The 142,424-nt window shown below is 33.5% G+C and overlaps 10 protein-coding genes across 11 annotated transcripts; 4 read left to right on the forward strand and 6 right to left on the reverse strand.

The window, feature by feature from the left end:
- Positions 1 to 9,402: 9,402 nt before the first annotated feature.
- Positions 9,403 to 10,322, reverse strand: LOC126884653 (39S ribosomal protein L42, mitochondrial). Its single transcript, XM_050650720.1, has one exon. It carries the CDS (start codon positions 10,095 to 10,097, stop codon positions 9,741 to 9,743), a length of 357 nt encoding a protein of 118 aa, XP_050506677.1. The 5' UTR covers positions 10,098 to 10,322; the 3' UTR covers positions 9,403 to 9,740.
- A 344-nt stretch (positions 10,323 to 10,666) lies between these two features.
- LOC126884649 (cytochrome c oxidase assembly protein COX11, mitochondrial) lies at positions 10,667 to 14,307 on the forward strand. Its single transcript, XM_050650716.1, has 3 exons — positions 10,667 to 11,138; positions 11,206 to 11,373; positions 14,121 to 14,307. The coding sequence occupies exons 1-3, from the start codon at positions 10,758 to 10,760 to the stop codon at positions 14,271 to 14,273; spliced, it is 702 nt and encodes a 233-aa protein (XP_050506673.1). The 5' UTR covers positions 10,667 to 10,757; the 3' UTR covers positions 14,274 to 14,307.
- On the reverse strand, positions 14,295 to 40,646 carry LOC126884640 (tektin-3-like). Of its 2 annotated transcripts, none has more exons than XM_050650704.1 (8): positions 40,503 to 40,646; positions 38,082 to 38,236; positions 33,614 to 33,865; positions 27,834 to 28,066; positions 26,668 to 26,926; positions 23,122 to 23,344; positions 16,933 to 17,087; positions 14,295 to 15,761 (listed from the first exon to the last, which is right to left on the reverse strand). In XM_050650704.1, the coding sequence occupies exons 1-8, from the start codon at positions 40,548 to 40,550 to the stop codon at positions 15,551 to 15,553; spliced, it is 1,536 nt and encodes a 511-aa protein (XP_050506661.1). In that variant the 5' UTR covers positions 40,551 to 40,646; the 3' UTR covers positions 14,295 to 15,550. The 2 variants fall into 2 exon arrangements, with proteins under 2 accessions (XP_050506661.1, XP_050506663.1); XM_050650706.1 differs by lacking the exon at positions 40,503 to 40,646 and adding an exon at positions 38,290 to 38,486.
- Positions 39,747 to 51,378, forward strand: LOC126884647 (cytosolic Fe-S cluster assembly factor NUBP1 homolog). The gene is made up of 7 exons (XM_050650713.1): positions 39,747 to 39,919; positions 39,977 to 40,218; positions 45,678 to 45,779; positions 45,831 to 45,993; positions 49,157 to 49,350; positions 49,486 to 49,672; positions 51,282 to 51,378. The coding sequence occupies exons 1-7, from the start codon at positions 39,898 to 39,900 to the stop codon at positions 51,317 to 51,319; spliced, it is 948 nt and encodes a 315-aa protein (XP_050506670.1). The 5' UTR covers positions 39,747 to 39,897; the 3' UTR covers positions 51,320 to 51,378.
- On the reverse strand, positions 51,327 to 53,280 carry LOC126884644 (ubiquitin-like protein 7). The gene is made up of 3 exons (XM_050650711.1): positions 53,079 to 53,280; positions 52,829 to 53,025; positions 51,327 to 52,116 (listed from the first exon to the last, which is right to left on the reverse strand). The coding sequence occupies exons 1-3, from the start codon at positions 53,218 to 53,220 to the stop codon at positions 51,388 to 51,390; spliced, it is 1,068 nt and encodes a 355-aa protein (XP_050506668.1). The 5' UTR covers positions 53,221 to 53,280; the 3' UTR covers positions 51,327 to 51,387.
- Positions 53,281 to 53,312: 32 nt separating this feature from the next.
- On the forward strand, positions 53,313 to 80,305 carry LOC114342974 (NAD-dependent protein deacetylase sirtuin-7). Its single transcript, XM_050650701.1, has 3 exons — positions 53,313 to 53,925; positions 56,724 to 57,037; positions 78,761 to 80,305. The coding sequence occupies exons 1-3, from the start codon at positions 53,776 to 53,778 to the stop codon at positions 80,127 to 80,129; spliced, it is 1,833 nt and encodes a 610-aa protein (XP_050506658.1). The 5' UTR covers positions 53,313 to 53,775; the 3' UTR covers positions 80,130 to 80,305.
- A 12,651-nt stretch (positions 80,306 to 92,956) lies between these two features.
- Positions 92,957 to 93,700, reverse strand: LOC114342976 (acyl-CoA-binding domain-containing protein 6). Its single transcript, XM_028293782.1, has one exon. The coding sequence runs from the start codon at positions 93,698 to 93,700 to the stop codon at positions 92,957 to 92,959; it is 744 nt and encodes a 247-aa protein (XP_028149583.1).
- Positions 93,266 to 93,973, reverse strand: LOC114342973 (SRA stem-loop-interacting RNA-binding protein, mitochondrial-like). Its single transcript, XM_028293778.2, has one exon. The coding sequence runs from the start codon at positions 93,971 to 93,973 to the stop codon at positions 93,704 to 93,706; it is 270 nt and encodes an 89-aa protein (XP_028149579.1). The 3' UTR covers positions 93,266 to 93,703.
- Positions 93,359 to 102,335, reverse strand: LOC114342972 (histone-arginine methyltransferase METTL23). Its single transcript, XM_028293777.2, has 2 exons — positions 102,088 to 102,335; positions 93,359 to 94,567 (listed from the first exon to the last, which is right to left on the reverse strand). Exons 1-2 carry the CDS (start codon positions 102,211 to 102,213, stop codon positions 93,977 to 93,979), a joined length of 717 nt encoding a protein of 238 aa, XP_028149578.1. The 5' UTR covers positions 102,214 to 102,335; the 3' UTR covers positions 93,359 to 93,976.
- A 136-nt stretch (positions 102,336 to 102,471) lies between these two features.
- LOC114342971 (zinc finger protein OZF-like) lies at positions 102,472 to 132,010 on the forward strand. The gene is made up of 2 exons (XM_050650707.1): positions 102,472 to 102,816; positions 126,899 to 132,010. Exon 2 carries the CDS (start codon positions 127,091 to 127,093, stop codon positions 128,411 to 128,413), a length of 1,323 nt encoding a protein of 440 aa, XP_050506664.1. The 5' UTR covers positions 102,472 to 102,816; positions 126,899 to 127,090; the 3' UTR covers positions 128,414 to 132,010.
- The last annotated feature ends 10,414 nt before the right edge of the window (positions 132,011 to 142,424 follow it).

The raw sequence follows: 142,424 nt of genomic DNA on the forward strand, positions 1-142,424 counted from the left end.
TTATTAAATGTCAAAGTACTTGTTAAAACTTTCGTGCGTATTGAAAAATAAAATATTAATTGTGTTTATCATCATCATCATGAAACCTTTGCTGGACATAGGCCTCTCCCATTTTTCGCCACTCTCCACGGGTATGTGCGTCTTGTTGCCATTTCTTGGATATTCGTCTAATGTATTTCATCCAGCGTGTTGGTGGTCGTCCTCTGCTGCGTTTGGCGTCTCTTGGGCGCCAGTCAATTATTTTTCTGGTACATCTTGAGTCTTTTAGTCTCGCTATGTGACCTTCCCAATTCTATTTCAGCTTGGCTATACGTTCGATGACATCAGTGATACCTGTTCTTTTCCCTTAAGTCTTGGTTTCTTATTTTTTCTTTTTTTGTCACGCCGAGAATCGATCTTTCCATGCGCCTTTATGCCACCCGCATTTTTAGTGCTGTTTGTTTTTGTGAGCGTGAGAGTTTCTGCTCCGTATGTCATAATAGGAAGAACGCATTGGTCAAATGTCTTCCGTTTCATAGCTATCGGGATGTTGCTCTTAAAGATGTCTCTTAGTGAACCATACACCGCCTAAGCAAGTGTCATTCGTCGTTGAAATTCACAGATCTGATTATCCTTTCTTATTCTGATTTCATGATTGAGATATATGTACTTTTCTGTCAATTCTACCACTTGATTTTGGATGGTTGGTCCATCCAGCCATCCAAAATTAATTGTGTTACTGTTTATCATTATTTAATATAAAATAGATTTAAAATGAAATGGATAAAGTAAGTTATCAATCGAAGTAGCACAGAAAACGACAATAAATATCGTTCCCATACCACCAGGTTGACAACAGGTGGAATACTTTCTTTGGTTACAACCTCCTGAGATTTCCAAAGATTATAAATCATACAGGATGCCGAGGAAATTAAGATAAGATAATTTTAAATAATTCACAACCCATCTGCTCAGCATGGTGAAAATGTTTATACATTGAAGATACAAAGACTTGGGTTACCTACTTATTTTCGTTATTAAGAACAATCCATTTTATTCAAAAAACTTCTTTCGATAATTTCCATTTAGCTAGTTACATTTTGTAAAACCTAAAATAATCTGGGTCTATCACTGGTAACCTTACTTTGACGTAAAATGTGCGTTTACAGGTTTACACGAGGTAAAAACTCAAAGAATCGGCTACTAGATATGTAAGGATTAGTGATGTAACGAATATTCGCATATTTTTGCATATTCGCATCCGCATTCGCGAAGTTTGTGCGAATATGAATAACAGAAAAGAAAATAATTTGAAGTTAATATTTGGTTAATAAAATCAAAATCTAATCACTTCTCGTCTTTTTTTATCAAGAAAAGGTAACTTAACACATTCACGGACACGCTTCATATCTAGACACGTCTTCTTATGGTGTAGGTAAATGACTTCATATGCAGTCGTGTCCGTGAATGTGTCAACCTCAATAATCACATTATACAGCCTTCACTTTTTTCTTATTTGGTATTATGTAATAAAGCTTTTAATTTTAAATATATGTACCTATTTGGAAAGTATAATAACAGATGATGGAAAAACGGACATGCCAATATTATAAGAGTTATAAAATGAAGAAGGCTACTAACGTGTATTACATATTACTCATTAGATAATACAAATGTTGGGAAATCAGAAATAGATAACAAAACTAAACTCAGAGTAAGTATATACAACATAGTTAATCCGATAATGAGATATGGAATATCGAATACTAACAATTGAAATGGTTTGGAACAAAACTTTTGCAAATGGAGCAAAATAGGCTAAAAAAGAAAGCACATTAAGCCAAAATTGGTAACAAAGGCCGAGGAAGACATGGATGGACCAAATCCATAATATATGTGAAAAGAGAGACATATGACTATAAGAGATATGAACAAACTGGCTACCAATAGAAGTGCGTGGAAGAAATGGATAAGAAGCGGAGCGGAACCCTATATCCGACGCACTGAAGGGCACAAAGGATTATGAGAAAAAAGAAGTAATAAAATTAAGCGTAAGATTCGAATTGATTTACACTAAATATCTACTAACTTCTTATTATAAAATGTAGAAAACATTGCAAAATAGAAACAAATTGAAAAACACTGAATATTCGCATCCGCATTCGCGAATGTCGGTAGCAGATATTCGTATTCGCGAATGTTCAAAAAATGACATTCGTTACATCACTAGTAAGGATGTAAACTATTCAACGGCCGCAGCTGTACATACTACCAGTGAGGACGTACTGGTAAGAAAAATGGAAAGATCTGTACTTGAAATAAAATTGGGAGAAAGAGTATCGAAGGAAGCCGAACATATAAAATGTCATAGGAAAGGCCCCAAAACAGGCGGGGCCGGTCACTTGGCAAGGAAAAAAAATCACAAATGGACAAAAAAGATTGTAGGGCGGCGATTAAAGAGCGCAAGAGCCAAGGACTAGCATCCCAAAAAATTAGAAATGTTACTGGGAAATCTTTGATTGCTAAAATTTTTTTTCTCATTCTCATGCTCCAATAATTATTGAGAAAAATGGAAAGAGCCGTTAGCGTTTGATAAGTAAATTGTGTAAAGTTCTTCTTTCTCTTTATAAGCAATTCTGAATGTTCGCATTGGCGGATTGATACCTTCATGGAAAGTTGACACTCCATCTTTGGCGCGGTCGGCCAATACTTCTACCGATTGGTGATTTATGTCTTTGTCCTTTTGACCATTCGTTTTTACACTGTATGTTACATGTTCTTGCTAAGAACATGAACAAGAACACGAGAACTGAAATTGTGGATTAATTACCTCGTTCTAAGCGGATCTCGTTATATCAGACAACAATCATATTAAAAGGTTTTGCTGCCTCTTACGTAGTTTATTAGGTGTCGATGGTCGACCTGAACAGTGAACAATGGGACTTCGCCATCGTAAATTGTAACTACAATATTCAATATCGGTCGATAAACAGGAAGGAGTTTATTACAGCACTTTCCTCGATCCTCGATAATAACACAGATGTTGGGAATTTCTATATACAGGCAGTTGGAGTATTTATTTATAACCATTACGGCGCTAAAACAGGTAAAGAAACATATTCTTCGATTTCATTTTTCCTCGTTATATATGGTTATAGTTGAATAGGAATTTCACGGGACACCTAATGTACCTCGTTATAAGCGAAACCTCGTAATATCCGTGTTCGCTTTAGAGAGAGTCCACTGTATCTTCACTTCTCTTTCGATATCCCAGCATATTTCCTGTAATAATTATTCTCAGTGCCTAAGCTGCCGTTTACAGTAGTCTTTGTGTTGTGTCTGTAGCATATATGTCATTATTGGTCTTATCAGTGGCTTTATAAATTCTTGACCTCATCTCAAGTGTTCTGGTTCTCAATCATGTCTGTTTCGCCATATTAGTCTTTCAAGGCATTCTGGCAATCTATTTGCTTTTTGTACTTGATCTGTCACAGGGGCGTCCAGGGGGGGCATTTGCCCCCCCCCTGGCCCTAAAAAATGACTGAAATTTACAAAAAATACATCAATATTCATCATAACATCATATATAATGTATTGTATATATAGTGCTTGCCCCCCCCCAAACAAAATTTCAAATGACGCTCCTGATCTGTCACTTCTTTGTCCAGGTCTCCATAGCCGGAGAGTGTAAAAAGTACTTTATTTAAATTTTTCACGAAAAAAGTACCTAAAGTACTTTATTTCCATTACTTGTTCAATCTGGATGCCATTAACCCTTTCCCGACGGCAATTTTTGAACGTGCAGTGCCTCATACGGGGGTTTTTGGGCCTTGCGCGTCTGTTTAATACTTTCGCGCATCTATGCATTTCCCGACTTTTGTGGTAAACAAGTTCGTTAGTGTAAAATTAAATAAACACGCACACAAGATAAACGTTTTATTAATTATTTATAAAAATAAATCTGAAGTACATTTTGATTCAAGTGAATATATGCGTCTCTCGTATATGTGGCAAGCAAACTTTTGCGCATATATGCGGTTCCCGACGCTAAAGGGTTAATTCCTATTTTACATCTGATTGGTTCATTGCAGATTACTATTGTTTTAGTTTTCTGAGTTGAGATTATCATATTAAATTCCTTTGCTCTTATGTTAAATCTGTGGACTAGTCTTTGCAGAATATCTTTATCTTGGGCTATCAATATTACGTCATCTACGCAACATTAAGTATTTTTACTTCTTTGTTTCCCATTTTGTATGCTTTCCCTTGTCGCCATTTTTGATGGTTTTATCCATGATTAAATTGAAGAGCATAGGGCTCAATGAATTTTATTCCACTGCCTGTGTCTATAGGTTCTGTAATTTGTCCATCTATTCCGATTTCCGTGTTGTTAGATGTTTTCAATGGATATGAACTTCTCTATTATACAGAAGATGGCTTACAACTTTGAGTCTTACTTTGTATCAGACACAGAAATGCTGGTCTATTATATTCTAGCGATTTCTCAGTAATTTGCTTTATGACGAAACTTCTTTACACATCTGTACACACTTTTTAGAATAGCTCGAGACAGAGACAGTTTCGCCATGTTAATCGCCAACGTCAAGGGGACTTGATAGGGCACGTTAAGAAGAAGAACACACTTTTCCAGTATGAAAACCATGTTCATGCTAACTTATCCTCTGATTCAATAGGTCTTGTAAACTTTGTTATAAATTTTAGGGTAGTATTTAACAAGTTAACAGTTAGTATTTAACTCTGTAGTCTTCTGGCTGTTTTTTAATAGTAATAGTATTATTTCGCTAGTTCTTTATATAGTATTTATATTAACATCATTATTTGTTCTTCTTCTGCATAGATGTGTAGTGTGTAGGTATCTACTTTACTTTTCTATGTGTTTTGGTTCTATTACTTTCTGTACCTCCGTTTTTTGACTTCTTATACAGCGCTACATTTCCTTTTACAGACTATAAAAATCATGTTCTACACTCACCCGCACAAAAAAGGGGCACCCTAAAAAATGGGCCATTTTTAATGACTTGTATTTCCTAAACCTGATATCCGATTTAAGTATTTTTTTTAAATATGTTATAGCCTTATTCTTTAACAATATCGCTGTAATAATATTGTTGCTAGACAGGTACATTGTCATTGTATACAGGGTGTACGAATCAAACTGTGTTTTTTTCTCAAACTTTGGAACACCCTGTGGAATGTTCTAGCTTTTATAAAATACTGAAATTAAAACCCAACTATAGCCTTAGGTTTTCTTAACATTCCGTTTTTTTGATTCATTCGCTTATGTTGGATAATAAAAAAGTTAGGCACTTTAACCCTTAACTTGGCGCGCCTATAACCGCTGTAAGAAAAATGTTTTTGCTTACTGGATGTCATTTTTAGAGGGCTCCATTATCAGAGTAAATTGCAGTTTTTTTTCTATTTTAAATGTTTTGATATTTTATTGACATTGTATCCCATAAGATACACTACTAGGCGTACCGTACATTACAATGTACCTCGCAAGACACATTGCCACGAACACTATAAAACAAGTACTGATGCCCAATAGATACATTGCCAGGTTATTAAAAAAATACCTCCGTATCTAGAAAGATACATTGCCAAGATGTATATTTGTAGTTTGGACCAATATATTAAATATTATTGGGTCATTGAATTAAAGCAAAATTATCAAAATTCCACAAAATATAATGAAAACAATAAACAAATCTACAATAAATTGTTCCGCTAAAAGTCTTCAGAATTTTCAAGACTTTTAGCGAAACATTTGTAGATTTGTTTAATGTTGTCATTTTATTTTGTGGAGTTTTGTGTTACTTCAATTATGAATAGATGGCTTTTTGTGTAGGGGTTTCAACCATACACATAGTATTGTATCAATTAATATACAGGGTGTAACGAAAATACAGGTCATAAATTAAATCACATATTTTGAGACCAAAAATAGTTCAAATGAACCTAATTTACCTTAGTACAAATATGCACATAAAAAAAGTTATAGCCCTTTGAAGTTACAAAATGAAAATCGATTTTTTCGAATATATCAAAAACTATTAGAGATTTTTTATTGAAAATGGACATGTGGCATTCTTATGGCAGGAACATCTTAAAAAAGAATTATAGTGAAATTTGTGCGCCCCATAAAAATTTTATGGGGGTTTTGTTCCCTTAAACCCCCCCAAACTTTTGTGTACGTTCCAATTAAATTATTATTGTAGTACCATTAGTTAAATTCAATATTTTTAAAACTTTTTTGCCTCTTATTATTTTTTCGATGAGGCAGTTTTTATCGAGTTGCGGCTTCTTTTTTAATATGTTTACATAAAAATTTTATGGGGGTTTTGTTCCTTTAAACCCCCCCAATGGTTGTGTATGTTCGAATTAAGCTTTTACTGCGGTACCATTAGTTAAACACAGTGTTTTTAAAACTTTTTTGCCTTTTTGTATTTTTTCGAGAAGGCACTCTTTATCGAGATATTACTTCTTTTTTAATATGGTTCAAAGTATACCTAAAAATGTAAATCATAAATAAATTTTCATATTATTACCAAGTCTCCATAATCGTACTTAGCCATATACAAAAATATGTGGTGGATTTGAAAAATATTTAAAATATCTCGATAAAAACTGACTTTTCGAAAAAGTACTAAGAGGCAAAAAAGTTTTTAAAATATTGTGTTTAACTAATGGTGCTACAATAATAATTAAATTGGAACGTACACAAAAGTTTGGGGGGGTTTAAAGGAAAAAAAACCCCATAAAATTTTTATGGGGTGTCCAAATTTCACTATAATTTTTTCTTAAGATACTACTACCATAAGAATGCCACGTGTCTGTTTTAAATAAAAGATCTCTAATAGTTTTCGATATATTGGAAAAAATCGATTTTCATTTTGTAACTTCAAACGGCTGTAACTTTTTTTATGTGCACATTTGTACTAAGGTAAGTTAGGTTCAATCGAACTATTTTTGGTCCCAGAATATGTGATTACATTTATGACCTGTATTTTTGTTACACCCTGTATAATCATGTACATTTATAAATTATAAATAAACTACAATGGTGATCAAACACTTATTTTTAAAACTTAAATTCAAAACTTCAAATAAAACTTGGAACACTCAAAAAATAAAAGTAGAAAGTAATTATAAGTATAAAATATTACAAAATTTAGATATTATGAAAATCATAAAAACAATTACGGGATTCCGTCAAACATAATCTCGCCCTACATTTTGTACAACTCATTGCTGTTTGTCCTTTGCAACAGTTTCGTCATCGTCCTTTGGTTGTAAAAGTTGGAAAGTGTCCGAAAAGATCTTTTCTGACATCTTCTCCAGGTATATTCTACGAATATATGACGTGACTACGAATCTTCTTTTTCGGTGTCATCGATAATGTCATCACGGCCAGATGGATGACGTCACTAGTATTATGCCAAAAAATCGTAATTTAAAAATAAAAATCGATCTGTTTCGGGAATTTCTATGTTTATTTAGATAATATCTAATGAATTTATGCGTTACTTTATAGACGCACTGTATATACCTAATATGTAAAAAATAGAATTCGATAATATGAAAACATACTGTAACATTTTTTTATACTAATACTTTCAAGAAATATTGGCGGGATATACATATGATTCATACATACAATCTGGGACATACATACAAGCTTTTGGAGTAGATAAGAACATACGATCAATCATTACTAACATAATATACCAAATGTTTTTATCACTTTTCTGTCAATTCTCTAATGGGCAAAGTAGCTAATAAGAAACAGTTAGTATTTGTCCGTATACCGGGTGATGTATCCAAAAAGATACTCATTCAATTTTCATCAGTACCTGCCAATGTATATTCAAGGATACTATCTAAATTGCCGCTAACCTGGCAATGTATTTTCAGAGATACTACTTTTCAAAGTGATCCTATCTGTTTGTTTATAAACAAATCCTGAAAATTATTTTATACGATTGTTTCTTGCAGGCCTAATTATCTAGAATTATAGTTTACCAATTCATATAATAACTTAAAACATTTAAAAAATGAATTTACTTTCCGAATGACACAAACTAACACCTTTTTTGGAAGCCATTTTTAGCACGCTTACATAAAACGCTCTCTCATTGGTGGAAATCTCTGTGTATGACATTCAAATTAATTTATTGGTTAGGCGAATACTTTATGGAGAGGGTACGTTTAAAATCTCGCGGCAACTTTACGTATATATAGAGAAATTAATTATAATAAACAACGTATCCTGGAGTACACACCGCCAAGTTAAGGGTTAACAACTACCCCTGTTTTTCGTCAATACAGGGTGTTTTTAAATAAGTACGGCAAACTTTAAGGAGTAATTCTGCATGATAAAATAATGACAGTTTGCTTTATAAACGTATGCCCGCAAATGCTTCGTTTCTGATATAGGGGGTGTTGAAATTGTTCTTATAAACTGACGATTTATTTATTGCTCTAAAACGGTTTGTGATATGCCAATGAAATTTGGTAGATTTTAAGAGGTTATTGCGCATTTTTTGGCATACAATTAAGAATTTTATATTCACCATTGGCGTGCATACGGGTATAAACATTTTAGATATATCTCTTATGGTTGAGAGCTTGTCAACTTTGGGGATTATAGCCTTGTTACAAATGCTTAACAGCTAAGCAGAGAAATTTTCATCAATTCTATACCTGGATGTATTGGGGCTAAGTAAAAGGTTATCTTTACAAATATTAGGTTTGGTGGAAAGCTTATTATATAGCAGATCTGCCCAAGTCCTGATGTCCCGAAGACTTCTATGTTGATGAAAGATATACAATAAGCTAATTGGCTGCAGCATGACCTATGTAGAAAAGACTATGCTGAAGACTATTCAACCAGCAAAACATTGATGTTTGTGTGATAGACTGAAAACAAATAAAAAATATGCAGTTATATTTTGTATACAGTAGAACCCCGCAAATCCGAACTAATTGGGGGGACAGCCTGTTCGGATTCCGAAAAGTTCGGATTATCCGAAAGTTAGCCTTAACTAGTAGTTCAAAGCTTTCATTGTGATTTTGAGTAGCCAAACGTTCTCGCAAGAGTGTGGACAATATTTTTGGACTCAAGTTGACTACGAGGGAACCAAAGTAAGTTTGTGTTTAACCTTTATAAACCTATATATTAAAGTATATTTATTTTTAAGAAATTTTAAATGTCAAAGTCCTAGTAATCCTACATTGTCCAATTTTCTGGCTTTACTCTGTATAATAAACATGTTTTTAAGTTTTTGTCTTGAATTTTTAAATTTTTTTCACTTTCTGTTGGTTCGGATTCACGGGGTTCAGATTTACGGGGTTCTACTGTACTTATAAAACTATTACTTACTATGTTAAATGAAACATCTATTTTAGTTTAATAAAAGGCGTTGGGGATCCAACCCTTTATTTTCACTTTCTTTGGGTCTCATTTAACCTGTTCACTACCAAGGGGCTTATTTAAGTTTCATCCTCAAAGATGAAAGCTATTTACATTGCCATTACGTGCAATGCAACCACAGGCTTACGGGTGAAATGCTTGTCTATAGAAAAATCGATGAGGATATACCGAGTCACTTGGTTGTGAACATGTTAAACTTTCGTCTATAAAGTTGACTTACAATCTTTGCAAGATAGTTTCAGAACATCTAAAAGCTACAAAATTGCATTTTACATTTTTATTAAAATTTGATAATAACTATATTCAATTACAAATATTCTCTGTCCATTGGAGTTTTCTTTGCTCTTTTATCTCTTGCCCTGGGGAACCATCTGTGTTTGGTGGTATGAGTGATGTTCATTAATTCTTGTCTTGCTTGTTCTGGTGTCTTCTTGTTGAATATACCTAATAACTCAGGTGTCACTGTTGTTTTTAAAACGGTGGCAGTTTCATTTTCTGGTTCTACTGGTAATGGACGAGTGCATTCATAGGGGAAGTCATCTTTTGGGTGCCAAGCTATTATTGTGCTACCTTGATCAGTAACTACGATTTTTTGGTGACCTGTGGACAGGGGTCTTGTAGTAATTAGTCGTGTAAAGCAAACACGATAAGCAGCGCAAAACATTTTTGTTTTTGTTAAATTAAACTTTAAACTTATATGCTAACCTCAAAATCAAAATTCATCTTCTCTTTACTTTGGAAAACAGCATATCCCATGAGAGAAATGTGTTAATAGCTGTAGTTTCTATGGCCTCGACCATGACAATTATTTTTAAACTTTTTATTTTGTCATATATCACTTCTTATTTTCATATTTAGAAATTTTTTATTATTTTTTAAATAGTCTTGATCGACAATATCACAGTATTAATTAATAACAAATTTTGCTATAGTATTTTTACTACAAAAACGTTATTACGTAGGTCAAAATTTTTGACGTAAGAGAACTGTCAAAACATTAGAATGTGACTTTTCATTATTGCCATATTTTTATAAACATGACAGTGATGTAAAGTCACATTCTAATGTTTTGACAGTTCTCTTACGTCAAAAATTTTGACCTACGTAATAACGTTTTTGTAGTAAAAATACTATAGGACAGCATGTATCGTGTGTAGGCTAAAAAAATACTCGGATAACTTCACATCCATAAAAAAGTTAAATTTACGTGGCGATAACTTCACTCTAATAGTTTGAAATTCAGGTTAAAAATAAAAATAATATAAAAATAAAAGTGAAAGTGAAATAAACATGATTAATAAAAACATTTAAATGAAAATTAAATATGACTTACTTATTCAACATTGTAAAAACTATAGCTAATAGAAGTATTCACATCAATATTAGGAATAATGCAAGAAATAATTATTTTAAAAGACTTTATTCTAACAATACAAATGAAACTAAAAAACGGGGTATAAGATCGACTCTATATTATGTCACAGCTGCAGGAGTTGCAACAGTAGGTTTAAGTTATGCCGCAGTGCCGTTATATAGGCTATTTTGTCAAGCATACAGCTATGGAGGAACAGTGTCCACGGGTCATGATGCAGAAAAAGTAGAAACCATGTCAGCAGTAAAACAAAAACCATTAAAGATTAAATTTAATGCTGATACTGCAGCCAGTATGAGATGGAATTTTAAACCCCAACAATCAGAGATAACTGTATGAGTATGATTTATTTGATTATTATAATACACACATTTATTATTGATTTCTTTGTACTTCACAGGTGTATCCAGGAGAGACAGCTTTGGCTTTCTACACTGCGATGAATCCCACAGATATGCCTGTAGTAGGTATTAGTACATATAATGTGGTTCCATTTGAGGCAGGGCAGTATTTTAATAAGATCCAATGTTTTTGTTTTGAAGAACAAATGTTAAATCCTCATGAACAGGTACTTATTATCTCATTTTGCTTGCTAACTATCATGTATTTAGTATTGCGATTTGATTTGAAGGCTAGTCAAAAAACTATCTAACGACCCTATTTTCTCCATTGTATGTTTTCTGTTAAGATCTAATTTTATCTTAATGTTGATATATCAAGTGTTACTTACATATATATACTAGATTCTAGATGTTTTGAAGTCTTGGATAGTTTCTTTATTCCATAACCCCAACAGAGTCAGTGGCGTAGCTAGGGTGGGGCGGAGGGGGCGGTCCGCCCCGGGTGTCACCCTTTCGGGGGTGACACCCAAGAGACCAACTATCCCTCCATCTTTTAGATGGTCTTTCCGGGGTCTTGAACCGGGTTGGTATTATAAGAGCAAAAAACAAAAAGGCCATTTTCGTTGGATGTATTGATCATTTAATTAGTTTATGTTGCCAGCACTCTTTTGCACAAAATTCATCTTGTGTAACATTTTTCGGAACCGTAGAGGCAATTTTTTTTCTGCTTCCACTAGCTCCTTGCAAGTGCTTATTAAACAAAGCAAAGAATCTATTAAACAACTTTCCACAACGCGCTGGAGTGCTCACTATGCTGCAGTTAAAGTATTGACAGAACATTCTGATTGTTGTTGCTTCAAATGAGGATTTATGTCATCATTTCTTTTGGAATGATGTACTAAGAGAAATAATTTTTTGTCAGATTGAATTGTAAAGTAAAGCATAACCTTTGATCAATCAGCGACCAGAATAGGGGCGCTTTGTATTTATACTGAAGAAAAACGTGGTCATAATCTAGATGAGGCAATAGAATTTGCCGCGAAAAAATATGAGGACGACGACATTCCCATCGAAAAACGAATTCGACGTAAATAAGGAATGGATGGTGAGTTAGCTACCGATACAGGACTCACATTTCGAGCCGAACTTCAAAAATAATTGTTAGAATGTTTTGACCTATTCAATGTTGAACTCGAAACCAGATCAATGTCCATTCATGGACTTTGATCTTGTGTCTTGCTTTGCTTTTGACGAACAGTGAACAGTTGAAATTAGCTGTTTCAACGTTTTGTGACTTTTACCATGAAGAAGTATCAGAAGCAGACCTCCTTCTAGAAATACCAAGGCTCAGAAGACAAGCGGCCAGCATTACAGCCTGTAAATGGTTGGCTGTAGACTTTATAAAATTAATTGTGGAATGGGATTTCATGGAATCCCTCTCAAACTTAATGGTCGCTTTAAAATTGTTTATGGCCATTTGCAAGAGAGGTACCTCTAGGAATAATTAAAACGATCAAAAATATCTAGCAGAACAACAAAATAAGAGTAAAAGTAGATGAAGAACTAACTGACCCAATTGAAGCTGGCAATGGGATAAGACAGGGAGACTCCCTCAGTCCTCTATTCTTCAACCTGATCATGGATGAAATAATAAAAAAAGTAAGAACAAAAAAAAGATGCCAAATGGAAGAAAATCAACTTACAATACTCTGCTATGCAGACAACGCAATACTAATCTCTCAAAGTGAAGATGATTTACAACGTATGCTGAACCAATTTAATATACCCGCTGGAAAATTTAACATGTCAATTTCCCCAAAAAAGACTAAGTGCATGGTTATAACAACAAATCTAATAAAGTGTAAATTAGAGCTGGATGATCTCAGATAATAAAACAAGTCATGGAGTTTAAATATCTAGGCATCACACTATCTAGCTACGGAAAGCTCGAAACCCAAGTGGAAGATCAGGTGAATAAAGCAAACAGAGCTGCAGGCTGCCTGAATGACACAATATGGAGAAATAAAAATATCGGAAAAGAAATGAAAGGCAGAATTTACAAAACAGTCATCAGACCAATAATGACATACGCGGCAGAAACACGACCTGATACAGAGGACAAAAAGAATGCTAGAAACAGCGGAGATGAAAACACTTCGAAAAATCGATGGTAAGACACTATGGGATAGAGCTAGAAGTGCAGATATACGACAGAGATGCAAGATGGACAACATTAATAACTGGGTGAAAAACAGAAGAGTAAAATGGAACGACCACATAAGCTGAATGACAACAAACAGAGTAGTAAGGACGGCGAGAGACGGTTCCCCAATAGGAAGACGATCAGTGGGAAGGCCACGAAAACGATGGAACGACAACTTACTAGAGGCACATTGAAAAAACGGACAGAGTCATGTCTATACAAAAAGATGAAGAAGAAGACTATTTGTGTATCGGTTGCTTCAAGTGAGAGAAGTTTTAGTAAGCTAAAATTAATCAAGAATTATTTTCGAACAACAATGGCGCAAACAAGGCTAAATAACCTCGGTTTATTAACTATCGAACATGAAGCAACATAAAACATAAATTATAGAATATGTGATTTCAAATTTTACCGCTAGTAAAACTAGAAAAAAAAATATTTTAATCATTTTCAGTAATTTGAATAATCATATTCAGTATATAATTATATACTATTTACTACAATTTCATTAACTATAATTCTTAATTTTTTCATTATTCAAAACATACGTTTATCGGATTTTCGTCAATTTTAACAATCTTTATTTTTAGTATTTGGGGTGACACCATCCATTACCGCCCCGGGTGTCATCCATGCTAGCTACGCCACTGCACAGAGTCTTTCTAATTACATTATAAAAGGCTTTTCTATACAATAATATACCAGTAAGAGACATTATTAATCTCTTACTGTTTTGAAATAAAGCTTACAGAGGTTTTATTTAAATTTTAGGTGGATATGCCCGTATTTTTTTATATAGATCCGGAAATTACTGAAGATCCATATATGGAATTTGTAAACGAGATAACATTATCGTATACATTTTTTGAAGCTAAGGAGGGTTTGAACCTACCTCTACCTACATTTGTTAATACTGTTAAATAATAGTTAGGAAATAAAAGTCCGTTGTTTTTATTAAGTTATTATTTTATTAAACAATTATTTTTAGTGTGTGCAGTTGCATGTGGAGTTTGATATTTTTTTGTCACTGGTACTTTAGCTAGGATTTTTTAAACATTAAACATTTTGTAATATCCTATTGTGGGCCGAGTTATGCATCACTAGACAAATAGCCATTTTCCTAAATTTAAGACTCTTGCACAATCTTCATGATATATAAAACTGGTTTCCAACATTTCTACCTTGATAACAGTTTTTTGAAAATTATTGTCTATACCAAAAACCATTTGTCTTATAACAGATTTTTTTATTACCTACTAGAGCAATTTCTTATATACAAATTTTGTAATAATAAGCCTTCTGTTGGTATAGTAATTTTTATAAATGCAAAAATTAATTACTGTATGCAAATACATGATCCTGTTGGCATCACTTAGCCTCTCCTACTCAATTCATATCTTCATCTCCAAGTTAGTATACACCAGTAACCTGAGCAAATCCACTGGGATATTGGGTAACCAACCCCCCAGTAGAAGGTGGTGTCAGGGCTGACGAAGAATGGAGCCTTGGTCCTCTTATGAATAGGGGATTGAGTGAAGGGCTAACAACCCTTCCTCGTAAAACTCGATTGCTGCTACAATGGCTAATGGAACAAACAGATGGATCTCACAACAATGAACTCAGCAAAGACAAATGGTTATGGATTTAAAATTTGGAACCTGGAATGTGCGAACCCTCTTAAAGGCAGGATCTGTGATAAGTAGGTATGGCAGAAGAACTTGGCCAATAGTAGTTGAAATATTGGCAATGCAGGAAATTAGATGGAAAAGCCAGGGAGCAATTTGTAAAAATAAATTCTTACTAACTACTCTGGAAACGAACTGAAGTTGAAAGTGGAGTAAGGTTTTTAGTAACCAAAAGACTGCGAAAAGCCATTATCGCATTTACACCAATATCAGACAGAATTTGTACCATGCGACTCAAAGGTAAACTACATAACTTGACAATGTATATGCACTGACGGAAAAGGCTGGCGAAAAAGAGATTGAAAGATTCTGTGGAGAACTATCGAAAGACACGATAAGGCGTTAGAACATTAGTCGATTTTAATGCTAAGCTGTGCATTAATATTTGCACTAATGCACAGTTTGCATACTGCAACCAGTCAAAATGGCGTATGGTCTAGTGATACATGACGCCGTAGATTATTCAAAGTGCCAGAACCAAACATCTTATTTTTTCTACTGATCCAACTTCCAGAATTAATATTTAATCGTAGCTGTAATAGGGAATGACCTTCGTAGGCCCATACACTTTTCCCTGTCTATAAATAATGAATTGACTTTGTTGTGTAAATCGGTCTCTAGGGTAGAACGAGTTTTTAGTAGCTGCTGATGTTGGGCTTCAGCTTCCTGCAATTTTCTGTGTAATATTTCTATGCTGTCTTGAAGATCTTTTACTTCGTACACCAGTCTAAAATGGTTTTTTAAGACATTAATTATTTTCATATTAACAAAATGTTGCGTCTCCAAAGGAAAAAATGAAAGGAATAAATTCGTTATTTCGTAAGCCGGCGATTTGAAGGAAAAATTCTGAAACAGATCGATTTTTATTTTTAATTTATGATTTTTTGGCATATATATCATTCTAGTGACGTCATCCATCTGCGCGTGATGACGTAATCGATGGCTTTTTTTTAATGAGAATAGGGGTCGTGTGCTAGCTCATTTTAAAGGTTATTCAATTATCTATTCTGTAAAATAAACATTATCATAATTAGGTAGACAGGGCGTTCTAATTTTTTTTTAATTAAATTGACTCAAAAATAAGAATGAATGTAATTTATTTAATTCAAAATATATTTTACTGCTGTCATAAAATAGAAAAAAATGTTTATTTAATAAATTAACATTGCTTTTCGCTTAAATTAAATGTTCAAACTGCCAACAGGCAGGTGGGTGGCACGTTGAACATTGAATTTAACCGTTGATTGAGGTATTAACCCCCAATACCTCAATCAACGATTTAACACATTCGCTGCCTATCGAAGAGGATAGAACTCGGCTAGGAACCATTCTGTTGAACGGCACCTGACTGAAGTAACCATATCACGCGCTGATCGCGTTATACTACTGAATAGAGAATTGAAGAACCTTTCAAATGAGCTAGCCCTATGCTCATTTAAAAAAATCATCGATTACATCATTACGCCCAGATAGATGACGTCAGTCGACCTGATTCGGGATTCTTAAATTCACCGGCTTACGAAATAACGAATGTATTCCGTTCATTTGCACCATACTGTATATTGTTCGTCCGCTATAACTTTTCCCATGCGTCACGATTCATTTTCAAACAAATTAAGTCAAAACATAAAGTGAAACGTACGCCGATGTGTGTAGTATACCTATAGTATACAGTATACAAAATGTATATACACATCGACGTTCGTTTCACTTTATGTTTTGACTTAATTTGTTTGAAAATGAATCGTGACGCATGGGAAAAGTTATATCGGACGAACAATACATTATACAACAAAATAGTCGCGTCATAAAGAAACTTGACTTGTAATATGCAATATTTTTGTCTGTTAATGTATGTCTATCTGCCAACTAGGAACTTACTGTGTAGTGCAGCTTACCTATCCTGTGCAGTGTCTCTACACAATTCTATCTCTTTTCTATGGCTTCTGGCCTCCAATCTCGTCTGGGCAACTCTCATCGGGTTACTTTTATCAACGATAGCTTTTTTTAAAAGTTCAATGTTTTTCTCCAAGTCAAATATTTCTTGCTGTACCTAAAAAATTATTTTTTTTGCTGAATTATGTCGAAATCTGATAACACAGACCAAACTCACATTAAATCCAAAAAATATTCTAACGAATTTGCAAGATTACATTAGATTGCGAAATGAGCGATAAAGAAATTATATGAAAAAAATTATATAAGTTCTTAAGTTCACATCTGCAACCTCGGATCCAAGTTAAGTTTAGTAGAAGTAGAAGAGACTATTAAGAGTTATAAAAGACTTTAAGTATTTAGGCTCAATGATAAGCCGAGATTGTATCTACTTGTATGAAATGTAGGTATAGAAATAAAAATAGCACGGGGAAAACAAGCCACGAAAGCACTCCATGGAGTTAAACGGAACAACACTAACCAAAGAAAACAAAAAAAGGATCTTTCTATAGTGTCTATACGGAGCGAAAGTGTCGCAATGATAACATCAATACGAAATAAAATAAGAACAGTCGAAATGGACTTTCTGATAAGTACAAATCACCAGAGAGGATAAAATAAGAAGAGAGGAAATATGCAATTAATAGAATGCTCAATTACAAAAAAAAGTTGGAAAACAGAGCCCAGCACTGGTACGTTGGCCAAAAAAGAATATTGGACTGAAGAAGACGGAGAGGAAGACCTGCTACCAGGCCCGGCCCCAGGGGTGGGCGAACTGGGCGGCTGCCCAGGGCGGCAAATTTTTGAAAAGCCAATTTTTGAAATTGAAGAAATAATAAATTATGTTTTTAATATAAAAAATCAACATTATAAACAAGAGCGGCAAAAATGCCTTTGTAAAAACGAGAATTAAAAAGTGAAACAATAACAATTGTTCATTCGACAACACCGCCTTCTTCATCATCGTATAAGAATAGTGGGATCAAAAGTACTTGCTAAGCCAGATCACGCTAAGTCTCCAGCTCATCTACAGTCACAGCGACAGTGGGTAGAACTATCAATTTTATTAGACTAGAATCGGGCAAATCCATAGACGAAGAAACACAAAAAGTTATAAAATGTAATAGAACGACTTGTATCGATAATAAAGTTCTTAGCACAACAGTGTCTTCCATTGAGGGGCGATTCTGATAAACTTTTTAATCGCAACCATGGTAATTTTTAAAGCTTGTTGAGCTCTTTGGATAATTTGATTCTGTTTTACAAGAGCATATTATGAGTTAGGAAAACAACGAATGGTAGTAACAAGCAGCATCACTACTCGGGAAAACGTATCCAAAACGTAATTATTCAACTTCGCCATGAACAAATCAAAAATAAAATTTTAAACTTTTTTAACTCAGCAATGTATTACACGATGGACAGATGATATCAGGCGGATTAGTAAAAACTGGCAACAATCAGCACAAAACCGTGAAGTGTGGAAACAATTGGGGGAAACCTATGTTCAGCAGTAGACGTTAATTGGTTGGATGATGATGATGATGAAAGTATTATAGCATAATTTTAGATTATACACCTAATATTGCTGGAGTGAAAAAGATAACTACTGTTATACGTTTTGTAGATTTAGATTTGTTCACAAAGTGTTGAAATTAAAGCACATTTTCTTGGATTTGTGCCTGTTCTGAAAACCACTGGCCTGGGACTTATAGAAGTTATTTTGAAAAAACTGAATGAACTGTGAATACTTTTGGAAGATATGAGAGGACAAGGGTATGATGTATGATAATGGGGCATACATGAAAGGGAAGAACTTGGGAGTTCAAAACAGAATTTTGAAAATGAATCCTAGAGCATTTTTTGTCCCATGTGCTAGCCATTCACTCAACTTAGTCATAAATGATGCTGCTAAAGCCTCGCAGTTTCTCTCTTTTCTTTACTGACAAAAATTTACAACTTTTCATCAGCATCTATTCATCGTGGGGCTATACTGAAACATCATATTTCTAACCTTTGTTCGAAATTAGATGGGAAAGTAGAATTTATGCAATTACTCCCATTTCCCATTAGATACAAAATTGAAGAAATCTACAATGCTCTTGTAGAAATCAATGTCAATAAAAACAACGATAAAATTGTTGCTTATGAGGCAAGCTGTTTGGCAAATCAAATCCGTGATTTTACTCTTCTTTGCTCTGTGGTAATATGGCATGAAATTTTACTCCACATCAACGTAGTCAGCACTGCACAATCACTGCAGAGTATTGATATGCGAGTGTATCAAGCTGTAAGTTTATTTAAAAAACGGAAATCCATTTTAAGTCTCTCAGAAGTGATTTAAAATTCCAGGGCTATTTGACAGCCGCAAAAGAGCCAGTATCAAAGTTATAAATTGAGAATATGAAAATCGGAGGCACAGCAATTGCAAGAGAGACGAAAGTGAAAAGACAATTTGGCTATAAGGCTGAAGATGAAAGTATACACGTACATAGGTATAGAGACACGCTATAAAGTTTACTTCTATTTAAAAATTATAGACACAACCTTTAACGCATTAAGTGATAGCTTTCCGAAAACTAAGAGCGATGTTGAAATTTTTGTTTTTGGGTCTACCAAGGGAAGGGGGGCGGCGGTTGCTGATCTTGCCCAGGGCGGCGGTTGCTGATCTTGCCCAGGGCGGCAAAATCCCTAGGGCCGGGCCTGCCTGCTACAAGATGGAAAACGTACATATGAAATCCTCTGATAGATAGAAACCTCTGAGAAGGTGACTGGGAGAATAGAGTGATGTGGAGGACAAAGACATATACAGGGTGAGTCACCACTAACGGGACGGAAGATTACAGCGAAATGGTAAAAGATTTGAAAAAAATTTTAAATTAGTAGTTTGTAAGTAGATAAAATCTACATTTTAAAATTATTTTGAAATATACAGGGTGTCCCAATAAATGGCGGCGTATCAAAGTTACATTTTTCTTATGGAACACCCTGTATTTTATTACATTTTTTAATTGTCCGCAAAAAAGAAGGTATAGTTTCATAAGACTTCCCTATACCTATCTACAGAGTGTTCTGAGTTATGGTGACTTTTCTTAAAATGTAAAGTTTTAAAAGAAGGCTTATTTTCAAGTTATTTATAAGAAATTATGAAAAAAATACTTTTACATCTAAATAGTTGGATATTGGTTGAATGTATTCCATGATTAACTATTAAACAATTATTTACAGGGTGTTCAACATTTACAGTTTCATTATTGGATTATTCAATGTGTCAAATGATGCTTATTTTAAATAGAACACCATGTATATTAATAAATAATTATACTAAACAATTTTACCTCTTTCGAATGGTATATGGATGTCCTATACCTAGATCTCATAGTTTTTGCGTAATTTACAATTATTTAAATTCTTAATCTGTAAATCGATTTTAAAACAAAAGATGTAGTTAATTACATAATGGCATTGTATGACATTGTCACGTTATGACAGTACGGTCTGGTAATTATTTTATAATTAATGTATTCCATGATTGATTATTACACATTTATTTACAGGGTGTTTAAACTTTACAGTTTCATTATTGGATTATTTAATGTGTCATATGATACTTATTTTAAATAGAACACCATGTATAATAATAAATTATTATACTAAACACAGGTTCCTCTTTCGAATGGTACAGAGGGATGTTCTATAACTAGGAGTCATAGTTTTTGCGCAATTTACAATTTTCTTAAACGGTAAAGTGATTTTAAAAATAATATTTATAGTCACTCTCGATTTTTAAACAGTACGAAATAAATGTTTGTTTAGTGTATCATAATGAAATGAAAATGATGTCTATTTACTAGACCATTATTATGAAAAGTAGGTATATTGGACTGCATACAATACATTCAAAAAAAATCAGGATCTTCTATAAAGTCTAAAGTCCATAAACGATAAGTTAAATATTTATCATAATCCTGTTTGGTCTAATACTGGTGTAGTTGAGTTTTATACGGATAATAGTGGTTTCTCTTAAGGATTCTAACAGTCGTTCGACTGATTTACAATTTACCCGAAATGTTTTCTTTACTAGTATTTGGGTTTTCCGTAACAGAAAGCAGGACATCAAGCTCCTTGACGTCACACAGTGGTTCCAAATGCTGAAAACGTGGTCATGACGCGAAAAAAGTCCCTATTTAGGGATTTTCATGTTTACAGTTGTGTTCTCATACTATTGTAGAGTAATAATACGTAGGTATGAGGATCAGACTGGATGTATTCTGGTTCACAGCTTAGTAACAAGTGAGCCATATCCGAGGTTATTTTGGCCGACAGAGAAAGTGAAAAAGAACGCGTATATTTATCAATTTTATCGCTGTAAAGCAGATTCTTCTTTTTTAAGTATGTAGTAATGTAAGATGTAAGTTAAATCAACATTTATTAACAATAAATGCCTTAAATTTGTTAATGCATAAATAGTGAAAACATACTTTAAATAATTAAAATTTTGTAAAGATGCATTCAAAAAGTACAAAATTCTTCATAATTCTGCCACTAATGTTTACTAATCTTAAAATATATAGTAAGGAGATACAGAATCACTTTGGTTTAGCTGCCTATGCATTGCTGGCAGTTGTTTGAATACAAAAGTGGGAAATGACGCATATTACATGATTTTGGCGATTGTTGAGTATGTATGGGCAGTTCTACGTAAGTAATAGGTTCTGAATATTGTACTTCATAAAGAAAGTCTATTGGTAATCAGCAGTTTCAAAAGTCCCTTATAATAAAAAACTTTAAACAAAAATGCGGTTAAAATAAAATTTTCGAATTTCTTTCGTCCATATTGGATCCGCCATTTTGTTTAAAAAAAGGTAATGTTAGATTTGTAATAAGCGACCTTAACCTACCAAATTTTATAAAAAGTTCTCCCTTTTAATTGTTGTTTTCAATTTCTTTCCGCCATGTTGGATCCGCCATTTTGTTTTTCAGAAAAAATAATGTCAGATTCGCAATCAGCGATGCAAAAACCCCTAAGAACGAAAGTAATTTCCGAAATGTATAAACAGTATACGCTTTTAAAGGTTCATGACCAGGTTTTCGGTATTTGGAACCACTGTGCGTCATCACAAATAACTGGTTTATTTTTATTTAACTTTTCGTATGCAACATTACCAGTAGCACGGAATCTATTGAAATCTCTCAAAAACGTCCTTTTTTGGATGTAAATGTCTATTAGGATACTTTTGAGCGTAAACTTAAGAAAGTACACTCCCCAATGCAAAGTACCATGTCTACTCTTTCGTAGATAACGTGATTATTCATTTTTAGGAACAATTAAATTTGAATATCATACACCGAAGTTTACATTTTTGATAATTACCAGACCGTACTGTCATAAAATGACGATGTCATACAATGAGATACATCTTTTTTTTTAAAACTCGATTTACAGATTAAGAATTTAAATAATTGTAAAGTACGCAAAAACTATTAGACCTAGGTATAAGAATCCATATACCATTCGAAAGAGGTGACTCCGTTTAGTGTAATGGTGTATTAATATACATGGTGTTCCATTTTAAATAAGCATCATATGACACATTGAATAATCCAATAATGAAACTATAAATTTGAACACCCTGTAAATAATTGTGTAATAATTAATCATGGAATACATTCAACCAATATCCAACTATTTAGATGTAAAAGTATTTTTTTCATAATTTCTTAAATACCTTGAGAATAAGCCTTCTTTTAAAACTTTACATTTTAAGAAAAGTCACCATAACTCAGAACACTCTGTACATAGGTATAGGGAAGTCTTATGAAACTATACCTTATTTTTTGCTGACAATTAAAAATGCAATAAAATACAGGGTGTTCCATAAGAAAAAATATAACTTTGATACGCCGCCATTTATTGGGACACCCTGTATATTTCAAAATAATTTTGAAATGTAGATTTTATCAACTTACAAACTACTAATTTAAAATTTTTTTCAAATCTTTTACCATTTTGCTGTAATCTTCCGTCCCGTTAGAGGTGACTCACTCTGTATAACATAGAAAAAGCTGCAAATAAAAAATGGAAACAAAGGATACGAGATACAAATAGATGGCAGATGATCTCTGGAAGGACTGACTTACAGAATACTTACTTTGTGTAATTGCATTTGTAATTTGCTTTTGATTTCTAACGTTTCTGCTGCTCTTCTCGCTAGTGCATTGTTGGTATTACTCCAAGCATCCCACACTTCCTGAGCACAGGCATTGATCAAGTTGTCGATATCGGATCTCATTTGGGCTGACTTTCCTCGCTCTGATTGGGATCTTTGCACGATTCTGTTGCTGTTTTCTGCCCAAGTCACTGTGTTACTTGTCCTATAACAAATATAACCATAGATAAAAATAATTTGTATATGTTTAATTTAATAATGATCGTATTGAATTTACATTAGGTTTGTTCGTAGTACGATCCAAACGATCAGCAACCGTTGCCAAGCCAACCATCAGACACATGCGCAGTTAACAGTTAGCGTTGCGCAGTTAACAGTTAGCGTTCGTAGACTATGAACGCGCATGCGTCTGATGGTTGGCAACGGTTGCTGATCGTTCTACGAACAAACCTATTAATATTAGCAAATCGACAATCGACTATCAGCCAAATTCGAAGCTCGCCCGATCAACTGATATGGCCATCATTATCAACTTTAATAAACCTCGGTCTTCTTTGGTCTTCCTTTAATACTTGTTCCAGGAACTTGCCTCTTAGCCATTCTTTATATATTGGGTATATATAAATAAATAAACATATAAGCACAATAAACCGACGATGCTTTGCATATGTAGGGACACTATTTAACCCTATTGCATATTGCATAGTATTGCTTTCAAGCAACACCGAAATTAAATTGAGTTAGAAAACTAATCTCTTGCCTTTTCGTGATTTTAAAGTGCGTATTGTGTAGTCAACGACACATTATATGAATGTGATCGCACAACTCCCGATGTCAGTACATTAAACCGAGTTTTCGTACCAAAAGTTTTCAGATATGTTGCCGTCAGTCATTTGTTACATGTGCGGTAAAAGTTATATTGTAAGTTCTAGTCATTCTATACCATTTCTAAACGCACAGTTCTCTTAATTTTTAATAGAACTGTGAGATAAATAATTCATTTACAATAATTAGTACGTATAAAATTAGAATAACAAATCAAGTTTTAAACGGACACGTTGCTTTCAGGCAACTTTATAATATAAAATCACGCCCAGGAACTAAATCAGGTTAGCGTAAATAGATTTTATGGAAATGGAGCTAGTAAAAGTGAAAATACATATTAGTATAAGATCAGTGCCAGATGATTCTGACGACAGTTAGAAGAGGATGATGCTATTCATGATCCCTCTTATATACACATACAGTCTGACAATAGAGATGCGTTTTAATGTTGATGGCAAGTCTCGTTTATTGTTGAACGCAGAAACAAAAATTGCCATAAAAATTTAAACTTATTAGTGTTAATAGGTATCCTACGTCTATGTAGTCCATTCTTTCACGGTTTTTGCTCTAAATTTTAAAGAACCGCTTGGATTGACATGAAATTTGGCATACGTATAGCTTACATGTCAAAGAAAAAAAGTGATATTGTGCCGATGTGTGCTTTTGCCCTCCCTGGGGGTGACTTTTACCCTCTCTTGGGGGTGAAAAAATAAATGTCCAAAGTAAGTCCGGAAATGGATAAACTGACTAATTTTAAGTAACTTTTGTTCTATAGAGCTTTTTTGCCAAGTCAACACTTTTCGAGTTATTTGCGAGTGAATATGGTCATTTTTCAACAAAATAACCACATTTTTAGACGGTTTTTCGCAAATAACTCAAAAAGTAAGTATTTTTTTGAAAAAAACGTTCTTAGCAAAAATATAGCTTATAAAAATGTAAAAAAATGGTGTACGCGTTAGGTCTCTATATCTCGCAGAACCAGAGTTATAGCCAATGAAAAATAGATTCATATTCACCAAATTTCAAATAGAATATTTCGACGTGAAATATCCAAAAAATTAAGACTTTTTGGGGAAAACTCATTATAACTTTTTTAAAGTGTTTAAAAAAAGCTTTATTTCTGTTTTTACAAAAAGTTTCTAGCATTAAATTTAAGCAAGTTACGCTCAAAATAAAGTTAGTCCCTGTTGTTTTTGCAAAAAAAAATCGGGAAGACCACCCCCTAATTAGCAACTTAAATGAAATTAATCGTTACCGCTCCACAAATTATTTTACTTTTGTTGTGTTTATATGATCTGTAAGTTTCATCGATTCAAACTGCTTATTTTTGAAAAAATTTGGTTTCAAAATAAAATTTTTAAAAATTTAAATTTTGAAAAATATGCTTTTTTTCAAAATAACTTAAAAATTGTTAGAGATACCAAAAATCTCGAAAAACAAAAAAAGTCAAGACTTGCTTTTCTGAATATCATGTATTTTTTTGTTTTTCTGTTAGACAAAAATTGATTAAGATTTGGTGTTTCTAAATTTGCATACATTTGTGATCAGTGACTCGTTCAAGCCGTTTTAACTACAGCCCTTTCAATAATAAGGACTTTGAACCGATGAAACTTACAGATGATATAAACAATATGTACACGAGTCAAGAAACTTGTAAAGTCGTAACGATTAAGTTCATTTAAGATACTATTTAGGGGGTGATTTTCTCGATTTTTTTACCAAAACCAAAAGGGACTAATTTTATTTTGAGCGTAACTTGTTTAATTTTGATGCTAGACATTTTTTTTATAAAACAAAAATGAAGCTTTTTTAAACACTTTAAATAAGTTGTAATGAGTTTTCCCCGAAATGTGCTTCATTTTTGGTTATTTCACGTCAAAGTATTCCATTTGGAATTTGACGAATATGAACCTATTTTTCATTAGCTATAACTCTGCTTCTGCTAGGTGTAGAGACGTGATATATACACCATTTTTTTTTTAATTTTTACAGGCTATATTTTTGCTAGGAATGTTTTTTCGACAAAATACTTACTATTTGAGTTATTTGCGAAAAACCGTCTAAAAGCGTGGTTATTTTGTTGAAAAAATGAACATATTCACTGCCAAATAACTCGAAAAGTATTGACTTAGTGAAAAACTCTATAGAACAAAAGTTACTTAAAATTAGCCAGTTTATCCATTTCCCGACTTTCTTTGGACGAATATTTTTTCACCCCCAAGAGGGGGTGAAAACCACCCCCATGGCAAAAGCACATATCGGCACAATATCACTTTTTTTCTTTGACTTGTTAGCTATGTGTATGCCAAATTTCATGTCAATCCAAGCGGTTCTTTAAAATTTAGAGATTTTGCAATATTTTACCGTTAAAGAACGGACTAATGACTTATTTGGAAATTATTAAACTTTAAATAGGTACTAATATTAGGTGAGCGGCACGCACCCTCAAAATGACATGGTACTGACCACGGTTTGGTGAATGGCTAATTTTGGTCTTACTTTGTGTTTTTAATGGTGCTGAAAACGAAAATGAAGTTTACTTTGAATTTTAAGTGAGGGAACATTGTCAAAAACGCACCATCAAAAACATAAAGTAAGACCAAAATTAGCCATTCACCACCCTTAGTCAGTATCTCGAGAGATAGCGTTATTTTGGGGGTGTGAGGTTGCCTATATAAATGCACAAAATTGAATTAGACTTACGTGGGATCATATTTTTCTATTCCTCCGTAATAGTTGATTCCCTTGGAAAAATTATTTAGCTGATGGCACATATTATCGATTCCAAGCGCAGAATCTTTGCTCTGTACATCCTTTTCTAGCTCAGCTTGAGCTGCTCTATTATTTCTCATCTGATCCGATGCTTTAGACAACAAGATTCTTAGTTGTTCTTGTTTGTTTCTATAGGTTTCAATTTCTTTCAGTAAAGCATGTTCAGCTATGTCGTGAACCATATCGATTCCTATAAAATTCGTAATATATGAGTCAAAACGTGAAACATACGTAAAATTGGGCAGTTTGTCAATAAAGTTTTAATTTTTCATTTATCAAGTTTAATATATATGGCTGAAAACTGAACTTCAAAACGGATTTCGCTTGAAAAACCTCAATATCTCGGGTTCTAAGTTAAAAAAATCCTTCATCTTTTATTTGGATTAGCTTGTCCATATAATATGTTCCAACATATTTTCACCCTTATAAAACCATCACCAAAATACGATAGAACTTATTATTTTGACAAACTATCCCAAATAAGCAAAAGGCTTTACGTTATGTAGAACCCGAGATATTATTGCAGCTTTTCAAGCGCGCCCCGTTTCAGTTTTCGTGAGCTTGAAAGAAATTTCCACCACCATGCGGTCTCAGCAACCTTTTTGGTTAACTTTTGGTATAACGAGAGACAGTATCAATAACCAGGGGTGTAATGTAAAAAAATGAGGTATGCAATAAAATGCTGTAAGAAGTAATATCTGCCCCAGGGAGAAATATATTAATAAATATAGCACTGTGTTTGTAAACTACACAAATTTTAAAATATATTGGGAACATAAAAATAAAATGGTACTATACTAAAATCACAATAAAGATGCACTACAAATAAACAAACCATAAGACATATTGAATGTTACGAGGAGCACTCCGAATCATGATTTAGAATTTATATACTTTGTAAATCATGATTCGGGAGTGCGCCTGGTAACATTTTAATGTGTCTTGGTTTGTTTATTTCTAGTGCATCTTGATTGTGAATTTAGTATAGAAACACATTTATCAAACTTGATATACACAGAACACAGGCATTAGCATATAAAATCATCACAAATAAAATTGGAAATACAATATTGAAAACTAACTGATTACTTATTTACCATCTCTTTTTTCTCTATGATATAAACATTCTTGTGCAATATGCAAAGGACCTTCGATATCATCTAAGGCTTTTTGCACTGCCCTCTTTACTCCTTGCATCAAATCAGCTTCCGCAATCAGACGTTCCAGTTCTGTTCGCACTTCATTCCTCCAGAATGTAGTATCAGTTATTCTCTCACCCAATCTCCTGCCGGATTCCCGTTGGCCTTGTGCAGTTTTTTCGTCGGTTTCTCTAAAAATAGACAGGAAAACATATTGGAAATTATATGATATATAGAGGCTTAATCATTTGACATCTATCGGATGGGTTAAATCTATAACTGCATAATGATTTGAAAATTATAAACTAGGACCATATGACATTATGCTACAAATTCTGAATATACTTTATAATCTATCCACGAGCGGCATAGGTATTTTAAGATTTCCTCAAATATATTTGTACAGCTTTTTTACTTGGATTTTTTCATCTAGATTTTATGATACAACCACGTGATCAGTAAGATGAGGTGCGGATGACAAAAGTGCGAGGTGGCTAAAGGAGGTGATTCCAACCTAAGGCCTTGGGAAAGTGCATCTCTCAGGACGTTGGAGGGGAAAGATATAGGCAAGCCGCACCCATGCACTGTCTTCGTACAGGATGAAGATGGGAAATGTCTTGAGTCCAAAGGATCTTTAATAATCTTTAATATACTAAGGATAAGTAATCATGGGCTCAAGATACATCTATGGGCAGTCTGGGGTATCAAACCTTAAGATAAAGTGGCTTTATGGTTAAGCTCTAGAAACACGAAACGTCATCTTTGTTAAGCGTGGGAAAGTTAACTTTTCAATCCAAGGAAGGGAAGACAAAAACACTGGAGGAAAAACCAGTAGCAACTCACTCAACTCCCATACCTCGCTATACGGCCGCTCTGTATACGGTATTTCGCTATAACGGCCCTGTTCAATTACGGCACGGTTTCGATTTACGGCCTAAAATGTTTCGCTATAACGGCCCCATGTTGTCATTCTCGAGCAAACGCAATCTCGATGTACACTCTTTTCTATTTCCACTTGTTTATGCATAATTTGAAAATAAAATGAGATGAGGCCGCATCTAAGGAATATCTTAACATTTCAAAGGGAATTATAGAAAAAGGTGGTTATAAACCTGAACAATTTAACGTAGACAAAACAGGACTTTGTTGGAAGCAAATGCCTGATCTGCCTGAAAAATCTGCGCTTGGTTATAAATGGTCTAAAGAACGATTAACTTTGCTACTTGGTGCAAATGCCACTGGTGATTTTAAGCTAAAACCACTTCTAATTTGTCCAAAAATCCAAGGCCTATTACAGGACTAAATAAAAATCATTTACCCGTTATATGGAGATACAACAAGAAAGCTTTGAGTTTGTAGATTATTTTTGGTTTTTGGAATCTATTATTATTTTATATACCAGTGTATGTATGTGCTTTTTTTGTATGTATTTTTGATTTAAATAAAATAAACAGATAAAATGCATTTTTAACGACAAACCATGTAACATATTTAATAAATTTGGAACCGATCCCATTAAATTTTTATGAATTTGTATTAGAATAATTGATTCGTTATACGGCATTTCGCTTTGCGGCCATGTTTCGTGGAACGTATCTAGGCCGTAAAGCGAGGCATGGCTGTATTAAAAAAGAGGAAACTTATTAAAACCAAAACCACTCGTAAGGACTACTGTTCTAGAGTGTGTTGGACTCACAAAAGAAGAAGGAACGTTCACGCGAAACCAGAACTGGACAACTCTTCCCAGTGAAGAGAGAAGTAAAACTCCTGCAGGCCAACCTTCAACACGCCAAAGCCGCATCAGTAACGCTGGTTAGAAGAGTGGAACAAGAAAGCATTCATGTGGTGTTCCTGTAGGAGCCCTGTAAGATAGGTGAGAAGATTGCTGGCTTATCAACTAAACAAGGTAAGGTTTTATACACACCCAGTGGAGGATCTAGACATTTGTCTTGTGAGGAGAACTTTGCCTTAGGGAGGGGGAACTTCCAATGAAACACCAACCAAAAGACATAAAAAAGATAAACCCAAACCACATAAAAGGCATAAATAATAACTTATACAGGGTGTTTCATTGAGAAACGGAAATACTTTAATAGTAAATAGCGGTCACCGAGCCGGTTCTAGATATACTACGTTTTTGCCCTACCGACTTTTATAACCGAGTTACAGGGTGTTTTATCGATTTTGCCCATTTCTTTCCTAAGCCATAACTTTAGAACCGCCCTGTATATTTTTTTTATATTTGGTACACGTATGTCTCATTCAAAACTCAAACGACCGACATACTAACCATAAGTAAAATCCAGGTCCGGATTAACAATAAATTATAAAGTAATTGTGACCTTAAAACAACACCCTGTATATTCAAATTTTGAAAATCTGTTTGCATATTTGAAAAGAGCACAAAAAAGTAAGTTTAATGGTTCGCTTCAATTTTTCGGCCAGACAATTTTATGACTTTAATTTTGAAATTATATTGAATCTTTTAAGAACTCTGACATTAAAATGCAGATATTATTAACTTTTAGTTATAAATTATTAAAGTTAAACAAATGAAATAGAGAATGTGGAAAAATCCCCTTACGAATAACTCACACATCCACTATTTCTGGCTGGGAAAATTTTTTTCGAATAGAATCAAAGATCCAAACACCAGTTCTTAGAAATGTGTTTCGCCCTCTTCAACCTCCGTGGGCTCATCGGTAAAGATGAGAGGTTGAATATTTTTAGACACATTCCATCAAAAAACAACATCCGAGACATAGACATAACAGGAGCGTAAATCTACGCCCAACCTGAAAATGACAGTCTCAAGTTTTAATTCCCCTAATTACTTTAGAGTAAGTAAGATAATGTTTATGAAAAAACAAAAGATGTAGATCTTTGAAACACACTCAGTGATCAAAAGATCCACAGGTACTGGTTTAACGACCACTCGTACGAAATCAAACAAATGAAATAGAGAATGTGGAAAAATCCCCTTACGAATAACTCACACATCCACTATTTCTGGCTGGGAAAAATTTTTTCGAATAGAATCAAAGATCCAAACACCATTATTAAAGTTAATGAATAAATACTCATTTTAAAAATAATCAATACTTATTTACCACATTGGAACGACCCAATTACTAATCACAAGAAAAATCCAGGTCCGGATTAACAAAAAATATATAAAGTAATTGTGACCTTGAAACAACACCCCGTATATTGAAATTTTGAAAATTTGTTTGCGTATTTTAAAAGAGCATAAAAACTGCGTTAAAAGGTGCATGTCAAATATACAGGATGGTTCTAAAATTATGGCTTAGGAAAGAAATGGGCAAAATCGATAAAACACCCTAGTTAAAAAAGTCAGTAGGGCAAAAAATGTAGTGTATCTAGAAACGGCTCGGTGACCTCTATTCACCGCTAAAGTATTTCTGTTTCCCAATGAAACACCCTGTATACATTAAGTTCTCTAACTAGCGTGTTTATTGGGTTGAATTTGTCTGTCTGTGGTTTAAGTTTCATGTCAGCTAATATATTTTTATGCTTCAACAATTTTTTTCTTTAATTTTGGACCTTGCTAGGGGGGAAATTTCCGCTTTTCCCCTTCCCATAGATCCGCCACTGTACACACCTAAACCTATAAGGCCAAGTTCGGGTATAATTCAGAGTAGATTGTAGACTAATTCCGGTGCTCGGCACCGATGATGTTACAGGAATTCTAACTATAACCACGGAAGTAGGCAAGAAGAAACTGGTGGTGTGTTGAGCCTATTTTCCAGGTGATGGCCTCTATGTCCATCAAGCATTATAAGTGACATAGTTGCATATGTCTAGGAAAAGTATTAAAGTTCATTACAGCATGTGATTTTCATCTATCGCTACATATTAGTATCAGACAGATAGACAATTGGCCTAAAGCGGAGAATGTCAGAAAATACCCTCAGTACGCCAACTTGTAGGTATGTACTGTTGTATGTGTGGCGACACGCTTTAATTACTATTTTTGCTAATTTTATTTTTTAATAACTTTTCTCAAAACGGTCATATAAATTCACATCTAATATACAAACCAGATGCTAAGAAGTTTTACGAAACGAAATGTATCCCTAACCATAATATGTTTTTGGTGTGTTCAGTTTAAGAAACTGAATTCCCCATAAATGAATTTCCTTATCAGACCTTATGTCAACGCACTTTGGAAATGCATTCGAAGACGTTTCTTAAACTACAGAAAGGGTCCGAGCTTTTAAAACGCCAGATGTAGTAATTTATCGCCTTTCTGGCCAGATGGTAGAAACACAAACATATTAGCGTTTGTGGTTTTTTCAGCCACAGCGTCAGTCGATACACAACCACGGGTCGATTTACAACCTCCCGTAGGCAGTCACACCCCAGCGGGCGTCGGGATAGACGCGGTGCATTAACAACACACCCTTTCGAGATATAAGCAAAACACGTCTTTTTATCGACACAAATAAATATATTATTGTTCATTGTTTACACTTATTAATCGCTTTTATTAAATGCTTTTATTTAGTTCAATAGTTTGCGTCAAATCTTTAGACGTTAATTTGACTGCCCTTTCTTCAATGCAAATGAATGAAAATTTGCAGTCATATGCGTTCGCGGGAACAAATACATGAATAGTCAATAAAAATATTTTTTTATGTTTTTAATTGTGTAAATAAAAAAAAATCGATTTTAATGGAAAATGCTTAAATTCTCTTGTTTTTTACAATCTAGAAACTTGATGAAACTTTTACGGATTGTAGCTAACGATATGAACTATACATAATTTCACTTTTTACATTAATTGTTTACGTTAGGCTTCAAAAATGAACAATAAAGTTTCAAATTTTGAACGCTTATATTTGTTTATATAAAAGTCGGCGCTTATTCGTGTCAAATTTCAATACGATCCGAAACAAAAGTTCAACCAAAACTCGAATTCAAAAAATTCGTGTTTTTATCGTAGTCTTACTTAGAAAAACCACCGTAGAGACGTTTTGTGCTAAAATTAACATTAGAATTCGTTTTGGCGTATTAATTAAACGCTTTTCTTTAATTCAATCGTTTGGGTCAAATCTTTGGACGTTAATTTGACTGCCTTTTCTTCAATGCAAATGACTAAGAATTATTAATTGTTTAAATAAAAAAAGATTTTAACGGAAAATGCTTAAATCCTCTTGTTTTTTACCATGAAGAAACTTGAAACTTTTACAGATTGTAGCTAATTATATGAACTATACATAATTTCACTTTTTACGTTAATTGTTTATGTTATGCTTCATAAATAAACAATAAAGTTTCAAATTTTTTGCCGATTCCGACTACTTTTCATGTTTGTACATCATATGTTTTAAACATATTTTAATAAACATGACGATATATTTTAATGTTTGAAAAGTGTGACTAAAAAGTAAAAAATAAAAAAATATGAAAAAAATGTTTTTAAGAAACGCTTTTCTTTAGTTACGAGTGACTAAAATTAAAAATATTATAAAAAAATCAACTAAAAAGCAAAAATAAAAAAAAAAATTTAAAAATCTAACACATTCGATGAAGACGCGCCCACGTTTTTCTTTGACGAATGTGTTAGATTTTTCAATTTTTTTTATTTTTAATTGATTCCGTAACCTACCATCGGAACATATGTATTGTACTATATTAAATATAGCATAATTCGTTAAACTGTCTTTACTATTAAATTTAAAGATATATAAATACCATTGTAAAAATATATTCACCTCATAACTCTAATAAAATCTCCTCTTAATCTTTCAGAGTAATTTCTATTGGTGTCCGATTCGTTGAATAGTTTTAAAGCATTTTGAGTCCACTCCAGGGGAGTATATCTTGTGTAGAGTGCTGCCCTTGCTGCATGTGCGGGATTACGCTCAAAACCGGTGACCAGGTTAGGGAATTTCAAAGGTTCTGTGGCCATCCCATAAGGAGTATAACACGGATCCACCATGGCATTTGTTGCATGTTGGCTCGGCCTGGAATAGTTTGCGATTGAGTTTAATCTTGTCTAGGTTAAAGGTTTTACAAATGATTGATATACAGTCGGGAAAATGAAAGAATACTCATGAACGATCACATCAATCACTTATTTTGTATTTGCTGTCTTTTTCTATAAAAAACGTTTGTTATTTATAGAAAAAGACAGCAAATACAAAATAAGTGATTGATGTGATCGTTCATGGGTATTCTTTCATTTTTCCGACTGTACTTATTGTAAAATGTGCTTATTTGTAGTACAAATGTTTCATACCTGCGAGATCTTCATACCCATTCAATCCAAAGTGGGATTAAAAAATTATATAGATGGATGATATTAAAAAATATATTAGAATGTATGTACACTTAACCGAAAAAGTTTTGCACCACCAAAAATTATACTCATTTTGATAGTTGATTTTCTCGTGAACGAAGTAACGGATTCCGCTAAGTTTTGAAGTTTTACTTCTTTGGGCGCGATTGGGAGTTGAGAGAGCATTTTTTTTTAAAACGACAGTATGAACTACGCGCACATAGACAGTATGAAGTTAGTTGCTAAATCTTTCCAGTTAGGTACGTACGTATAAGTGCAAATAAAGTGTGAAAAAAGTATTACTGTTTTTAGTAAATATATTTATTATAATTTTTGTGTCTTTGGATTTGCCTTCGTCGGGAATAGGATAATAAATATTAAAATATGATGAAAAGAAGATTAATAGAAAGCAACCTTAAAATTATTTGTGCAATCTGTCAAAATAATTGATTTAGTATCAATTTTACGGCCATGGCGCACTGACTTACACGGTTGTCGCCCGATAACCGTAGTCAAGCAGTGTTTAATGCGGTTATGTTTTAAATGGGTGACCGCTTAGGAATATCTCATGTTGTTGCCTTGCCTTACTTTTTTTTTAATTTTTGGCATTCTTTTAATAAAATTTTTTGGAAAGTAGTAAGTATTAAAATTAGTTTAATATTTAAATAAAATACAAATAAACTATTTAAGTCTTAACTGTAATAACTGTCTTTTTTTTTTCGTTTAAATTTTTTCTTTGGTATTTACACTGTTGGGCAACGATTTACTCAAACTTCTCTTTTAGGTTTGTACCGGGAGGAAGAAAAGAAATGTTTTTCTTATGTTATGAGAGTAGGGAGGACAAAGTACAAATTAATATCGCATGTTTCCTCCTCCACTTCTAATAACAGATTCCCATCGCCTAGGTATGCTAGATATTAAGTGGCCTGTTTGATTTTGGTCTATGGTGTTTTAGATACCTATCAATAACCATAGTATCCCGCGGGGAAGCAGGAAGGGGGTGACGAAGTCTTAATTATCTACCGACAATGTCCCATAAGTGTTCAATAGGATTCATGTCGGGACTGTAAGAGGGCTGATTCAATTTCTGTATATTTACCTACCTCGCATAAATATTCAGTAACGACACGCGATGCGTGAAGCCCTGGGTTATCATGCATTAAGAGGAAATTATTTCCTATATAAGGCGCGAAAGGAACAACCTGTTAAAGAAACAAACTTTCTGGAAAGTATCGAAGCCACTTAAAGAGCCTACGCACGTAGAGACACCAAATCCGTTCTTGTTGTCAAGGAAATTCCTTCCCAAAAAATCACAGAGCCTCCATTAAACAATATCGTTTCTCTTATGTTGCACTGTGCATAGCGCTCACTTACAGTGGCGTAACAAAATCCGCAGAATTGGAAATAGGGCCCCTTTAAAAAATGACTAAATGCGCCATGTGTAACAAAAACTTATGTGTTATGAACGTGAAATACGGCGATACTGTGTAATTTTCAATGCCACCACCGAAGTGGTCCAGTCAATATTTTCGAGTTACAGTAGAACCCCGCAAATCCGAACTAATTGGGGGGACAGCCTGTTCGGATTCCGAAAAGTTCGGATTATCCGAAAGTTAGCCTTAACTAGTAGTTCAAAGCTTTCATTGTGATTTTGAGTAGCCAAATGTTCTCGCAAGAGTGTGGACAATATTTTTGGACTCAAGTTGACTACGAGAGAACCAAAGTAAGTTTGTGTTTAATCTTTATAAACACTTTATAAATCTATATATTAAAGTATAATATTTATTTTTAAGAAATTTTAAATGTCAAAGTCCTAGTAATCCTACATTGTCCAATTTTCTGGCTTTACTCTGTATAATAAACATGTTTTTAAGTTTTTGTCTTGAATTTTTAAATTTTTTTCACTTTCCGTTGGTTCGGATTTGCCGAAAGTTCGGATTCGCGGGGTTCGGATTTACGGGGTTCTACTGTATTTACGAGAGAAAATGTTCAACATTATTCAACAAAAAAACACGTTTTCAGGCGGTTGTTCGCAAATAACTTAAAAAGTAAGTATTCATATGTAAGTAGCAAAAATGTAGCTTATACAAAAATGAAGTCTATCGACCAAGTAAATGAACATTCCAAATCGAATATTTCAACGTGAAATAACCAAAAAATGAAGCACTTTTCGGGGAAAACTCATTGAAACTTTTTAAAAAAGTAGAAAAAAAACTTAAGTATTTTTACTTTTTATAAAAATCTCTATCATCAAAACTAAGTGAGTTACGCTTAACATACAGTTAAAGCCTTTTTTGAAAAAAAATTGTGAAAATCTCCCCCTATTTAGCACCCCAAATGAACCTAATCATTACCGTTTTACAAATTACTTAACTTTTTTTTATATGACATATGTTTCACTGGTTCAAAGTGCTTATCTTTGAATGGGTTTTATTTGAAAGTGCTCAAAAATGAACATTCAGTCACATTAATGATAATTAATGTTGTTCAACTTGTCACAAAGACCACCAAGAAACAGGTTTAGCAAATATTCAGGTGAAGATATCAATAAAATATTAGTTAAAATGATTTAAAAAGACAGTTTTATTCATGAAAATAATCTCAGCGAGTTACACTCGATCTCTATATCGACTTGTTGCCTCGTGACACTTTGACTTAATTTCACTTACTTACTTTCACTTCCCTTCGGGTGGTGAAATTAAAACTGTCAAAGTGTCACTCGGGAAACAAATCGATAATTTTAGAGCTCTCGTGTAATTACTACTGATAATTACACTCCAAAACGGTCATTTACTGGGCTATTGGTGTATTCATGTACTGTTTATGAGAACTTACATTTTTAATCTTTATTGGTATAGAATACAATAGAAAGAAAATTAATAAACGACTACATTAGTACATAGTATTATTCTATGAGATGAACAACTTTCTTCGTGCACTACTATCAGCAAATATATATCTACAATTTTATTAATACATACAATACATACATACGATACATTGTATCAATCTGATGGGCAACTTCATTTTCAATACTGCGTTGCTTAAATACGTTGCGTATGTATGCGCAAAATAATATAACAATAACACATTTTTACATATATGTATTAGACGACAAGATGGGGCCCCTGACAGGATGGGGCCTCTGTTACGCCCCTGCTCACTTAGTCGATGAATGACTCTTAGGGTGCGTTCATAACGGAGACCATCGCATCGTATCCTAGCCTAGAGCATATAGTATCGATTCTTCATTTTCGTGAACGCACGCATTTAAAATATATGGATTTATTTTACCTGGCGATCGATACTATGGTACGAGCTACTAGGGAGCGAGGGTCGGCGCCTCGTTGTGAGCGCCCACTTAAGCGTCGATTAGAACTGTTATTAGAAGTAGGGGGTAAACACGCGATATTATAGGTTACGTTATGTTTCTGTCTGCTTTAAGTTTTGTTAACGTTGTTATTTTTATTGTTAATTTAGTATTGCTTCAGTTAAAACATACGTTAAAGAATAAAACCGTCTATTTTCTTTGTTTTTAAAGATATTTGAGAAAATAAAAAAGCAAATGTTCACAAAGCATGAGACTACAACATGATTTCAATGTATAGGTCCCCACACTTATACCTGGTCCTCCCTACAGCATGTCTCAAACTTAACATAAGAAAATCATTTCCCTTATTCCACCCTGTATAAGCTAAAAAGAGAAGTTTGAGCAAACCTTTGCCCAACAGTGGAAATACTGTTGGACCAAGTGAACAATACACCAAAATGAAGATAATTTTTGGTGGTGCAAAACTTTTATTGCGATTAAGTTTATGTATAAGGTATGTATAGAAACTGGCATACATATTATCTATATATTGTAAGTATATAATATAAAAGTAAAAAGAAATAAATCTTACAGTGGCATAGCTTCAACTAATTCGTAACCTATTGTAGGTCTCCATGGGTGAGGTAGAGGCGTTTGATAATAATTTCCAATTCTTGTGGGCATAGGAGGTCCAGCGACTTGTTCCATACAAGGCGTAGCGCCTACTGTGCTCCATGGTTGAACTTGCTAAAAACATTACAAATATTACGTTTTGAAAGCTTTTGGATTTCAGTGATTACCGTATATAAAACAGTGTCGTGATCTGGCATTTTGGTATTAAAAACTGAAAATAAACTATTGCTGCAAATTAACTTCTAAAAATGACACTTTCAAATATTTCCCGGTCAACCATTCATGAGTGTTTATATATCTTACATAATTTAAATTATTTTCGTAAATATATTTATTAAGTGAGTAAAAATCCTAAACTAAATTTGTAGGTATGTTAGAGCTGACAGCTATATTCAAACGTTGTTTTTTATATTTATTTTTTATTTTATAAATATTTAAAATATGAAATGTGTAAGTTATATCAAAATTCACAAAAAGTGACATTTATTGCATTAGATTTATTTTGTGTATAGCCCTCGTAACACACTCGATCAAAATATTAAAATGTGGCAATAAGGCTAGAGGTCCTATAAGAATATCTACAGTAGGAAAAATGAAAGAATACCCATGAACGAACATATAAAACACGCTGTATTTTCCTGTCACCGTGTCACAAAGAAAATTTGCCAGCGCAAGTATGTACATGTAATAATTATTATTATTATGACACAGTGACAGGAAATTCAGCGTGTTTTATATGTTCGTTCATGGGTATTCTTTCATTTTTCCGACTGGGTGTGAGCTTGTTTACATAATATTCATTCTGTTGGTTTTTTAATACTTTTACAAGAAAAAGACCTTTGCTTAGAGAAAGTGCTATTCCAAAAAATTTCCAGGACTTCCAAAATATTTGACAAAGCAAGAAAATGGTGCTAAAAGGAACAGTCTTCAACGGCTCTTCAGTCGTCAACGGCTTCAAGTTATGTGATAGTGGACTTATGTATAGTTACTAGTTTGAGTGAAAATGTTAAGTGAAATGGAAGTGGCATCAAAAATAAAATCACATTATATTGTTCTCTCATGAAATTTGAGTGTGGTGAGCCAAAATTCAGGTGTAGTATTTAAAATTAAAGAAACAATGAAAATTAAAATAGGTATGTATTTTTTACATATTTTGGCTAAAATGTTTATGAATAATAATACTAAATCAGTTAAAGACAAAATACAATCTGATAAAAGTGAGAAAAGCAGACAAAAGAAAAACATGTCTACATATTTTATATCTATAAACTTCAAAGTGCCAAAGACATCTCTTTAATATGAGTTTAATTTTGATCACCTACCTTTTTTTAAATATATTTATTACATCACGTTTATCGTTTATAATAAATGTATTTTTTTATCAAAGACTGTGTCTATTATCTAAGTAAAATAAATAATATTTTGTGTTAATTTAATTAAATGTAACTCTTTAAAATTTGTATTCTTACCGCGATATCCCCACTTTATATTTATAAAGAGGCCCTCTATTTGATAGCATAACAGTGTTGCCACTTCTAATACGTATGTTCAAATAAAGACGGCCATACACGAAATAAAAATATTTTAGTTTGTGCTCTTGATAGTTTTGGTTTTGACATGTGATGTGATTTTTTCAAGGTTAAAAAGAAAGAAGCGGAAAATGACGATAAGAAAACAAGAATTTCGAAATTAAAATATTTTGTACTTTAGGAATAAAAATATAGATTATTATACTATTACATTCGTGTTTTTGATTATAATATATAATATAAAACATGGCATCAGCAGTTCCAGAACGTAATTCTTAATCACACTAATGCTTCTAACAATTTTTAAAAAAATATTTTATTTCAGATTGTCCTGGAGTTGAAAGCGAAAATGCTGGAAGGGCTTCAGCTTGCGCTGGTTGTCCGAATCAAAATATTTGTGCCAGCTCTGATCCAAAGAAGCCAGATCCAGGTATTGACTTAGTGAAGGAAAGATTGGCAGATGTAGATAACAAAATTTTAATTCTTTCTGGTAAGGGTGGAGTTGGGAAAAGCACAGTTACAGCTATATTAAGTAGGACAATAGCAAGTAGTCATAGCGAGAAGAATGTAAGTTGATTAGTGCATAGCTTGTATTATATTTCACTTAATTAAATAATGTTTTTATTCGATTTACTTTATATTATGTTACAGATATAATTATGAGATAAATGACAACTTTAGGAACAAGATACGAGTATATAAAAAAAGAAAGCTATATTATGCTATACCAACCACATAATGATCTCAAATAATATGTTAACCAATGTTCGAAGTAGATCCCTGGAATAGTTGAATTTTATATCTCAGATTTGAATTAATTTTATGTAACACATATATTTTTTACAACTTACCCTATTATAACGACTCCTTCTTTCTCTTTCTTGACCGAAGATCATCATTTGGAAGATGTTAACTTTTTAGTATTTCTTGTAAGCTTTTATTTTTACTCTTCTCTAATAGGGACAACAAAGATGTCCTTAACTTATTTTTGAGTTCAAAGTTGAGTGTATTCATATTTTTGGATATAATTGATTTGTAACAGGATGTACCAGTCAAGTTGACCTATTTTAGTTGTAGATATAAGAATTGACCTATTTATTTTGAATCAATATAGAACTTTTCTTTGCAGAGTGGATAGTATTTCTCATAATAATTTGATTGGTATCATTTTAAGATCATTATGATACAAAATCAATAGAAAAATATATAGATCAAGCAAAATGATTGTTATAAATCAAAATTAAATTTTTGAACTTTTTGTAAAAGATCTTGTTGACACTAACTTCTTATATCCTCTTAATGCTATTAACCCAGTATAGACCAGTGTCCTATTTACAGATCTGACTGAAAATTTTATATATAAGGGGTATAGTTTCAAAGTGTGTACAATCTTCATGTTTCCTAAATTTTCAGTAATCGAGAAAAACAAATAACCTATTTCATAGGAACAATTATACTAATTTTTCTTTTCTATTACATTTATATGACAACTAAAAGTTTATATACAAATTTTTCCTTAAACTTCTCAAAAATAACTAAGTAATTTTAGAAAAATATTTGGATGTTGTACTTTATGAAAATAAATGGAGGTTGTACACATTGAAAATTACTTATGAACATTATTTATTACTTATTTATTTTATTGAGATAATACAACTCTAATAAACGTCAGATCGAAAAACTAAAAAATATGTTTTCAGTATTTTTTAAAAATCTATCGAAGGATACTAAACATGACCCCCTACGGAGAGGGATGGGGGAAAATTTTAAATAGACACCCCTCAATATAAAGCGAAATGAACATCAGATCAAAAAACTGCAAAATACACGTATTTAATATTTTTGAAAAATCTATCGAATGACACCAAACACGACCCACCACGGAGTTGGGGTGGGGTGTTACTTTAAAATCTTAAATACGAGCCCCCATTTTTTATTGCAGATTTGGATTCCTTACGTAAAAATAAGAAACCTTTATTCGAGATATTTTTTCTAATTATGGATAGATGGTGCTATGATCGAAAAAAACGATTGCTAGAAATCGATTGTTGGCAAAAATCGAAAGTCCCCACTTAAAATAAAACTACTTAACTTTTTTTGGTTTTAGGACCTACTCTTCACAACCCAATAGGTCCCCATAACTCTCGAGTATACATACTTTCCTCCCCTACTATTAGTAAACAAACTGTGCTGCTTCCCAACAACTCACATGCAACTAACAATTGTTGTAACAACTAACCTAATAACGTAAAAACAAAGTTTTTAGTAAAAAATTTGTATTGACAAGTCTGTACAGGATTTTGCACGTTTTGAAAAATTCACCACTAAAAACAAGAAAAACCCATTGGAGATTGTACACTTTGATTTTAAATATTGGATAGGAGATTGTACGGTTTGAAAATTTAATGTCATTGGAGATTGTACGTTTTGAATTAAAGTCTAATTTTCTGCCTTCAAAATTCATTGGATAATGACTATTTTCAAAAGAGATTTTCTATTGTTTCGATTCATGGCTAGAAACTCGACGTAATGTGACATCTAACTCAATTTTTGTGAAATATGGAGATTGTACACTTTGAAACTATACCCCTCATATTTTTTAAGGCTTAAAATTTCATTAAATTTTCCTTTTAAGCTTTAGTAAAAATTATAATTTTTGCTTATTTCCAATATCTTTCAAATACAAAAAATATAAAAATACAAAATAAATACTTAAATAAAAAAAAATAAAATAAAAAATACAAAAAATATAAACATAAGACACATTTTCTGACCTCATTTAGATTTACACATTTAATACTAAAAGTTTCATATCAGCTCTTTTTTTATCTTTTATTGGATTATTATTCTTGTTGAGTAATGTTTATTATAAACCATATTCATGAATAAATCGCAGAACTATAAATTGTTGAATCATCATTATAAGTTTTATTTTACTCATCTATAAATAGATGAGTAAACTTTTACTTTTACCACTTTTACTTAGCATTATCAAAATTTGTAGCTTTTCAGTATACAATTGAATGTGAATCTGTGCACAAGGCATTGCATTTTTTATTCTTACATAATTTGTTTATTCCGATTTGCATACAATTTTTTTATATATTAACAAATTTAGGAGAAATTATTCAGCAGTAGCTAACATTTTAACCAATATTATTTTTCTGAAGCTATTTTCTTGTGGCATCTTATTCTCAATAAAAATCGTAAATTGAATATTATTTTGGATAATATATAAAGTAAATGAAGTTTAGTGATTCTGAAATAATATGAACATAACTCATTGAAGCAATTTATATATTATGGAAAGCTTATTTGCTTTGGTCACAAATTTTAGGATTGTTATGGAAGTAGAGGATACTGTTAATATAATTTGGACTTTTTACTGGCAAAACAGTCACTAAAAATGATTGAGAATATTTGATGTTAGAATCAAGAGTAATACTTGATATGTTAGATTCCAGTTCTGCACCTGCCAGTCAATGGTTATTTTTTAATAATTTATTTACCAGCAAAGATTTATTATTTTATAAAATAATTCACCTTAAAATCGAAATAAGAGACATCTTATACTATTATTAAATTATTTATCATTTTGTTTACAAAAATGTGAATATTCGCGGTGTGCAAGTACTTGGAAGGGGAAACGAGAAACGACCCTGCGCGAGTCGCGGAGAAATATTGCAACTATCTTAAATAATTCATATTGTCAAATTGACGTATATTTCATACCTTCTGTCAATGAAGCAGAAAAATTATATATTGCTCCACAATATTGATATGATATGCAATTATTATATAAAGGTAAATTTAATTAATTGTATTTTGCTTGCAGTACTGCATTTTAATAACTAATTTTATTTACTACATACAATTGTTATCGTTTGCGTAACATAACCTGAATCTTATTTTTTTGGACTATGGCCTTGACAATTATCCAGTAACCAGGACTAATATAATTGGCCAATATAATTAAAAGTGCGAATTTTAGTATAGAGCGTATAAATAGGGGTCGCTTTGCCGAAATTGCACGGTCCCAATTGAGCACAATAACCTTGCAGGAAAATAGATTAGAAAAGTATTCTACACCAAATGCAAAAACTCTTGCTAAAGAAGCTCGTGTATCATGGGATTTTCTTTTCCATTTGATGGAAATGGGGAAATACTTTTTGTAAATTGGAAATATAATGTAATTTTTGTGTTTTATTATAATATTTTATGCAGAAAGGGAAACATAAATTGTGGCTTTTCTTATAATTTATTTGACAACTTGAAAAACAACATACCATGTTGATTTTTTAACCAAGAGGAGTAAACTAAAAAGACAAATTCACACCCAAGAAAGTTACTAGAAAAGTCACCAAATTCATCTTCTTTTTTCGTTGATCATATCACATTTCGATGATAATCCATACTTATTATATTATACTAACACATCGCTAAAGAGTTCTAAAAACAACTGTTTTTATGTAAAAGTAGACTAAAAATCTAAAAATTAAAGGAATAATGCAGAAATTACAAAAAATCGCCGATATACTTAATTAACCTATAAAATGACAGAAGTGCCAAAATTTCATAAATATCATTAGTGTCACAATTTAATATCAGTAGAGTAAACTTGCCTGCAGTGGGACCAATTAGAAACAAACATTACGGTGCGGTAAATTTGAATCACTCCTCTTAGTTAAAAAACAAACAATAATCGTAAAACTAAACTATAAAATGGTTACCAACTATTTACTATAGTCGGTTCGCTAAACTTGAGACGCAACTGGCTAGATATTTTAGTCGATAATTTTTTTGTTTTTTGCCAATTTTGCAAAAATTGGCAAAATTACTAACTATTTAGTGATTATTAACTATTTAGTAATTATTTTTTGCCAATTTTACTAAAATTGGCAAAATTACCGACTAAAATATCTAGAAAGTTGCGTCTGAGTTTAGAGAACAGACTATAGATTATATCTGATTATATCTAGTGTGTATATACTAGATTCTAGTGTCCCAACAATAATAAGTGTAAGATAACAAAAGGCATCTACTTTTGATAATAGATATAGAACCTCTATATGGAATCACAAGCTCAAAGGAAAACATTTATTTTTTAACCTTAAATAAGTCTATAATACATTCATAGGAGGCACAGATCAACAATATTGGATTGTTGGAAAATATGCCACTATGATCAGAGAAAGAGTCACTTGGTATCTCTGCAAGAAAACTTCTTTGAAATATGTTTGGGGTCGTAAATGAAAATAGTTGATAGCATCACATATATAACTTTGAATTATACCAGCTATATATAGATCCAAATAGTTTAAAATTTATTAAGTTGCAGAGAGTAAGATGGGCTGGACTCATTGCTAGGATAGCAGATAATGAGTACGTGAAGAGATTGACATTCTCAAACTCACAGGGCAGAATAGGTAGAAGTTGGATATATCATGTGAAAAAGACCTTACAATTCTAAGGGTCAGGATGGAAATAAGTTGCTAGGAATCAACGGGGGTGGTGACTTCTCTGCAAGCAGGCCAAGATTAAAATAAATTAAAAAATTATGTCAAAATATGCGCAATAATTACCACCTAAAATTGATTTCATTTGTATATCTCAGCCACAATAAATAAATTCTCAGTTTATAAGAAAAATTTCAATGAAGCATTTGCGGACATATGGTTATATGGCAAATTGTCATTATTTTTTAAATAATGAACACATTGGTGCGATTCATCGGTGCATCGACGACACTATTTATCTCGCAATATAAGCGACAGTATTTTTTCATGTCATGAACACATTGCAGCGATTAATGGAATGGGTTCTTTAGAATCTGAGGAAAATTCTTTTTATTTTCTGACATAAATAATTTTTATATCCTATAAATTCATCATATATTATAAAATTAATGATTGTATATTTTGTCCATTTCTCACTAGAAAAGCAATTTAGATATCCTTCCTTATACAGAAAAAAATATAATAGACCGGAATGAAGTACATTTATAAATTTCTGTATTGGTTTTTTAGGTGGCTGTGTTGGACATTGATATTTGTGGTCCCTCCCAACCAAGAGTGTTAGGAGTCCAAGATGAGAGTGTGCATCAGTCAGGATCTGGATGGTCTCCTATAGTAAGTTCCAAAAGACTAGTGATTTTTCTTTGCTAACAAACATTTTTTTAGTATGTTGAAGACAATTTGTCAGTAATGTCAATAGGGTTTTTATTGGGATCTCCTGATGATGCTGTGATTTGGAGGGGACCGAAGAAAAATGGAATGATCAAGCAGTTCCTTAGTGAAGTTGATTGGGGAAATTTGGACTATCTTCTTATAGATACACCACCTGGTAATTTTTCTTTAATAATAACATTTTATGTTGAAACACTGAAAAGATTTTTTTTTTGTGAAAGGTAATTTATGTTTTATTTTGATTCAGAGGCTAGGCATAATCTGCAGACAGCGCTGTTTCTGGTATCACCGTCATCAATACAGATGCTTGCCCGCCTCTGAATTAACACAAAACCAAATTGCCTATTTAAGGGAAATGTCAAAGATAGATTGACATCCCCTTTGAGGATGCTGCAGCGACATCTATTAAAGGAAATAGAAAATAGGAAGGTCGCAGATACACAGATACATTATTAAAAATAATATACACTAATTTAAATCTAGAAACCTTCCTTATTAGAACCATTCTTTGTTAACATCCTGCATCTCTGCCTTATACCATTTACAAGGCATAGAAACGACGAAATAGAACACGGAAATAAATCGAAATAAAACATAAATTGCCTTTCACTTCTATCTTTTTTGATTTTTTTGTTATTAAAAATATTTCATCCAACTATGTAGATATTAATGAAGGTTGGGATATGAATTCAGATCATTCACCCATAATACTCACTGTGAGTGACAGGATTATCAGAAAGGATTGTAACCCAATACTAACAAATAAACTAACAGACTGGGAAAGTTTTAGATCAATCCTTGAAGATAGAATTGAACTAGCAGTACCATTAAAAAAACCTGAACAACTAGATGAGGAAGTTGAGTTGCTTGTACAAAATATACAAAAATCAGCATGGGAAAGTACTCCTACTATAAGATCAAACGTCAAAGGAAACAACTATCCGAAAGAAATTAAAAAGTTAATTAAAGAGAAAAGAAAACTTAGAAGGAAGTGGCAACAAACCAGAGCACCCCAAGATAAAACAAATTTAAACAATGCTAGTCAAAAACTTAAAAGAGAGATTCAAAATATAAAAAATGAGTCAATCAGTTATTACCTGAGAGAGTTGACGGATAATAGTAGCACAGAGTACTCTCTATGGAAAGCTACAAAAAGGCTAAAAAGACCAGTAACCCATTCTCCACCCATTAAACTAGAAGATGGTAGCTGGGCTAGAAGTAATGAGCAAAAGGCAGAGAGATTTGCCACATATTTAGAAAATACATTTAAACCGCATGATGACCAAAATAATGACCAAATATCGATAGAGCCTAATCAGACAGAGGAGAGAATCAGACCAACATCCCCGAAGGAAGTAGCTGATGAAATAAAAGACAATATAAATCCTAAGAAGGCACCAGGATATGATCTAATTACTGGAGAATTACTAAAAAACCTGCCTCGTAAAGCCGTAGTCAAATTGACCAACATCATCAATGCCGCATTTAGATTAAGATATGTTCCAAATTTATGGAAAATAGCTGAGGTTATAATGATACCAAAACCAGGAAAATCACCAAATGAAGTGTCTTCATATAGACCATTATCACTTTTACCAGTGATGTCGAAGCTTTTTGAGAAACTTCTGCTAAAAAGAATAAAACCAATAATAGAAGAGAAAAAAATGATTCCAAACCACCAATTTGGCTTCAGAAATAAACATTCTACGATTGATCAGGTACACAGAATGACTAACATAATTGAGAAATCATTAGAAGAAAAGAAAGTCTGTTCTACAATCTTTTTAGACGTAGCTAAGGCCTTCGACAAAGTTTGGCATGAAGGTTTAGTCTACAAACTCAAAATTCTTATGCCTAAACAATATTCAGAAATTTTACAATCATATATATCTGACAGATATTTCAGAATTAAGCAAGAAGACGTGTACACTGATCTAAAAGAAATCAGAGCAGGAGTCCCTCAAGGAAGCGTATTAGGTCCTGTTCTCTACCTGTTATACACATACGATATACCTGAAATGGAAAATGATACTATAGCCACATTTGCAGATGACACCGCTATCTTAGCAGTAGGTGATACCAGCGAAGAAGCAGCAGAAAAATTACAGTTGGCAATCAATAAAATACACAACTGGACTAAAAAATGGAAAATCAAATTAAATGAATCTAAATCTATTCATGTCAATTTTACAAATAAAAAAATCGAAAACATTCCAATTAGAATAAATGATGCCCAAATACCATATGCATCTTCTGCAAAATATTTAGGTATCACACTTGATGCAAGGCTTCGCTGGAAAGTCCACATTAAAAAGAAAAGGGAAGAATTAGATATCCGTTACAAAAAAATGTATTGGCTGATGGGAAGAAACTCTGCATTGTCCACATATAACAAAATACTTTTATACAAACAAATACTTAGACCAGTATGGATGTATGGTTGCCAACTCTGGGGCTGTGCCAATTCAAGTAATATTCAGATTATCGAGAGATTCCAGAATAAAGTATTACGGAACATCGTTGATGCTCCTTGGTATATCCGAAATGTCGACCTCCACAAGGATCTTGAGATGGAAGATGTAGACAAAGTTATCAAGAAGATGGCAGGTAGTCACGAACAACGGCTCCATAGTCATGTAAACATCGAGGCCATCCAGCTCCTCGATAATACTGGGCTAGAAAGAAGACTCAAACGAAGAAAACCATTTGAGTTAGTGTAAAAGCAGAGCATAGTGTTGTATTGTGTGTTAGTTTTAGTTTTAAAATTTCATACTTGCTAAAAAAAATAGGAGGACACCATAGGGTTAAGATCTTAGATTATGTATCATGTAGTAATATAAGTTAAAGAAGAACTGATAATTGGTCAACTGATGACCAGATTTCTGTAGTCTAAACACAGCTTGTGTTTAATAAAAAAAAAAAAAAAAACTTCTATCTTTACTCAGACTATGAGTACTAAGAACCATTTCTTGTACCTTTTCCTGTATGAAGGAAAACGGAATGTGATTGAATATTGTAGAATCCTTTCCGTTTTCTATTTCGTCGTCTCTACGATTTGTAAATAGTAGAAGACAGAGATGCAGGATGTTAACAAAGAATGGATCTAATATCTAATAAGGAAGGTTCCTAGATTTAAGTTAGTGTATATTATTTTTAATTATGTATTCTGTATCTGAGACCTTCCTATTTTCTATTTTCAAGAACTTTTTTTATAAATTTTACCCAATTTTAACTACAACTGTTTTAGAAATTCAAAGATATTTTTTAAAATGTATCTTACCTATGTATTGTACATATTATGTGTAATCTTTGTTTTTAAGGTACATCTGATGAACATCTCTCTGCAGTGACATATCTCTCGAAAGCCAATTTGACGGGAGCAGTTATTGTTACAACTCCTCAGGAAGTAGCTTTGTTAGATGTTAGGAAAGAAATTGATTTTTGTTTCAAAGTCAAAATAAAAGTTTTGGGAGTCATAGAGAATATGGCACAATTTGTATGTACAAAATGTGAGGTATGTTCAACAAATAATTAATTTCTTATACTCATTTTTAATGTCATTTCTATTATTTCGATATAATGAGCTGTTTTGATCCAAAATATGTATAACAGGAAAATCTTATACCAAAAGTCTAATATCTCTTTACAGAAATCTTCAGATATCTTCCCAGCATCAACAGGAGGAGCAAGGAAAATGTGTGAAGATTTAGGGGTTCCGTTTTTGGGAAGCTTGCCACTAGATCCTAGAATTGCGAGATGTTGTGATGAAGGAAAAGATTTTGCCACACATTTAGCGAATTCGCCAGCTTTAAAAGCTTCTAATGAAATAGTCAAAAGTAAGTTTTAACGTTCAACAGCAATATTCATTGAAAGTTTTTTTCTTGTAAAATTTCATAATTATTCACTCATCTTTAATAACAATTATTTCAGTTGAAAATGAACACTTCACCAAAAAATTAACGCACCACCTTAAAAATTGGTCATTTTTGATGTAATTTCCTAAACCTGTTGTCCGATTTAAGTGATTTTTTTAACATATTATAGACTTATTCTTTAACATTATCGCTGTAATAATGTTGTTCCTAGACAGGTAAATGGTCATTGTATACCGGGTGTACAATTATAACATCGATGTATACCGGGTGTACAATTATAACATCGACGTTGCAACTTGTGGCGTATGCTGACTGATGACATAACATTAATTATCAGAAACCTGAACAGTTTAAAGGAAGAATTTACGAAGTTATGCAAGGAAGAATCCAAAAGAGGTTTAGAAATAAATCAAAACAAAATACCTAATATGCTTGGTGACAAGTTTAAATATTGGTGAATATGAGTTTGAAAAGATAGAATACTTTAAATATCTTGGAGTCTCAGTTAATGGAACTAATGATAGAAGCCTCGTAATCAGTGAAAGAATCCAGGCAGGAAACAGAGCCTACTGGAAATATAATAACTTCCTCAAAGATAAGAAACTTACTCAGAATACTAAACTGAAAGTTTACAAAGCAGCAATTAGACCAGTAATCACATATGGTGCTGAAGTAATGTGTCTGACCCAGAAAGATTGAGGATCGTAGAGAGGTAAATAATTCGGAGGATAGCAGGCACACTAAACTTAGGTAATAATGAATTTAGAAAACTCATGAACCACGAAGTAAGAGGACTTCTGAAAGGAGAAATCCAGAAGCCGTCATCAAGAAAATTTTCAAACGGAGACCTGTATCAGGCAGACCACGAGGAAGACCCAAAACTAGATGGGAGAACCAGATAGTCGAGGACCTTAAGAAGATGGGAGTCAGAGAGTGGGTAACCATAAGCAAAAACAGAAACAGGAGAAAAATTGTAGAAGATGCCAAGTCACACAACCAATTGTAAAACCAAAATGTTAATGCGGATTGATTCACCGCAACAAACGAATCGGAAGAGCCCAAAGAGGGCGGCAATCACGCTGCTAGGAGTGTGGATGCCATGATGATGATGATACCGGGTGTACCAATCAAACTGTGATTTTTTCTCAAAGTTCGCATGACCCTGTGGAATATTCTAGCATTTATAAAATACTGAAATTAAAACTCAACTATAGCAAGCGGTGCGTTAATTTCTTGGAGGAGTGTATTTATTTTGATGTTTAGATGTCCACTTCGAAAATTAGTCCAGTTGACAGAGATTTGATCCATAAAAATGAGACGACCCATCTGAATTTTGCATAGGGTCAATTTTGGGACCTCTGGGCTTCTCTCTATAACCCACCTCGTGGGAGGGGCCTGTTTCTTTTTTGGAATTCCTAAATTGACATTATCAGCAAAATTCAGCTTGTTTGTATAATTTTTAGAGGCTCACTGACCCTAAAAGTTTTTCTGAAGAGTGGACTAAACAGAAATTTTCAACTGAAATTGTGATTAATACTCTACTAATAAATCAATGTCTTTTTTTTTGTAGGAATAATGGACTTGTGTGAGGTAAAGGATAAAGAGTAAAACATAGTTTATTGTATATTGTATACATACTTTTATTTTAATAAATAGAATACAAGAAAGCCTTGTGTTTAGTTAATATCATTAAAGCTCAAAACCAGTTCAATAGCTGCAGTGACATTGCCATTAACAGCCCTCAAAGCTCTAATATTAACAATATCATCAATCAATCCCATTTCATGCATTTGCTTCAGCTGTGCTTGCCATTGTATACTTAAAGTTTCATAAGATTGCTGGTCATCTTCTCTATTGTTAGTATTAGGAGTACTAGAAGAAAAACCCCTGCTAGATCCTCCCAAACCAATAGCCTGCTGTATGGCATTGGAAAACATTTCGTTTGTGATTATATTCGAGGAATTAGAGTTACTGGTAGGTACCCCAGCACTGTTCGTATTAAACTGTGTATTTGTTGCATTTGCAATAGCAGCAGCCAATTGTGCTGCAGTTATAGCATTGAATGAAGTATTCCTTGTTAAGGGGTTCTGTGAAAAACTAGTGTCGGAACTTGAATCCATTTCTTCATCATCATCTGAAAGGGCTTCTAAAGAATAAGAATATCCTGTGCTGGTACCGGCTTGGTTTGGATTTAAGCTGGCTTGTTCCTGTTGAACCTGGGCAACAATATAACTTCCTGCTTCAAGTAGCACTGGGTGTTTTTCTATAATTTCATTTCCTTGCTCTGGAGTTGATAGGTAAAACATTAACTCAGGGTCTTGAATTAAGGCTATAGCTGCTGGATCTTCCAAGAGGCTGGGGCAAGATTCTATTATTTTTTGAACAACTTCAGAGCGAGTGAGCCTCTAAAAATGAAAATATAATAGTAAAACGATGAAGTAGTAAATAAACAGTATCAACATGAACGAAAAAGCAAACAATTTCTCCCCTAAACTTTTAAAATTATTTTTATTTAGTTTAACACTTTCTGTTTATTTGTATTTTGCTACAGATATACGAGTATTTTTCCATAATTTGTTTAACCGTATGTATGGCGTCTCTTGTAGACTTTCCCTTAATAAATCCGCATTGATACTGTCCTGTGATATTCATCATAGCTTCCGTCAGTCTTCATTGTATTAAGGTGGACATGATTTTACATGATGTGTTTCATAGTGTCAGTCCTCTGTAGTTATTTGATCTTTTAATTCTTCACCACCATATTTTATAAGATCCATATTGATACAGTCCGTTCCTGAGGCTGATAATTTCTAGTCTTGGTAACTTCAGATTTTAATAGGTACATTCGGACGACCTTCTCAGCAGGTACCACTGTAAACTGTAAGCACAAAGTGGTTTATTGGTTGTATCCAGCAGCAGTAGGGAACACTTAGAAAATCTCACATTGGCTGATTTCCAGCAGTTGTGTCTAAATGCTACTGCTTATTCAGTTGCTGAGGTCGTCCAAATGTACCCAATCAAGTTCAGATGGTTATTAAATTTAGTGATTTTTTAATTGTAAAAATTTTAATGTCACATAAAGCTCGAATTAGGAAATAGAAATCTAAGAAAGCTTACCTGTAAGGCTAACCTATAGTTTGAAAACATGACGAGAGTTCTAAAGGAAGATATTAGTTCATTTGGAGACATTTTATTGTTGACTACTGGAGGAACCCTAGAATATTTTTCAAATACATGAATTGTAACACCATCAGCAATGCCATAGGATGATAATGTGTTTTCATCTTCCAAAATTAGCCCACAATATGAAAATTCTACAAATGAACAAAGGTAAAATGTCTTTGTTTGGAAGATTGTAAAAACCTACCTAATGTTTTAGTTGAATCCTTCACTTCTTGCAAAGCTTGTGTTTTAAAAATATGTACTTTATTTTCTATGTCTACATTACTAATCTTAATTCTTTGAGGCCCATTTGAGCTATTCCAAATTCCTAAATTTATCGTTGCCATTGCTTATTCTTATTACTTTTAATGACATTTAAAATTCTTGACATTGACATACAAAAACATGACAAAAACACGTAATTAGACATGGATGTTTAGAACCACAGCCAATTACATGTCGAAAAAATTACAGAAAAAAGAAGGAATAAACGGCACAAAACACAACTTTCTAGATGTCATATTATCAAGTTTGAACACACAGAACACGTATTAAGAAATACATTGTTTTATATTCTGTGGAAGATTTTCTGCTGCTATCTTCACATAAGAAGCTCAAGTCTGTCTTTTTGAACCAATGAAAATTTGAACAACCAGCGTGTGCGTTGTGCGTGTGTGAATGAAATGTTGTTGCTGATGGTGGTGTTGCGTATATTTTTGTTTAGATTTAGGTTGTATTGTAATGTAACAAAATGGGTATAGAATTAGATATCAAACGTAAAGTATTGCAATAAAAATAGTATCATCGTTTCGACATATAACTCAAAATTGAGCTTCAATATGGGAAATATACAGTTATTTTTTATCTAATGATGTTAATCACAAGCAGTAATATTATTAGCTATGGACGAGGACATATCCGAAAATATGTCGGAGCCAGAGATTGAAGAGGACGAGTCACGATCAAAAAGGTTTAGATTACCGAGAAAAGCAACTATCGAATACACAAAAAAACTATGTGCCAAAGAGGAGAGAATTGCAACTGTAAAAAAAGTATGTATGTTATGTTTATATTAGAAAGTTCAAAGGACAGAGTCGGACTTGCTTTGGAATATTAACATTAATTTTCTGCTTGGTAGTACTAACAACTAAAATTTGGTTACACTTCTTGCATTCATATAAGTTCTACCTGCATTCATCATTTTGTTAATTCATAAAATTCAAAATTTTCCACAGGTGAAATTTTGATCTATACTAAAATAATAAAGACTTTTTATTCATTTGGTATGTAAAACAAATAGGCATATAGTTACAGCACATTGAAGAATATAGGACAAAAGCAAAAAAAGTTAAACCCTATTGGGGTAACATCTGGCGAAGTCTAGCTAAAGCTACTCTTACTTAACCAAATGTTAATCCCCGACGCTTCTAATTAATCTAAAAATAAACCTAAACTAACTACTTAAATATACGAAAAACTTTCAACTCTTAATGTCAATAAGGGACCTGGGCCAGATGGTATTTCTCCCATTTTTCTTAAACGATTCTCTTTTATTCTGTCTCGGCCGCTTTATCATATTTTTAATAAATCCCTTCAGTTGGGGGAATTTCCTGACTTTTGGAAACTATCCTATGTCACTCCAATTTACAAAGCAGGTAATAAAGCTGACATAACGAATTATCGTCCTATTTCTATTCTCGGCACAATTCCCAAGGTATTTGAGAGTATTGTTACTGATTACCTTAATTATGACTGCTCTTGGATACTAAATTCTCAACAGTTCGGATTTTCTTGTGGTAAATCAGCAGAACTTAGTTTGTTGCTTTATGTTGATACCTTGTCTGAAGCTTTGGAGAGGGGTTTGCAGATTGATTCAGTGTATACTGACTTCTCCAAGGCTTTTGATAGGGTGAACCATGATCTTTTGTTGCATAAGCTCAAATTATATGGTGTGGAAGGTTCTGTGTTGAAGTGGTTGGGCAGTTACCTAACAAATAGAACACAGCAGGTTAGGGTTAATCATCATTACTCCAACACTTTTCTAGTAACCTCTTTCTTAGCATTTTTTCGATAATCGATTATCAAGATGTGGCTTGTTGTTTAATATGGTTCAAAATATACCTAAAAATGTAAATTATAAATAAATTTTCATATTACCAGGTCTCTATAATCGTATTTAACCATATACAAATATGTGGTGGATTTGACAAACATTCAAAATATCTCGATAAAAACGGGCTTTTGGAGAAAGTACTAAGAGGCAAAAAAGTTTTAAAAACATTGTGTTTAACTAATACTACTACAAAAATAATTTAATAGGAACATACACAAAAGTTTAGGGGGGTTTAAGGGAACAAAACCCCCATAAAATTTTTATGGGGTGCACAGATTTCACTATATTTTTTTAAGATGTTCCTGCCATAAGAATGCCCATGTCCATTTTCAATAAAAAATCTATGATAGTTTTCGATACATTGGAAAAAATTGATTTTCATTTTGTAACTTCAAAGGGCTGTAAATTTTTTTATGTGCACTAAGGTAAGTTAGGTTCAATCAACCTATTTTTAACCCCAGAATCTGTAGTATAATTTATGACCAATCTTTTCGGGACACCCTGTATAGTTGTAGATCGAGTATGTGGTAACACTGGTGAATGAAATTTTTTCTTTTTATAACCTTTTTTAAAACATAAATATCACACATAATTTAAATCAATCTTAATGTTTTTTAAATACAGTGGAACCTCGATTATCCGTCTCTCCATTAACTGTCACCTCTGTTAACCGTCTGGGTCCCTACATAAGTTGTATTGACTACATAAGCAAAAATTGGGTCATCAATTCATTTTGTTTAAGCATTGCGATAAGCCAAACGAAATTCGCTGAAATGTACAGTGTGGTAACAAATGAAGTTATGGATGAATGGCTGTTTTGTTTTTATTGGCTAAAGATGAAATAAACTAATTGGTAATTTGTGATAAGGACGCAAACGGCTATCGATTGCGGACAGATGATGAAATCATTGAAATGGCAAAAGAGGCGGACAAAACAGTTTCAGAAGCTGAAAATGTCGATGATGTTATTGCAACTGACAAAGATTTGCGTAAAGAAGCTAGATAAGCTGCATCGCACATGCAACAATTCATCGAGTGGTATTCTTGACAAGAAGAAGTAAATAAAGTAGATTGCATGATCTTACGAGGATTAAGAAAAATGTGAAGCATCAGTAAAACAAACAAAGATTTCAGAATATTTTAAACCAAATTTATTCAATTGTACGAACAAAAATTCCTCTTATCTTGTAAAACAAAACATATGTAAATAAAATTTGAGAGTTGTACTATCAATTTTCAATGTTTTTTAATGTTCTGTTAACCGTCTTTTCGATTATCCGTCATACCCTTGGTCCGGTGCCCTGACGGATAATTGAGGTTTCACTGTACACAACTTTTGCTATAACTTTCAATATATGTTCAGAAAAAAATGTTAATTGAAAAAGTTATTCTATTTGTTTATTAGCTTAAAATTGTAATTGTTTAAAAAAATTCCTATACTAAATATACAATCAAGATGCAGTAGAAATAAACAAACCAAGACACGTTAAATGCTACTAGGAGCACTCCTGAATCATAATTTACAATCACACTTTGGATCACAAATGACTGAATGAATCAGCGCTAATTAAAAACATACACTGTTATCGTCTTGGTGGGGACTGTCTCGTTCGTACACATGGTGTGACAGTCGATTTGTACTAGACAATGTTGCCATTTATAGCATGTATATCTAATTTAAAACTGAATAGTCTGTATGTTCCACTTCCATGAATTTTTATAAATTTTTTATTTTAGATTACATTTATACTTCAAAAAATTGATAGTGATAGAAGTATAACAGATAAAAAACTATTGAATCAATATAAAGATATAGTAGAAGAAATTCGTGAGAGATGGAGGAAAAGGGAAGAGGCTAAAAAGAGGTTGGAGGAATTGGAAGACCCTGAAGATGTTATTGATAATAAATGTCATATACTTGCCCAAGCAATAGCCCAATCACAATATTTGGTAGCTTATACTGGTGCTGGGATAAGCACAGCTGCAGAAATACCCGACTATAGGGGAACAAATGGTATATGGACTAGATTGCAACAAGGGAAAGACATAGGGTAAGGTGGTAATAAATTTCGCTTGAAGAAATCTTCACTGTTTTTATGTTCTCTTGAGATTTGGATTCTTAAATTTGCAATTTAATGCAAGTAATTGCAGTAAGAAAATTCAAATTTCACGCAGATTTCTCTAGGAAACCCCACAGTTTTCACATATTTTACTCTCCTTGATTTCATCTTTCAGTACATACTCCCAAAGGAATATGGGATAAAATTGTGACTGAACTATTGAAATCCGACAGTTTATAAATTAGATAATTATTGGCTGAATAAAATCGATTCGTATGTTCATTTTAATGGACACCTGTAATTAACTTTTTTTAATACTTTATTATCATAAAAAATGCTTAAGAGCGTAGGCGCAAAATTTCAAGCCAATGCTTTTTAAATTCTTTTTTAATTCGAATCTTGAATGAAAGATTACATTATTACACAGGGCCGAAAGTCCCTGAAAACTTCTGTTTATTTTATTAAGTTACAGGGGTGAAAAAAAAAAGAAAATTTAGTGTGATTTTTAATTTCAAATATCTCCTTTGAAAGAAACTTTTTATTTATTCTATGGGACTTTCGGCCCCCGGAATAATGTAATCTTTGATTACATCTTTGATGCATTTAATGCATTTAAAATGAATGCATTTAAAAAGCATTGGTCTGAAATTTTGCACCTACGCTCTTATATATACACATTGGTTTACTTTCTTGTTTTAACCCTCCTATAGCCACTCCTCATAATGGTACTTGAGTGGACACACTTCGGTACCTAATACCGCACATATATAAAACGGTAGTAGATATTAAAAATATCAAAAATTTGTTAGAATAACAAAAGAAAAGCGTTATTTTTAACATTTTATTGTATAAATTTTACATAATGTAACGACTCGGACGCAAATTAAAAAAACGAGCAGTCAGTCTTACAATGTAATCTGAACAAAGAAAACCTTTACGACAAAAAAAATGTCACAAACATTCCAAAAGTAAAATACCTAAATGCCAAATAATTGAAGACACAAGTGCATGAAGGGTCTATGTGACATTTGCAAGTTATTGAGAAAAATGAAGTTAAAGTTTTTATACTAGAACTTTTTTACTATAAGGTCTAAATAGACTATATATATTCGTATGAATTTTACACATTGCTAAAACATACGATAGATTGTAAGAATATAAATGGAAACATTAAACGCAGATATTGCTACCGTGGAGCCATTCCATTGCCTCAGGAGTTAGTTCGTGGATTTCGATTAAGCTTCCTTCGAATCGTGTGGCTGGACATTCTTGTGTAATGTGGTGGACTGTTTGTTCGGCAGCATTGCATTTGTCACATAGCGGGCTGTCTGCGATGCCCCATTGGTTAAGTGATTTATTGCACACTCCATGACCTGCCCCGATTCGGTTCAGATTACACCATTCTCGGCGCGGAAGAGAGAAACCATTGAGTTTGACTGTGGGATTTCTTATTAGGTGTGCATTGTTCACTTCTTCGTTCCATTCGCTTATCCAATGCTCATCGATTGTGAAATTGTTTGGAAGATTTTTTGCTGTTCTTGTTGTCGGGTTTCGAGATCTCAGCCGCAATTGGCCCTGGTTTAACTGATCTATGTCGGTATTTATTGGCAATGAGGGATTCTTTTGACATTTCTGGTATTCTGATTTAAGGGCTGCTAACCGTCGTGTTTTGGTTGGTGCAATATTGCTTAGAACTGGAAGCCACTGAGTTGGTGTGCTTTTTATGGTCCCCGTAATATACCTCATTGTCTGATTTAGTTGTGTGTCTAGGACGTTAGTATGGTGACTGTTTAGCCAGACTGGAGCACAATATTCGGCTGTTGAATAGACTAATGCAAGAGCGCTTGTCCTGATTGTGTCTGCATTGGCTCCCCAAGAGGTGTTTGCAAGCTTGTGAATGATATTATTGCGAGTTTTTACTTTAGCTGCAGTTTTACGTAAGTGTTCCTTGAAAGTTAGAGTACGATCCAGTATTACACCGAGATATTTTGGATTTGGGTTATGTTTTAGGGTAACCCCTTCGCTTTCTATGTTTAGTCTGTAGTTCACTTCCCGGTTATTTAGATGGAAGGCAGTAACTTCTGTCTTTGTGGGATTTGGCTGAAGGCCCCATTTTTTAAAATATGTGTTAATAGTATTTAGGTCGCTTTCTAGGATAGCTTGGACGTTCTCGATGTTTCTTTCTTGTATGCCTAAAGCCATGTCATCTGCATAAGCCTCATCTTGCGTGAGATTGTAGTGGGAGCATCTGAGGTGTAAATGTTGAACAGGAGCGGCGATAGAACCGATCCTTGGGGTAAAACATTCTGTAAACTTCTGTATTTACTAGTTTTCCCATTAACGCTAACTTGGAATAATATGTCACACTGCATTTGATTTATTAGCTTATTAAATGATTGGCATGGTACCATCTGGTACAATTTAAGTAGTAGTCCTTCTTTCCACACCGTGTCGTAAGGACAAGTCAGATCAATGAATGATACTGCCGTTTTGATTTTCTTTTGGAAGCCATTTTCAATAAATGTGGTTAGAGAAAGAACTTGATCACTGCATTTCCTTCCTGGCATAAATCCAGCTTGTTCTACGGGAATATTTTCGCTTAAAGAGTGTAAAAGCCTCGCGTAGATTATCCTCTGAAATATCTTATAGCAGACACTTAAAAGGGCGATTGGTCTGTAACTCTCGGGCAATGAAGCATCTTTGCCTGGTTTGCAGATTGCGATGACTTTGCTTTGCTTGAATAGTTTGGGGAGCTTTTGCGTCGTCATTATCTGGTTGAAGAAGTCGAGGAGCCACTTTCGAGTTTTTGGACCAATGTGTTTTATGAACTCGGGATATATTTTGTCAACTCCTGCAGCTTTGCGGCACTTAATTAAGTCTAGTGCGTTGAAAAGTTCCTCTGTCTCTATTTGCCTCATGATGGGTAGGCTTTGTTGAGATGCAGTTTTGTTCTTTTTGAGCTGATATCGTACTTCTCTTTTATGAGCCTTTTCTATAACTGGTTTGGAGATTTGCGCAATGCGTTTCGCTATATCTTCTGGATTTGGTAATGACGAGTTAGTTGTTGGGATATTAGGGCCTGTGTCCAGTTTTCTGAGCAGGTTCCAGGCAGTGCGACTACTATGCGTGAAGTTAAGGTTTTCGAGAGTTTCCCTCGACCTGGTAGTTCTTGCAGAATTTAGAGACTCTAGAAGTTGTTCACCTAGGTCTGGGTCTCTGGTTTGCTCATATTGATCATACAGGTCTTTGCATTCTTCGGTCTAGCATGGGATGTAGGATTTGGTTAGGCCACGTGGAACATGTTTTTTAGCACAGCTAATTATAAGTTTGGCGAATCTTTCGTAGTTTTCTACCTTAGGCTCAATATATCTGATATCTTTCTCCAATTGTGCTTGGTACTTATTCCAGATTGCCTTACGAAAGTTCCATCTAGGCAGAGGAATTGAGTTTATAATGGGAATAGTGATGCCCATAGTTGTTATCACCGGCCTATGCTGCGATTTTGGGAAATTATCAAGAACTTCTCTAGTTGCATGATTATGGCAGTCCTCTTTGGTGGATATAAATGTAAGATCTGGGTTGTAGCCTTTTTGTCATCTAGCGGAAAAAAGGTAGGCTTCTGTTTTGCATCGTGCAGAAGTCTAAGATGCTTGAGATCCGCCCATTTAATCACTTGTTTGCCTTGGAGATTGCACTGGTTATAGCCCCATATAGTGTGATGACTATTGAAGTCTCCCGTATATATTGATGGATGCGGGAATGAGGGAAGCACTTCTGGTGGCCATATTGCATTTGGTGGTTTATATATATTAACTATTGTGATCTTGTCTATTACGGTTGCCAGTATGAAGAGTTCTTGAGATGAGTAAGAATGTACGGTGCTAACATTTTTTATATCTGTTCTACAATAGGTAGCAATTCCATAGTGTGGGTGATTAAGTGAGGCTACCAATCTATATCCTGGAATTTGACCTCGGTTGTTCAGTTGTAAGTCATCAGCAGTGTGTGTGTTTAGACATTTTATAAAATTTATTTTGTTACATTTTTTAATGTAAGCTTTGATTTAATGATGGATGTTGCTATGGTTGACGCTAACAAAAAAATATTATATTAGAAAAATAACTCTTGTCAAACAGCAATAAAACTCAAAATATATCCCTTTTTGTAATAGAAGTTTTTATGTTTAAATTGATTAATTCAAGAATATGGTCAATCACCATTGATTAGCCCGAAGTTTATTCATAATTATTTTGGTTCAATTCGAGCGGATAAGAAAATTTTTGCAGTAAATAAGGTTTACACGAGGTTACGACATTCAGTGCCAAGGAAGCCGATGTCCATTTGAAAAGGTTTACACAAGGTTACGACATTCAGTGCTAAGGAAGCCGATGTCGATTTGAGGTTCATAAAACCATATACGGTAGGTTACTTTTGATTAATTGTATTTTTTCATCTGTGCAACAATGGCTTAACAAGAGTTAAAGAGTTTAAAGGCAAGAAGGGGAGTAGTTAAAGGTAAACTTACAAGGTTTAAGAATTATTTTGATAAAATTGATAAGGATGATGTTTCTAAAAAATTGATCACAGATGTAGAGTTTAGGTTAAGCAAGGTTTTACCCTTGTATGAAGAGTTTCATGTGATTCAAGAAAAAATTGATGAACTAGAGGAGAGTAAGGATAATGAAAATGAAATTAATACTTTTGAGGCTTCGTATTTTGAACTTGTTAGTGATATGCAAATATTTTGCGATAATTTTAAAATTGAATATATTGCAGATATTGTATCAGTTCATAGTGATTCAAATAAAGAGGTTAATAATAATAGTTTTCAGGCATTGGTTAAGTTACCACCTATTTCTTTATGTACTTTTAACGGGCACTATGACTCGTGGCTCGAATATAAAGATTGTTTTCTAGCATTGGTTCACAATAATGCTTCTTTAACAGATATTCAGAGATTTTATTATTTGCGATCTTCTCTTGAAGCGGGTCCTCAACAAATAATAAAATCTATTCGCGGTGTGCAAGTACTTGGAAAGGGAAACGAGAAACGACCGTGCGCGAGTCGCGGAGAAATATTGCAACTATCTTAAATAATTCATATTGTCAATTGAAATTGTCAAATTGACGTATATTTCATACCTTCTGTCATTGACTCAGAAAAATTATATATTGCTCCACAATATTGATATGATATGCAATTATTATATAAAGGTAAATTTAATTAATTGTATTTTGCTTGCAGTACTGCATTTTAATAACGGATTTTATTTACTACATACAATTGTTTACGTTTGCTAAACATAACCTGCATCTTATTTTTTTCTTATTATTTTTTTGGACTATGGTCTTGACAATTATCCAGCAACCAGGACTAATATAATTGGCCAATATAATTAAAAGTGCGAATAAAAGTACAGAGCGTAGAAATAGAGGTCGCTTTGCCGAACTTGCACGGTCCCAATAGAGGTTTCGTCAATAAACTATAAAATAGCTTGGCAAATGTTAACAGAGCGTTATGAGAATAAAAAAACTTATTATTCACAACCACTTGAAGGCAATTTTTGATCATCCTGGTATTAATAACGAGTCTCATCTTGAACTAAGAGATTTATTTGATAATGTTACTAAACATTTACGGTCATTAAATAGTTTAGGCTTAGACACACAAAGTTGGGATATCATAATAATATTTATAATGTGTTCTAAATTTGATGCTACCACCAGAAAGGAATGGGAATGTTTCAAACATAAAAATGACTTACCCAGTATGACAGATTTAAATAAATTTTTAAAGGAAAAATGTCAAATGTTAGAGATGCTTCAAATATCTTCTGGTTATACAAATAAAAAAGCAAAGGTTCGCAATGTAAAATCTCGAAGTTTTGCTTCTATTGAACGTCAGTCTAGTGTCAAATGTTACTTTTGTCAAAAAGATTATCCGATTTATAAATGCGATGCGTTTTTAAAATTAAATGTAAATGACAGAATCTCGACTGCTAAAAGATTAAATTTGTGTTTAAATTGTTTAAGGAATTCACATCCTACATGGAAATGCAAGTTACAAAAGTGTATAAAATGTCATAAATTGCATAATTCATTATTGCATTTAAATAATGTCAACGCTAATGTTTCTAGAAATATGGCTACTACTGATTCAATCGATACGAATCAACATCGAACAGGATCGAATCCAAATATCGACATAATCGATAACTGTATTGAACGCTCAGACAACGATCAACGTCAGCTAAGTTTTTCTCTTCATGTTTCCAAAGACGTTGCCAATTCATATGAGATTTCTGAGGTTTTATTGTCGACGGTCTTAGTTCGCATTGTAAATGGAAATAAATCGATTGTTTGTCGTGGATTATTGGATAGTGGTTCTCAGAGTAGTTTTATTAGTGAGAAAATTTGTAAATTATTAGATTTAAAATGTCAAAAGGTAGAACATTTGGTCAAGGGTGTTGGAGAGGCTCTAGCAAAAATTAATAAAGAAGCGATTGTCACTATAAGTTCTTGCCAAGGAGATTTTATTATGGATACTCATTGTTTGGTTATTCCCAATATTACGGGAAAGTTACCGATCAGGTCTTTCAATAAAAATTATTTAAAAATTCCCTTAGGTTTAAAGTTGGCAGATCCAGATTTTCATGTATCTAATGATATAGATTTATTGCTAGGTTCGAGTATATTTTGGTCTGTTTTGTTAGGAGGTAAAAAATCTTTAGGTCCAAATATGCCGATTTTGCAAAATACAAAATTTGGTTGGATAATTGCTGGGAATTTATACCTTAATTCCCTAGAACCTAAAAATTCTCTTACATTTTTTAGTGTTAATTCTTATAATGAATCAATAAATAACCAATTAGTAAAGTTCTGGGAGATTGAAGAATTGGGTTCGTCAAGAAAAATATTGTCAAATGAAGAAATGTTTTGCGAAAATTATTTTAAGGAAACGGTTAGAAAAAATTCTTCAGGAAGGTATGTAATTAAAATCCCATTTAAAGATACAATAAATGAATTAGGGGATTCTAAAACTATGGCGTTGCATAGATTTGACTTATTGGAAAAACGTTTAAACAAAAATAAAGATTTGAAGAGTATGTATGTTACTTTTATGAATGAGTATATGGAATTGGGACATATGTCGGAGACGGATTTTAACAATGATAACGGATATTTTTTACCGCATCATGCTGTGGTAAAACATTCTAGTTTAACGACTAAATGTACTGTAGTCTTTGATGGTTCTGCAAAATCAAGTTCAGGTCTGTCTATAAATGATGTGCAATATATAGGTCCATCTCTTCAACAAGATATATTTTCAATTCTTCTAAGGTTTCGTCTACACAAGTATGTTATAAGCGGTGATATATCAAAAATGTATCGTCAAGTTTTAGTGGACGAAGATGATTGTCAATTTCAAAAAATAATTTGGCGTGCAGACTCAAATGAAGAACTAAAATGTTATAAGTTAAATACTGTTACATACGGTACCGCATCTGCTCCGTATCTTGCTGTTAGGAGTTTGTTACAAGTAGCTGAAGATAATAAGCATGATTATCCATTAGCATCAAAAATAATTCAGCGCGACTTCTATATGGATGACTTGCTCAGTTTCTCAGATACTAAAGAAGAAATAATAAAGATACAGAGAGATGTTTCGAAAGTTTTAGCTGATTCAGGGTTTGAATTACGAAAATGGCTTTGTAATGAACCAAATATAGTTAAAGATTTTAATATTAATAATGATTTAGATGTTGATGTACTTCCATTAGGTGAGCAAAATAAAATGTTAGGGATCTATTGGGATCCACAGAATGATTTTATTGGATATAAAATAAATATTGATTTTTCTCTTGAACCACGTCAATGGAATAAACGCTGTATTCTGTCGGTAATTTGTCAGATATACGATCCATTAGGACTATTTTGTAATAAATGCAAAGTTAATTATGCAAGATTTGTGGAAAAGAAAATTTGAATGGGATCAAGAGTTACCGCAAGACCTTAATAAAATTTGGTTAGAATTTTATAGTAATTTAAATTCTTTGAATGAATTAAAAATACCACGTCATGCTAGTATATCAGATTATATTAATATTGAATTACATGGTTTCAGTGATGCATCTACACGGGCTTATGGTTGCTGTAATATATAAGATGTTTAATGTCGTCAGGAACTTATATTATGTAATTTGTTATGTGCAAAATCTCGGGTTGCACCATTGGAATTGTTAAATCTCCCTAGATTGGAACTTTGTACGACAGTTTTATTAGCTAATTTAATAAAAAAGGTTTCGGATTTTATATGTATTCCAGTGAATGGTATTTATTGTTGGACTGACTCCACAATTTGTTTTTGTTGGATTAAGGGTGATCCAAGTAAATGGAAACAATTTGTTGCTAATCGAGTGCAAGAGATACAAAATTTGACTAATATTACTTCTTGGAATCATGTTCGATCAGATCACAATCCAGCAGATTTGTTGTCACGAGGAGTTTCGGTAGATAATTTAATGAATAATAATTTGTGGTGGTCTGGACCAGAATGGCTTCTTAAAGATAGTAAAAAATGGAATATTTTAAATCCTGAACAATGTCAGAATGTACCGGAGACAAAGGTTGTTTCTTGTGTTACTGTTAATGACTTTAATTTGGTTAACTATTGTTAGAGCATTTTTCTTCATTGAACAAATTTTTGAGGATTTTAGCATATATTTTACGATTTTGTAATAATTGTAAAGTTAATAATAAATCAAATATAAAGACTGGTGTACTAACACCAGAAGAGATTGAAGCAGCTCTAGCATTAGCAATAAATTCTGTTCAAAGAGAATGTTTTCCATTAGAATACAAGAGTCTAATGAATAATAAAGAAATACCAAATAAAAGTAAAATTATTTCTTTGAATCCTTTTATTCATGAAAGGTTACTAAAGGTTGGTGGACGTTTAAGAAATAGTAATATTCCGTTTGACAGAAAACACCAAATTATTTTACCAAATAATCATGTTTTAGCAAAAAGAATTTTATTAAATGAACATGAACGTTTGCTTCATTGTGGTGTTCAACAGTTAATTTTTTCATTGAGGCAAAAATACTGGCCTATTTCAGCTCGTAGCTGCTGTAAATATGTTATAAATACATGTATAGCTTGCTTTAAAACTAAGCCAAAACCTCTAAACTATTTAATGGATGATTTGCCCCAGAATCGGGTAAATAGTTTTTCAGTTTTTCAAAATGTAGGTACTGATTATGGTGGTCCTTTCCTTATCAAGGATCGCAAAACTAGAGGTGCTAAATTAACCAAAGCTTATATGTGTATTTTTAATTGCATGTGTACTAAGGCTGTACACATTGAGTTAGTGTCAGATTTTACCACTGATGCGTTTTTAGCAAGCTTCAAAAGATTTATAAGTAGAAGAGAAAGGCCTTGTAATATTTATTCTGATAATGGTTCAAATTACATAGGTGCAAACAAGGAAATAAATACTGTTTATGAATTTTTAGAAAAATCATCTGACTCGATTTCTCAAAGTCTGTTACATGAAAAAATAAAATGGCATTTTATACCTGCAAATTCTCCAACGTTTGGGGGTTTATGGGAAGCGGGAATAAAAAGTATTAAGTCTCATCTAAAAAGATTAATGGGTTGTCGATCTTTGACTTTTGAAGAATTTAGTACATTGTTGCATCAGGTGGAAGGTATATTGAATTCTAGGCCACTTTGTCCTATTTCCGGCGATCCTGATGATAGCACTGCCTTGACGCCAGCGCACTTTATCATTGGACGTACCTTAACTATGTTGCCAGAGTGTGATATCACTCATGGTCCTGAGAACCGTCTCGACAAATGGCAATCTATACAATTAATGGTTCAACAACTATGGTCAAGATGGCAACTAGAGTAATTGAACGAGCTACAAATGCGTCAGAAATGGAGATCTAATTGCCACCAAATGTTAAAGCTAGGATCTCTGGTGCTGATCAAAGACGACAGGGCTCCTCCACTTCAATGGCCTCTTGGACGTGTGACAGAAATGCATCCAGGTCCAGATGGAGTTACTAGAGTTGTGACTGTTAGAGTGCGTGGTAATGAAACAAAAAGAGCACTCAATCGTGTATGTGTTTTGCCAATCGACTGTTAATTTTATTTGTGTTTTGTATGTTAATTTGTTAGTTCTGTACGTTTTTGAAAGAACTGCGTCCTTTCAAGGAGGCCGGTTTGTTTAGACATTTTATAAAATTTATTTTGTTACATATTTTAATGTAAGCTTTGATTTAATGATGGATGTTGCTATGGTTGACGCTAACAAAAAAATATTATATTAGAAAAATAACTCTTGTCAAACAGCAATAAAACTCAAAATATATCCCTTTTTGTAATAGAAGTTTTTATGTTTAAATTGATTAATTCAAGAATATGGTCAATCACCATTGATTAGCCCGAAGTTTATTCAGTGTGTTTCCTGAACTGTGGCTATGTCAATGCTATGTTTTGCAAGGAGCTTGCTGATGTATTCGCTCTTGCTTCTGCTAATACCTTCAATGTTTATTTGGCATACTCGGATTGTTGGTCCAATTTTCGGATGATTCTGAGAAGAACAGTTTTTTGTTGGTTGCATGGTTGTACTGCCATGTGTTCGCCAGGAGATCTGAAAGATGGTCTGGCGGTTCGATGTTGCTGCTCATTTAGCGTTACCCAGGGTGCACCACGAGGAGGCGAGACAGCTTTGCACCCCCAATCTAAATAGACTAAATTTATAGAATAGGTAGTCCTAAAACCAATATATTTATCAACACTATTGAAAAAAACTGAAAAAAAAATATTTATTATATATTTTTTATATATGTTACAGTTCAAGTTGATTCTCAGTTAGAGTTGACTCCAACTAGTTGGAGTCAACTCCAACTGAAACGAGCAGTAAAAGTTGATTTTAAAAATTTAAATCAACTTTTACTAGTTGGAGTTGACTCTTCCTGGATCGATTCAGTAAATGTTGATTATACGAGAATCTCAAGTGCATTTTTGATGAGTGTGCGTTTCTTTGTTTTGACCGTTTCAACTACTTATTAGTATAGTCTGTAACGTCGCCCCCGTTAGGTAAATTATTCTGATTTGATTTTTTGCACAAACTTACTCAAAGAAATACATCCGTATAACAATCCTTATACTAGTGTGACCAACTCAAATTCCGTCGAATTCGGGACAAAGCTAAAAAAATACATAAAATCCGGGACATTCCCATGAAAATCGGGCCATTTTTTTTAAATATAGAACTTTAATCGTTTTATTAATTATTTATCATTTTTATGTTGAAAAAAAAATTTTTTTTATGGGATGGGTTGTAATGAAAATCCCACTTTTGTTAGTTTTTGACGTTTCGGATTCCAATCCGGAAATCGTTCTCAAAGAAGGAAAATTTAGAAAATCAACTGATGTTGGACTTCAATGTAGAACCTTAGGTTAATATAAAAATATAATTATCATAATTACATTGTCATGTTTTTAAATTGTCTTTTCAGATGACGATAATTAAACTACAGAAACGGAAAAAATCCAGAGTTTGAGTTTTCGTACAACTATAATACCACGAAATAAAATGAGTTTTTGATGTGGTATTACATAGTTTCACTTTACACTAGACTACTAGACAGATAGTTTAGGTCGACTATTAGAAATTGTCGACTTTTTTTCGTCCAACCAATTCAGTTTGATGTAAATTCTTAAAAGAATAACGTGTTCAAAATTTGAAAATAGAATTTTACCAAACCGTTGAAAATTCGGATGACTGGATGACCCGGAAGCCTTGTTCGGGACGCCGGGACACGACTTCGTAATTCGGGCCATGTCCCGGATTTTTCGGGCTAGTTGGTCACACTACTTATAACAAATACACAGGGTGTCACGCGGTACCGCGGTCGAAAAATTGTTTAACCAATTTTTGTTAACCAAATTCACAAAAATAATTTTTATCTACTCTATCTCATATTATGTAAAGCAGCGGTTCTCAATCTGTGGTACATGTACCACCGGTGGTACATATCATTATTTGCGGTGGTACACAAAACACACAAAAACTTAAAATAGTAGTACATAGTACCTAAGTCTTGATTATACAATCTAAAAATATAGAAATATAATAAAAGAAACTTTAGATGGTACACGACTCAAAAAGATTGAGAACCGCTGATGTAAACGTTTTATTGTGTGAAAATTGTAAATATAGATATAGGCCAGGAACCGAAGCTTTTCACCTCGCAATTTTTACAGAATGGATCGATTTGCTTGAAATTTTGAGAATAAGTAGAGGATAGTCCAAGGATCAAAATCTATATGATTCCGAAAGGCGCTTTTACCATGGGGGTGGTTTCCACCCCATCTCGGGGGTGGAAATTTTTTATTATACTTTAATCGCAAAAGTTGATAAAAACATTCATTCTAAGCAAAAAAGTTCTATACATTTTTTTGATAAAATTAATAGTTTTCGATTTATTCGATATCGAAAGTGTTAGTTTTGTATAGAAAAATCGAATGTTTTTCGATATTACAATTCACTCAATTTTTGCCGTAGAAAAATTGTTTTCAAACCAAGTTGTTGGGAATTAAATAACCTACAATTTTATATCGAAACATTTTTTCGTATCTCTGATGCTAATCTTTCTATTCTGAAGAAAATATCATTTTTTACCAAACTACAAAAATTCGTTATTCGCTTTTAACTCCAATTTTTTAAAAACGAATCATTCTAAGCCAGTCAAACTTCTAGAATCTATTAATAATACATAAATAAATAAGAATTAATAAGGCCAATGACCAAAAACACCGCCAAGCTACATTATTATGCTTTCAATTAGATTTCTCCTTTTTTTTCAAAAAAATATATTGATTTTTTAACCGTAACTTTTTTGTTTTTTATCTTAGAAAGTTTGGTAAAAAAATAATTTTGTAGATTTTTACAAGATCTAAAGTCTATTAATATTAAATCTTTTTAAAATCCTCAGTCGCAAAAAGCGGTGACTTTGAAAGGGTTGGTAAAGGAGGATTTTGCATGTTATTACAAGTTTTAATTGTCAATAGCTCACTCAATTTTTGCCGTAGAAAAAATTTTTGCAAACCAGGTTCTTGGGAATTAAATAAGCTACAATTTCATATTGAAACATTTTTTCGTATCTCTGATGCTAATTTTGCTATTCTGAGGAAGAGGCCATTTTTTTCCAAACTATAAAAATTCGTTATTCGCTTTTAACTCGCATTTTTTTTTAAAACTAATCATTCTAAGCCGGTCAAACTTCTTGAATATATTAATAATACATAAGTAAAAAAGATCAAATAAGGTTAATGACTAATTTTAATTAGGGTGGTGATTACGGGGTTGCTTGCAATCACTTTTTCGCTGAAAAAAATGGGGACTGACATTCTTTTCATTATAAGTCACTTAATTTTTGAGATAGAGACTTTTTTTATTTCTGGTGATAGACATTTTTAAGTATTTTAAATTAGTTTGAACAAGTTGTCCTCGAAAAATGCATATTTTTTCCGTCTTTTGACTTTAACTACAATATTTAACATTTGACGAAGAAGAGCCAACATATAATAAAGTATAGCTCGATTACTATTGGTCCAAAAGGAAATTTAAAAAAACGGTTTTGTTTATTTTTTCAAAAGGTACATTTTTGTTAAAAAAAGTTGTGTTGATAAAACGAAAACTTTTGGAGTTATTAGCCGAAAACTTATTAAAAACATTGATTTTTTCGATATAAAACTAACACTTTCGATAGCGAATAAATCGAAAACTATCAATTTTATCAAAAAAATGTATAGAACCTTTTTTGCTTAGAGTTAACGTTTTTACCAACTTTTGGGATTAAAGTATAATGAAAAATTTCCACCCCCGAGATGGGGTGCAAAATCACCCCCATGGTAAAAGCGCCTTTCGGCATGATATAGATTTTGATCCTTGGAGTATCCACTACATATTCTCAAATTTTCAAGAAAATCGATCCATTCTGTAAAAATTGCGAGGTTTTGTCCTATTTTAAGCTTCATTACTTGGACTAATAGCAGCATGAAGGGTTTAAAGTGTGTCTGAAGTAACAATCTATTTTGTATGAATATAATTGCGAAACACTACAGAATTTTACTTTTTGACATAAATTTTATTAATAATAAGATAAATTTTGTACAATATTTTTAATAATTAAAGTAAATAAATTTTAATTTCACTCAAATAAATAATCGATTGCTGCCATTGACCACTTACATTCAATCTCGGTTAATTTGATTAATAATCGCGGCAGGTAAAGTAACATTCTTCTTTCAATACAACAAAGTGTTACTTTACTGCCGAAAATGAGGGCAAATGAGTACAATAATGAATGATTTTAGTGAAGTCAGAAACTAAAAAAAATCAAAGATTAAAGCTACCTCTATAAGACCCTAAAGACATTTTTGTCATTATTTCATTAATAAGATATTATTTTTAATTATCAACAATGAGCGCTAAGCGTGTATTGAGGCGGCCGTCAATGTGAGTGCGAGTGAGATTCACCATTGGACGGCCGGAATGGTGCATCTCTTTAGCACTCACCATTGACGGCCGCCTAATACGCACTTAGCGCTCATTGTTAATAATTAAAGATAAAGCTTAGTAATAAAATAGTGACAAAAATTTCTGCTGGATCTTGTAGTAGTCCAGGTAATGAAGCTTGAAATAGGACAAAACCTCGCAATTTTTACAGAATGGATCGATTTGCTTGAAAATTTGAAAATAAGTAGTGGATAGTCCAAGGATCAAAATCTATATGATGCCGAAAGGCGCTTTTACCATGGGGGTGGTTGCCACCCCACGTTGGGGGTGGAAATTTTTAATTATATTTTGACCGCAAAAGTTGGTAAAAACGTTCATTCTAAGCAAAACAAGTTCTATACATCTTTTTGATAAAATTAATAGTTTTTGATTTATTTGCTATCGAAAGTGTTAGTATTATATCGAAAAATTAATGTTTTTAATCAGTTTTCTGCTAATAACTCCAAAAGTTTTCGTTTTATCAAAACAACCTTACTTAACAAAAATGTACTATTTGAAAAAATAAAGAAAACAGTCTTTTTTAATTTTCTTTAAGACCAACAGTAATCAAGATATATGTTAGCTCTCCTTTGTCAAATGTTAAATATTGTAGTTTCAAAGTCAAAAGATGGGAAAAATATGCATTTTTCGAGAATAACTTGTAAAAACTAATTTAAAGAATTTAAAAATGTCTATCTCCAGAAATAAAAAAGAAGTCTCTAGCTCAAAAATTAAGTGACTTATAATGAAAAGAATGTCATTCCCTATTTTTTTCAGCGCAGAAGTGGTCGGAAGGAACCCCGTAATCACCACCCTAATTAAAACTAGTCATTGACCTTATTTGGTCTTATTTATTTATGTATTATTAATAAGTTCGAGAAGTTTGACTGACTTAGAATGATTCGTTTTAAAAAAAAATGAAGTTAACAACGATTAACGAATTTTTGTAGTTTGGAAAAAATGGCTTTTTCTTCAGAATAGAAAGATTAGCATCAGAGATGTGAAAAAATGTTTAAATATTAAATTGTAACTAATTTAATTTCCAAGAATATGGTATGAAAAAAATTTTTCTATGACAGAAATTAAGTGAGCTATTGACAATTAAAACTTGTAATAGCATGCAAAAACCACCTTTACCAACCCTTTCAAAGTCAACTCTCTTTGTGACTAAGCATTTTAATAATATCTAATATTAATAGGCTTGTAAATCTTGTAAAATCCTACAAAATTCTTTTACAACAAACTTTGTAAGATACAAAATAAAAAAGTTACGGTTAAAAAATCAACATATTTTTTTGAGAAAAAAAAGGAGAAATCCAATTGTAAGCATAATAATGCAAATTAGCGGTGTTTTTAGGCGTTGGCCTTATTCATTCTTCTTTATTTGTGTATTATTAATAGATTCTAGAAGTTTGATTGGCTTAAAATGATTAGTTTTGAAAAAACTGAAGTTAAAAGCGAATAAAGAATTTTTTAGTTTTGTAAAAAATGACATTTTCTTCAGAATAGAAAGATTAGCATCAAAGATACGAAGAAATGTTTAAAAATGAGATTGTAGGTTATTTAATTCTTAAGAACTTGGTGTAAATTTTTTTCTACGACAAAAATTGAGTGAATAGTAAATGAGTATACTATAGAAGAACATTGATTTTTTCCATACAAAACTAACACTTTCGATAGCGAATAAATCGAAAACTATTAGTTTTATCAAAAAAATGTATACAACATTTTTTGCTTAGAATGAATGTTTTTATCAACTTTTGCTGTCAAAATATAATAAAAAATTTCCACCCCCGAGATGGGGTGGCAACCACCCCATAATAAAAGCGCCTTTCGGCATCATATAGATTTTGATCCTTGGACTATCTATCCACTACTTACTCTCAAATTTTCAAGCAAATCGATCCATTCTGTAAAAATTGCGGGGTGAAAAGCTTCGGTTCCTGGACTATAGAGGGGGCTATAAACTTTGATTTGGTCACTTTCTGACTTTCATAAGAATGGATTTTAACCAAGTTATTAAGCCTTGAAAATGGCTATTTTCGCATTTTTCAAATTTTAAATCGCGTATAACTCGACAACAATCAATTTTAGAGAAAAATCACAAAATACATTTTTTTGCTCAGAATAACCTAAATGATCTAAAAAAAATTACTTGAAGTGAAAAAATTATTTTTGTGAATTTGTCTAAAAAAATTGTTAACAATTTATCGATCAAGGTACTGCCTGGCACCCAGTAGATTTGTTATAAGGACCTCTTTTTGAGTAAGTTTGTGCAAAAAATTCAATTCGGAGTAATTTACCTAACGGGGGCGACGATAGAGCCTAGACTAATTTGGACATATTCAGTAACATTTAATTTCTAGAATCGGCTGTTTGTGTGAATCAGAATCAACTTTTACTAAATGGCATTGGGAAGAGTATACTTTTCCTAGTTGGAGTCTACTTTTACTAGTAAATGTTGAATATAAATCTTCATTTTATATTTATAATCAACTTGTACTGAAACCAGCCGTTAGAGTTGACTTCAACTAGTTGGAGTCAACTCCAACTGGATAATCAACTTGAACTGTAACATATATAAAAAGTGTACATAGATCCTTTATGCACTTAATCATCACATAGCGCTACAACCCTGGGTGGGTCCTGGCTGACTGTACAACTTTCTTCCAATTTGTTCGGTCTTCCATCAACCTAGGGTGAAAAGGATGTTCTATTTTAGGAGATCTGCTTGGATGTTATCTCTCCATCGCATTCTGAGACGTCCGAGATGTCTTTTGCCTGTAGGAATCTCCTCCCATACCAGTCTTACAAGTCTCTTGTTATGAAGTCTGTGCACGTGGCCTGCCCATCTTAGTTGCTGTGATTTAATTTCTTGGACAATATCGGTGTCATTGTAGAGTGCTTTTAATTCGAAGTTGGTTCTGATCCTATACTGGTTCGTGTTAATGTCGTGGTGAGGTCCAAAATGTTTATGCACTTACATTTTAAAATTTACTGTGCACATAGATCCTTTACACTCTAGTAACTTAGAAAATATTAATTTTAAAACGTGTTTGACTTGTTTGAAAGATTTCTAGGCTCGAACAACTTACTTTTAACACTAAAAACATATTTTGAAAAAATTGTCACATAGACCCTTCATGCACTTGTGTCTTCAATAAATTGAATTGGTCTTTTAAACACACATTGCACTGAATTCTTTCTCCCTTTGATTTTTGCAAAAAAAAAATCATTGAACAACTCTCACTTCAGTTAGTCCAGAAAGCCACTGCGCATCCGCTAGGAAAAATATTCCGATTCGGATTTTTTGCACAATCTTACTCAAAAAGGACCCCTTTTACAAATTGGCATGTTGCCAGGACCAAAAGTTATTCAAAAATTTTTTAAACGTTTTTTTTTTTTGTTTTTTTCCTAAAATTATTTTTTTTGCATGAAACAAAGTTTTTTTTAGGTTTTTTGGATCATTCCAAACAGAAAAGGTCTTTAGTGACATTTCTCTAAAGTTGATAGTTTTTGACATATAAGCGATTAAAAATTGAAAAATTGCGAAATCGGCCATTTTTAACCCTCAAAAACTATGTGAAAAACTGAAAATTTGAATGTTGCCAAGGTTGGTAGATATTCTTTAAACATCGATTGATGAAATCCCGAAGAGTGTTTTGCAATACAGCATTTAAAACTCCTTTGTTTTTTAATTTCTAATCACGCGTGCGCGACACTATTTTCCACCGACAGTATGGTGCAAATGAAAGGAATAAATTCGTTATTTCGTAAACCGGCGACTTTAACGAAAAATCCCGAAACAGGTCGATTTTTATTTTTAAGTTGTGATATTGTGGCATATATGGTATACTAGTGACGTCATCCATCTGGGCGTGATGACGTAATCGATGATTTTTTTAAATGAGAATAGGGGTCGTGTGCTAGTTCATTTGAAAGGTTATTCAATTCTCTATTCAGTAATATAAACATTTATAGAATTATTTATACAGAGTGTCCTACTACTTCTTTTTTTGTCAAATAATTTAATTTAATAAAAATTTTTTTGACACCCTGTATAAATAATTATGTAAATGTTTACATTACTGAATAGAGAATTGAAGAACCTTTCAAATGAGCTACCACACGACCCCTATTCTCATTTAAAAAAATCATCGATTACGTCATCACGCCCAGACGGATGACGTCACTAGTATACCATATATGCTACAATATCATAACTTAAAAATAAAAATCGACATGTTTCGGGTTTTTTCCTTAAAATAGCCGGTTTACGAAATAACGAATTTATTCCTATCATTTGCACCATACTCTATAGACATGCAACGGTGGAAAATAGTGTCGCGCACGCGTGATTAGAAATTAAAAAACAAAGGAGCTTTAAATGCTGTATTGCAAAAAACTCTTCGGGATTTCATCAATCGATGTCTAAAGAATATCTACCTACCTTGGCAACATTCAAATTTTAAGTTTTTCACATAGTTTTTGAAGGTTAAAATGGCCGATTTCGCAATTTTTCAATTTTTAATCGCTTATATGTCAAAAACTATCAACTTTAGAGAAAAGTCACTAAAGACCTTTTCTGTTTGGAATGATCCAAAAAACCTAAAAAAAACTTTGTTCCATGCAAAAAAATAATTTTAGGAAAAAAACAAAAAAAAAAACGTTTAAAAAATTTTTTACCCACTTTTGGTCCTGGCAATATGCAAATTTGTTAAAAGGGGTCCTTTTTAAGTAAGATTGTGCAAAAAATCCGAATCGGAATATTTTTCCTAGCGGATGCGCAGTGGCTTTCTGGACTAAGTGCTCAATATCATACTGATAAAACACTTCAGAAAATGCAATAGCCGCAGGTAGTATTTTAAAGACAGTTACTCGCACAATCTAAATAGGTAGCGGTGTGTATGAAAGAATATTGGTAAAACTTATTAAAACTTTAAAATGCGACACGGAGTACCGCAATGTGGACATCGCAGGGTTAAAGCATCAAAATCTTTTATCTTACTGATAATGCAATTGAATCTTCATTAATAGGCCAGGGTAATAAGACAAAAATATACCCTGTTCGTGACACTTCAGCAGCCAGGGTACTGAAGCCTTTTTTTCGACAGGTAATACCTATAGGAACAAATTGTAACTATTTCCTGCGTAGGATCTGGCGGCCATTTTTATTTATAAACAATTAACTGTCAAAAAATGGCATTTCCCCCTTTTTTTTCAAATCAACGGAAAACAGTGAAACTTATGATTTTTTTAGTACACATATCTTCGAGATTATGGAAAAAGCTTTAAAATGACGTATTACAAAGTTTGATATACTCATTTATTGTTAATATAATTGCGAAAAAAGGTCGGAATTGCAAAAAAAAATATTTTCGCAATAACTGTTGTAAAAATTAGTGTAGAGCTTTGAAATTTTTGTCAAATGAGGGTTCTTTGGTGCTTAATATGTGATAAAAATTTGAAAGCGATTCATTCAATTGTTTAAATTTTATTCAAATTGATTATCCCAGAGAGCATTTTTTTGCAATAACATAAGTCAGAAAAAAATGACGTTAGAACCATTCCACAGGTGTCAAATGAAAGAGCTAGATTTTCAACATGGTTTAAAAAAGTGAATAAAAAATGCATTTATTAGTAATAAATAATAATGCAAAAGTATCGTCAATTTTTATTTATAAACTTTTTGAATAACTTTTTCCAAAAAAATAACTTTTTTACCCTGTTTTAAATGTACAACTACCAAGTAATGTTATTTATATCATAATTGATAAAAAATTATAATAAATATATATAATTTCTTATAACAAAATAATAAGTTTTTAAGGAAAGATTTACGATACTTTTGCAGAATTATTTATTACTAATAAATGTATTTTTATTCACTTTTTTTAAACCAAGTTGAAAATATAGCTCATGCTCTTTCATTTGACACCTGTGGAATGGTTCTAACGTCGTCTTTTTCTGACTTATGTTATTGCAAAAAATGCTCTCTGGGATAAACAATTTGAATAAAATTTAAACAATTGAATGAATCGCTTTCAAATTTTTATTGCATATTAAGCACCAAAGAACCCTTATTTGACAAAAATTTCAAAGCTGTACACTAATTATTACAACAGTTATTTCGAAAATATTTTTTTGCAATTCCGAACTTTTTTCGCAATTATATTAACAATAAATGAGTATATCAAACTTTGTAATACGTCATTTTAAAGCTTTTTCCATAATCTCTAAGATATTTGTAATAAAAAAACCATAAGTTTCCCTGTTTTCCATTGATTTGAAGAAAGTGAAAAATGTAATTTTTTGATTTTTTGACACTTAATTGTTTATAAATAAAAATGGGCGCCAGATCCTACGCAGAAAATAGTTACAATTTGCTCTTATAGATAGGTATTACCTGTCAAAAAAACGCTTCAGTATCCTGGCTGTTCAAGTGTCATGGAAAAAAACTTATTACCCTGGACTATAAAACCTCATCTGTTTTTACATTATAGAGTAGACTCATTCAAATTCCTTAAGAGGATCGGTACGTATTTTCGGCTGCAATGCTATTCAAATGGGGATTCATTTTTTTCGAATTCTGAGAAAACTAATAAGTATTTTTGAAAAATTTAAACGCAGAATGAAAGATTACGTTATTAGCGAGGGCCGAAAGTCCCTGAGAACTTCTATAATGTTTATTTTAATAAGTTACAGGGGTGACTAGTTAGTAGTTAGAGGGGTAGTTAAATGACATTTTCAAGTAGAATGACATTCTAGTAATGTTTACATATCCATACCAGTGTGAATTTTACTACACGTAGTTTGCCGTGTAAAGACAGAAAAAGTAGGGATACACGTAAAATATTTGCGAATTATGTACCCATAGCCTTAACACCTTGGCTGCGCTTAGAGATATTTATGAACTTACGTTACGATGTATAATATGTCCCGCAGTGAACCTTTGCCACAGTGCATTGTTCAGTGCAGTGATAGCCAACTGTTATTGTAATATGAGGTCTATTTGTCTCGTAATGCAGCCAAGGTGTTAAAGGGTAAACGTAAATACTACAAAAATCCTGCAATATGTAAATTTACCTTCACTATGTAGTTAACTAAAAGCCATAAAATAAGTTATTGTTTTGTTACAGGAATTATGATCTTTCCTTGGCAGAGCCAACGTACACTCACATGGCATTGGCAGAACTGTACCGCAAAAACATTCTGAAACATGTAGTTTCTCAAAATTGTGATGGACTTCATTTGCGATCAGGTCTACCTAGAACCGCTTTATCAGAACTACATGGCAATATGTCAGTTGAAGTTTGTAAGCAATGTAAACCACCCAGAGAGTACTGGAGATACTTTGATGTCACTGAAAATACAGCTAGGTTTTCTCATAAAACGTTCAGAAGATGCTATGTCTGTAATGGACCTTTGCATGACACCATAGTGCATTTTGGAGAAAGGGGCAACTTACAGTGGCCTCTTAACTGGTCAGGGGCTTGTAAGAATGCCAGTAAGGCAACAACTGTAATATGTTTGGGCTCTAGTTTAAAAGTTTTGAAAAAGTACCCATGGTTGTGGCAAATGGATCAACCAGTGAAGAAGAGGGCAAATTTGTACATAATAAATTTGCAGTGGACACCGAAGGATGAATTTGCTAATGTTAAATTAAATGGAAAATGTGATTTAATTATGAGGAAAGTAATGAATTTGTTAGGAATCGTAGTTCCAAAATATGAGAAACTTACGGATCCTATTTATGCTCATGCTACAGAAATGCATCATTTAGAACTACATACCACAACACAACCTTTTTTAAATATAAAGATAGAGAAGAGCGAGCGAAACGATTTTAAGAGGAAAAAAGACTGTATAGCAAATAATATAACTGATCTCAATTGGCAAGAAGATTCAAAAACCTGTGATACTAGCAATAGATTAACAGACAGTCTCCTCAAAAGGGATACTCACTCTTCTTTAAAATACCCTATTTCTTCTAGATTAGAGCCCAAAAGTGTTCAAACAGTTTCATTGCCCTTAGTAGACCCATACTTTATTGATTCAAGTAAGTTCTCAGAGTTGCAAGATAAAGTTTTTGAGAAATATTCAGAATTATTCCTTTACCCTTATCAAACCAGTTTTATGTATTCAGGACTACACAGTATCATTAATCCCTTGCCTACATTTAAGGAAGATTTTTATTCGGCAGTTGATGTTAAAGTTGAGAAAGTCAAGCCAGCATGTGATTACTGCTTCAAATATTTCACATCGACTATTTGTTTGTTCTATCCTAAGAAGGAGCCGCTATTTTTGAATCAGATCAACCGCTATAGTAAAATTGAACAAAAGAAAAAGCCAAATATTTGCCTGTGTTGTGACTATTCTACTGACGAAGAAGAATTGGATAAAATAGAAAACATTAGTGAAAAAGACACAGTTAAAATAAGGGCACAAGCAGGTTGGTTTGGGAAGGGGTATAGAAAGGGGCGTCGAGCGAAACGGAGAAGTATTTGAACAAGTTCCAGTGGTTTAATTTTTATCAGTATTTTTTTTTATATTTGTAGGTAATTTTATGATGTTCATTAAATCGTCCATTAGCTTTTTTTATATTTATTGTTTTTAAAAATGTTTTTTTATATAACAGTGAATGATTGTATGTCTCAATAAAAGTGTGTTTGAATCATAAACAATTTTTTATTTATACTCGAAGAAATTAGATTACAGTCTGTACCAGTATTGGAACCGTGCAAGTTCGGAAAAGCGACACTTGGTTTCATAGCTCGGTAACTTTTTTCGCACTTTTAATTATATTGGCCAATCATATTGGTCCTGGTTACTGGATAATTGTCAAGGCTGTAACCCAAAAAAATTAAGAGAAGAAAAAGTAAGATTTAGGTTATGTTATTAAAAGGTAAACAATTGTATGTAGTAAATAAAATTAATTATTAAAATGCAGTACTGCAAGCAAAATACTAAATTTTTTAAATTTTCGACAAACCTATGATAACATAAACAGAGATAAAAATACTTAATTATGCGATAATTTGGTATACCAAGGAAATTAATAAAATTTATTCAAGCCACCATGACTCGCACAGAAGCGCAAGTACGAGTTCAAAACCAATTGACAGATACCTTCTAGATAACTAATGGGCTAAACAGGAAGGTGGGCGGCTCCGACTCTGTTTAATAAATGTATATGGTACCTATATGTGTATAAGAAAAATGTCGGTAAACCCAAAAATTATTGTTTAATAAGTCTAAGCAGATTGTGATGTACACAGAAAATGTAAACTTGATGGGATGAACCTCAAGAGACACCACAGAACTTTATGTGGAGCTTGAAGAAAATGCGAAAGAAATAGGGCTAGCAATTAACGTCGATAAAACTAAAGCCCTAGTACAAGCAATGAAACAGCAAGCAATAGTGCTTAACCTAGCCTGAGAGACTTGCTCACCCCTTGAGAAAATCCGAAAGTCATTCCAGGGTCCGTGTACCCTGGACACAGTATAAAGAGGGACAGTAAAACCACTTCCATGTCGGCACTTTGATCTCAAGAAGTAATACCGGCAGTACTAGTACGCAATTGGTAATTCACCAGTGGTGGATGCGGGTTTTCCCTGTTAAAAACCGTACGTTTCTATTCGACTAGCAATGCGAGAGTGGGGTAAAAGCGACTAGGAACATAGCGCGATCGCCATGCGCGACTTAAGATTTTACTTCCAATTTTTCGGAGAGTGGTTCTACTGTCCTTCTTTATACTGTGCCCTGGGTACACGAACTCCCACCCGAATCAATGCAGGCTAGCGTGATACCCTCTATTCCGCTATCTCTAATACAGTGTTGCCAATCGCATTTCTCTAGATTATCCGATGATCGCTCGAAAAATATCCGATTTGTCACGAAAAGGTACGCTAGGTCAAAAATTATTCTGTTATAAAATCAATGTTGCCAATGTTATTCTTTTAGTCCCCTTAACAAACCATCAAATAACAAAATCCGTTGTTCGTACGCCAATCAGTTGATTGTAATCAGTTATAATTATGATAATTAACATAATTGATTGATTAATTAATTACTAATTATCAATTAACGTAACAATTATTAACATAATTGATTAATTAATCAATTAATCTCATAATTGTAATCAATTATGTGTTAGAGTAATTAAATATTTATTGATAATGATCAGTTGATTCCATTTCTGATTAGCGTTCGAACAACCGGCTCTTCAATCTACTGGATTCTCTATTTCACAGTTTAAAAATTTTCGTTTATAAATGAAAATCTCGTATCCTAGTTGATTATTACCTAATTATCATGTATGTAAATACTATTCACTTACTATTATTATATTATTCGTCTTTTGTATTATCGTAAGTGTTAAATTCTAAATAAATAAATAAATCTAAATATTTCATTATTTGGATCGTTATATTAATTTATTTTATAATTATTTAAGTAAAAAAAACACTGTTAAATATTATTTTATTAAAACGTAATAACTACCTAAAACTAGGTACCTATTGGAAAAATAAATAATAATTAAATCAATACAAAATAAACTACAGCTACATTAATAGCATAGGCGCAAAATTTCTGGTCAATGCTTTTAAAATGCATTATTTTTTTCGAGTCCTGAGAAAGCTAATAAATATTATTTAACAATTTAAACGCAGAACGAAAGATTACATTATTACCGAGGGCCGAAAGTTCCTGAAGACTTCTATAATTTTTATTCTAATATGTTACAGGGGTAAAAGAAAAAGAGAATATTAAGTGTGATTTTTAATTTCAAATATCTCATTCAAAAGAAACATTTTGTTTATTTTAAGGGACTTTCAGCCCTCTGTAATAATGTAATCTTTCATTCTGCGTTCAAATTTTTCAAAATATTTATTAGTTTTCTCAGGATTCGAAAAAAATGAATACGTTTAAAGATTATTGGTCCGAAATTTTGCGCCTCCGCTCTTTTAACAACTAAAGATTTATTACAACTAAAACAATAGAAATGTAGTTGACAGTCTTGTAGTTATTAAGGTATCATTTATTATTCATAATACCCGTGGTGCGTTCAACGTTAATGCCCGACTAAATAATTTTTATAGGCAAAAAATTTGAAGGATTTTTGAGTTAATTAGTAGATATCTAGATATTACTAGTTTCAAATAAGTAGATTTTTCTACAACCACTATTCCAAATGTATTTTTCTGCACAATTTTATGTTAACAAACTTAATATTTTCTCACAGAATAACTGACAGTAGTGTGCAGAAAAGTGACGTTTCTGTACCGGAAAGTTCTTTTCTGCATAGTACCATTACATTCTTCAAAAAAATCATAAATATAATTAAGTAAGTATAACATGTTTTGATGAAATGGTTTTGTTTAAGATATTAGATTTGATAGAACTTTACAAAAAAGAACTAGATTTAACTACATCTCATGTCCGAGAAATCTGGAAACGTTTACTTAAGCACTGCACTACATAAAATGAAATTAAAACTAAATCGTGCGTGAATTAGCTTTCATAAGTTTAAAGACTAAAAACTCATAAATTGAAATTGAAGTTTTTGAAATTTGAATTGGATTAGTATGCCTTAAGTGGATGCACTTGTGCATTTAAATTCTAAACAAAAGAATCGGCACATGTCCCTCTTGTCAAAAGATGAAAAGTATCGGATGTCACTAACATTCATCCAGTATAGGCTATTTATAAAAATTTGGGTGGAACCAAACAAAATTAATATGTTGTTGGTGTTGGGAATATATGGATGAGAAAGTTTTAGTCGATGGTACATACACTGAATAATATCCGCAAATATCCGATTTATTTTTAAAGATACGAAGAAGATACGACAACTCTCAAAAAGGTACGCAAATCGGATAATTATCCGCCGATTGGCAACACTGCTCTAATAGCAAGGAAACAACGAAACTTGCAAAATTTGATAATAGACGACGAAAATATTGAAGTAATAAGATAGAGCTCACATACGCAATAACTGAGAACTGCAGCGAGGAGGAAATTCGGAAAAGGATAATTTTTGCCAACAAATACTTCTCTCTGTCGCAGGTGTTTGAATCCAAAGACATATAGGGAAGTCAAGTTCAAAATATATAAAATATCATACCACCGATAGCAACGCAGGGCGTTGAAACATGGATCATATCAGAAAAGACAATATTACCTATTAATATGCTTGAAAGAAAGATATTGGAACCCATTTGCGACAATGGTATGTGGAGAATAAGCAATCACGAATTATATCAACATTACAAAGAACTCTATAGCATATTATTAGTCAATACAAAGATTGCGCTGGGCAGGTCACTTTATAAGAATGGATATTAACAAAATGCTTGATGGGACGTCGGCCAGTAGGAAGAACAGATGAAGTGAGAACCGATACTAAACGACATCTTAAGGGTAAATAACTGGAGTAGAGCATGGATCTGTGGAGGTGATGACTCGTCGCGCCATCAAGTGCAATTTGGATGAGCCTTAGGCTTCGTACAAAACATGCGGTCTGAAAACTAGAATGATCTATTAATTGGTCATTGGTTTAGTCTAATATTATTGTGGATACAATAAGGTCGTGCCTCACTGCAGTCTTAGAGGAAAGTGCATTTCGGCTAAAACAGGCCGAGTATCTAAAACCCAGCAACCTGATTGGACACTTAAGAAGAACAAGCAATAGATGAAGATATCCACAGGTATTATAACTTATTGCTCTTATTACAAGGAGTGTCCCCTCAAGTTTACACATGAATTAGTAGGAATATAGGGAAAATGGTCCTAGTAGGTATTTAATTCTATGTAGTTTTAGGTCCTAGTATCTTTGAATATTAATAACAATAGATTTTTGAACTCAAGAGTGTTTCAAAAAGCGTGTCAACTCGCTAAAATATTTCTTTTCTCTAATGGGCAAGCAATACTAAAAGACTTCATCGAAGCCCCCAATAAACGAATATACATAGACCCAAACTTATATGGAATCACCTGATATTTCTTATTATTTCGTGCGAATTTAAAAAAAAACGAACACATGAATTCAAACAATATTTATTTTAAAGCAATTTATAACAAATACATAGCAATTAAATAAAACAAGTATTTAACAAACAAATTGAAATTAGTTGTTTTAAAGTAAATAGCATAAAAAAATTCAATGTAACACGAATAATGTTTAAATTGTTTTTATTTTTTTTTTGTAGTCAGTGTTATCACCTCTAGTCGTTATGCACGCTTCAGTTTACGTGGGCACGCTCCTAATCAAATTATCAACATTTTGTTGTGGTAGGTTGCTCCATCCTTCAAGAGCAGCTTGTACTAGCCGTGAGGTGTTTTGTGGATTATCCTGGCAACCTCTAATTTTTCTTTTAAGCATAACCCACAAATTCTCTATAGGGTTAAGCTTGGATGAGCAAGCCAGGCCACTCCACACAAGGGATACCTTCTGCTTCAATGTCTCTAGTCAGTCTAATGGTATGTGGAAGTCCATTATCATGCAATAAAATTAAATTTTCTCCTGTTGCACCTCCCCAGAGCCTAACTACAGGTTATCAACATACCTCTGAGAAGTTAAAGTTGATTGGATGAAAATTAAAGGAGTTTTTTACGGATCACAATTCCTCTCCAGAACATTACACTTCTTGTATATTTGTGAACAGATCTGACAGTTTTCGTTCTTGCGCCTCGACCCCTAAGTACACGATTTCGTGGGTCATCTGATTTTACACAAATCCTGACTTTTTCTGAAAATAGCACATTTTGTCAATTCCCAATGTTCCAGTTTTGGTGGTGAAGACACCAATTTAGGCGATCAATCTTATGCTGCCTGGATAACTCAGGAACCCATAACTGTCTCCTGCTGTATACTTCTTGGCACGAACTCTTCTTCTTATCGTTTCAACTGAAAGAGTTACACCTGTAGCTTCCAAAAGCTGCAGGTGTGAAATGGTTGGGTGCCTTTCAGCTGAATGGATAATAATTAAACGATCGTGGCGAGCCGTTAGGGACCGTTCAAGTATTACGTAACGCAGGTTGGGGGGGGGGGGTTAAAAATCTTCAAAAATTGCGTTACGTAATACGTGAACGCCCCATTAAGGTGCGTTACGTAGGGGGGGAGGTGGGTCAAAAATCTTCAAAAACCGCGTTACGTAATACTTGAACGCTCCCTTATTACTTTTTGGCGACTTTCCCTTGCTTTATTTTTGAGCTTTCCTAGTCCTGTTACCTAGCATAGGTTTTGGACACAACACCCTATGTTACGTCTAGCTCTACAGCTATGTCCCTCTAAGAACATTAATTGCTCCACAAAACCAATAATCTTTCCCCGTTGTAAGTTCTATAACCCCATATAACGCATATTTTCGTTTTTGGACGCAAATGTTAGTTTATTTATTTTCGTTCATTTGCAACTCAAGCAAATAAGCTATACAGTACCAAGCTGTACTATCTGATTGTCTTATAGATTTGTTTATTTTCAATAAAAACCTTTATTCTTCGCAACAATAACAAGTTTTTTTCAAAAGAAATAAATATTACTTTAAAATACATGGTGATTCCATATACAGTTGAGTCCCTGAATCTTTACCCCTGCATCATCATTTAAAGCATATGAAATAAGTCGATGATAGGTCGGACTTGCTGTTGCATTTAGTAAATTTCAATTTCCGACCTATCTGTTGTAAAAACAACTTATTTTTATTTCAGTTTAAACATATCCAACTGTTATATTTTAAAAACGTATATAAGGAATTGTAAATTCATGCATTTTTGCTTCTAAAACAACTGGTTTTTGTTCCCCTAATATGAATCGTGATTTGTTATGACTAGTTTTCTCCGCCGATACCCCCCGCGTTCTCTTCGCATAGTGCATAAACTCGAAATTGTGCAGTCTTACTCAGAACGCTCTGAAGTAATGACGATATGTGTTTACGCGTTGTGTTGCAAAATTACGTGTTTTAGAAATGTATCGCTCTTTTGTTATGGTTTATGTTAACATGGTTTTCACAGAACCCTTTGTTTTCTACACACCCCCGAAGCACTATATATAATATTAATGTTTGTATAAATAAATCTCGTTTTATCTAGAATTGCGATAAGTTAAATCAATGTTAGGATCAGCCCTTATTTACAGTACACTTATTAAATAAATAAATTATCGAAGGAAATTTCCCTAATTGTCTTGTTAATTGCTCCAGTGGTCCTTTATAAATATTTTGGGGCAATTGGATGTCCATCCACTCCCCTTAAAAAGGTGGAAAGTTAGCATTAAATGCTCTCCCACCATTTCTGGTCCTTCGAGCCGGATATTGGCTATATCGCAATTCTACTCTGATTTATCATTATAAATCAAATCTCTTCCTGTTAAAATTAAACAACCTCAACAAAGTGATAGTTAAGTGCTTCAAACAAGTAGTGCAAATGAATAGGATTTTGGTAAGCTCGTTACAAATCTTTTATCTCTTGCTGTCGCGTCATTATAGACAAAGCTTCGCGCTATTATTTTCGCGCGTCGCGCCACACCGGTGATTTTTTATAATTTAGCTGCCGGTCTTATACGAGGACTCTTCAAAAAGTTCGGACTCTAAAGTTTTAGTATACCGGTCGAATTTATATTTCGCTGGACTCATACCGGGCGATTAAAGTTGGGACAATATTTTCCGAGCTCTTAGTTATTATACAGGGTGAACTAAACTGTGTTTTAGACTCTTAAGTTTTTATTTCTCGTATATTCTCGCAGAACGTTAAGTTGTGTTTTAGACTCTCAAATTTTTATCTCTCGTGTATTCTCTCAGAACTTTTATTATCTCCAAAGCTTACACACCTCTATCCGCAATGGAAGAATTGAAGAAACAACGTACACCGCTTAAGTCAAAGATCACTCGTATCTCTAACTGGTTGAAAACTAAATCTGAACAAGAGAAGGATCTCTTGAAATTCCAACTCCGTCATACTGAACTAAAGAATTGTTACGTCAAGTATGATGATATTATGGACCAGATTGAGGAACTGGACGAAACAGGCACCGAAGAACGCGATAGGGAAGAAGTCGAAGAAAAATACTTCTCAACTCTGGCAGGTCTTCAACATAGAATGGAGGCGCTACAGCCTCTTGCACCCCAGCCCAGTTCCACTTCTCCACGTCTAGCTAGTGCTAGAGTTTCTCTCCCAGAAATCAGAATCCAAAACTTCTCTGGGTCATTCTCGGAATGGAGCACATTCTACCAGCTCTTCGAGACTCTCATCATCAACAACCAGGAGCTCAACGACGTCCAACGGTTTGTGTACCTCAAATCATTTCTACGCAACGAACCTCTCCAGTTGGTGGAAAACATCCAAGTTTTAGAAGAAAACTTTGAAATCGCGTTGGACACTCTTCGAAATCGTTATGAGAACAATTCGCGCGTAATTAGTTTATATATACAGCGCCTCTTGAAAGTTCCATCCTTGGTCAAGGCCGATGCAAAGGCCTTACGGGAATTTTTGGTCACCGCAAAACAGACCGTACTCGCGCTAAAAAATATGAATGTACCAGTCGAGCATTGGGATCTCTTGCTTATAGAAATATTCTTACAAAAAGTGGACTTTACCACTCACCGGTCGTTCGAATACGAGGTAGGGTCAAAAGATATTCCCACGCTAAATAAGTTCTTTGAGTTTTTAGAGAAAAAATGCGACATTATGGAAAAGTTAAACTCTTCAGATCATAACGATAAAAAAGTTAATAAAGCTCCCTCTAAAACGGTTCTCTTCTCTTCGGTAAATGGTAAAAACAACTCTTACTCTAAAACATGCTCATTTTGTAATAATACTACACATACTATTTATGCATGCACAGATTTTGCTAATCTTCTCTTACAGGACAGGTATAAGTTTGTTAATGAAAATAAAATGTGTCGCAACTGTCTAGGTACTAAACACTTTTCTCAAAATTGTTCATCTCAACGCTTATGTACTGTATGCAGTGGTAGGCATCATTCACTGTTGCACAACGACCATGGGAATAGCTCTTCTTCTAGTATAGGTCTTCTCAAAGACAAAATCATTCAACTCCTCGCAATGTACAAAACACTTGGCCTGATGGTGAAGCCGGTCCAAGTAATTCTGTCTCTCTCTCTCAATCTCAAATGTGATGACTTCTCTCTCTGCTCTCTCAGTAAAGCGGGATGTGTTGTTAGCAACCGCTCTAGTTACTATTTACTCAAAGGATGGCGTACCCATACACGCTAGATGTCTTTTAGACAACGGATCTCAGTCGTCGTTCGTCTCTAAAGAGTTGGTTCAAAAATTAAATCTCTCTCCTTATAGCAAAAGATTGCAAATCTCTACTATCTCTGAACATAGTTCATTCTCGAACAAAATGGTCGATCTGGAAATTTTTCCATACAAAAGAAATGGTAATGGTTTCAAAGTCTCCTGTGCTATTTTAGATAATCTGACTTGTAGACTCCCTCAAGTATCCCTAAACAGAAATAAATTTAATATTCCCTCGACAGTCACTCTCGCAGACCCCTCCTACTCTGTCCCTGGAAATATAGATCTTCTTCTTGCCAGTGACATATATAGCGAACTCTTGTTAGACGGTTTGATACGTCTAGGTAAAGGACTCCCTGTTCTCCAGAATACACACTTAGGGTACATCATGTTTGGCTCTGTACCCCTTCATGCACATCATAAAAGTATTCATCATCCACAGTTGTCTCCTACACGGTCAAATGTCTCTTTATTTGTCCAGTCCACGTCTGAGGAAGATAAGCTCGATGATTTAATTCGACAATTCTTCGAAGTGGAAGAGTTGACGCCCTCTGTTAAGTCCACCACCTCCGAGGATCTGGCTGAGCAAATATTCACCAAAACGACTCAAATTTTACCCTCTGGTCGGTTTCAGGTAAAGCTTCCTCTCACTTCTGAAACGGCACATAAAAGTCTAGGCAACTCTTACAATATGGCCAAGAAAAGGTTTATTAATCTAGAAAATAAACTTTTGAAGCATGAAAGCTTATACTCTCAATACAAGTCATTCATCCATGAATATGTTTCTCTTGGGCATGCCAAGAAAGTTTCTCTTTCTCTTACAAATATTCACTTAGAAAATAAATACTTTCTACCTCACTACTGTGTCATAAAAGAAGAATCACTAACCACAAAATTGAGGGTGGTTTTTGATGGCTCCATGAAGAGTTCTAGTGACTACTCTCTTAATGATATCCTATTGAAAGGAAAAACCCTTCAGCCTGAACTTTTCGATATTTTACTTCGTTTTAGACTCTATACGTATGTCTTCACCTCCGACATACAGAAGATGTACAGGCAAGTACAAATTCATCCTGATCACACATTCCTCCAGAATATACTGTGGCGGGATTCCCCAGAACAGGACATCGAATGTCTTGAGCTTCAAACCGTAACTTATGGAACAAAAAGCGCAAGCTTTCAAAGTACCCGTTGTTTGGTGGAGCTAGCTAAAACTCACCAAAGCAACTACCCATTGGCTTCCGATGCTCTCTTAACAGGCTGCTATGTAGATGACATTCTATATGGAGCCAGTGACACCCAAACTCTCCTAAAGGCTCATAATGAGATAACTGACCTACTCAACAGGGCATGCATTTCTCTTCATAAATGGTGCTCTAACTCTAAAATGTTTTTGGAAAATGTTTCTTCTCTCTCTACAAACTCTGCCTATGTTATTTCACCAGAGAATGCTTCGAATAAGGTTTTAGGTCTCTGTTGGAACCCCAGTACTGATACATTTTCAATTTCTGTACCTCAATTGTCAATAAAGGATAATTACACGAAAAGGGAAGTACTCTCTATTATCGCTCAGATTTTTGATCCACAAGGGCTCATTAATCCTGTGACTGTGCTCGCTAAAATTATTATGCAGAAAATTTGGATTTCTAAAATCAATTGGAATGATCCCGTAGATTCAAATATTTTAAATGAATGGTTAAAGTTTGTGACTGATCTCTCTGCTCTCAAGGATATGAGTATACCCAGACCTCTTTTCTCAAGTCATGAAATTTGTTCTGTTGAAATTCACTCCTTTTCTGACGCAAGCTTGAAAGCATATGCTGCTTGCTGTTATATACGAGTTACGTACAAGTCGAAAAATGTCTCTTGCTTTCTCATTGCTTCAAAAAGCCGTATTGCTCCTTTAAAGACCGTAACGCTTCCAAGACTGGAACTTATGGGTGCTTTATTGGCCAGTAAACTTACCACTAGGGTGGTTGATATCATAAAGGACAAGTTGCCCTCTCTTAGCTCTATAAATATGTGGAGCGATTCTGAAATAGTTCTGGCATGGCTCACATCGCATCACTCTAGATGGAATCAATTTGTCGCTAACAGGGTAGCTCAGATTCAAGAAAATTCTTCTGATTCTCATTGGAGACACGTAAAGTCTAAAGATAACCCTGCTGACATCCTCTCCAGAGGAATGATGCCCTCTAACATACTCAATTCCACTCTTTGGTTTCAAGGTCCTCAGTTTTTACGAGAATTTGACCTAAATTTGTCTGAATATAGTCCCAAGTTTAATTCTGATAAATTACCTGAAGAAAGAAAAATTGTTCTTCACACTCGAAATGCTCAAGTCGATTTTTTCGTCATACTTTCTGAAAGGTACTCCAGTTTCACGAAGTATATGAGAATCATGGCTTATGTACTCAGATTTGCTAATAACGCAAAACCTCGCACCCAAAAATTATCCGGTACTCTTGGAGTATCTGAACTTCAAAATGCGGAAATGAAGATCATTAAATTACTTGAAAACTCATGTTTTTCCTCCGAAATCGCTGATCTCAAGGGCAATAAAATTATCTCTAACAAGTCTCTTCTACCACTTGCTCCTTTTATTGACAAAGATCGAATGCTTCGTGTAGGTGGACGTCTTAGTAACTTATCAGAAGTCACCTTCGATCAAAATTACCCTCTCCTCCTCCCCTCAAGAAATCATGTTGTTCGTCTTATACTCAAAAGAGAACATCTTAGACTCCACCATGCAGGCCCTCAGAATACTCTCTCCCAACTGCGCCTTAGATATTGGCCTTTAAATGGTCTGCGTGAAATTAAAGAAGATAATACCCCTCCTCTCTACTGGTCGTTGGCACGTGTGATTGAAGTCTTTCCGGGTAAAGATGGCCGCGTACGGATTGCCTCGGTTAAGACTAAGGATGGGATTTTCAAACGCACAATAACTAAATTGTGCCCCCTTCCTAGTGAAGGAGTATGTTAATCTTATGTATTAGGTTTAATAGTTTAACTCGTATTGTTATATTAAGTTGTTCACTATTACTCTTATTGTCTCTTTATGTTTTCTCTTCTTAATGCTTTGTAGTGTTAAAGCTAGTGCTTCAACGGGGGGCAGTATGTTGTAAAAACAACTTATTTTTATTTCAGTTTAAACATATTGTTATATTTTAAAAACGTATATAAGGAATTGTAAATTCATGCATTTTTGCTTCTAAAACAACTGGTTTTTGTTCCCCTAATATGAATCGTGATTTGTTATGACTAGTTTTCTCCGCCGATACCCCCCGCGTTCTCTTCGCGTAGTGTATAAACTCGAAATTGTGCAGTCTTACTCAGAACGTTCTGAAGTAATGACGATAGGTGTTTACGCGTTGTGTTGCAAAATTACGTGTTTTAGAAATGTATCGCTCTTTTGTTATGGTTTATGTTAACATGGTTTTCACAGAACCCTTCGTTTTCTACACACCCCCGAAGCACTATATAATATTAATGTTTGTATAAATAAATCTCGTTTTATCTAGAATTGCGATAAGTTAAATCAATGTTAGGATCAGCCCTTATTTACAGTACACTTATTAAATAAATAAATTATCGAAGGAAATTTCCCTAATTGTCTTGTTAATTGCTCCAGTGGTCCTTTATAAATATTTTGGGGCAATTGGATGTCCATCCACTCCCCTTAAGAAGGTGGAAAGTTAGCATTAAATGCTCTCCCACCACTATCATCGACTTATTTCGTATGGTTTAAATGATGACGCATGGGTAAAGATTCAGGTTCAGGGACTCAACAAGTTTGGTTGTGTGTACGTCTATATTCATTGATTAGACATAATCATTCTCGTTATTTGGATACCAAACTCACGCATCGATTGATTTAGTACTATTACTAACGACTTTCAGAAAAAAAAAGTCATCAGACAAAAGTTGCGTAAAATTGGGTAATACATACATTCATTTCCGGAAAGAGGTGGAATGACCCCAAGGAAAAGCACCCTGCTATATGACACTTAACATTGAGGGTAAGAAGAGACACAATGTTTTTAAAACTTTATTTAATTTAACAAAATTACAAAGTCTAATTAAGTAATTCTAATATTTCATTTTCAGAAGCAACACTGTGAGGAGTACAACCATCATTATCAGTTATTTCTTTGTTAGCACCCTTCTGCAACAACAATTTAACACAATCAGTATGGCCACAACTTGCAGCATAATGTAAAGCAGTCTGTCCATCACTATCTTTTATATTTACATCAGCCCCTGCATCTATTAACAATTTCAAAATTTCACTACTACCTCCATCAGCTGCCCAGTGTATTAGTGAAAGTCCATCATTGACAAGATCTGGCTGATTTGTTTTTAAATAAAGTCTTACTTCTTTCACATTATTTTCCTTGATATAATCTATTACTGTGAGCTCTGACTGAGGGATTTCGTCCTTGGACATGGAAGATACTTTTATCCACTGTTCCTCAGATTTCTCCAAGGGAGCATCATCGAATGTAGGATCTAATTTCTTAAGAGTGTCTATATATAGTGTCTTAGCTTCTTTCTGGGGTAGATCTCCTAGTTTATTCCAAGCATCCCACTTAGACTTTGCACGAAGATCATACCAACTAGGTTTGGAAGTCGTACAAGTGCCTTCAGTACCTTGTTTGTAATAGCCATATAAGGTAAGGAGTGTCTGATTATCGACATTGGGCAAAAGCTTCTGTAAATGACTGGCTGCTTTGTTAAAAGAAATAGTCAAGCTGTCTTCCTCATTTATATCTATACCTAATTCTTGTAAATCACTAAAATTATCTACTGCATCAGCCATTTTTTAATTTTCAGGATTTGATGGCTGTACTCTTATTGTATTTCCCTCCAATTTATGTAAATTATTTTTTGTGGCGCTTTCTAAGCCTTCACGGTTACTAAATGTAATAAAGCCGTAGTTTTTAGACAGTCCTGTTTTTCTATCAAATACAACAGTAGCTTGTTGCAGATGTCCAAACTTACTGAAATAAGTTCTTAACTCTTTTGAACCAACGGTCCAAGGAATGTTGCTCACATACAATCTGTAGAGTTGGCGAACACCATTCGTAGCCATTACTTATGATTTTCTTGAAATTTCAAGCAAGTGAATGCTGTGATCTCCAATTAAATCGTGAATGTTGAGACCTATACTGTTCCCTAAATTGTTTATATTGTGCACAATACACTCCAAGTCCCACTTTGAGAGCAAATGTTCAATAGACCAATCAGAACTTCTTTCTTGGTAAGTACAGAAGAATTTAGCGTTAATATTTATATCTAGCAAGTATGCAACTGTGACAAGAATATCCTCAAATGTTGCTGGTTCAAAGAAACAGTCTGAACCAATGATGTAATCAAGAGGACCAAGCAGATCTAAATTACCTAAAAACAATCCCCAAGTCAGTCCAATAACTTTAATGTGTTGATTAACCACTAGATTGTTAACTTGGCAACTTCTTCTAGTATGAGATAGAGATTTTGGTAGTGTGGCTGATTCTGTCAATATAACATCAGCACCACACTTAGCAGCGACGATTCCAGGAAGGGCAGTACCCGCTCCTAGTTCAACAACTTTTTTACCACAAAATTCTTCACGATTTTCCCAGATAAACCATGCAAGAACTGGTGCTGAAGGCCAGGTGTAGAATGAGTAACTTGCTTGTAGCAACTGAAACAATATGTAAACATTAAACACGTTTATTAGATTTTTATAATAAAACATTTAGAAATATAGACGTGTTTGTGTGTGTATGTTTTTCGGGGATGGGGAAGAAATGGCTAGGAAACAAAGCAAATGCACATTTTCTTTCTTTAGGGCATACTTTAAGTTATCTATAGACCTACAGTTGTTACTGCATTCAAAAATAAAAAAATATGAAAAAAATTTTTTTAAGAAACGCTTTTCTTTAGTTACGAGTGCCTAAAATTAAAAATATTATAAAAAATCAACTCGAAAATCAAAAAGCGAAAAATAAAAAAAATTGAAAAAATCTAACACATTCGTTAAAGAAAAGCGTGGCGCGTCTTCATCGAATAAACGGTTTTCGCCCCACGCTTTTCTTTAACGAATGTGTTAGATTTTTTCATTTTTTTTTACTTTTCGCTTTTTGATTTTCGAGTTGATTTTTTCTAATATTTTTAATTTTAGGCACTCGTAACTAAAGAAAAGCGTTTCTTAAAAAAATTTTTTTCATATTTTTTTATTTTTTACTTTTTAGTCTTACACTTTTCAAACATTAAAATATATCGTCATGTTCATTAAAATATGTATAAAACATATTATGATGTAGGTACAAACATGAAAAGTAGTCGAAATCGGCAAAAAATTTGAAACTTTATTGCATAACGTAAACAATTAACGTAAAAAGTGAAATTATGTATAGTTCATATAATTAGCTACAAGCTGTAAAAGTTTCAAGTTTCTTCATTGTAAAAAACAAGAGATTTTAATTATTTTTTAAAATCGTTTTTTATTTAGACGATAATTAATAAACATAAACAAGTTTTTATTGACTATTCCAATCCAAAAAAGGCTCCTGGATATGACCTCGTCACTGGAAAAATCCTGCAAAACGTAACTAAGAAAACAATCATGGCAATAACACATATATTTAATGCAATACTTACGTATGCACATTTTCCCAATCAGTGGAAAGTAGCAGAGATCATAATGTTACAAAAACCAGGAAAAGACCCCAAAGAACTGAACTCATATAGACCCATTAGTCTCTTACCTATATTATCTAAGCTATTTGAAAAAATGTTTCTACGTCGATTAGAACCAATAATAGAAGAAACAAGATTAATTCCAAAACACCAATTTGGTTTTCGTAGCAAACATGGAACAATAGAGCAAACACATCGTATAGTCAAACAAATCAGCAATGATCTAGAAAACAAGAGGTACTGTAGTGCAGCTTTTCTAGATATCAGCCAAGCATTCGACAAAGTGTGGCATACAGGACTCCTCCATAAGCTGAAGAAAAATCTTCCGTATCAATATTATTTAATTATAAAATCGTATCTGACAGATCGCTTTTCATTAGTAAAACAACAAGATGCTCGCTCAGAACTATTTAAAATAAAATCCGGCGTCCCACAAGGTAGTGTACTTGGTCCCTTACTATACCTGTTATTTACTGCTGACCTACCTACAACTAGATTGACAACAGTCGCAACATTCGCGGATGACACAGGTATTATCGCATCTCACACAGACCCCCAAAGAGCTTCGCATAACTTACAAGCCCACTTAAATAAAATAGAAAAATGGTTAAAAAAATGGAAACTAAGAGCTAATGAAACAAAATCGACCCACATGACATTTACCATGCGAAGAGAGAGCTGTCCACCAGTATACATAAACAACAAACAATTAGATACAACCAAAGTAGATACAACCAAATACCTGGGCATACATCTAGATAAAAGACTAACATGGAGAAAACACATATTCACCAAAAGAAAGCAACTTGGGCTCAAACTTCAACAAATGTACTGGATTCTGGGTAGACATTCAAGACTGTCAATTGAAAATAAATTAGTGGTATACAAAGCCATACTTAAACCCATATGGACCTATGGCATACAGCTATGGGGCTCAGCCAGCAACTCTAACTTGGAAATTATACGTTTTCAAAATAAGGCATTAAGAACCATAGTAAACGCTCCATGGTACGTCCCCAACGCAATAATAGAGAGAGACCTGAAAGTTCCCAGCATCAAAGAAGAAATCAGCAAATACAGTGAAAAGTATGAAGAAAGACTTAGTGCGCATCCAAATGATTTCGCGAGTGAATTATTAAACACAGAGGGTGAAGTTCGCAGACTTAAGCGTTATAAACCAACTGACTTACCAAATAGATTTTAGATAAATTAGAACTATTTTAAGTTTTACTTTATTTTACTAGTAGTACTATCTATACATTTGTTGATAATTTTTTTTTTTTTTTTTTTTAAATTTTATTCTGGCCTTGGTTCAGAACCTTTAGCCACGTAACTACATATGCAATTATTATTCGTTCATAACTATAAAATTGTCCAGTATACACTTAAAAATAAAAAATAAAAAAAAATAAAGCTTACAAATAACAATGCCTACCTACTATGTTAATAAATACAACTATATTAATTTTTTTTTCTTTTTCACTATGGTAAGAACTAAAAACATACATAGGTTACAAAATAATATAATTAATTACAGTAAATATCTCATTCATACATTACATAATACAAAAGAAATACCTATTCATTCAAACGATTAGTTTTACATTCACACTTTTAATTTAATTTTTTGAAGAAATGTCATAATTAGTTTAAAAATTTTAATGTTATCCACACTTAATAGCACATTTAAGTCTAGGGGAGTACTTAAACCTGCTTTCAGCAATTCTTGTAGCAGCCACATACTTGCATTGAGATTTAAGGGACAGTTAAAAAATATATGATTTAGATTAGCTATGCTAGTTCCACAGTCACATCTGCCTGTTGGGAGAACTCCTGTTGTTGATAATTTAGAAAGGAAAGTTTTCATTGGAATTCTTACCTACATGTCATAGCCTAAGAAAGTCATAACTTTAACTGATTGTTCCTAACGGAACAGATTGTTAAATAAATTGGAGTAATAAAAAATTAAAAAAAAAAAATTGACTATTCGTGTATTGTTTTCACGAATGCATATGTCTGCAAATTTTTAGTCATTTGCATTGAGCAAAAGGCAGTCAAATTAACGTCCAAAGATTTGATCCAAACGATTGAACTAAAGAAAAGCGTTTAAAAATATGGTTAAGATCTCTGATAGAAACATTATCGCAAGAGTATACTGGATTATTTAGAAGATTACATTGCTGATTTTAGTTCTTTTTGTTGTATTTTCCTTTTATTTTCTCTATATCTTTATATACAAAACGGTTCTTATTGAAACTGAATTCTGTTATTTAATTTTAAATATAATTTCAGTGTTAAATAAAAATTGTTACTAGATTATGTTTTCAGAGTGACATCATTCGTGAGATTTTTAGTACTTAACAATTTTGGCTTACAAATATCCCATTTAGAACAAGCCAATCTTATTACATCTGTCTATAAGTTCCGGAGGTAACTAGTAAAACAATCGAAATAACTTCCTTTGAAAGCGATACAATCATTCCAATGCATTATTAATTTTTCAATGCTACCCATGCAAAATGATTTATCTTTGCTTTCAAAATAGGCTTTATATTCTGAGATTACTTCCTCATCAGAGGGTATTGGGACCGTGCAAGTTCGGCAAAGCGACACCTAGTTTCTACGCTCAGCAACATTATTCGCACTTTTAATTATATTGGCCAATTATATTAGTCCTGGTTACTGGATAATTGTCAAGCCCATAGTCCAAAAAAATAAAAAAAGAAAAAATAAGATTCAGGTTATGTTATTAAAACATAAACAATTGTATGTAGTAAATAAAATTAGTTATTAAAATGCAGTACTGCAAGCAAAATACAATTAATTAAATGTACATTTATATAATAATTGCATATCATATCAATATTGTGGAGCAATATATAATTTTTCTACTTCAATGACAGTAGGTATGAAATATACGTCAATTTGACAATTTCAATTGACAATATGAATTCTTTAAGAAAGTTGCAATATTTCTCCGCTATTCTCGCACGATCATTTTTCGTATCCCCTCCAAGTACTTGCACACCGCGAATATAGGGGCCACAACCTTCTCGGAGGCTTATGGTCACTTCAGACAGTTTTCCCCGGTGCTGTCCACTCAGATGACGACTGATTTGATTTGGGAGTGAAGTGATGGATCCTTGTTTCATACATTGTCATATCAACGTAAAAACTCAGACTAATGACTAATTCTGATTAAACATGTCCAAATGGCACAGACTCATCAATTCATTGTTTTTGCTCTGGTGTGACAAAAGGCAGTGCCTATTTAGAAATCAGCTTTCTTATAACCAAATGTTCATGTATATTTGTTAAAATGCTACTTGATAACTAACTAGCTGATAGAGTGTCAGCTATTTCTTTCAACTTCACTTTGTGGTAGTTTAGAACTATTTTAAGTGTTACTTTATTTTACTAGTATTAAGTTGATAATTGGATGTAGATATAGAACAGGGAACCAACCGCCAAATTTTGAAATATTAGTTTCTGTTGTTAAATAGATTTACACAATACCCCTGCACCCAGCTCCAGAATATAAACCTTAAATAATACACCTAGCGCCATCTATTGACGAAAGGTTTATATTTTTATACAGTTTCGCGAAATAGTAATTTTAGAACAAAGATCCACAATAATCTGAAAGTTTATAAGAATGTCGAGTGGAAAACAAATATTAAATCTTTTAAAAGCCTCTGAAGTATTGCCAGGACCAATGCACATAATAAACAGCAGGTAAGTTTACAAATTATTACATTTTTATATGGATTATATAACCTCAAGTATGTTACGTGGTTCTTTTTTCAATAATGAAGTTAAGTGAAATGTAGGGGTTTGGTACTTTTTATTGTTGTTTGGTTCCATGTTCTAAAATGTCTAGTAGGAATAATATGGATTCTCTTCTTATTGGTTCTTTGTTCAGAAATATGATATTTATGGAATCCGAAGTGATGTGCACATAGGTACCTAGATGTTTTCGTATCTTGCTAAGATGTTTTTTGGAGTAGGATTGGCACGATAATATTCCTAATCATCTTATTCGATGAACACAAATTAGGTAGTCAGACATTAGTTTGGTGTTGTGTAATAAATAAAAATATATTTAGATACAGTTTTTTTATAGTCAGTTTGAAAAAAATACTGGTTACCATATAAATACGCCACTTACCTATTAAAGCTTTGTTTCAGGATAATCGTAGCTTAGGTAACAACAAAGATAGTTATCCAAATGGTAAGCAAAATGGTGCAAGTGAGGAAAATAGTACAGCTGAGGCTCATAATACAGCTATGGAAGGCCGAAACATGGATTTATCTGAAGAGAGTGACTTAGACGACAATATTGCAGAACCTGATTTTCAAAATGATGAAGCCTCATATCCAGAAAGTACCGATGATTCATGAGACAGCAGTGCAAATACGGGACACGATTCTAACAACGAAAATTATACTCAACAAGTAATCCAAGAAGAGCATTGGAAAGGAAGACCAAAAAAAGGAAGAAAACGGAAATACATTGGACAAACAAAAGCAATTCGGAGCACTTTAAAAAACACCAATAAACCATATATTTCTAAAAGAGGGTTACACGTAGATTCTAAACAGTTTATTGACTATCAACGTAACTGTAAAGAAAAATGTTATACAAAAATTAATAGTGACATCCGCAGAGAAAATTTTGAGAAATACTGGAATGTTGGTAGTTATGATCTTCAAACATCACTTATTATCGGCTTGGTCATAAAAGCCATAAAATTTCAGCAAAGATTGTATGGGCCAAAAACGAGCAAAACTTTTTTACATAATTGCTTGCTAATGACGCTATTATAGATGATGTAGGTAGATGGTTATGATGGTGACATTGATTTTGAGTTTGAAACTGAAACTGAATAATGAGGCAGATTTTGTTAAAAAGTTCTATCAAACATAATATTTGCCATTTTTTTTTTATTTTCTTTTACCTTTATTGATACCTGTTTGTAGCATTAAATATTGTTTTTACGTTTTTGTACAAGGAACCACATTACTTTGTTAGAAAATAAACGTGTTTTATTTGGTGACTTGACATTTTCTTGTGTTCCCTGAAACCCACTCGTTGCTACTTTATCAATAGAAATATTTTATGTTTTATTATAAAAAAAAAATATTCCTATTTATACATGGAACCAAGTGACTGGTTCTTTTTAAAATTGTATAAAAAATATTGAAATTTAATTTTTTTAAAAAGGAACCAAGTAGCATATTTATTTTATGGATGATATTTTTTAAACTACTTTCAGACAACAAGAGTATAAATTACCTATACTAATATTAGACGTAACCTACAATATCTTAAAATAACCGTTGTTCAAAATAATCGATTCTAACTGATGACAATCAATTTTGTTGATTTTCTCAGTTGTTACTTGATGATGCTTGGTTCCCTGTTCTATATCTACATCCAATTTAGAAAGGAAAGTTTTCATTGGAATTCTTACTTACATGTCATAACCTAAGAAAGTCATAACTTTAACTGATTGTTCCTAACAGAACAGATTGTTAAATAAAATGGAGTAATAAAAAAAAGTGAGAGAGCATAATACAGTCACCAGTGCTTTCCCTTCTACTCAAGCAGGTCGACTATTTGCTGATAGTTTCTGACTCTTTTGGCCGCTTGTTGGAACAAACCTGTTACACCAGAATTTGATTTTACTACAAATGTGAAAATCTAAGCTACTTTATCTTAGATCAAGCTACTTTAATCTAAATCACTATTGTACTTTTATAAGGAAAATAGAAACCATAGAAATAAAGTTCATTAGTAGTTAATTGTAGCAAAATGTTAGTTCACCCTTAATCCTCTTCAAATATTTTACCATATCTAAGACCCTTTTCAGAGGAGGAACTGCATCTGAGACGCAGATATTACATAAACTCAAATGGAGCTTTTCACAGGGGACACATGACCCATACAGTAGGTGAGATACTGAATTTTGTATCTCAGTCCTTCCTGTCGCCAGTAACTGAATGTGTATGACAGATGCAGAAGAAACACGCTAAATGGATGCTTTTAGATACGGATACTTTTGCACCACATTCCATAGACGCATGATTTTCTGTCAAATAGTGGTGAATGGGCAATGAAAGAAAAAAAGGTGTTTTCTGAAATTTATACTGTTGAATAATGGAGCATGCTGTATTTGATAATGACAAATTCATTTGTTTGTTACAGCCAAATCCCTGTGTATGGGATACAGCATCGCCAGATTACTACAATGGAAATAAAAATATAACTGCACTGCTACTGTTTACAAACTGACAAGCATGCTTGTGAATGCGATACAGCAGCCATCACAAATTTTGTATCTCACGTATAGTATCTCGGATACAGTATCCTGTATCCTCTCTGAAAAGGCTCTAAGAGTTCACCTATACCAGAACCTCCGAGAAACTAATTCTCTTTGACCAGAGCCTCATCAACCAAGTCTGAAGAATACCCATTTACTACAAATTATACTTTGGTTCATAGTTAAGAGCTAAAAGTACCTCTGGTATAATTATCTCCAACTTGTCTTCTAAAGGTTCTCCATTAACAGTGTACTTTGAAGAAAATACAAACTTTTTTAATTGTTCGGTCTGCACATTAGTCATTTGTATGTTAGGAAATAACATAAATGAATATCGGCAAAACTTAAAAGCAACATGAACACAGTTATAACAAATAAATACACTTACGTTCCGGAAAACTATAATAAGTTTTCAGTGTGGTTATAAAATGAGGTTTTCACTTTTTTCTTTTTTCTTAATTTTCATGCGCATGCACGTAATACTTCATTTCTGACACTGACAGTTTGACAGTGACAGAATATATAATGCACTGCCTTCATGATATCATGATTCTATTTAAAAAATAAATGTATAAATATGATTGGTATTTTGAAATAATAACGTTAATAAAAGTTCATGATAAAAGTAAATAATATGGTCCAGAATGCTAATACAAATAGAAATTAAATCATAAACATTTATTCTAATTGAAAATTATCATTAAACCAAGATTTGATGATGACAAAACTTGATATAAATTACTGTTTTTGATGAGATGATATATTAGTAAACCAAACTTTACCGATGGTTAAGTGTCAAGCATATTAGAATTATGGGGAAAATTTATTCTTTTTAAAGAATTATTATTATTTTCTTTTAGGGAGGACGTTACAGCCCATTACAAATTTATTAGAAAATATGGAAATACTGACGTTCATTATTAAAAAGGTATGTTGGATTGCAGATAGCTATCTCACTAAAATAGAATTGAACTGAATAAGTATTATGAATTTTCTGAAATAGCATTATATTAAATCAAAATGTACTATTTACATATCCTTATCAATGAAAGAGACATTTAAAAAGCATTGTTTGTGGTAAAATATATGCATCAAAGTACAAACATGTACTAAAATATACTTAGTTTACTTACCCTACATTTTGAACTATTCAGTTCATGATTAAAAAAGTAATTTAATCATTAAAACACATATTTAGTTGTTGATATCGACCTAACACAGTGGTAAAAGTACTAAACGTAGACAGGTTAGTTATGTATTTAGAGTAAATATTTCATGCATACAATATAATCAAATATGGATTTATTCAATTTTAAAGCAAAAGATAATCATATCATATTTGACATATAAAGAGCTGATAATAAGTTGTATCTAGAGATATAAAAACCAAGACTAAAAATTTCTTACTATTAATTCAATCCATCAATTTTATTATTAATTCTTGCCATATATATCACACCCCTAGTCAATAGTGCCATAACCCTAAAAAATGGAAAATCTGTTTCTTGGCCTAATACGTTCCTTTAGGAGTTGCCTTTATTGTGGAATAATGTCATAATTTAGTTATCTTAGAATCTGCATACTTAGTGCACCTGTGTTATTATTACCATTTCCGGTTTTGGCTCTGTCAGCAGTAGCAAGCATGTCACAAGACAAACTTCTTTAGTGCCATAACCTGTTAGACCTGGATCCCGCATAAGAAAAAAAAGTTGATTAATAGCAAGCTGAAAATTTCTTAATAGCTTAACGGTGTCTAGTCAGACAAACTTTGATGCATGGGAACACTGGAACAGGGGAAGTTTTAATTGTGGAGCATGATAAACCGGTCGTCCTGACAAGTTTATGATTGTGAAAAATAGCAAGTTGTGTTTAAGTTTATTCAATAGCCAACGTTATATAATATATGAAAAAATCTTTGTCTGACAAAAATGTTGGGCATTTTAACGAGTCCAACACGTAGAACATGTCACATCACACGAAAAATATTGGTGATAAATAGCAGTCTGATTTTTGCATGAGGGTTTAATGAAAGGATAAAAAATCAATTGGAAGTTCTGTCTGACAAAATTAATGGGAAGTTTTCGTAGTCCGACATTCTAAACATGTAAGATATAGACAAAAATGTTGGTGATAAATAGCAAGCTAATTTTGATTTTCTTATGTACAAATTATATTTTGTAACGCAAAAAGTTATATGTCGGACAAAAAGTTTGGGAAAATCAAAGGAAATGAATAAAAAATAATTTTTTCAGAATGACTTAGTCACATATTGATAAAGCTATTTTAGTTTTATATTATTATTTATATTCACATACTTGCTACATATATGTACCTACATACATGCACACTCCAAAAATAGTGAGGTAAGTATCAATGCATGTATATACAGTAGAACCCCGCAAATCCGAACTAATTGGGGGACAGCTTGTTCGGATTCCGAAAAGTTCGGATTATCCGAAAGTTAGCCTTAACTAGTAGTTCAAAGCTTTCATTGTGATTTTGAGTAGCCAAACGTTCTCGCAAGAGTGTGGACAATATTTTTGGACTCAAGTTGACTACGAGAGAACCAAAGTAAGTTTGTGTTTAACCTTTATAAACACTTTATCAACCTATATATTAAAGTATAATATTTATTTTTAAGAAATTTTAAATGTCAAAGTGCTAGTAATCCTACATTGTCCAATTTTCTGGCTTTACTCTGTATAATAAACATGTTTATAATTTTTTGTCTTGAATTTTTAAATTTTATTTCACTTTCCGTTGGTTCGGATTTGCCGAAAGTTCGGATTCGCGGGGTTCGGATTTACGGGGTTCTACTGTATTGCAAAATATTTTTTTGGGTGGAATTTGTTCTAGATATTCTCAAAATGATAATAAAAAGTGTCATAGAACATGTGAAAGGAATATCTTAGGTTTTCTAATTAGGCGCAAAAGAAAGTATGGAAAATTTCCTACAAAAAATGTTATATTCATTTTTTTTTCATAATCATATCTTAACCCTGTAAACGATGTTGAAAAATGTGAAGAGTGTAAAAATTCGGTGCTTTCAAGCATAGACGTAAATATGACACATGCTTAGAAGTATGGGTAGGTATGTATAAATAGAAGGCTGCATTTGTCTGTGTGACACTTTGTGCCCTATACTACACAAAGTACTATTTAAAAGTATATAGTCTTCGACATTCTTTTTGTCTCGTTTGTTGGAAATTAAAATTTATATTAACTATGGAGTGTTCTTGTATCTATTTTTGAGTGTAAACAGTTTAAATTTGAAGCCACCAAACAATTCGACGGAACATTTTTGAGTAATTGTCGAACATTTTACAAAGTTCGTAAAATACTTGGTCCTTAATTCAATGAGGATCAGTTGTCAGATAATTGTGAAAATTTTTCGTGCTATAATGCTTTGTGAGTTAAAACAAGTTTGATTGAAGAAGGGTACCTATATAAATTATTTATTAAAATTTTATATCATACTTTTTTCAAATTTTTACAAATGAAATATACAGTGGAACCTTGATTATCCGTCTCTCCATTAACCGTCACCTCTGTTAACCGTCAGGGTACATACAGATGCTGTATTGACTACATAAGCAAAAATTTTAATGTAAAAAAATAAAAAAAAAAGTTAATTTGATTTGTGATGAGTACACAAACGGCTATCCATTGCTGACAGATAAAGAAATCGTTGAAATTGTAACAAAGGTGGACCAAACAGATTCAGAAGCTGACACAGACTTGTAATTTGACTGTAGATATGTTGATGAACCTACTGTAGCTGACAATGATTTGCGTAAATAATCTAGAGAAGCTACATCGCACATGCAATAATTCATCGAGTGGTATTCTCAACAAGAAGAAGCCAATAAAGTAGACTGCATGATCTTACGCCGATTAAGAAATTCAGCCGTTGCAAAATGTGAAGCAACAGTAAAACAAACAACGATTTCAGAATATTTGAAATTGATTCCATTGTAAGAACACAAACCCCTCTTATATTGCCAAACAAAACATACAAATGAAATTTGAGAGTTGTACTATGAATTTTTATTTTTTTTAATGTTCTGTTAACCGTCTTTTCGATTATCCGTCATACCCTTGGTCCGGTGCCCTGACGGATAATCGAGGTTCTACTGTATAATGTAATATGTCACATGGGTAGAAATAATTTGCTGCCAAAATAAATCGATTAGTTTAAATTTGAAGTTACGATTCCAATTTATTATGAATTATTGTCAAAAGTGACAGTTCTTAAATGGCAATGTATTCATAGACATAATGGTAGACAGGGAATACAGAGCAAAAAGTCGATCGGTGGTCTATCTATCTCTATTAACCAAGCGATCCCGCGCATGTGACAGACAAAGATGGCTAGACCACTCAATCCATAGTATTGGCGTTACACCTCGATGCACAGAGCGGTCCTTACTTTGTCTAATCTACTAGTTAGAATGTATTACGTATTACAGTGAGGTACCTAAATGATGTTGAGATAAATCGAAAGATATCGATTGTAATTGATTGTAGGTATTTTTGACATAAAATAATCACCCATTATTGAAATTTCAAAAATTATTTTTTTAAATTGTCCGACTGCGAAATCTACCCCCTATATTTTTCCGACAACAGTCATTCTTTGTAAGGAATAATTTACTTAATTAAATTTCGTTTTTGTCGGAAAGCTATTTATCACCAGCATTTTTGTCTATATCTTACATGTTTAGAATGTCGGACTACGAAAACTTCCCATTAATTTTGTCGGACAGAACTTCCAATTGATTTTTTAACCTTTCATTAAACTCTCATGCAAAAAGCAGACTGCTATTTATCACCAACATTTTTCCTGTGATGTGACATGTTCTACGTGTCGGACTCGTTAAAATGCCCAACATTTTTGTCAGAAAAACATTTTTTCATATATTATGTAACGTTGGCTATTGAATAAACCTAAAATCAACTTGCTATTTTTCACAATCATAAAATTGTCAGGACGACATGTTTATCATGCTCCACAATTAAATCTTCCCCTGTTCCAGTATTCCTGTGCATGAAAGTTTGTCCGACTAGACACCGTTAAGCTATTAACAAGTTTTCAGCTTGCTATTAATCAACTTTTTTTTCTTACGCGGGATCCAGGTCTATGTGATATGGCAGGTTGATACTCCCCAAGGCTCAAATTTTGAATATGGGTGCCTTATCAATAGAGCTTTATCATATTTTAAGAGTGAAATTCAAGGTAAAGCAATGTCAATACCTAAAAATAAATACCATGCTTTGTTTTTAAACCAGGAGGAGTAAACTAAAAAGACAGATTCACACCCAAGAAAGTCACTAGAAAAATCACCAGATACATCTTCTGGGCATGTTGTATATTAGTGCACTAAACCTAACCTACATTTATGTGGTTTGTGCGTCACAGTGTTGCCATACTTTTTTGTTTATTTCCTGTATAATTTCTATCAATGGTTAAAAATAAATATACCTAAAACTATTTTTTAATTTATTATAATCATTCATCTGTTTGATTTATCTACTTTTTTATAACAATTTAAATTATATTTGATTTAAAAACATTTATACCGTTTATCTTCATTTATCCTTTTTATTTATCAGTTGATCTTCTTTACAATTTCAACTAACTTTGATTTAAAATGCCTCTTCTGAGCTTTTTGTATTAAAAAACTTTACTTTATTGGTGTTTCAACACTATTTTTATTTAATATAGGTAGGCCCGGTCTTTTCACCTCTGAATAAAAGTTATTCGGAAGTTTATCTGACAGATAAAAAAAGTAGCGTCTTTTCACTCTGGAATAAAGTTATCCGGCAGATAAATTGACATTATATGTCAAATATTTAACTGCCGAATAAAGTACCGAATAAAAAGTTATTTGGAGGATAAACTTTGCTTTTTGTATATTTCATGGTTTCTGGTTACCACGAAACTAAAAATATAACCTAAAATTTTGTAGGTCTGATTGAATTTATTACAAAAGTAAAATTTTGTTCTTTCTAAAAATTCTCAATCACAAATTTTTTGTTATTTTGTTTTTTATTTATACATACCTACTGTAATTTTTTGAGCAGAGTTATTAGAAATTAAAGATGGGTTATACTTTGAGAAAATTATAATAGGTATGTATTATTGTATACCTACCCAACTATATTCATTTACAAAGGAAAACAAGTTGTAAAAAATAAAAATAGAATAGTTTTTTATCCCATCTTGCATACCTAAGTACCTATCTTAAAGTTACCCACCAGAATAATCTGTGAAACATGAAATTGGTAAAAGTTTTACCTCTAGTTTTGTTAAAAAATGTTTATTTTTCTCATATTTAAAAGAATGGTTTCTTTGAATTGCCAAATATTTTATGATTCCAAAATGAAAGGTATTGATATAGTAACTAGAATTATGTATGCACATGGTTCTCAAAAACAGTAGATACCTACCTTGAAAAAAAAAAGCTGCAGAGTTAAGTATCCAAAACATACTGGGTGTATCATGAAATTCTCAAGATTTTCAATAAATTTATAGAATATGAGGAAGACTGATTTTATATTCTAACAATTTCGTAATACTCCCTGAATATGTTTTAAATAGGTACCTTCTTACTAATATTTTTTGTGCCAAATATAAATAATTCTGTATTATTGCTGTTTAAATTCAGATCATAGCAATGGGCTGTTATTTGGAGATTCTGATCGTCCCCTGAAACCATTTTTAACGAGTCCACAAATACATCCCTTTTTGTATGTATGGCAGAAAACAAAACAATTAAATTGATTCAATTGTCCTATCTTACACTGAAGCAATATATTTATAATATAGAGAGAGATGAAAATGAAGACAATTTTGAAAATGAATTGCTAAGTATAGACCAGAAATAAGCTAAATTATTGAATTTACTGAAGTTAAGATGTTTGATAACCTTATAAAAATTTTTGTGTTAAGCTTGTCACGCACGGGGAGCTATACTAAAATATATCTCATAATATCACTCACTATAGTAATGAGTGAAGCTGCATACACGGAACTGTAATGTATATTATGGTTCCATTTATGCAGGCTCACTCATTATTATAGTGAGCAATATGAGATGTAATATATCTATTATAGTATACCTCCTGGTCAGTAACAAGCTTTATGGGGAAATAGAAGGATCATTAATATACATGTATCATTTTTTATTCTTTATTTAATTGTCCTTTGTATAATTTAATTTTTAAATTTAATAAATCAAATTTAATAAATCAATGAATTTTTGTGTCTCGCTTCTGCCCTTTCATTTTCTCTGGCACGCTTGTGTTGTACCCTTTCCTCCTCTTTTTCTATCTGAAGCAGTTGAGCGATGTTGAGTATTAGCGTTGTTCTTTCTTGTAATACATTCTCTAGTTTATTATTGGTAGCTTACTTCTGGAACTAGCTTTTTTCTTTAAGAACGCAGGATTCCATCTTCTAGATGTTTGTCATATCTGTAACTAATTTTTTTATTTAGAAAAGTGAAAAGTATCTACTAACAAATATTAAAATTAGGTTTTATTCTTGTTATTGGGATTCTTCAATTTACCATGTAAATTATCCAATCTTTAAAAATATTGTGTTTTGATATACATAGTTGGTTTATCCCTAGGTTACTGTTCCATATACCAGTTGGATGGATTATAAATCTGTAGCGTTTTGACAATGATTGATATGTACATCTAGCCTAATTTTTCAGAAGAGCATTTTGAAAGTTTGAATCAAGTTTTGCCAACCCGTTCTGGCCTACCTAATACAGTAGAACCCCGATTATCCGTGCTCCTCGGGACCGAAGGTGGCACTGATAATTAAAAAGCTCGGATAATCCGAACGTGTATTTCTTATGTATAATACATACGTATACACATACACATATGTACCTACCATAAAAAGATAACAGAAAAATAAATATTTCATTATGAGTCTCTCTTTCGTCATATAGAGTTTCCGTCAAGTTATTTACGATGACTCTATTTTTGATAAAACCTCAAAAATGCAACTTGAGTAATAAAAAATCATAGCACGGATAATCCCCACCCAGATAATCGGGTTCTACTGTAAGTTAAAAGGGGACATATCTTTTATACAAAAGATATGTGGAACCAAGGGGGGTTTTACCTTTATCATACACATACCAAACTCTACCAACTTGAAGAAATGTTACTATATAGCATATCAAGCAAATAATCTCATTCTGGCTAAAATCAGACATAATATCAAGTTTTGCCATACCACTACAGAAATATAGTACTGAATTTAAATAAAAGTTTTCCCCACATTAACAAATTTTTACAGCATTGAACAGTTAATAGATATTAATAATCATGTATGTACATAATATAATAATTATGTAAACAAAATTACCACTGCATCTGTTTCATTAGCTAGCTTGTCTTTATTTAAACTTGTCTTTGTCTTCTTTACATACAAATCAACAGTTTTCCACTAATTTAAAATTGATTTACCTCTTGTTCAAGCTCTCCAGTAAACTTTTTCACCATAATCAATGTTTTCTTTCTAAAACAATATTGTTGTCTGATTAAAATATGGAAATGTATTTCTAAACCTTATGACTTTATATACTTATTTTTTTAAGTTTTAATTCTTTGATTTACTTACATTTCTTTCTTCCAAAATGGAAATAAAATCACCTTGATTATGTGAATCTAATTATGTTAGGTTAGATTAAAGCTGAAATTATAAAAATAAACACAAATATCAGGTGTGTTCTGAATCCAAACTTACTTTTAAGCTTATCTACCGGATAACTAACTGGAACATAAATTGACATGAAAAGACGGATACATTTTATCTGGCGAATAAATATTTATCCTCCATATAGCTAACTGCCAGATAGATCATATTTATTCGGAGGTGAAAAGACCGGGCCGTAATCATTCACCTTTTCAATTGATCTATTTATCTACTTTTTTATAATTAAAATGTCTCTTTTGAGCTTTTTGTATTAAAAAACAACATAAAAAACTTTATTGGTGTTTCAAAACTTTTAAATGAAACTGTATGTAATGTATGAAATACTTCAGGATATGGCAACAGTGTTTTGACCAATTGACCATTCCAGGTTACGTGACTGTGACAGCGTCGCTGAGGGGCAAATATTGTGTTTTCGGTGCTATTTTTGCTATTTTCTTGTTTTATTATAAAACGTCTGTGGTTTTAACCAAAAATGTCAAATATTGGATATTATAACAGTTTCACGGGGGATGCAAAAACCCGTTATAATCAAAAAATCAGTATTCTTGACCCACAATTCCTGTCGTTCTGTTGACAGTGCATTTAAAATGACTCGATCTTGAAATGAGGCCGGTATTCTAAAAAAACTCACTTTTACCTTTACTGGAACACTTTACAACTGAAAAAACACTGGTATTTTAATCATATTTTTAAATTAAACAATGGTTTTCTGCACTAAACATACTTTGTTTACAAGATGTTTGCCCCTCAACCGCTGTCAAATGACGTCACTCTGGAATGGTCTATGCAAAAATATGCACATAAATATTAGGTTATAATATATTCAGTGCACTAATACCCTTAGACAAGGAAAAAAGAGAGGACCACAAACCATGAGAGGACGGGTAAAGGCGGCTGCACAATTGCCCGGGAACGGGAACGGGAACGAGAACGGAAACGGGAACGGGAAAAAAGTTAACCTCTATGTAAATTAATGTTGTAGATGCACAATAACCGAGAACGAGAAGCTGTCCGGTAACGGGAACGGGAAAGTTGACCATGTTTTAACTTTCTCGTTCCCGTTGTATTCCCGGAACCAATCAGAAGGCAGTATTAAAAATACTGTCAAATGCCCCATAAAAATTTGTTATTAGAAGTGTGTGATCAAGTTTTAGTGACAATTTTTATACATTTTGCATTAAAATAAATGACGAACGATTGATTTCTTTATTGGAAAAATGTCCTCATCCGTATGATTGATGTAGATCATTCATAGTACACGTACTTATATGGTAATTAGATACAATAATAATATAAATATTTGAATGATATGCTTTTTATCTTTATGCTGACAAACCTTTGCGATTGCACACATATATTGTGTAAATTAGTTCCAAGATTATAAAAAACGAAAATATTAAAAGATCGTCATCAAATAAATCCATATTTTTAGAGTTAACAGACATGTTCTTTTAATAAAAGTAGAAAAAGATCGTTCCACAAAATTTATTTTGAGAAGAAAAATAATTAATAGCACAAGTGACAGTGACACAAAACAGCTGTTTACCATTTAATTGTGAATCTGCTGATGCTTTCAGTTTCCGTTCTCGTTCCCGTTTCCGTTCTCGTTCCCGTTCCCGGTCAATTGTGCAGCCGCCTTAACACTCATTTAAAACACACGTTCCAAAAGTGAAGCCAGTTTTTGGTTTGTTTGTCACCAAAAACATGGCGGTCACGTCAAAAATAACAATGGGTTGCCAGTGGTGGGTGTTCGTTGAAGGTTAACATTTCATAAAAAATAAAGTAAATCATCATCTAAAATTCGTAATAAAAACATGTATGTATTGAAACATATGTACGTAATATGAGCAACTTAATAAAACATTTACCGTACACAAATTCTTCATTTTAAATACATTTCATGTTTTTATTTTAAATATTCAATGCATAACAATACCCCAAAGATACGTCGATGATCAAAATCTCTGGTGTCGGTTTGGCTTCACTTTTGGTCATAGGATTACTCGTCCTCTCTCTTTCCTTGTCTAAGCTAATACCTATATTACGTGTCCCATCTTCTTTTTTGGTTGGTCATATTGACCTTCGGCAGTAATCCATACATATTATATTATGCTAAGCTTTGTTTTTAAACCAAGAGGAATAAACTAAAAAGACAGATTCACACCCCAGAAAGTCACTAGAAATATCACCAAATACATCTTCTTTTTTGGTTGATCATATCGGCCTTTGACGGTAATCCATAAATATTATATTATACTAATATGTTGCTAAAGAGTTCTAAAAACAACTGTCTTTTATATAAAACAGACTAAAAATCTAAAAATTAAAGGAATAACGCAGAAAACACAAAAAGTCACTGATATAACTTAATTGACCATGAAATACCAATAGTGTCAAAATTTTTATAAATGTCATTAGTGTCAAAATTTTGATAACAGTGGAGAAAACTTGCCTCATATTGGACCAAGTACAAACAAGCTTTACAGCTTGGAAAATTTGAATTACTCCTCTTGGTTTAAAAGTAGACTATAATATGTGGCTAAAGAGTTCTAAAAACAACTGTTTTTTTTATATAAAAGTAGACTAAAAATCTGAAAATTAAAGGAATAACACAGAAAACACAAAAAATCGCCAATATAACTTATTATAACTTAACGCCAATATAACTTAACCTATGAAATTCCAGTAGTGTCAAAATTTCATAAATGTCATTAGTGTCAAAATTTCATAACAGTGGAGTAAACTTGCCTGAGGTTGGACCAATTACAAACAAGCATTACGGCCATAGATATAATAACCTGTAGATTAGGCTAGCTATGGGCTGCTCTGTGTATCGAAGTGTAACACCGATAGGGACGCCATTAGCAGTATCGCTTAGTAAAAAGAGATAGATAGACCACTGATCGACTGCCGCACGTTACGCTTTTTTGCTCAGTATTCCTTGTCTACGGTTAACATGTCTCTGATTACGGCACGGTAAATTTGAATTACTCCTCTTGGTTTAAAAACAGACCATAGCATTAAATAGCTACACACATAGTCAACATGGGTGCAGAATTCGGTTAACTTAGATAAGGAAGTTACAGAGAAAAAAAAATGAAGAGTTCACATAATATCTTGTTTTTGCTCTCCTGAAAAGTTTGTGATTTCAGTGTTATAGCACTAATGAAGTCGGAGTGCGATATGTGGGGTCATAAGTACATTTATTTGGATTCCATGTACCTATCAGTATTCAACTATCTGTCTCATACACACTAATTTAGCATCTTAAACTCAATTTAACAAGGTGGATTGGTCCATATTTTCTTGTATAATCACATGTGATGTGTTTTTATCTGTTATATTATACTTCTCATTTCTTTCTATCTAGTTATGTCTTCTTTTACTTGTCCTTCCATATATTTTATTGTGTTCCTTTCTCTCTTCTCTAACCAGGGTTCCATTATGTGCTTGCATCTTTCCATCCCATCTTTCTATATGTACATTATATGTATCATCTATATTTTCCCAGTATTTAACCATTTATTAACTTCTTATATTCATTGTCATTAATTTTTTGATTCCCATTTCATTTTTTAAACTTTTCTTTCCAAAATTTTAAGCAATTTTCCTTTCCTCTTTTGTCAGTGTCATTTATTTCTGTTGCATATGATATTCTGGTTTTATTATTGTCTGTTCGCAAACTATGTTTATAATTTGATACCCTTTATTATAATAAAATAAAATTTTCTTAGTAATTATATTTCGTGTACTCAATGGGAAATTCTAAACTGTTGAATACCTGCTTCCCTAAATTATTTTACATCAAAGAGATACTTATTTGTAGAGGACTAAAATCTGCACTGAAAACAAATGTTAACATTGTTCTAAAAATTAAACACAATCCAAAATTCTGCAAAAATATGATGCATTCATTTGCCAGAGTACTAGTGTAAAAGTTAGGCCACAGATAGTGCAGAATATGTATAACAGGTTGCGTTCAGTCACAATGAAGTCAGATTTATTGTTTAAGAGCAATGAAGTTAAGAAATGTACTCAGTTGAGGAAAAATCAGCAATGTTTTTTCACCCAATCTGCCAGATCTTTATTTAGCATAAGATATTTGAATGAATCAAGTCCAGGTGGTTTATTCCCATATAAAATGATATTTTATTGAAAGATAAAGATAATAAATTGTATTACAACATTGAAATAGTTATTCGTAAAGGTGTTGTAAATATCACATTTAACTTAATTCTAAAATAATTAAAAATTGAATCACAAAATTTTAATAAATTTTGTAAAGTGTGATAATATAGTGTTCTAAATGAAGTTAACATTTCTGCATACTTTCAAAATTAACTTGAATAATTTCTTTAATCTAAGCCATTTCATAATACTATAAACTTCCTCTAATATGGCATGTTGAAAAATTACATTAAAATAGGTTTTTTTTTAAATTCTACAAACAGGTTAATGTGGTTTCATGAGACACGCCATAGAAGCTAAGCTTCTGATTATTAATATACTACATTCGCTCTCGCGAGATTTTTTTTGACACTGACGTTAGTAATTTCTTTTTTGAAAAATTCAGTTGTCAGAAGTGACTGGAAATTACTACAAAACCAACGCACCTGCTCATATCCAATATTATTAATAGTAAACAGAGATAAAAATAACATAAACCTTACGCCAATCAATATTTATTTATTTAAACCATTATAATGAATTGATAGCAAATGAGAAAATTATTTATTGTACAAAATAAAAATATTTTGTAGAAATAAACTTCACAAAATTTTATGAGATTAGTAGACACTCCCACTATTTCTAATAATTCTTCTTTTTTTAATGAAAGATTAAGTTGATTTGAGTTGATTTTAGCAGTTAATAGTGTGAGGTAGGAATTTTTGTGTTGTACGTTTCCTATTCCGAATGTCTCAAAAAAAATCTCGCGAGAGCGAATATAGTATACCTAAGATTGGGTGCGTTCGGACGACCACAGCGGCTGGACAGCTGAGCCAGCAGTAGCTGTCAGACGTCACCGCTGGAAGTCAGCCGCTGAGAGATTTACTAAGCTTTCCCTATCACGGCTGGATACAACCACTAGTGATGTAACGAATGTCATTTTTTGAACATTCGCGAATACGAATGCGAATATCTGCTACCGACATTCGCGAATGCGGATGCGAATGCGAATATTCAGTTTTTTTTAATTTGTTTCTATTTTTGTAATGTTTCCTAAATTTATAATGAAAAGTTAATTGATATTTAGTGTAAATCAATCTGAATCTTAAGCTTTATTACATAATACCAAATAATAAAAAAAGTGAAGGCTGATAATGTGATTATACAAGGTTAAGTTCTATCTATCTATTGCCCTTCATTTGTCCAAAGTTGAACGTAGGCCTCCCCCTTATTTTTCCACTCTTCTCGGTTCAGTGCTAATGCTGTCGATCTGGTCCCTGCGTATCTTTTTAGGTCATTCGACCATCTCGTCTGTGGTCTGCCCCTTCCCTTTTTGTAGTCCCAAGGTCTCCAGTGAGTTATCGCTTCATTCCATCTTCCGTCTCTTTGTCTGCTGTTGTCTCCTGCATATTTCAGTTGAGAGCATACGAATATTCGTTACATCACTAACAACCACTCAGCCGATTTCTGCTGACAGTCAGCCGCTATGGTCGTCCGAACGCACCCAATAATTCTTAACGTCTTTTTGTCATGTGTCATAAACTTTTGTCATGTCTTTTTTTTCTTTTCTATTACACATTTCTTTCCAACAATATTACATATAGTGTGATCCAACCATTAATAACCACGGTATTAGGCCTTACTTCCTGCCTCCATATAATTTTTGTTGTTATTTTCCCTATCCTCGCTCCCTTAATCCACACTTCTTTTTTTGATCATTAATATCATTAATATCTTTAATATCTCTAACGACCATTTCAAATGAAGCCACATTTGCTATATGTTAGGTTAGGTATTAGAGAATAGAAACATTTTAGAACTGTTATTATTTGTCATTAATGAAGTAAAAGTAGAAATTTAAAACAGCATAACCTTCAACTGAGTCTTCATATTAAGAAAAAATAGAATTCTGAAACAAATCAACTTGATTCCGTGCCATAGCTTTTTAACTAACTCTTAGACAATCCTCTTTTAAGGGGCTATCCTAGTGTAACCTAGTATCCTAGTCCAACCTAATCAAACCATGAGATTAATCACCGGAACAATAAAATCAAACCCAGTGAGATGGCTGCCAACGTTGAGCAATATTGCTTTACCAGATTTACGTGTACAGCAGCATTAGTGAGAGAGTACCAGAAAATTGTAGCCAACATACTATTACCAATCCATCAAGACATACCAGACATCTCAAAAGAGCACCAGCGACTGAGATCTAGAAATCCCCCAATCAGATCTGCCCGAAAAATTGGTGATTCCTATAATATACAGAGGCAATGGTCCACAAGATGGATGCCAACAATAGCAGCAGACTGTATTCAGATATCCACCCCAACTCAGGGTTTCATCGGATCAAATCTGCCCTGGTCCACCTGGGCGAGGCTTAATTGCTTACTTACCGGACATGGTAAATGTGCTGATTCTCTGTTCAAATGGGGTCATGTGGAAAGGCCACAGTGCGATTGCGGATCACCTAGCCAGCGATACTCAACCTTTTTCTTTCCTGGGCCACATAATAGCTATTGCCAAAGCTTGCGGGCCGCAATCAAGATGAAGTAGTATACAGGGTGTTTCATTGGGAAACGGAAATACTTGATTGTTGAATAGAGGTAAATGAGGCGGTTCTAGACATACTAAGTTTATTGCTCCACTGACTTTATAACCGAGTTACAGGGTGTTTCATCGATTTTGCCTATTTCTTTCTGGACCCATAACTTTAGAACCACTTTGTATATATATTTTTTTGATATTTGGTACACATATTTTTTAGTGGCATGTTTTGGCACACACATTTAGAAGCCAAACCACCCAACTACTAATCACAAGAAAAATCCAGTTCCGGATTAAACAAAATTATAAATCCATTGTGACCTTGAAACAATATCCTGTATATTGAAATTTTCAAAACCCTTTCGCACATTTGAAAAGAGCTTTAATGAAGCTTTCATTGTTTACACAGACGATTCAATGACTTTAATTTTGAAATTATGTTGAAATTTTTAAGAACTCGAACTTTCAAAACAAAAATTTCAATATAATTTTAAAATTAATGTCATTAAATTATCTGCGCAAAAAATTAAAGCGAACAATTATTAAACTTAGTTTTTGTGCTCTTTTCAAATGTGCAGATGAATTTTGAAAATTTTAATATAAAGGGTGTTGTTTCAAGGACACAATTATTTTAAATTTTTTTGTAGTAAATAAGTATTGATTATTTTTAAAATGTGTATTTGTTCATTAACTTTAATAATTTATTATTACAAGTTTATAATACCCTGCTTTTTAATCAGAGTTCTTGAAAATTTCAATATAATTTAAAATTAAAGTCATTAATTGTCTGCCTCACGCCCAAACACGCCTCAAACACATCGGCACAGTATCAAATAATTTGAAAAACACGTGAAATTTGACAAATAATTTGATCACAGGGCCATTTAGTTAGCCTTCGGGCCGCATAAAAAACGCTAGAGGGCCACATGCGGCCCGCGGGCCGCAGGTTGAGTATCACTGACCTAGACAGACCATAAGCCATTGTGTTTCAGACTGCCTAAATCATGCCTACCGTGGAAACCTCCAGGACTTTGTGGAATGCTCCCCAGAAGCAATTGAATGACTATGTAAATTGGACATTCATATTTAGGTTCATTCATTATATTTTAGTGTTTGAATCATATATTATATTTGTGTATTTATCGTACTGTGAAAGTCCATATGCTAAATAAAACTAAAAATATAAAAGTACGAAATTCATATAGGTACTTTTTTTGGGAATTTCTAAAATAAAAAGTACTGTACCAGTTGTTTTGTAAATTTGCATGAGCATTTATTATAAAAAGAAGTACTTATGTGTAAAACAATTTTCAAAAAAAAAATATTGAAAATTAGCCGATTTATGCGCCATCTACTAGCATTGTGAAAATAAAAACATAGTTCCACTGCTGCAGTGATCGGGACTAATAGAGATCCTGAAACATAAAATTTCAAAGCGATTATTGAAATAGAAGTTATTTCCTATTCGCGGTGTGCAAGTACTTGGAGGCGATACGAGAAACGATCGTGCGAGAATAGCGGAGAAATATTGTAACTTTCTTAAATAATTCATTGTCAATTGAAATTGTCAAATTGACGTAATTTCATATCTACTGTCAATGAAGAAGAAAAATTATATATTGCTTCACAATATTGATATGGTATGCAATTATTATATGAAGGTAAATGTAATTAATTGTATTTTGCTTGCATTACTGCATTTTAATAACTAATTTTATTTACTACATACAATTGTTTACGTTTTAATAACATAACCTGAATCTTATTTTTTCTTCTTATTATTTTTTTGGACTATGGCTTTGACAGTTATCCAGCAACCAGAACCATATGATTGGCCAATATAATTAAAAGTACTAATAAAAGTGCAGAGCGAAGAAACCAGGTGTCGCTTTTCCGAACTTGCACGGTCCCAATACATACCATCAATTAGGATTTTTGAAAAATATTAAAATTTGGAAAAATGACGAAGTGTTGAAATTTTCTTTTTAAAATTAGCTAAAATATTTTCAGTTTCAAAAACCGCCAAATTAACATTTTTTATCCGATCAAAAAACCCCTAGTTGATGGTATAGAAAATAACTTATAGTTCAATAATAACTTTGAAATTTTATGTTTCAGAATCTCTATTAGTCCCAATCACTGCAGCAGTGGAGCTAGGTTTTTATTTTCACTGTACCAGTAGATGGCGCATATATCGTTTAATTTTCAATATTTTTTTATGAACATTGTTTTACATGTACTTCTTTTAATAGTAAATTCGCATGCAAATTTTTAAAACAATTGGTACAGTTTATTTTAGAAATTCTCAAAAAAGTATACGAATTTCGTACTTTTACAGTAGGATAGCCCCTTAAAACAATGTTTTTGGCTGTTCTTGGATTCATGATAAAGTTTCCTTTTTCCTCTCATCAATATCGTCTACATTCCACTATCTTATTCTTTTCGGCCATTTTACAAAATTAAAATGTGAAAACCTTGAATTATCCATACCTGTCTGCCCGTCTGTCAACGCAACTCCTCCGTTGTTTGAACAATTAGAATGAGGCGTTAAATGAAAGCTTATATCCCAAATATGGCACTAAGGGTGAGAAATTTGATCTCGGACTTCCGGTTCCAGAGTTGCAACCGGAAGCACTATTTTAAAGTCACCGAAATAGTACAACCGATATATTATTTGACGCGTCTGAGCTATATACTTCCGATTTTTATATCATTTCCGGGTTAAAAAGTTTTTTAGTCTGAAGTGCCACATTATAGTCGCAGAAACAGTACATGTGATATATTAACTGACGCGTATTGAAAAATCGAGCTCGAATATTTAGATCCGGTTTTGATGCCATTTCCGGTTAAAAAGTTGTACTGGAAGTTTGGCAAAAGTGACTCAAAATTAGTGAAGTTGTATATCAATCGATGCAAAGTTGCACGAAGAGTTCAAATATCGACTTCCGATTCTACTTCCGGTCACCGGTCTTTCGGTTGGGTGAAAACCTAGGACTTACGAAGTCCAATTTCTTATTTCTTTTGGATTAAGTTGTAACAAATAACCTAAAACATCTGGTTTATCATCAGTTATGCCGTGCACCAAAAATGGACAAATTAAAACTTCTTTTGAAGAAAGGTTGTGTAAGATCAACCATTGTGCCCATTAGGGGAAGTTCCCAGAACTTGTGTTCTGTTACAGAGGTGTGGTTATTTCCTATTCTGATATAATCATCATGTATGAATTAACCATTGCACAAATAACCATTAAAGACACAAATCATATTATCACACTTTAACATGAACCAATTTAATTTCTATAGAGCGTTTCACGTTAAGAACGGAAAGTTACGTACATAGGGCTACGTATTTCTTATGGACGATAGAATCGCGCAATGAATCGTATATCGGCAGTCTAAACAGCCTCGCACACCAAAGCAATATCCAAACGCAACATGACACACTCAACATCAGGGTTGCCAAGCCAGTTTTTATTTCTTCAGTAGTTTTGCTTTCAAAAAATCAGTAGAAATCAGTAGATTTTAAGCCATGTATAACACAGTAAAACCTGCGTTTACGGCCACCTGTCAAAATCGGCCACTTGTACTAACGGCCCATTTCAAAATAACGGCCAGTTTCAAAATTCTCCAAACCAATTATATTTCGAATCCCTTATTTATGACCTGGTATTTATAGTTACGTTCTTTAACGGTAAAATATTGCAAAACCTCTAAATTTTAATGAACCGCTTGGATTGACATGAAATTTGGCATACACATAGCTAACAAGTCAAAGAAAAAAAGTGATATTGCGCCGATATGTGCTTTTGCCCTGGGGGTAGTATTCACCCCCTCTTAGGGGTGAAAAAATATTCGTCCAAAATAAGTCCGGAAATGGACAAACTAATTTTAAGTAACTTTTGTTCTATAGAGTTTTTCACTAAGTCAATACTTTTCGAGTTATTTGCCAGTGAATATGTTCATTTTTTCAACAAAATAACCACGCTTTTAGACGGTTTTTCGCAAATAACTCAAATAGTAAGTATTTTGTCGAAAAAACATTCTTAGCAAAAATATAGCAAAAGACTAACAAATTGAAAATGGTTATTCATTTTCAAAAATATAGCCTGTAAAAAATTTAAAAAAATGGTGTATATATCACGTCTTATACCTAGTAGAAGCAGAGTTATAGCTAATGAAAAATAGGTTCATATTCGTCAAATTCCAAATGGAATACTTTAACGTGAAATAACCAAAAATGAAGTACATTTCGGGGAAAACTCATTACAGCTTATTTAAAGTGTTTAAAAAAGCTTCATTTTTGTTTTATAGAAACAATTTTATCATCAAAAGTAAACAAGTTACGCTCAAAATAAAGTTAGTCCCTTTTTTTTTTTGGTAAAAAATCGGGAAAATCACCCCCTAATTAGTATCTCAAATGAACTTAATCGTTACGACTTCACAAGTTTCTTGACTCGTGTATGTATTGTTTATATTATGATCTGTAAGTTTCATAGGTTCAAAGTCCTTATTTTTGAAAGGGCTGTAGTTAAAAGGGGTTGAACGAGTCACTGATCACGAATGTATGCAAATTTAGAAACACCAAATCTTAATCAATTTTTGTCTAACAGAAAAACAAAAAATATATAATATTGAGAAAAGCAATGCCGACTTTTTTTGTTTTTCGAGATTTTTGGTATCTCTAACAATTTTTAAGTTATTTTGAAAAAAAAGCATATTTTTCAAAATTAAAATTTTTAAAAATTTTACTTTAAAACCAATTTTTTTCGAAAATAAGCACTTCGAATCGATGAAACTTACAGATCATATAAACACAACATAAGTAAAATAATTTGTGGAGCGGTAACGATTAATTTCATTTAAGTTGCTAATTAGGGGGTGGTTTTCCCGATTGTTTTTGCCAAAACAAAAGGGACCAACTTTATTTTGAGCGTAACTTGCTTAAATTTAATGTTAGAAACTTTTGATAAAAATATAAATAAAGCTTTTTTTAAACACTTTAAAAAAGTTATAATGGGTTTTGCCCAAAAAGGGCTTAATTTTTTGGATATTTCACGTCGAAATATTCTATTTGAAATTTGGTAAATACGAATCTATTTTTCATTGGCTATAACTCTGGTTCTACGAGGTCCAGATACCTAACGCGTACACCATTTTTTTTTACTTTTTTACAGGCTATATTATTGCCAAGAAGGTTTTTTCGAGAAAATACTTACTTTTTGAGTTATTTGCGAAAAACCGTCTAAAAATGTGGTTATTTAGTTGAAAAATAAACATATTCACTCGCAAATAACTCGAAAAGTGTTGACTTGGCGAAAAAGCTCTATACAACAAAAGTTACTTACAATTAATCAGTTTACCCATTTCCGGACTTATTTTGGGCATATATTTTTTCACCCCCAAGAGGGGGTGTAAGTCACCCCAAGGGCAAAAGCACACATCGGCACAATATCACTTTTTTTCTTTGACATGTTAGCTATGCGTATGCCAAATTTCATGTCAATCCAAACAGTTCTTTAAAATTTAGAGCAAAAACCGTGGAATAATAATATTATTATTTTATTTGATATATAATAATATTAATAGTATATTATACTATTACGGACACCTTTATAATACGGACTCGGCCAAATAATCTCATATTTTTAAAGCCTTCATAGAAATTTACCTGTTACACGATGGAGAGCTAATTAATTATTAATCATTTCTAATTAATAAATTAAAAACAAAATAAATGCTTTCTTCATAATTATTTCATATCATATCTGATAGGAGTAGCACAAGAAGAAAAAAGTGTTTTGTTAAGTTGTGATATTTAGAATTTAGTGTTGAGTTTAATAATTAAATATGAGGTATTGAGGATATATGAGGCGTGGATAGCTTCCATGACAATTTGCCTGTATCGTTCTAGATCTTGCGTGGCATGTAAAAATTGATCTGCTGATAAGCCAGTCCATTGACGAAGGTTTCGGAGGCATGGATATTGCTCAGAATAGATCTAAGTTTCATAAATAAGGTAATAGGTACATTACTTTGTTTTTAATTAATTAATTAGAATTAATTATCTCCGTGCGGGACAAGCTTAACAGGTAAATTTCTATGAAGGTCTAACAATAAAACACTGAAAACGTTTGTTTTCTATACTTCCACAAAATTTATTATAACTAAGTGACTACAGCTGTTTCGGCGGAGTGCCTTTCTCAAGTGATATAGTTTACAATGTGTTTGCCTTTTTAAGTCTTCAACTGAAGAGGTTGAGGAGTGGGGAGCTGTTTGTCTCGAGTTGGTCATTCAGAATTATATCTGTATTTTTCAGTTTATTAATTTCCATAGATTCTAAAAAAGATAGCTTAAGGCCTTTATTTTGAATATGTAGAATTTGAAACTCTTCATTGAAAGAATGATTATGATCTAGAAGGTGAAGTGCGTATGTAGAAGTGTCTGTTTTTCTATTGTTGAATGCCCTTTTGTGTTCTGCTATCCGTTTGTCAAAAGTTCTGCCAGTTTGACCGATGTACGTTTTCGGACAGTCACCACAAGTTAGTTTGTACACACCACTCTGTAGTTGCTTTCTCTTTCGGCTTTTATTGTTCTTAATATATTTGCTTAAGTTGTTGTTAGTTCTGAAAGCTGGTGTTATTCCTTTCTTTTTTATGTATCTGGCTATCTTTGTTGTTATCTTGCCAGTATATGTGAGAGAGCAGAAGGTACTGGGTTCTTTCTGTGGTGGTGGATACACTAATTTCAGGGCTTTCTTATGGAGTTTTTGGTTTAAAATTTTGTTAACTGTTTGTTTGTTATAGACGTTGTTTACTGCTATTTGTTTAATGATGTTTAGTTCTATCTCGAAGTTATTTTTTGTCATGGGAATTTCTGTCAGTCTATGTATCATGCTATGGTAGGCTGCTAATTTATGTTGTGTAGGATGGGATGATGAATTGTGTATAGTTGTGTCAGTATGGGTAGGTTTATGATATACGGAGAACTCATGTTTGTTGTGTAGTCTGGAAATCGTTACATCTAGAAAGTTTATGGAGTTATTCTGTTCTGTTTCTATTGTAAACTCAATATTATTATGAAGTGAATTAATATTTGATAGAAATTGGTCAAGTTGTCTGTTAGTTCCTGTAAAGCATACTAGTATATCATCCACGTATCTCCACCAATATAAGAACTGTTTAAATACGGGATGTTTAGAAATTGTTGTCGAATCCATCAATTATTCTATGAAGGTTTTAAGAATATGAGATTTGGCCGCGTCCGTATTATAATTATTTTTTTATTTATTAAGCGCAACAGTCCTTGTAGGCCTAGGACTAAAATGTTTACATTTCTGATTACATAAATAATAAATAACTTTTATAACTTCCATATCTTATAAATTTTATTTAATTACACTTCAGTCTATTTATACACTCCTTCACCACCTCCCTCCATCTCCTTCTGTCCAATGCTAGTTGTTTCTATCTCTCAATGTTACTTTTCTTCAAGTCTTCATACACACTGTCCTTCCATCTTTTCCTTGGTCTGCCTTTCCTTCTCTTTTTTATTGGTCTCCGTGAGAGTTCCATTTTTGGTATTCGTTTACTTCCCATTCTCTCGATGTGTCCAAAATACCGTATTCTCTGTGCTTTGATCGTCGTCGTGATCGTTGGCTCTTGATATAATTCTTCCAATTATTTATTGGTTCTTCTTCTCCACTGACCTTCTATTTTCACATATATTGCTCTTTGCATCTTTCTCGCCCATCTTTCTAAAAGGTCTGTTTCTGACTTTTTGAGCACCGATGTTTCGCATGCGTATGTTAATATCCGTATTATAAAGGTGGCCGTAAATACAGGGTTACGCAATTGAACTGTTACCTATTCAAACGACCATAATTTTTGGTGTGAAATTATTTTTTATTGATTCAAATGACAAAAATGTGTGAAAATAATCAAAATTTCAGAATCCACTCATTTTAGCTCGATGTGGCCACCTTTTGCCTTGACTATGGCCTTCAAACGATCAAAAAAGGAGTTGCATACTGCACGAATGTGATCGAATGTGATCTTCCGGTATTTTGGCCCATTCACGTATAATTGATTTCTTCAGCGCATCCATACTGGCATATTTTTTAGTCCTCACCTTGCTCTCCAAAATGGACCAGATGGAATAGCCCATCGGATTTGCGTCTGGCGAATTCGAAAGCCATTGTGTGGATGAAATGAAGTGTGGAACATGGTTTTTTAACCGTTCTTGGTTCACACTAGCTTTATGAGACGGTGCCGAGTCTTGTTGAAACGTCCATGGTCTACAACCGAAATGTTTGCGTGCCCACGGCTCTAAAGCAGCTTCTAAAACATTTTCCCGATAATAAGTTGCATTGACTTTGACACCAGATTCAATAAAAACGATTGGAGAGCGTCCATCGGCGGTTACAGCTGCCCATACCATTACTTGAGATGGGAAATTACTTCGGGTGGCTGTTCGTAGGCTCAAACTTTCGTAGGTGCGTTCGGTCAAGTAAACATGATCATTTTGAGAATTTATGAACTGCTCAATAGGGAAATTTTTCTCATCAGAGAACACTATGTTCAGAAATTCGCCACGTCCGTGCAGGCGTAACAACTCCTTTGCTCTTTCAAGCCGAACTTTTTTTGCTTTGATGTAAGATTGTGTGCTTTTTGGAACTTGTAAGGCTTGACCTTGAGCTCCTTTTTCAATATTCGTTGCATGCTTCGCTGGGATATTTTCAGTTCTTTGGCCATTTGATTACCACTACGACGTGGATTTCGCTCAAGATGAGCCTTCACTTTCCGAACCATTTCAGGTGATGTTGCTGTTTTTTTTTGTCCACCACCATAGCGTTTGGCAATGCTAGCAGTATCATTATAACGAGTTATGGTGCGATACACAAACATTTTATTCACTTTGAGGTGTTTGAGCTGACGAACAATAGCTGGTTGTGATTTTCCCGCCAAATATAACGCAATCACACTAGTAAATTCCATTGCGAATAACTTTTGTTGTTTGTACAATAACTTAGATGCAAATGCTTTTGACGGCTTATAAACAATATACTGAAGCGTTATCAGGCCAACTTTGACGTAGTTGTCATTATCGATTTGCCAGATATATCGATGTGAAGATGGTAACAGTTCAATTGCGTAACCCTGTACTAAGTCATAAATAAGGGAATATACATATATTAATTGGTTTTGAGAATTTTGAAACTGGCCGTTATTTTAAAATGGGCCGTTAGTACAGGTGGCCGTTAACACATGTTTTACTGTATTATACATGGCTTAAAAATCTACTGATTTCTACTGTTTTTTTGAAAGCAAAACTACTGAAGAAAGAAAAACAGACCTGACAACCCTGCTCGCTGCATATCTTCCCGAAATGTATGTTACTTGCGATTTCTGTAGGATATTGCTTTGGTGGGCGAGTCCGCGACGCGACGTGCCTAAGAGTTTTGGCAACACTGATCTGCACTGCATAAACCAAACGTTCCGTTCTTAACGTGAAATAAAGTATAGTATAAAATGTAGTTTAGAGGGTTGAGGTATTAATTTTTCCAGGTGAGAGGTGATGGTAGTCTCTGCCACTAGTCATAAACACTTCGATGGATCTTCACATATCACTCTAATCGTACTAATAGAAACTTATCTTTGGTGGTTGGTTGGGCTAAGCTAATTAAATCTATTTCAATTTATTTATAGCACAGGGTTAAGGTTTTGCATGTTTAGTAATTGCCGTATTCATACAAAAAAATGACGAATGCACCTAAGGTTAAACGCAAATACGAATGTGGAATATGCGTGAAAATTTTCGGCAGTTGTAACGATTTGAGGAAGCATCTGAGGGTTCATACCAACGAAAGACCATACGTGTGCGACGAATGTGGACAAGCATTTCGGCAAGCAGGATCTTTAAAAAACCACGTTGCTTGTAAACATTCAGCTTTGCTACAAAATAAAGATTTATTCGTGTGTCATTATTGCGACAAAGCATTTCCAATCAAAGACAGGCTCAAACTACATCTTCGAACGCACACAGGGGACAGGCCGTACGAATGCGAAGAATGTGGAAAGAAATTTGCCAGAGGCGGCCAACTCATTCAACATATGCGCACACACACAGGCTCCAAGCCTTATACGTGCCTTATATGCAATGCTTCGTATACCTGCTCTGCTAATCTGAAGCTTCACGTGAACAGACACATGGAAATAAGGAATTTCGTTTGTGACATTTGTGGTAAAACCTTTTTTCGAAGAGACGCCCTCAAAAAGCATCTGAATTGCTATCACGCCAACATTAGAGCGTTCCATTGCGAGATCTGCAAGAAGAATCTCAAAGGACATTTACCTCAACACAAGAAAATCCACCAAAAAGAGAAACCACATGGTTGTGCTCATTGCGGAGCTAGGTTCACTCAAAAGTCTCAGCTCACTGTCCATCAAAGGACACACAGCGGGGAAAAGCCTTATAGGTGCCAGATTTGCTGGAAGGCTTTCGCTCATTCCACTGCGCTTAAAATACATATTCGTCTTCATACGGGAGAAAAACCCTTTGAATGCGGCTTATGCAACACTCCTTTCATACAGTTACCACATCTGAAGAAGCACATGTCTGCTATACACAAAGCAGACAAACCATACGTTTGTAAGCATTGTAAAGTTACTTTCTGTCAAACCAAAACGGAATTGGAGCATCACTACAAAAAATGCTCCGATTCAGGAACGAAAACTAATATGGAGGAACGAAAAACAAACCTAGTTTTAAACAAGAACACAGCAATATCAATGCCTATTGGAATGATGAGATATCTCTTGGCGATTCTTTTGAAAAAGATATCTGCAGCGGATCGTCTAAAATCTCTAGGATTCAATAAGCGACTGGTAGATGAGATTCTAATCGATTCTATAGAAAATTCAGGCCGCACGGCTTGTAAAGACAATACTATATCTGAGGCTGAGCGATTGAAGCAAAATGTACAAATCTTGTTAGAATGGACAGTTCCTTCCTCCTTTATGGAGAAATTTAGACAAGAACAGCGATCGACAGAAGAATTATTAAAAGAATTGACTTCATAATTTTAATTTGTAAGTAGGTTTGATTGGGTGTCTCAAACATAGTAAAAAACAAATTGAAATATACCTCGGAATTAACTGTGTTGAATCTAAGTGACCTGTATTGATTGTGAGAGGGAACCTATTAGACAAGGCGAAACCGGCGGGTTCGTTGGAAAAAATATTCCCATGAGATTTTTTTGCATAATCATATTCGTGAGACATCCCAGAATAAGGTTCAAGAAGTCGCCCCCGTGAAAAGTTGTCCAAATTTTTTTTTCAATTTTTTTTAATCAAATTGTAAAAAATCAATATTTTCGGCCCGGATACATTTTTTTAGGTTTTATGAACCATTCTGGACAAAAAAGGTCTCTTATAATTTTTCTCTAAAGTTGCTCGTTTTCGAGTTATAAGCAATTTAAAATTGAAAAAAACGAAAAATGGCGATTTTTAAGGCTTAATAACTCGGTTAAAAGTTATTATTATGAAAGTCAGAAAGTGATCAAATAAAAGTTTAAAGCCCGCCCTACAAGATCCTGAAGAAATTTTTGTCATTATTTTATCACTAAGCTGTTATTTTTAAGTAAAAATAATGAGCGCCATGCACGTATTAGGCGGCCGGCAATGATGAATGCGAGAGAGATGCCATTCCGGCAGTCAATGGTGCATCTTACTCGCACTCACATTTACAGCCGCGTCAATACGATCTTACGGCTCATTATTAATAATTAAAAATAACAGCTTAGTAATAAATTAATGACACAGATTTCTTCAGGATCATGTAGTGGAGGCTTTCAACTTTGATTTGGTCACTTTCTGAATTTCATAATAATAATTTTTAACCGAGTTATTAAGCCTTAAAAATCGCCATTTCTCTTTTTTTTTCAAATTTAAATTGCTTATACATAACTCGAAAACGAGCAACTATAGAGAAAAATTATAAGAGACCTTTTTTGTCCAGAATGGTCCAAGAAAACCTAAAAAAAATGCGTCCGGGCCGAAAATATTGATTTTTGCAATTTGATTAAAAAAAAATGAAAAATAAAAATTTGGACCACTTTTCACGTGGGCGACTTTTGAACCTTATTCTGGGATGTCTGACGAATATGATTATGCAACAAAATCTCATGAGAATATTTTTTCCAACGAACCCGCCGTTTTCGCCTTGTCTATATTGGTAGTAGATGTTTATAAAATCTTTTTTTTTCAATAAAACAGGCCGACAAGCCTGAGACCCAAAAAACAGAGTGTCTATACTTTTCCAAAGGTTCTTGGTGCGCTGAATACGAATCTGAGCTTCAAATTTCTGAATTGGTTCTGGTTTCTGAGATATCCTAACCTAAAAGTGCAAAAATTGCGGTTTTTGGCCATTTTAAATATACACTCGTTTATTTTTCTGTCCTAAAATAATACGGATACCACTTTGAGTATAAGTTTTTCTCTTTCAAATGCGGTTAAGTTTGCGCAAATATTTATTTTTCGCCGAGATATTACATTTTGAACTTTTCATTTTTGTGAAATTTCTTATACCTGAAAATTCATTAAGATATCAGACGTGATAAGTCGAGCTAAACAAACTAACCACCCATTCTAACTCCTAAAAACCACCCTTATCAAAGTGGCACCCTTATCGCAAGTGGACTAACGCACCTAACCCTAACTACAAAGAATTTAATCCTTACAACACGCAAGCCGACAGACCTTTCAATCTATACCCTAACCCACCGTACTCTTAGAAACCACCCCTAAAATACGACCCCCATCAAACCACAAGCAGGCTAACCCACTTAATCATAAGTTCCCACATCCAAGCCCATAAACCTCATATCATCATCAGTGGTGCAGCAGCCCTATAAAAGAGCCTCGACCTTCCTAATTCTATTACGCCAGTCAGTTCTATCCATTGCAAACTGTTGCCTGTTTGCTGCGCCTTTTTTTTATTTATTTTTCTACCATCCTCATCTACACCATCCTTCCATCTGAGTTTTGGCCTTCCCCTATTTCTACTTCCCACTGGGTACCAGAGGGTTGTTCTGCTGTGATCTTGCTAGATGTCCTGCCCATCTTAGTCTTCCTATTTTTATAAGTGGTACTATGTCTTTACCATCAAATATATGTGGTATATCTCGTAGTTGTACCTCCTCCTCCAAACATCACTTTCACAGTTGCCACCGAATATTCCTCTCAGGATCCTTTGTTCAAATATAAGCAGAAGGCTTTCATCTGCCTTGGAGATGGTCCATGTCTCCGATCCATATGTTTCAACACCGGGTGTATAAAGGTACGATTCCGACATCGACGACAGGCGGTAACTGCAAATGGCAGTTACAGTTGTTACCATGACATGTATTTACTTTGCACTATTAATTTATATAATTATTAGCAACTGACGTTCTGCCGGACAGCAATTGCAGTTAGATGTCAGAATCAGTCTCATACAAATTAATAGTGTAAAGTAGTGACGTCTGTCACGGCGACAACTGCAACTGTCGTCCGCAGTTGCCGCCTGCCGTCGATGTCGGCATCGTACCTTTAAGGTTTTGTATATGGTTATTTTTATTTTTTGGCTTAAGTTTCTGCTTCTCATATGTCTACTCAGTCCAAAATAGCATTTGATTGCTAGAATTATCCTTCGCTTGATTTCTTCCGTCATGACGTTCTCCTTGGTGATAAGGGAGCCTAAGTATGTGAATTTTTCCATCACTTCAAAGGTAGTGTTATCAACCGTGAGTTGGTGACCGATGTTTCTGGCTGTATTGTTGGGTGTTGATGGCATCATCTTAGATTTCTCCTCATTATTTTCAGGTCCATATTTTTTGAGGCATTTGAGAAGGTGGTATACATTTTTCTTCTAGCTTGCGTGTTGTGCGTTCAACTAGGTCCACATCATCTGCATATGCCAAAATTTGGGATGATTTATTAAAAATATTTCCTCTGTATTAAAAATATATCCTCTCATGTATTCGGGGGCATCTCTGACCGCCTTTTCCAGAGCTATGTTGAAAAGGAGACACGCCAGCGCACCTCTCTGTCGCAGACCAACATGCGTTTCAAACGCCTATGGTTAACTTTACCAACTTTGCAAATTTTACGCATTGTAGCCTTAACCAATCAGTTTATCGGGGATGTGGAATTCATCCATGGTTTCATACAATTTATTTCTTAGGACACTATTATAGGCCGATTTAAAATCTGCGAAAAGATGGTATGTGTCGATATTGAATTCATTGGTTTTTTACTGTATTTGCCTTAGCACAAAGATCTGGCCTGTTGTTGATCGACCAGGCCTAAAACCACGTTGATATTCGCCAAGAAGCTCCTCTGAATATGCACTTAGGCGACCATATAAGATACTCGAAAATATTTTGTATGCTGTATTAAGGAGGGTTATTCCCCTATAGTTTCTACATTCCAATTGATCATACTCTGGGCTAATTAGCAAAATACAAGGAAAAGTTATTTACCAGCAATTTTATTGCTGGAATCGAATCTTATTATTGTATGTCTTAATAATATAGGTATGCAAAGTCCGCAGATGGTGTGCTACTTTTTTTATAAACAAAATGGCGCCCGAAAATCGTGTTTTTTTTAAATTTTTGCTCTATAACTCCAAAGATTTTAACTTTAGACCAAAAACACCCAAATAAAAATTCACCGCAATTAAATTCTGCATAGAGACGTGTTTTTTCCGATTTACTTCGACGAAAACTTTCCGCGGAAAAAGCGGGTTTTTCCAACAAAATCTTTAATTTTCAACTAAACTTTTAGATAAGTAGTTGTTAATCAATAATTAAATAACTTGGTAACGTAAAAGCCCTTTCCGTATATATTATAATTCCAGAAGTCTATGGAAATTGAATGAACAGTTTAGCAACAATTAAAATGTTAATTAAAAATTTACGGTCGCTATAATAACGACAATAATTATGATGCATAAGAATAACTATGATTTTTTCATAAAAAGACACTATACCTATCTAATGTACTTTACAGAATTGAAATTGGACTATTTAAGCGGCCTCAGGAATATTTTAAAATTATAAACAATTTTTTGGTTTATAAACAAATAGAATATCTCGGGAAATATTAAACTAAATTAAATTGTGAAAACGGTATTCGGAAGACAGCGGCAGGACGCTTCTTTTAAAAGAAAAACGTTTAATTATGACGAGTGGTTCCTGAGATACAACCGGTCAAAGTTGACCGGAATTTACGGCAAAGATATAAACAATAGGATCATAATTTTTCAAACCATCACCTTTTTATTTTTGTCCTCTTTCTCCACACCAATTCTCATATCTTTAAAATCCTCATAACATATATTATTATAATAAAAACTATCGATAATACGTGTGAAAATTGCTAGAAATAGCAAAATTCCAATCAAAAATTAGGTTGGAGAAAATGTAACCCTCAAAGTTCAAAATCGGTATACGTTAACAAAATGCATTTTCTCGGCTTCCCATGGAGCAATTTCCTTCATTCTTTTTTTGTTCCCTAATAACTCGAGTAGAGCCATCGAACTAACGCATTATTAAATGTCAAACTTGCTTTTGTTTTGTTATAATAGATTAATTTATTTATAAGAACAGAAAATTACATATTTTTTCCAGTTGCAGGCTTTTTTTTTAGATAAACTTACTACAAGTGTACCTTTTAAAGTTAAAAACATAAATATTCTCATTTGAAAGCTGTATAATTATTTAAACAATTTTTAGTTATATAAATTAAAATATTGTGTTATAATAAATAAATTAATTTATTATAACGAAAAAAAAGCAAGTTTGACATTTAATAATGCGTTAGTTCGATGGCTCTACTCGAGTTACTTGGGAACAAAAAAAGAATGAAGGAAATTGCTCCATGGGAAGCCGAGAAAATGCATTTTTTTTAACGTATACCGATTTTGAACTTTGAGGGTTACATTTTCTCCAACCTAATTTTTGATTGGAATTTTGCTATTTTTGGCAATTTTCACACGTATTATCGATAGTTTTTATTATAATAATATATGTTATGAGGATTTTAAAGATATGAAAATTGGTGTGGAGAAATAGGACAAAAATAAAAAGGTGTTGGTTGGAAAATTATGATCCTATTGTTTATATCTTTGCCGTAAATTTCGGTCAACTTTGACCGGTTGTGTCTCAGGAACCACTCGTCATAATTAAACGTTTTTTCTTTTAAAAGAAGCGTCCTGCCGCTGTCTTTCGAATACCGTTTTCACAATTTAATTTAGTTTAATATTTCCCGAGATATTCTATTTGTTTATAAGCCAAAAAATTGTTTATAATTTTAAAATATTCCTGAGGCCGCTTAAATAGTCCAATTTCAATTCTGTAAAGTACATTAGATAGATATAGTGTCTTTATATGAAAAAATCATAGTTATTCTTATGCATCATAATTATTGTCGTTATTATAGGGACCGTACATTTTTAATTAACATTTCAATTGTTGCTAAACTGTTCATTAAATTTCCATCGGCTTCTGGAATTATAATATATTCGGAAAGGGCTTTTACGTTACCAAGTTATTTAATTATTGATTAACAACTACTTATCTAAAAGTTTAGTTGAAAATTAAAGATTTTGTTGGAAAAACCCGCTTTTTCCGGGGAAAGTTTTCGTCGAAGTAAATCGGAAAAACACGTCTCTATGAAGAATTTAATTGCGGTGAATTTTTATTTGGTTGCTTTTGGTCTAAAGTTAAAATCTTTGGAGTTATAGAGCAAAAATTGAAAAAAAAAAAACACGATTTTCGGGCGCCATTTTGTTTATAAAAAAAGTAGCACACTATCTGCGGACTTTGCATATCTATATTATTAATATATACAATCATAAGTTTCGATTCCAGCAATAAAATTGCTGGTAAATAACTTTTCCCAAAAATAGCCTATTCTCCGATAATCAGCCCAGACTATCAGCCTTGTTGTGTAGCGGGCAAACGATTCCAATACACCACTCTTCCGGGATTTGTTCCTCATTATTAGGCTCTCAGTATTATTTTATATATTTGATTAGTCAGAATAGCACCTCCACATTTAATAAGTTCCGCGGGTATACCGTCACTTCCTGGAGATTTATTATTTTTTAGGTGTTTTATTGCATCTCGTATCATACCTCATATCAAGCCTGCAATTTTGAGCCTATAAACTTTATGTTTGTACATCACAAGTTCTCAAACCCCAAGCTCCCACAACCCAAGTCCATAAACCTCAGTTAGTTTTGCACTTTTTGGTTAGGATATCTCAGAAACCAGAGCTAATTTGGAGCTCAGATTCTGATTCAGCACACAAAAAACCTTATGAAAAGTATATTCTAATCTCTGGGTCCAAATATTGTCGGCCTGTGTAATTTAAACTTTTATCTATCTAAAAATGAATAACCATTTTCAATTTCGTTGCAAAACGAAAATACAGCCGAACCATATTCCAGTCCAATCAGAGAGTGCTGCAAGCACCCCTACCGGTTTCGAAACTTATTAGTCTCTCATCAGGAGGCACATATGCTGCTCTCCCCGATCCAACCAAAACAAACCCCAGCGTGCAGTCCCGAATTGCAACGAACGAAATGGCATAGATGCCCTAGCGGCAACTGCTAGCAAAAGACTAAGTTTTCACTCTAATGGCATATAACATATCCCACCAGAATGAAAACAATGGGAACCTTCTCTGGTTACACCTCCGAGGCTTCTACAATTTGCAAGCCATACGGATGCTGAGACTAAGGAAGATGAGGGAATTCTACAATTTACAATTCACGTCACATCTGCTCAGCGCGGTAAAGTTCCAACGAGACTGGTTCCCTTCATACTCCACACAGAGTAAATGTAAATAAAAATGAATAACCATTTTCAATTTCGTTGCAAAACGAAAATACAGCCGAACCATATTCCAGTCCAATCAGAGAGTGCTGCAAGCACCCCTACCGGTTTCGAAACTTATTAGTCTCTCATCAGGAGGCACATATGCTGCTCTCCCCGATCCAACCAAAACAAACCCCAGCGTGCAGTCCCGAATTGCAACGAACGAAATGGCATAGATGCCCTAGCGGCAACTGCTAGCAAAAGACTAAGTTTTCACTCTAATGGCATATAACATATCCCACCAGAATGAAAACAATGGGAACCTTCTCTGGTTACACCTCCGAGGCTTCTACAATTTGCAAGCCATACGGATGCTGAGACTAAGGAAGATGAGGGAATTCTACAATTTACAATTCACGTCACATCTGCTCAGCGCGGTAAAGTTCCAACGAGACTGGTTCCCTTCATACTCCACACAGAGTAAATGTAAATAAAAAATGAATAACCATTTTCAATTTCGTTGCAAAACGAAAATACAGCCGAACCATATTCCAGTCCAATCAGAGAGTGCTGCAAGCACCCCTACCGGTTTCGAAACTTATTAGTCTCTCATCAGGAGGCACATATGCTGCTCTCCCCGATCCAACCAAAACAAACCCCAGCGTGCAGTCCCGAATTGCAACGAACGAAATGGCATAGATGCCCTAGCGGCAACTGCTAGCAAAAGACTAAGTTTTCACTCTAATGGCATATAACATATCCCACCAGAATGAAAACAATGGGAACCTTCTCTGGTTACACCTCCGAGGCTTCTACAATTTGCAAGCCATACGGATGCTGAGACTAAGGAAGATGAGGGAATTCTACAATTTACAATTCACGTCACATCTGCTCAGCGCGGTAAAGTTCCAACGAGACTGGTTCCCTTCATACTCCACACAGAGTAAATGTAAATATTTTTATTCCATATGGTACAGCCGAACCATATTCCAGTCCAGATTGGACTGGAATATGGTTCGGCTGTATTTTCGTTTTGCAACGAAATTGAAAATGGTTATTCATTTTTGATTTACATTTACTCTGTGTGGAGTATGAAGGGAACCAGTCTCGTTGGAACTTTACCGCGCTGAGCAGATGTGACGTGAATTGTAAATTGTAGAATTCCCTCATCTTCCTTAGTCTCAGCATCCGTATGGCTTGCAAATTGTAGAAGCCTCGGAGGTGTAACCAGAGAAGGTTCCCATTGTTTTCATTCTGGTGGGATATGTTATATGCCATTAGAGTGAAAACTTAGTCTTTTGCTAGCAGTTGCCGCTAGGGCATCTATGCCATTTCGTTCGTTGCAATTCGGGACTGCACGCTGGGGTTTGTTTTGGTTGGATCGGGGAGAGCAGCATATGTGCCTCCTGATGAGAGACTAATAAGTTTCGAAACCGGTAGGGGTGCTTGCAGCACTCTCTGATTGGACTGGAATATGGTTCGGCTGTATTTTCGTTTTGCAACGAAATTGAAAATGGTTATTCATTTTTTATTTACATTTACTCTGTGTGGAGTATGAAGGGAACCAGTCTCGTTGGAACTTTACCGCGCTGAGCAGATGTGACGTGAATTGTAAATTGTAGAATTCCCTCATCTTCCTTAGTCTCAGCATCCGTATGGCTTGCAAATTGTAGAAGCCTCGGAGGTGTAACCAGAGAAGGTTCCCATTGTTTTCATTCTGGTGGGATATGTTATATGCCATTAGAGTGAAAACTTAGTCTTTTGCTAGCAGTTGCCGCTAGGGCATCTATGCCATTTCGTTCGTTGCAATTCGGGACTGCACGCTGGGGTTTGTTTTGGTTGGATCGGGGAGAGCAGCATATGTGCCTCCTGATGAGAGACTAATAAGTTTCGAAACCGGTAGGGGTGCTTGCAGCACTCTCTGATTGGACTGGAATATGGTTCGGCTGTATTTTCGTTTTGCAACGAAATTGAAAATGGTTATTCATTTTTGATTTACATTTACTCTGTGTGGAGTATGAAGGGAACCAGTCTCGTTGGAACTTTACCGCGCTGAGCAGATGTGACGTGAATTGTAAATTGTAGAATTCCCTCATCTTCCTTAGTCTCAGCATCCGTATGGCTTGCAAATTGTAGAAGCCTCGGAGGTGTAACCAGAGAAGGTTCCCATTGTTTTCATTCTGGTGGGATATGTTATATGCCATTAGAGTGAAAACTTAGTCTTTTGCTAGCAGTTGCCGCTAGGGCATCTATGCCATTTCGTTCGTTGCAATTCGGGACTGCACGCTGGGGTTTGTTTTGGTTGGATCGGGGAGAGCAGCATATGTGCCTCCTGATGAGAGACTAATAAGTTTCGAAACCGGTAGGGGTGCTTGCAGCACTCTCTGATTGGACTGGAATATGGTTCGGCTGTATTTTCGTTTTGCAACGAAATTGAAAATGGTTATTCATTTTTATTTACATTTACTCTGTGTGGAGTATGAAGGGAACCAGTCTCGTTGGAACTTTACCGCGCTGAGCAGATGTGACGTGAATTGTAAATTGTAGAATTCCCTCATCTTCCTTAGTCTCAGCATCCGTATGGCTTGCAAATTGTAGAAGCCTCGGAGGTGTAACCAGAGAAGGTTCCCATTGTTTTCATTCTGGTGGGATATGTTATATGCCATTAGAGTGAAAACTTAGTCTTTTGCTAGCAGTTGCCGCTAGGGCATCTATGCCATTTCGTTCGTTGCAATTCGGGACTGCACGCTGGGGTTTGTTTTGGTTGGATCGGGGAGAGCAGCATATGTGCCTCCTGATGAGAGACTAATAAGTTTCGAAACCGGTAGGGGTGCTTGCAGCACTCTCTGATTGGACTGGAATATGGTTCGGCTGTATTTTCGTTTTGCAACGAAATTGAAAATGGTTATTCATTTTTATTTACATTTACTCTGTGTGGAGTATGAAGGGAACCAGTCTCGTTGGAACTTTACCGCGCTGAGCAGATGTGACGTGAATTGTAAATTGTAGAATTCCCTCATCTTCCTTAGTCTCAGCATCCGTATGGCTTGCAAATTGTAGAAGCCTCGGAGGTGTAACCAGAGAAGGTTCCCATTGTTTTCATTCTGGTGGGATATGTTATATGCCATTAGAGTGAAAACTTAGTCTTTTGCTAGCAGTTGCCGCTAGGGCATCTATGCCATTTCGTTCGTTGCAATTCGGGACTGCACGCTGGGGTTTGTTTTGGTTGGATCGGGGAGAGCAGCATATGTGCCTCCTGATGAGAGACTAATAAGTTTCGAAACCGGTAGGGGTGCTTGCAGCACTCTCTGATTGGACTGGAATATGGTTCGGCTGTATTTTCGTTTTGCAACGAAATTGAAAATGGTTATTCATTTTTGATTTACATTTACTCTGTGTGGAGTATGAAGGGAACCAGTCTCGTTGGAACTTTACCGCGCTGAGCAGATGTGACGTGAATTGTAAATTGTAGAATTCCCTCATCTTCCTTAGTCTCAGCATCCGTATGGCTTGCAAATTGTAGAAGCCTCGGAGGTGTAACCAGAGAAGGTTCCCATTGTTTTCATTCTGGTGGGATATGTTATATGCCATTAGAGTGAAAACTTAGTCTTTTGCTAGCAGTTGCCGCTAGGGCATCTATGCCATTTCGTTCGTTGCAATTCGGGACTGCACGCTGGGGTTTGTTTTGGTTGGATCGGGGAGAGCAGCATATGTGCCTCCTGATGAGAGACTAATAAGTTTCGAAACCGGTAGGGGTGCTTGCAGCACTCTCTGATTGGACTGGAATATGGTTCGGCTGTATTTTCGTTTTGCAACGAAATTGAAAATGGTTATTCATTTTTGATTTACATTTACTCTGTGTGGAGTATGAAGGGAACCAGTCTCGTTGGAACTTTACCGCGCTGAGCAGATGTGACGTGAATTGTAAATTGTAGAATTCCCTCATCTTCCTTAGTCTCAGCATCCGTATGGCTTGCAAATTGTAGAAGCCTCGGAGGTGTAACCAGAGAAGGTTCCCATTGTTTTCATTCTGGTGGGATATGTTATATGCCATTAGAGTGAAAACTTAGTCTTTTATCTATCTGTTATTTGAACGGCAGCTGTACATTGACAAATTGGAATTTGCAGTATTATTTTTATTGAACTTAATCTTTAACTGTAAGCAGTAAACAGAGAGCCCTACACATCTGGAATTCCTTGCAATTGTCTGAACCAGTTAAATATATATTATGAGACATCCAATCTAAATATGCACTTGAAAGGAAATTAAAAATGTTGGTCATTATGCTTTTACTAGTTATCTGTGATTATCTTCTTCACTATTCTGACTTTGTATACGGCAGATCACAATCCGAACCATTGCCGCAACTTTTGGAGCCACGAGGGTCTCCTCCTCCCTGGACCCCTTCTGCTGTCTATTTTCCCTTGGACCTTGGATAATTAGCTGAAGTACTTTATATTTACTGTGCCTCATTACGTGACACAAGTATTCCAACTTTCTTTTCTTTATAGTTGGTCACGTGCTCGGTCCAGGATCTTCTTCAGGTACCATCTCCGCTACGGAGGTTGGCAATCATCATAGCTACAGTAAAACCTGCCATATCCGGATCAATGTGGCGACAGACCGATCCGGATATGAAAAAATCCGGATATCAAGACCACTACTTCTTTTACAGTTTCTGAAAGGGTTTCTCCTTCACACATTCCAGTAATCAACGCCGTCAATAACTTTCGTCGATAGACACGTTTTATAGATTCTATAATACATTATTTCGCCATCTTTTAGTTCTTCTTTTAGTGCGTTGTCCAACAGCAGGACTGCCTTTTTCCGTAGATTTCGGTAGATCCGGACGGCGCAGAACCGTCCGGATATGGGGAGGTCCGGATATGACAGGTCCGGATATGGCAGGTTGTACTGTATTTTAATTTTTGAGACAGTAGCTCTAAATAGTTGTTTTAAGCTGCATCCAAACATCTCTCAGGTTCTTCAGCCATGAAATTCGTCTTCTTCCGATGCTGCTTCTGCTATCTATCTTTCCTTGCAGTATGAGTCGCAGGATGCCATACTTCTCGCCCCGCATCACATGTCCGAGATACTGTAGTTTTCTTTCTTTAATTGTAAGTTCAACTTCCTTCTCTTTACCTATTCTTCTCAGTACTTCGTTGTTCGTAACTCTATCTACCCAGGAAACCCTCATAATTCTTCTATAGGTCCACATTTCAAAGGCGTTAAGTCGTCTCATTGTCTCTACATTTAACGTCCATGATTCCACTCCATAGTATAGTACACTGTATACGTAACATTTTGTTAGGCGCACTTTAAGAGCTAATGTTAAATCTTTGCTACATAGGACCTTTTTCATTTTCATAAAATTAGAACGTGCTTTTTCGATTCTGAGTTTGATTTCTGCAGTGTAGTCATTACTTTCTGTTATAAGTGTTCCTAGGTAAGTGTACTTTTTACTCTTTCGATCTGCTGGCCCTCTACTATCAAGATCTCGTTATTATTATGGTTGTTTTTACTAATTTTCATAAACTTCGTCTTTTTGATATTGAGAGAGAGAAAGAGTCCGTACTCCCTACTACAACTTACTATTTTACTCATGAGTCCTTTGCAGGTCTTGTAAACTATCGGCTATTATTACTGTATCATCTGCATATCTGATGTTGTTAACTAAGACTCCATTTACTCTCATGCCGACTGTTTCATCTTCCAGAGTTTCTCGCATTACCTCTTCAGAATAAGCGTTAAATAATAGAGGTGATAGTATGCAGCCTTGTCTGACTCCTCTCTTTATTTCCATTTCTGCAGATATTTCTTTTTCAATTCTTACTATTGCTCGTTTATTGTAATAGAGGTGTGTTATTAGTCTTAACTTTCTTTCATCTAGGTTTTTAGTTTTCAGAATTTCCATGAGTCGATCATGTTTTACTTTATCAAACGCTTTATTGTAGTCTATAAAACAGACGTAAAGAGGACGGTTAACATCCAAACATCGGTCCAGGATATACTTATCTAATATACATCAGTAGGCTCACATTTCGAAGGCATCTACTTTCTTCATTAATGTTGCGGTCATTGTCCACGCCTCCATTCCATATAACATAACCGGAAATACATAACATTTGAGAAGTCGTATTTTGAGAGGTAGGGTGAGGCTGTTGAGGTAAAAATTTGCTTCGTGATAGTGAACGACGCTCTTGCTTTTTCTATTCTTATAAGTATCTCCTTCGCTTGATCTGGTCTAAGAGCTAGCAACGTTTTCGAGAAACTATTTTAAGACAGCTGATTCTTTCATATATTGTTCCCTATGCTTCCTCGAACACCGTACCGGCCATCTGGTTGATGATACAGGTTGCGTTCATTACTGCGCAGCACACCTGTACAGGTAAACACAAAATCAGGGTGATTGATTAGTGTGATAAAGCTTAGTAGATCCGCTATAGTAATAGATAGCAATAAAAGTTAATAACAAAACTTGTAGCCAACTTTGAGCTTCACATTACAAAATTAGTTAGGATGTTACAGGGTGTTCGATATCTTAGTGGCAGACCAAACTTATATTTTTTTAAATGGAACACGCTGTATTTTATTTTATATTCAAAATCTTCTTAACTTCGCCATTACAAAAGTATAAAGGATTGCTATGTTATACAGGGTATTATAACAAAAGTTATAACCAATGTTCTACGAAAATCGTAATAAGTTCAGTTCATTGTATAAATAAAATAAGCACAACAGCGATGGTTTATTGGTGCCATATTTTTTTGTTGATTGTCAAAATTTAAATGGTTGAAATTGCTAATTTTCTTTATACAGGGTGTCCAGAAACTCTACCGACAAACGAAGACAGGAGATTCCTCAGATAATTTTAAGACAATTTAACCCAATCCTCCTAGTCCGAAAATGCTTCTTAATAGTCCTGTCGCCAGGGGGGGTACAACGGCCTCGTTAATTCAGATGGACTTACCCAAGTTTTTTTTATGTATTTTGACCCGTAGACCACGAATTTTTTGGGTAACAGTTGATCCGGATGTCGATAAGATTGTTATAGACCAAGAACTTGAGGAATCAAATAACAGCGATTTTTGGCAAAACAAAACAATATTTTGTATTTTTTGGGTCATTTTAAGCAAAAAATATTTCTACAAGTTTTTTAGTAGGATGCACAGTTTTCGAGATAAACGCGGTTGAACTTTCAAAAAATCGAAAAACTGCAATTTTTAAA

Source organism: Diabrotica virgifera, chromosome 5, assembly GCF_917563875.1.
Source record: "Diabrotica virgifera virgifera chromosome 5, PGI_DIABVI_V3a".
NCBI classification, from domain to species: Eukaryota; Metazoa; Arthropoda; class Insecta; order Coleoptera; family Chrysomelidae; genus Diabrotica; species Diabrotica virgifera.

Coding starts and splice junctions, on each gene's coding strand:
- LOC126884653 (XM_050650720.1), bottom strand. CDS start 10,097: ATGTTTTGCGCTGCTTATCGTGTTTGCTTTACACGACTAATTACTACA.
- LOC126884649 (XM_050650716.1), top strand. CDS start 10,758: ATGACTTACTTATTCAACATTGTAAAAACTATAGCTAATAGAAGTATT. Junction 11,139..11,205: donor CCCAACAATCAGAGATAACT/GTATGAGTATGA, acceptor TGTACTTCACAG/GTGTATCCAGGAGAGACAGC. Junction 11,374..14,120: donor TGTTAAATCCTCATGAACAG/GTACTTATTATC, acceptor TTTAAATTTTAG/GTGGATATGCCCGTATTTTT.
- LOC126884647 (XM_050650713.1), top strand. CDS start 39,898: ATGGCATCAGCAGTTCCAGAAC. Junction 45,994..49,156: donor TCTTATAGATACACCACCTG/GTAATTTTTCTT, acceptor TTTGTTTTTAAG/GTACATCTGATGAACATCTC. Junction 49,673..51,281: donor TTCTAATGAAATAGTCAAAA/GTAAGTTTTAAC, acceptor TTTTTTTTGTAG/GAATAATGGACTTGTGTGAG.
- LOC126884640 (XM_050650704.1), bottom strand. CDS start 40,550: ATGATGATCTTCGGTCAAGAAAGAGAAAGAAGGAGTCGTTATAATAGG. Junction 33,866..38,081: donor TTAGTTGAAGCTATGCCACT/GTAAGATTTATT, acceptor AAACTATTCCAG/GCCGAGCCAACATGCAACAA. Junction 26,927..27,833: donor TCATAGAGAAAAAAGAGATG/GTAAATAAGTAA, acceptor CGAATTTTATAG/GAATCGATATGGTTCACGAC.
- LOC126884644 (XM_050650711.1), bottom strand. CDS start 53,220: ATGGCAACGATAAATTTAGGAATTTGGAATAGCTCAAATGGGCCTCAA. Junction 53,026..53,078: donor GGATTCAACTAAAACATTAG/GTAGGTTTTTAC, acceptor GTTCATTTGTAG/AATTTTCATATTGTGGGCTA. Junction 52,117..52,828: donor ACTATAGGTTAGCCTTACAG/GTAAGCTTTCTT, acceptor TTTCATTTTTAG/AGGCTCACTCGCTCTGAAGT.
- LOC114342974 (XM_050650701.1), top strand. CDS start 53,776: ATGGACGAGGACATATCCGAAAATATGTCGGAGCCAGAGATTGAAGAG. Junction 53,926..56,723: donor GAATTGCAACTGTAAAAAAA/GTATGTATGTTA, acceptor TTTTTATTTTAG/ATTACATTTATACTTCAAAA. Junction 57,038..78,760: donor CAACAAGGGAAAGACATAGG/GTAAGGTGGTAA, acceptor GTTTTGTTACAG/GAATTATGATCTTTCCTTGG.
- LOC114342976 (XM_028293782.1), bottom strand. CDS start 93,700: ATGGCTGATGCAGTAGATAATTTTAGTGATTTACAAGAATTAGGTATA.
- LOC114342973 (XM_028293778.2), bottom strand. CDS start 93,973: ATGGCTACGAATGGTGTTCGCCAACTCTACAGATTGTATGTGAGCAAC.
- LOC114342972 (XM_028293777.2), bottom strand. CDS start 102,213: ATGTTATTTCCTAACATACAAATGACTAATGTGCAGACCGAACAATTA. Junction 94,568..102,087: donor TGGAGATAATTATACCAGAG/GTACTTTTAGCT, acceptor ATATTGTTTCAG/TTGCTACAAGCAAGTTACTC.
- LOC114342971 (XM_050650707.1), top strand. CDS start 127,091: ATGACGAATGCACCTAAGGTTAAACGCAAATACGAATGTGGAATATGC.